This window comes from Pinus tabuliformis, chromosome 2_2, assembly GCF_031772625.1.
Source record: "Pinus tabuliformis cultivar Carrire ecotype Pingquan chromosome 2_2, CPIR1, whole genome shotgun sequence".
Classification (NCBI taxonomy): domain Eukaryota; kingdom Viridiplantae; phylum Streptophyta; class Pinopsida; order Pinales; family Pinaceae; genus Pinus; species Pinus tabuliformis.
In genome coordinates this window covers 216,743,479-216,887,657 of record NC_142300.1, presented here as the reverse complement: position 1 = coordinate 216,887,657, position 144,179 = coordinate 216,743,479, and the positions used below count along the sequence as shown (strand labels likewise).

Sequence of the window (144,179 nt, the reverse complement as noted above, 5' to 3'; positions counted from 1 at the left end):
TATTTCAACATACTGATTAGTATTGTTATTACTAACTATTAAGAGGTAGATTATTTCATATTTGATTTGCAATTTAAATATGAACAAACTCCTATTAATGCTCATAATTCTATAATTATACTATCATATAATCACCATTTTTTAAAGAAAATTTGAGTTAATATTTGATTATAAAGATATATTTCAAAATTCACAAATACATAACTTGAGAAAGATTAATTAATTTGCATCATGAATAATCATCAATTCTTTACTTAAATACCAATATTTATAGACTCCTTCAATATTCAATTATAAATATAATAAATCACTAACATACCTCCGAGGTGGGGGAATGGAACACAAAACACAATGTAGAGTTAATATGTTGCAATTTTTTTTTTCTAATTTATTATTTTTAAGTACATGATCCAAAGCACATGGAATGACCCTTTTACAAAAACAACAATTTCTTTGGGAGGAAAACATGTCTTTCATGGATTTTGAACATTGGTGGCGAATAACAACACACCCACTTTACCAACTCAATAAGCCTCCATTAACATCAAAACACAATGTCTACAAAATTTGCACAAATTTAATGAATATTTCAAATATTCAAATAGGGAATTTTTGTGGGATGTAGTCATTGGCAATCATTAATAGGAATTATTTTACACCAATAGATCATATAACATCAATGTTATCATTTGAACATTTTGATGTATAAATAGTTGTATGGCAATAACCTATTAAGTGGTAAGGATGCTCACACAACTCATAAGAGGAACAAATAGTAAATGACGTAGCACTTTGACTAACATCATATGTTGTTAGTCTTATACAAGGGCAGGTCTTTAATCAATGTTGATTTCTCTCAAGTATGACTAAGAACTATATTTTATTCTTTTTTCTAAACTTTGGAGAATTTCCATTACAAATTTAATATATGAAACATTTTTAAGGGGCTTGGGAATTAAACCTAGTCTTTTGAAAACAAAGAAAATAAATGTTAATCATTGCTGTACTAGTTGCATTTTTAAAAATGTGAATGTCATAATATCCCCTTTTATTTTGATCATATATTTTTGTGGCAAATAGGATGTCATCATGGTGAGACTTCTCATGGTTTGATCTACTATGTCTTGTACCATGTGCCTTTAAAATTTTATTTGATTCTTTCTTCTAGCACCTTATCTAAATTGTATGTCTTTAATGCTTGTCTTTCATTGTTTTTTAGACCTTTTAGGATATCTTATACATTTCAATATGTGATTTTTAACCCTCTAGTATTCCACCCTCACCTTAATCAATACTTCATATAATTTTATATCCCCTTTTATTTTGATCATAGATTTTCTTAGAAAATAGGATGTCATCATGGTGAGACTTCTCATTGTTTTATAAACTATGTCTTGTCCCAAATGCCTTTAAAATTTGATTTGATTCTTTCTTCTACCACCTTATCTAAGTTTTGTCTTTAATTCTTTCCTTTCATTGTTTTTAGGGCCTTTTAGGTTATCTTATATGTTTCAGTAATAGACTTTTAATCCTCTAGTATTCCACCCTTACCTTAATTGATATTGCATACAATTTTCAATGGGAGTAGTGTTCTATGCACTCTAGATTGACACCTTAATCATCTATTAACATTAAAATTATCTTACCTTATCATGATAAAGCTACACTTCACATGGTCAAATGCTTTCATCCTTCATTGACATTTCTCACATTCTTTCAATTGAACTTCAAATCCAATAACTTTCTACTAATGTAACTAGACCATTCTCAGTACACCATTTCCTTAATATTGAGAGCTTTCAAATTTTTAAAAAATGTATTATTTTAAGTAGATTTCACACTCGAATGGAACTCTCTAATCCAATTTATCCTTCGACAGCCAACATATTATGTTATTTTTCCTGCCAATATAACTAATTTACTTTCAATTGAACCAGATATCATATACTTTTCCCCTTTGTTCAGTTTTTTTACAAATTATGTGATCCATCTTTCACACATACAAATATTTCACTAAAAAACATTCTCCTATATTTTTTATGTCTCTTAATCCTTGAAATTGCATTTATCTTCTTTGACAACCTTAGCATAGATGCATGAAAAATTCCACCTCCAAATAAAGTCCACTCATGCAATTTATTACTCATCAAATATGCTTTGCAACCTTGTGTTTCAAAACAAACCATAAATCATGAAAATATTTGCCATGGAAAGAGAAAAACAATTGTCTTATGTTGCTTGGAGACATGGATTAGAAATTTTACTTATTGTGTATTTCCCCTTAGTGGAAACTAATTCCAAGACACCTCTATTTTTCTTGAAATATGTGATTCAACCACACTTTTTAAGAGTAATCATCAAAATTATTTGCAAAACTCAGAAAATTGTCAACAAATGTTAAATTGGCAACTAGGGCCAAACTCCATATAGGTCAGCTTATTTATGGCAGATGATATTTTTATTGGATCCTTCTCATCGAGAGGTGTAGGATTGATCCAAAGATCATCCGATTCCGATAATTATTTATGGAGATATGAATTTATTTTGGTTATGGATTTATCATCTAACCGACTAGCTACTTGAGTAGGCTCAAAAGCCCAAAAGACATGCCTATTCATCACCTATGTTTTAGTATAAATTAAAGAGGACTTGAAGTCATTTGGCATATACATTCTTCATGTGCTCTCCTCTCCACGTCTTGGGTTTTTGGAGAAGGAGAGACACTAATGAAGGATGCTCTAAATTACAGCTAGTATGATGAATCTCTATACGCTGTTCCGGAAGTGAAACCCTAAGACGTTCATGGAAACACTTCATACCATATGCATAGCATCATGCTGGCCATACAATATACACATAGATGGAAATATGCACGTACAATACTCAAGGAATATATATGTCGTCACGCAGGGCATAAGATTATTAACACGCAGAGACACATACGTTGGATCATGAATTCACAAGCACTAGATATGCTGGTCACGGATGATGCTGTACATACACGCTAACATGGTGTATATATATATATATTATATATATATATATATATATATATATATATATATATACACGTTGGGCAACTCAGACCTACCGCAGGACATAATGAAGAATCAGTCATGCTGGGCATATCCATTATTATATTATTGACGCAGATATATATATATATATATATATATATACGCTTCATGCTAGACTGTCATATATATGGAACGACAGACAGTTAGGACACAGAGATATTATATGGAACACAGATAAATATATATAACACGCAGTGATGACAATATATAACACGCACATCAATGCCCTACTCTACACGTAGTCATGACAATATAATATACCACGCAGGGTAGCCGCAGTAACGTTAAGGGTATATGATGTGTATGGAAGTCAAGGCAGCAAATAAGTATTGAACACAGTCAAGGCAGCAAGGTAAGGAACACATTGGAACACAGTCATATACTTCATGATGGAATGCAGTCATATATATATGTTGTGTATGGAATACAGGACAGTCATATCCCTAATTCACACAGTTACGGAAAACAACGAGATTGTGTGGAGTATTGTGTGGAACTATAACCTAGCTGCTTTGCTAGGCTGCAAGCCATAGCAAGCAGCTAAGGCTGATATGTATATGACCTCCATTATGAAGCAACAAAAGGGTATTATGAGCAGCACGATGAGCTACATAATGGGTAGTAGTATGAGCAGCATGATGCATGAGCAAGCAGCTAAGGATGATATCAACAAAGGAAAATTGTTGCAACATGATGAACCAATGAGAAGGCAGAGGCAACAACATGGTGAGCAGCACTATGAGATCATGTGCAAGGGTACATTAGCAGGGGCAGCGGCATGATGATGATGCTCATTAGTTTGAGCAGCATTATGATGGATAAGATCATGGACATGGATAGCAACATGGTGCAATATGCAGTGGTGAAACTAGAGGACCAGATGCAGCACAATGATAGGTATCAGTTGAAGCAGAATGTCTTCAACTGATCTCATCGTTATAGGAGATGATATATTCTCAGATCTAGACAAGTCAAAGTGTTCACTTCTGTTGTAAATGTGCTATCTCTCTCTCTCTCTCTCTCTCTCTCTCTCTCTCTCTCTCTTTCTCTGCTGAACTTTGAAGATAAAAGAAGATTTGATCAAAGGGTTTCCCCACACATTGTGGGGTTTGTCCCTGGCTTGCGCCACATCTTGTGTCCTCTTGTCTTGGCTTGTCTTCTGCGATTTATATTTATGTTCTATTTGCAGTTTACTTTATGCTGATGTGATTGCTAATATGGAAAAGAAATTAAATAAATTGCTCTAGCATAGAACATACCTAAAATTAACATGGGATCAAAGTTGAGGTGAAGAAAATTCCCAAGAAAGAGTGAAATAACAATCACTGAAGACAGTTGGGACAAGACAGAAGGATCAATGGGTTCCTCATAATTCACCTAGAGTGAAGTTGAAGTAGAGAATGTTATCAGAATGACGTAGCGGAAGTTTTTGATGGCATACCTTAAGACCACTTCATTGGGAATTTCAGATCTAAGGGTGGATGGAAAGGTAGATGTCTTGGTTATGAGTTCGACCCTTATGCGAAGGAGTGTTCGAATGATAGAGATTCAGGTCATCAAAGACACGACCGACTCTTCAAGGAAGCAAGGAACCCAACGCTTCAAGGCACTTAATCGGATAGAAGGGTGCACTCTCTAATTTGGTAGAGAGGGAAACAATCGTGGGATTACACTTGGAGCCAATGCCACCTATCCTGAAAAGGGAATGGAAGTCAAAGGTTTTATGGTGGCATTCGTCAATGAAAAGGTACGTGTTTGAAAATTGAATTTTCGAAGATGTTCTTAAGTTCAGGGTTGTATCAAGTTGCAGGAAGTCCACTGGGGACCATGTCCATTGACACAACACCGGAGGTTTATGAGTCAGATGGTGACAGAGATGCCTGAATTCAAAAAGAGCATGAAGGTACATGTCTGAGATGTATCGAAGGAAAATCTTACAAGGGGACCATTTCCCTCATGTAGCAAGTCCACAGGTGTGGAAAAACCCGTGGAGTTTGAGATTGATGATCAGGAATCTCAGGTATGTTGGTGGAAGAAAGTCCTTTATGGCTTGAAGCAAGACACCCCGAGCATAGTATGAGAGGATCAACAGCTGTCTGATGAAGCTAAGATTCACTAGGAGTGAAATCTATCCAAACAATCTAAAGGTTGTGGATGACAGACCTCTCATACCGGCACCTATGTTTGATAGGTGCAAACCCTCTCAGTTGTAGAAGACAGAGGGAGTTGGATTCCGGACGTGGAATGATAAACTGCAATCTTATGACTACCTCGAGGATCGTAAGTTATATGGTAGTGATGCCGGACCAAATTTGGGAATGCCTATGGGTTTCATAAACTCATTCGCATTGATGTTCTTGGTGAACCTCCGTCCGGACATATGTTTTGCAGTTAGCATGGTGAGCTCATATCTTGTTGAGCCTCACTAGATTGGTGCCAAGAATCTTTTGAGATATCTTCAGGGCACAATCTCTCATGGATTACGAAAATATGAAATTGCATTATTATTCGAATGTTGAATGGGCAGGCAGCGTGAAGGATCACTAGAGCACTTTTCAGTGCTGGTTCTCTTTGGATTTTGTTTCGATGCAGGAAGCAGAAGTCGACCGCTATAAGCACCGCCAAGACCAAATACATGGCTATGAGTATGATCTCATATGAAGCTGCATGGTTGCAGAAGCTCTTAAGTGAGATGTTTTTCTCTGTGACAACCAGAGGTGGGATTCAATTATTAAGGAATCCCGTATTCAACAATTGCTCCAGCAGACAGACATCAGATACTGCCTTATCTGGGATTTGGAAGTCAATGAGCAAGGAGGCTCCATTGCACTGAGATGATGTACAGGTCGCTAAAGCCCCGGGGGAAAGGTCAAATTTATGGTTTTCCTGAATGACTTGGAATCATCAAGAAACCTTTGTAAAAGGGTCCTGCATGTTGCATACATTGAGCTTTGGGATCTCTGGGGGGCTTGCAGTTCTTACTGGAGCAACATACGACCATAGGGTGACTCACCCTCCCCTGGTGGTGCGCACTAGAACAAGATGATTTGCTCTCTTGTGGGACAAGATGATTCTCTCTCTTGTGGAACACGATGATTCGCTCTCCTGTGTAGCAGGATTGATGTGTTCTCCTGTGAGGCCTGGATTGATGTGTTCTCCATGGAAATTGTAGCAAGATTGATATGTTCTCCTGTCAGGCCTGGATTGATGTGTTCTCCATGGCAACTTGGATTGATGTGTTCTCCTGTGAGGACAGGATTGATTAGGTTCTCCTATCGAGGCATCCTACCCATGCAATCTGGGACTCATGGGAAGTACCTCTCATTTGATCAATGAGCAGGAAATGAAGTTAGGGACCATAGTAGTACCGATGGACGCATCATTGTATCTACTGTACTCCCTACGCTAGGATGTCCTCCATTGATCTGGGATTAATGATACTGGTCTGGGACTAGTGGTAGGAGTTGTGTCATACTATGAAACTGACTTCGGGTCGGATGAGACTAGTCTAGGACCAGTGGTACATACTCTGAGATTGACTTTGTGTCAGTGCAGGGCTGGTCTGGGACTAGTGAGAGTGGTACATACTATGACGCTAACTTTGGATCGGTTGAGACTGGTCTGGGACTAGTGGTACATACTCTGAGACTGACTTCGTGTTAGTGCAGGACTGGCTGGGACCAGTGAGAGTGGTACATACTATGATGCTGACTTCGGGTCGATTGAGACAGGTCTGGGACCAGTGTTACCCTCTCTAAGCCTACGATATTTGTCTGGGACCAGTGGTAGGAGTTGTACCATACTATGATGCTGACTTCAGGTCGGTTAAGACTAGTCTGGGACTAGTGGTACATACTCTAAGACTGACTTTGTGTCAGTGCAGTACTGGTCTAGGACCAGTACTATGATGCTGACTTTGGGTAGGATGAGACTGGTTTGGGACCAGTGGTACACTCTCTGAGACTGCGATACTGGTCTAGGACTAGTGGTAGGAGTGGTACCCACAATGACGTTGACTTTGGGTCGGTTGAGACTGGTCTGGGACCAATGGTATGCACTTTGAGATTGACTTCGGGTCAGTGGAGAATGTTATGAGACATTCTCAATCAATTCTTCTTCTTCATGGTTCAGCAGAGCTGAGCTGAGCAGAGCTAGCAAAGCCAGCAGAGATGAGGTGAGTAGAGCTAGCAAAGCCAGCAAAGCTCTGGATTTATCATCTAGCCGACCAGCTACTTGAGTAGGCTCAAAAGCCCAAAAGACATGCCTATTCATCACCTATGTTTTAGTATAAATTAAAGAGGACTTGAAGTCATTTGGCATATACGTTCTTCATGTGCTCTCCTCTCCATGTCTTGGGTTTTTGGAGAAGGAGAGACACTAATGAAGGATGCCCTAAGATGATGCCCTAAATTATAGCTAGTATGATGAATCTCTATACGATGTTCCGAAAGTGAAACCCTAAGACGTTCATGGAAACACTTCATACCATACGCATAGCATCACGCTGGCCATATAATATACGCATAGATGGAAATATGCACGTACAACACTCAAGGAATATATATGTCATCACGCAGGGCATAAGATTATTAACACGCAGAGACACATACGTTGGATCATGAATTCGTAGGCACTAGATACGCTGGTCACTAATGATGCTGTACATACATGCTAACATGGTGTGTGTGTGTATATATATATATATATATATATATATATCTATATATATATATATATATATATATATATATATATATATATATATATATATATATATATATATATCATTATATATGCTGGGCAACTCAGACCTAGCCGTAGGACATAATGAAGAATCAGTCACGCTGGGCATATCCATTATTATATTATGGACACATATGCATATATATATATATATATATATACGCTTCACGCTAGGCTATCATATATACGGCACGACAGACAGTCAGGATGCAGTCATATTATGGGATGCAGAGATATTATATGGAACGCAAATAAACATATATAACATGCAGTGATGACAATATATAACACGCACAACAATGCCCTACTCTACACACAGTCATGACAATATAATACACCACGCAGGGTAGCCGCAGTAACGTTTAGGGTATACGTTGTGTATGGAATTCAAGGCAGCAAATAAGTATTGAACGCAGTCAAGGCAACAAGGTAAGGAACACATTGGAACGCAATCATATACTTCATGATGGAACACAGTCATATATATATGTTGTGTATGGAATACAGGACAATCATATCCCTAATTCACACAACTAATACGAAAAACAACAAGACTGTGTGGAACTATAGCCTAGCTGCTTTGCTAGGATGCAAGCCATAGCAAGCAGCTAAGGCTGATATGTAGTGACCTCCATTATGAAGCAACATAAGGGTATTATGAGAAGCATGATGAGTTGCATAATGGGCAGTAGTATGAGTAGCATGATGCATGAGCAAGCAGCTAAGGCTCATATCAACAAAGGCAGCAACATGGTGAGTAGCACTATGAGATCATGTGCAAGGGTACACATTAGTAGGGGCAGTAGCATGATGATGATGCTCATTAGTTTGAGCAGCATTATGATGGATAAGATCATGGACATGGACAACAGCATGGTGCAGTATGCAGTGGTGCAACTAGAGGACCAGATGCAGCATGATGATAGGTATCAGTTGAAGCAGAATGTTTTCAACTGATCTCATCGTTATAGGAGATGATCTATGCTCAGATCTAGACAAGTCAAAGTGTTGACTTCTGTTGTAAATGTACTATCTCTCTCTCTCTCTTTCTCTGCTGAACTTTGAAGATAAAAGAAGATTTGACCAAAGGGATTCCCCACACATTGTGGGGTTTGTCCCTGGCTTGCGCTACATCTTTTGTCCTGTTGTCTTGGCTTGTCTTCTGCGATTTATATTTATGTTCTATTTTCAGTTTACTTTATGCTGATGTGATTGCTAATATGGAAAAGAAATTAAATAAATTGCTCTACCATAGAACATACCTAAAATTAACAACAAATACCCAAATAAATTAAAAACTAATTACCATGTAAGAAAATAGAAAAAACCAAGTAGTACATCTTTGAATCTCTATCCCCATAAACAATTCACTATATATACATTATATAGTGAAAGACTCAAAGAGGATTTCTACATTGAGATATGAATTCATAAGGGACACTCACACCTATCGGGGTCCAAATAGAAACCTATCCAAAATAGTAAAATCGTACGTAAAAAAATATTCATTAGGATGATACTAATTGATAAGATAATAAGCACAACATGCAATCAATTTGGCAATTGATCTATATGAAAATAAACATCAGTGAATGAAAGGAACATTAAGAATGGAGCATTCACCAAGATTCAAACAACTTACTAGTAGATATTATATTGATAACATCAATTATTTTTTCCCAATGTGCCGAAAATTTGTGAGATTTTAGGTAGCCAAAAAATTGGCTTGAATTTTTTTTTATTTCTTTCTAAAACACCGTGATGTTTCCCAAAATTTTGTGCCATGACCCAAGGAATTTCCAGGTCAAGGAACCCATGGGAGTTTTACTAGTTTTGATTTTCTGTTTGCTCATTTGTGTTTCTTGGTTGTTGGAGAAGGAGGGATTGTAGTCATCCTTAGTGATTGTGGATATATTTAAATAGCCATCATCATCACCATCAAGGAGTTTTTAGTGGAGCAAGGGTTCAATTTTAGTTGCCAACAGGTGTTGAATCCTCCATTCACAGGTTAGAGGAGGAACAATGGGAGGAAAAGGAGTGAGAGGAGGATATGATAGCATCAACACCACCTTATAAATAGATCAATGAGCATAGTTTTACACCCATCATTCATGGTTAGACATTTGGTTCATGGTCAGGGTCTTCTGCTGTTAGGGCACAAGCCTAGCAAACATCCCATGAAAGTGAGAGAGAGCATTGATATTATATAGATATCTTTTTTTCTTTTTTCATTGTACTTCTACCTCATGATGATGAGATATAATTATATATATGATGCCATTTTGTATTGGTTCTACACTTTTGAGTCCTTGGTTGGACAGTGGTCAACGTTCAGGATTCAATATCAACTTTGATGTATCATTTTCTATTTGGCATCCACATCATGTATATAAGTCATTTATCCATATTTATATGTTAATGAGTTTATATAATGTTTTTGTTGCTTTATATGTTTAAAATTTTGAAAAAAGAAGAATATATTTTGTAATTTTTAATGTTTTCCATAGTTTGTTGATTTTTGCTGATTTTTTTGCCAATGTTTTTTAGGAGATGCTCTTTGGACCCTTGCTGATTTTTTCGATGCCAATGTTATTAAAATTGGTAAATAATCATCCTCAAGGTCCTGTAATGGGAGTTGAAATTTCTAACTAGGTTTGGTCTTCATAATGACATATGTAATCATGATTTGATGTATTTGATGTAATGAGAAAAATAAATTTATTATTTTTATTCTTGAGTCATGGGTTTCATGCTCAAGGGAAATTTATTTTTAGGTCAAACACCCATTCGGTGCTTCTAGGAAATGTCATTGAGTCTACAAGTCAACTGAGTCATTTTCATGTAGGAAATACCCTTTTGGGAATGTTACATATCGTAAAGAAAAATTATTTGAGTCAAAATAGAGACAAAGACCCTCCAATTCATTGTCAAACAAGTAACAAAAAGTCGACCTAAAGATAACAATTCATGCCCCTCAAAAGCCTATATATAAGAAGGAACTCGGCCTCATTTGGAAACACACTCAAGCAAGTTCGATTTCATCAAGATAGAAGTTGGAAAAGGACAAAAAATAAGAAGAAGAGCAATATTAAAGTTTTTGGGCCTCTCCCTCTCTTGTGTTATGGTTTCTATAGTTGTTGGGAAATTCAAAGTGTTGGATGATTGTTGGGGTTGAAATTGCAGAAGAAACTACTGGGTCAAAGTTTCAGAAGAAACTGTTGGGTCAAAATTGCAGAAGAATCTATTGGTTCGAATTTCCAGAAGAAACTATTGGATCGAAATTGCAAAAGATTATGTTGGGTTGAAGTCCTAGAAGAAATCGTTGGGGTCGAAGTTGCTGAAGAAGTTACTGAGGTCGAAGTTGTTGGAAGGAACACTCATTAAAGAGGAAAGGTTTGACTTTGTCTTGTAGGGGTCTTGGTCAAGGGTCATAGGTCTTGGAATTCGTTAATTGAAGTTCTATAAGAAGAGAATAATTCTTGTGGGTTTTCCTCTTAGTTGGAGAGGTTTTGGAACTAGTTGATCGCCTATACCTTGTGTCCTCTTGTCTTATTGTTCTTTATGGTTTCGTAGTTATTTGAAGAAAAGAACATTAAACATAATCAAGAAAAAGAAGAAGTGAATTAAGTTAAGTAAAAATACATCACAAGCAGATATCAAAGTAAGAGAAATCACCTAACTTACTGCCCCTAGATTTCTCAACATGGTATCAAAGCTAAGGTGACCACATCCAGGAAAGGAAGCTTAAAGAAAGATACTCAAGGGTCGAAGCACAAGAAGACCATCTAGGAAACATCAAGAGCATCAAACATCAAGAAGGACTACCCCTCTCATCATCCCGAATAAAGTAATTAAGAGCATCAAAGAAGAGCTCAAAACCTTAGCTCATTAAAATAAGGGTTGTTCAATTGAAGCATTCTTGGAAAGTTTACAATCTTCATCATAAAGGAAAGAAGACCTCAAGGACCCAACATCCAAAGAAAGACCCTACATTTGAAGTACCTTGGGAAGGCCATCACATTTTACACTATCATCTGAAGAAGCAAGAAGAGGCGTTATCATTATCATCAAGGAATCAAGGTGATCTCCCTCTCTTTGAGCCAACGATCACTTTTTAAGGAAGACATATTCAATAAGAATACATCTTCTATTATCAACATCATCATCAAAATCAAGAAGGCATCAATTTGAAGATATTGTCATCAAGGAGTATCTTCACAAGTAAGTATCTTTATATATATGTCTGAATCTATTAAAATGACTTCATTTTGCAAGGAGAGCAAAAAATTGGTTGGGTCATCAAACTTACTTGCATGGAAGAAGAGGACATACTTGATCCTCATATAAAATGAATTCGTTGGACATGTTAAGGGTTCAATCATTAAACCTCCAAAGGAATGAGCTCAAGCTTTAGCCAAGTATATGAAAGGGGCGATAAGGGCTCAAAGGATCCTTATAGAATCCATAAAGGATCCCCTCATACCTTATGTCAAAAAGTTGGAGACATCAAAATAAATCTACAAGAAGTTAGTAGAATTTTTCTTCATAAGCATCACTACCGAAGTCATATATTTAAGAACTAAGCTATACGAGATGAAGATATCAAAGGAAGAGGGAATAACCTCATACTTTATGAGGCTGCCAAAAATACGAGATCAACTACAAGAATTTGGGGAAATAATGTCTAATAAAGAGATGACCACAATTGTGCTCAATGCACTACCTAATGAATGAGAAAAGTTTGTATCAAGCATCTGGAAAGAAGGAAGAAACCCAATTCAGTGAACTTTGTTCATTATGTAAGATTGAAGAAATCGGGTTAAAAGAAAAGAGTGATGTGGGACTAGATGAACAAGTTCAAGAATTTGCTGCCATGGCTAAGAGAAAAGGAAAGTTTGGGAAATATGGTTCTTAGAAAAAGAAGGATATGTCAAAGATCCAATGTTATGGCTGTCAGGAATATGGACATTACAAGAGAGATTGTTTGAAATTCAAGAAGGACAATGAGAGGAAAGAAATAAATGAAGCTCATATCATTGAAGAAGTGGAAGAACTTGATGAGAAGAAGTCCAAAGGGATAGATCTTCACTATTAGGGTTTCTCTAGTGCATAGCAAGGAAAGGTAGGAGGTGAAGAGACCTCCACCATGGAAGTCAAAATGAGAAGTATTATGACTAGATGCATCTTAGTAAAATATGACATCATATTAGAATCATGTCACTGAAGCGAGAGCTCATGACATCTTTAGAGAAGCTTGAACGAATGGTTGAAGAAGAAGCCTACATGGATGTAGCAGTCATCATTAAAATAAAGTAGCTCTTGGTAACCTGATTGAAATAATATATAGTGCATATGGTTGAAAGAAATTCATCTAGCATGATAGAAGGAATTCATCATACATCATCATCATGAGAAAGGAGCTTCTGTCGAATGAGGATAATCTAGATCCTCCATTGGAATATTCATTAGAAGGTTCACCTCTACTTGGAAGAAGCAAGTGTCTCGTTGATCATTCCACCTTGTGTGGGATACATTGTTTAGAAGGATGATGGTATGGTGGCAAGCAAGTGCAGCAGGTCAAGATAATTGAAGTACTTTCAATCAAGGAAAGGTAGTTTTTGAAGAAATTCTAGATGACCAAAAGAAGAAAAGAGGTATGTATGCATGTATTTGATAGATTAAGTCATGTCATCATATAGTTGCAGAAAGCATGATTGAATATGAGCATGATGGAAAAAGAAGAATCTCTTCTTGATACATAAAGGTATACACCTTGAACTAGTTCACATATTGATAACATGAATAATATGTCCTCATATGGAATATGAGGTGCTTGACAAGATGAAAGAACTATGTTCCTGGGGTACAATATGTGAGGAAAAGAAGAAGGGTTCTTGGAAAATTTACAACTATGGTCACATAAGATAAGGAATCAACATTTGATGACTAGAAGAATTTGGTATGGCATCTCCATGAGGAAGGTATGAAGACCTTGATAAATTCTGAAAAGGAAGAAGACCCTTGACATTGGAAATATTGGAGATATGTTTATGAAAGTGCAGGATGTTGATGTTGCACGAAGCAGATGTCATGATGAAAGGGCATCATAAAAGGTAACTTTGATTTGACGTTAATTTTTATTTATTTATTTTTGAACAACATCTGGATGGGTTGATACAGGGCTACCGAAAGAGAATTGTAAATGTCACCTGTTAGGGTCCTATAATTTATAGGATCTCAAGGTATTTGAATATTGTGTCTTAGGAATCTTATATTGTAAATACTTGTCAATCTGCCAATGATTTCCAAATAAAAGAGAAATAGAATTAAAAATGAAAAGAGGGTATAAATAAAAAAGAGGAAAAACAAAATATTGAAAAAGAATGAAAAATAGAACCCGGTCAAAATAAAAACAAAAAGAATAATATTGGAAGTGTTGCAAGTATAAATGCCACTACTGATAGATAATTTTCTTTATCATTGTTAAATAAAGTTTGTGTGCAACTTGTTCAAAATGCCACAATCACTGGCTATTTGATTAATCATACAATGTAATCATGGTTAAATAGGTTTAAATTTCTATAAATTAGGTTAGAGAATAAAGATTTGCCAAATAGCTTAATCTTGGTAAATCAGTGGTTAGGTAAAAAACGCCATTGATTCAACTGTTTAATCTGAATCAATAGGAGAAATAAGGGATAGGATTTAGATAGTTTTTCATTATGTATAAAATAAAATAATGTGGGTTTGCTAGTCTAAGTGCACCCTTTAGGAAAAAATAAAATGTTAGTTTAGTTAAGGGTAGGTAAAATAGTTGGTTTTATAAGTATATACCTATGCCATTTATATCATAAGTTTTAATGATATTGAAAAAAGGCAAAGGAGTGATGGGATAAAATGATTTTTCATCTTTTTATTCCTAAACCTTTATCCTAAGTCAAAAAGGAAAAACATAAAGGCGCATATGGACAAATATTTTTGTCATATTTGGTTAAAGGACATCACATTAGAAACATCGGGATCCTCTCCCCCACACGATCCATGACCCATGTCGTTCTTCGGCCCCCCCTCTCCATCCTGCTTTTACTGCCGAGGGGGGTTCCGAAAAGGCTTTTTCCCCACCAGGCTCCATCCCCTACGTGGCACCCTCTCTGCATTTAGCACCCCCTTGGCCGAAACTACTTACCACCTGCTACCCCTCCGAAACCGCCTTCCCTTCGCTCGCTTTACCGCGTCCACACCACGACACCTCCGCCATTCACCTCTTGCCACATCGCCTAGTCGTTAACTACTTAAATGTACTCCTGGAAAAACAATTGTTTGGCATTAAATTCATAATTCCCGGGTAACCGTTCAAACTTAACTGTCCTGCGCCACCTCTAACAGATTTCACCATGCTCCGCCTTTTAAAATCTATCAGGAACTATTGCTTTCCTCCTTTACTTCTCATCCTCTCACTTTCCTCATTTTTACTGGCTTATTCTCTATAATTGACAGCCTTTTCACATCGACTATTCTTAGAGTATTCCCTCGACCAGAATCAGATTGATCCTTCTCCTAACAATTCATTACCCCAATTGTTTCCTAGTAAGGTCTTCTGTTATATCTCTTATCTTTCATTAATACAGTCATGCCTCCCAAGAGAAAAACCCAGGAGAAGGTTGTTAATCCCTTCATCCCTCCCTTCGTAGATTTAGATCACATCCCTTTGGCTGATAGGGATTATCGAATTAATGAAACCCACTGTGACTGTGATTTTTTAGAGTTATATTGTTGGTTGAAAGACAAACATGCAGATAAAACTGATGAAATTGGGCTCTTGGAATCTAATCTTCCCCATTATATTTTCCCCCTCACCTTCCAAGCCCCTAAATTTACCAGAAAATGTCTGGCCTATTATGTACCTGCCCAAAGAGCTATCATGGCCCCATCTGGTGACATTCTCTTTACCATTACTACCCAATCCATAGATCAAATAATGCTAGCTCCCTTTGTGGAAAATAATACTCCTTTCTCCTTAGAATCCCTCACCTAGTGTTATTAGAAGTTGGATTTCGCTACCAGAGCCAAAATTTTCAAGATCTTCTTACCTGAGAATGCCCAAATACATAAAAAGAATCCTCCATATCTTTCCTCCATCTTCCCTGATCAAGCCAAACAAATCATATACATAATTTCCTATATTTTGGGTTATTATTCTAATTAGTGGGTATATGAGCCCATTTTAGGTTTCCTCTCCATATTTTTCCCAGACAGTAAGCCATCCATTGTATTAAATTTCAGTCAATTCTTGGCTAACGGCATCCATGAATAATTTCAAAAATTTCCCATAGTTTAGTTGTTTAATTACACCTCTATTTTAATCTACATGTTCCTTTATTATCAAGCAAATAAGTTCAATTTTGCAACGCAGAAGCTTGATGATGTAGGAAACCAGCAACCAGTGATTTTTTGGACATCATTGGTCATGAAAGAGCAGTGAGAGTTCTCTTATAATAAGTTTATTGAAGAATTTGTTCACCCAGCAATGAACATCCTTAACAGTTCCATACAACCCAAAATTAGTGAAGATATTAAGAGAATTTTGCATCTAACAGGTTAAGCTAAAACTGGAGATTGGTATTTATAGCAAAATTACACAGAAATCATAGTTTATGGTTGTGAATTAGCACCATACAAATTCCCTAAATACCTCCCCATGAGGATTTTTTCCCTTGAGTATATTAGACAGATGTTAAATTCTGATGACATTCACTTTGTAGTGGCTAAGAAGAAATCACAGTTTCAATTAAAGACACAGGTGGGCCCATTTGTATGTAATACCAGGATAGCAGGTGAAGAAGCAGACAAGATGCTTAAAAAAATGAAATTCAACTTGAGTTTTACATAGTCTTATGACCCTTGTGGCATTATTTCAAAGCTCAGAGTAGAAAATAAAAGTACTCCCTACATCCATACTTCAAGGCCTGAAATAGAAAAATATGCAAATCAATTGGAATGGACAGAAAACACCTTGTAGGAAGCTGAAGAACAACTTTTTTTTACTTCGAGTTTGCATACTCCCACTCCTCAGGAGAAATCAAGAAAAAGACAAAGGGAGGAGGGATCATCATCAACCACTGGAAGTGAAGCCAAAGAGTTTGGGATCAGTTACAGGAAGAGGACAAAATTGACTCCTAGGACATATTTGGACAAAGAGATAGAAGAGCAGGTTTACATCATAATTACAGACTCACCACTTGCAAGCAACAAATTTGTAACATCTCCTATTATACCTTCATCATCACAAGGTCACAAGGAATCAAAGCTAGAATCCTAGAATGTCCAAGAAGAGAAGGAAAAGACAATTTTTTGATAGGTATAGAGAGATTAAGATTAAGAATGAGATTCTTAAAAACAATACCTATAATCAGTTTTGGAAGCAAACCTCCACCTCACAGAGAATATTGTTATCAGTTTTTGACATAGAGCATGGGAAGATGCAAATGGATTTTCTTAAGGCCCAGAGTCCACATCCAAAAACATCAACAGACTACAAGAGCACCACATTTGATTTTAGCACCAAAGGCATACATCCCATTGATCAAATGGAGATGCATAAGCAGACTAGTGAGATGATATCTTCCACATTAACTAACATTGCTATGTCATTGTCCAAATTGCAGGTTTCATTTGCCAATGTTAAATTTCAGTTGAAAATGGAGAAGATATCCTCCTTAACCAAAGATAATAGGATTAAGTATTTGGAGGACTTGGTGGTAAAGATAGGATATGATCCCAAAGATGTCAATGTTGCAGAAGAGATCATCAAGAAGAAGAATTTGGACATTATAGCCTTGAGAAAGTAGCTTAAGATTCCAGCCACATAGGATCCGTTAACTAAGGAAATTGAAGAAAATGAGGCACAAAAGGTTGACATGATGAAGTTGATTATAGAGAAGAAAATACAGATTAGATAGATGGAGGTAGAAATGGAGAAGATGATAAAGGAGAAAGAACAAAGTTAGAATATGGCCATTGTCCCCCTGGATGACATACCCATTTCTCAGCTTTGAGCAACATGAAAAACCACTGCAAATACTTCTTCCACTCATACTGCAAGTGCTGAACAGGTGACCAAGACACCGAAGAACATGTCAATCCAGTCAAAAGAGATCAAGGCTTTTCAGGATCAACTCAAATCTTTAGAAGTACAAAAAGCCAAAGATGAAGCTTCTCATATTATTGAAATCCAGAAATCACAGAGATTGTTGGAGAAGTTAAGAAGGTATAAAGGGATACCTCAATTGGTCAAACCTTGGCCCAGGCCAAGGAAACTATTTGGATGAGTATTATAGACTCTATGAATAAGATTTGGCCATCTATCCAAATCATCTTTGAGCATAATGAATTGATAGAAAAAGCTACAGAAACCATTGTTCAGGGAAGGGAGAAGCTTGGAGAAATGCCCACAGAAGCCTCCAACATTATCAAATTCTTGAATTCTAAGTCAAAATATGAACTTAAAGAATTAGGAACCAGTGATAGAACTACCACTATTTTGGAAGTCAAGAAAGTCTTAACTAAGAGGAACCTTATTGATCAGTTGGAATAAAGATGTGAAACATTGGAGTTGGGAGTAAACAAGTTCTGCAACAGAATTGAAGCATTGATCCAGAAAGGGTTTCCCAACATTTATGTAATAAATGATAAATTGATCACTCATGAAGACTATGTCCTGAAGATGAAGGAAATGGCCAAGAGTAGTATCAAGTTCAAAGGGATAAAGGGTAGTATGATAGCAAAGCCATTTTTAGAAACCATGTCAAATGACTTCTATATACAAAATGAGGTAAAACACGTTTTTACGGTGAAGCCAACTTTTGCCAAATACACAGAGGTCGATGAAATTTACTGGAGGATGATTAAATTGACCATACCAGATGAAAAGAGATGGGAAGAATTTTGCGATTTACTATATTAAAAAGGTAATTCGGTTGCAGTAAGAGAATGGCCAGCACATCAGGCAACACAACAGTCAGCACATCAATGCAACACAATTTCAGGTTGACTCAGCAACTGAATCCACCAAAACAGATCCACCTTTCCTTCCAGCTGTCTACATGGCATATTTTTCTGCTATAGATAAATCTTATTGTTTGTAATTAGGCTAATAATACATTATCTGCTGAGACATCGTTTTTGTAATTCTTTTGTATAAATACTTCACTGTTTGAAGTATTAAGGGTTGATTTTTGAATATAATTTCCTCTACAAATTGTAATTTCTTGAAGTTGTTGGAATCATCAATAATACAGGGACATTTTCACAGGATTCATGTGGTGTGCAAAATGGTGATGTGTTTCTTCAGGTTATATGTTTAAACATTATTTTCCTTCCTTTTTTATTCTGAAATCTCAATTACTTAATAGAAACTATGATGAATAAGACATTTTACATAGAGCACCCTATTCTGGCTGTTATTAATTTTCATGTTTTCTGCTGAAGTCAAATTAAGGAATTCTTAATTACTCCTTGATTTCTATTAAATCTTGCATTTCTGCTATTTCATAATCCATCTAAATTTATGAAAAGATCCAATTAGTGCAACCTAACTTTCCCTGTGAAACTCCTCTAAAATTTGATGCCAAATCTAGTTAAACCTTTAGACTCCATAGCTCAGTGGAATTATAGAAATTAAATCAACCAAACCATTCAATAAAAACAATCATTATAGTTATAACTAGCCTAAAATTTACATAAAACATAGCTAAATTTTACAGAGAGATCCCTCTTTGAAGCTGGCAGGGCTAGATCCCAACTTCTAAAGTGGTTTTGATGATGTCCTATGTGTTTACTCCCTCAACCTAAAAAAAACAGAACAAAAACATCACCTACAACTAGCACTCATGTGGTCGGATGGAATATTCCAAAGGAAACATGACTTGGAAGAGGTAGTTATATGAAGAAAAGTTGGATGTGAATTAGAATATCACTTTCTAATGAAGAGAAGGATGACATGACTTATATGGTTCGTAAAGGAAAGTGATGGATGGTCGATGCACTACGAAAGATGAAGGCTCCATAATGAAAAAGATGAAATTCATGACATCGAAAGGAGCCCCACAAGCAGCTGATAGTACCATGATCTCCACCAAAGAGAAGAAAGTTGTTGGAAGCAAGTCCCTAAGTTAAGAGGGAGCTTGGACAAGTCCCTGGATAAGAGGGAGCTTGGGAACATTCCTTTTATAGGAATGGGTACATTCCTTCTATAGGAATGGGTATATCTTCCCTAGTTGAGAGGGAGAGATAGACACATCATTATTTTCTTCACTTCGTGAAGAAATAATAGAGGATTGGGTAAGCATTTGGCATCTGATACTCTTTGAGGATGTGGGAGGGAATTCAATATACAAGTAGTTGAAGAGGGTCAATATTCTTTGAGGACTAAGAATCCAAGATAAGAATAGTCTTGGAAGAACATACCCTGTAAATGTTGTAAATAATACTAAGAGGGGGGGTGAATCAGTATTTGCAAATCAATAACTTTTTCATTTCCATAATCAGATTTATATACGCTACATCAGAGAAGGGAACTCGCGTGTGCACACAACTGTTCTTAAGGCAACCAGCATATATCCAGTGAATTTATGATTCAACTAATTCATCATATGTTGATCTTTAATAAGTGCATTAGTAATTTATTAAACATTAAACAGTAACCATGTGCAATAATAACATAATAAACAATCACACATAAGAAACACACATGAACACCAATATTTAAGTTGGAAACCCAATGTGGGTGAAAACCACCTGCTGCTGTCGTCTCTCTCTTCTTTTAATAATAAGAAAATATGTTTACAATCTTGTATTGGTGCAGACTCATACCAGTACGCAGGAACCCACCTACAAAAGGCTACAACCTTCTCTCGTTCTCTAACATCTTCTGGAAGGGAACTACAACCCCCTAGTTCTTGTACTAGCTAATATATTTCCTAGTACGTAGGCTCCGACCTACAGAAGGCTACAACCTTCACTCATTCTCCTATTTCTATTAGAAGGGAGCTCCAACCCCCTGATCAAATCACCAGCCACTACTGGCAGGAAGCTTTGACTTCCTCACTAAAGGCTCCAACCCTCAGTATCCTTCAGGGACCATGTTTCATAAATTTTCAGACTAGATGCTCCTGGTACACAACAATACACATGAAGGCCTCGTTTCATCAAATTTTCATACTAGACCCATTAGTAACATTGAAGCTCAAAATCAATCACCACTGCAATACAACCATCAAATACATCTGCATCAACCAATCACTAAAACCCAATCAATCTCTGATATAACTAAAACCCAATCATCAATATTTGATATAACTGAAACCCAATCATCAATATCTGATATAACTGAAACAATCAATCATGGAAACCTCTGAACCTATGACACAACTAAATCAAACAATCACTGAACCTCTGACACAACTAAATCAACCATTCATTCAAACTTAATCAAATTCAACCAATCAACTGGAACAGACAAATCACTGTAACCAATACATAGATCTGAACCCAGAACATTGCATCAACAACCAGAACTAACTATAACCTCAAAAGACGTGTCAAAATGTATACGCTCCTTTAATGAAGCAAACCTACGTGTATACACTACTTCCTTTTGCCCAACCTATGTATACCTCTAAAGATATTGAATCATAAAACCTCTGAACGACAAACTGTACCAATCAGTGACATTCTGAAGATCTATTGTCATATTACAGAGTTCTAAACAAATAGTAACAAGGATCACCCTTCTTTCTCAATCAATTAATCAATGAGACACAAACTCTTTATGCATTCAATTTTACTTTTAGATCTAAGAAGACTTCATTGACACATAACAGTAAAACAACAGCACTAATCTGATAGATCAGTCATCTGTAGTGTAGCTTCCGGATACATCGCATTCAATTTGTTTATAGTCGACGTTTCGAACCAGCAACGATGTTTCATCATCAGGATTTGAAAAATTGAGATCAGTCATCATTGAACATTAAGATTTTCTTTTGGATACGCTACTTGGAAGAGTCGAACCAGCGTGTATATGCACCTTCACCAAAGTGAACCAGCATATATATCTGTAAGTACTTACTTATAACTTCGCTGCGATTCCCGATTTTAGACATACCCAGATCATTACATATAAAGGATAAATCATGTGTTAGCAATCAGATCTAACCCATCCATTATTAGATCACATAATGATAAGTCATTATGATCTTGATCCATCATGAGATCTCATCCATCATCAAACGCTCAAGTGCATATTTAGTCTAGATCAAGCATAGCATCAAAAACCCATTACATGAATATTTGTTTTGATCTAATGCTTCATAAGATATTCATTACTTGTGCACTTATCCCTTTGATCTTCTCCTCCTTATATAGTTTTATGCCTTTCTCAATACCTTGGACCAAAACCACTTAGGACCAAATAACTTGGACCAAAACCTTGGTTTTCCAACATTTATACTCTTTTCCTTCTGTGGGAATGCGTGTATATGTATATGCTCTTTTTGTTCTGTGGACCAGCGTGTATACGTTGTTTTTACTAAGTGGACCTACGTATAATTCTTAAACTGCTTTACATCAACCTTTTCCTTTATTTTCTTTATTATGATAAGTAGACCTAAGTTCCATCTTCATGTTCTTCTATACCAATGTCCTGTTACCTCTAAATAGACTTGTTACACTGTAATTTGCCATATTACTTCTGAAATGATTCCTTTGAACTGCCATGCATTCTGTCACATCTGATATCTCTCATGTAGATTCATCTAGTTACCATATACAAGTGAGTTGTTCTGCTACAAGTGGGTTGCTATCAAGTACATCTCATGTATCATAATGCCAACAATAAACACTTGGGTGGGGTATGTTCCTTGAGAGACAATGATGAGGGTGTCTATTAGTCATTGGTCTTGCCAGCATTGTGTTATGATCTTGTAGAGAGAGATTTGTTAGTCATGGCCTTTCTATGTGACAATGTTGGTTGGAATGATGCAAAGAGATAACTTACCAATCTGACTCTTCTTATGAGAATTCTTCAGATTGAGAATGTGCAAGTACCTTGTATGGATTATGAATACCTCCCTAGTTAAGAGGAAGTGTTGAAAGATGTAACTAGGGTCAATCTTCATAATGACATATGTAATCATGATTTTATGTATTTGATGTAATGAGATTTTTTTTTTTATTATTTTTATTCTTGAGGCACGGGTTTCATTCTCAAGGGAAAAAAAATAGGTCAAGCACCCATTGAATGCTTCTAGGCCTTGTCATTGAGTTTACAAGTCAATTGAGTCATTGTTATGTATGAAAGACCCTTTTGGGCATGTTACATATCGTAAAGAAAATTTATTTGAGTTAAAAATAGAGTCAAAGACCCTCCAAGACATTGGTAAACAAGTAGCAACAAGTCGGCCTTAAGATAACGACTCATACCCCTCAAAAACCTATATATAAGAAGGAAATCGACCTCATTTGGACACACGCTCAAGCAAGTTTTATTTCCTTAAGATAAAAGCTGGAAAAGGATGAAAAAGAAGAAGAAGAGAAAGATCAAAGTTTTTGGGCCTCTCTCTCTCTCTTGTGTTACAGTTTCTACAGTTGTTGGGAAAGTCAAAGTGTTGGATTCTTGTTGGGGTCAAAATTGTAGAATAGATTGTTAGGTTGAAGTTCTAGAAGAAACTGTTGGGTCGAAATTGCAAAAGAATCTACTAGGTCGAAGTTCCATAAGAAACTATTGGGTTGAAATTGTAGAATAATCTGTTGGGTTGAAGTTCCAGAAGAAATTGTTGGGGTCGAAGTTCCTGAAGAAGTTATTAGGGTCGAAGTTGGGAGGAACACTCATAAAAGAAGAAAGGTTTGACTTGGTATTGGAAGGGTCTTGGTCAAGGATCATAGGTCTTGGAATTCCTCAATTGAAATTCTATAAGAAGAGAATAATTCTTATGGTTTTCCTCTTAGTTGGAGAGGTTTTGGCCCTGGTTGATCTCCCATATCTTGTGTCTTTTTGTCCTATTGTTCTTTATGTTTGTGTACTTATTTGATGAAAATAACAGTAAACATAATCAAGAAAAAGAAGAAGTGAATTAAGTTAAATAAAAATACATCACAAGCAGTTATCAAAGTAAGAGAAATCACCTAAGTTGTTGCCCCTATATTTCTCAACACCCACTTTATAGTCACGAGATAGGATGAAAATACAACTGACCAACATATCCAAAAAACCAAAAAAACAATCATTTAAAAATAAACCTTCTCTATTCCCATAGAAATTTATGGTTGAACTTTGAAGTGGTGATAAACAAGATGTGATGAACCTTGTATTTGAATATCTACTTATTTCTAAAAAGCACAACTTGCACTTTTAAAAGATGCACTGTAAATTTCAATCACAGAAGATGATTTGAAATCCATGAACTTTAATTTAAATTTAATTTTTAGATATTAATGTCCACTTCTGGCCAAAATGGCCAATGGGACTCACATAAATACATGAATCCAAGTTAACAAGAGAAGAGTATAAGCTTGTGGAAGCATACTAAATCACATTAAAATAAATTAAAATTTAAAAATAGGAAAATCTACTCTTAAACCAACTTTCGAATAGTAGCAACAATAAGATTTAAACAAAAATGATCACAACAATGACACATCTTCCTGTTAATATCTTCATCTTAAAGAAGGAAAATAGTGATTCATGCCACATTGAATAAATCTCCTTTTCTTCCAATAGCAAAGTTACAAGGATGCATTTCCAACTACTTTGATGGGAAGACATTTGAAAAGTATGGCAGCTGCAACAAGATATTTTTTATTAGTCCTTGTCATGTTTTCTTCTGGGAATGAAAGAATAATAGACTATATTCCAATAGAAAATAGGACAAAGTAATAAATTTACATTTTGTTGAAAGGCCTTAGATTTCTATGGCCCCAACATGGGGGATAACAACCCAGTTAGGATCTTAAAACAACTCCTTTTCCATTTAAAGTGGTGGCTCCAACTAGGAATAATGGGACCAGTTTCCCAGTGTGGGTTTTAAGATGAGAGTGGGTGGTTCATGAGTGTTTGCAATAGAATAATGATAATCTAAATGACCTATTCTATCATGCAAATATTCTAACTAACTTATTCTAATATAAACCTGGGTATTTCTGTGTGATATGTGATCTACAATAGGTATCTGCTTAACATGTGATAATAAAGATTAATCACGCATAAAAAGAGATGATAATGTATAAGATAATTTCTTTAAATAAATAGTTAGTCAAAGAAATTTATAAAATATATCGCATATATGATGAATTTTTTATATGAAAATTAACAATTTCAGCTAGGCATCATACAATAGTGCATTTAACGCTTAACAGAAAGAATAAATCTCACATACAATTCATGAAAGTAAAGTGTTGTCATTGACTAAAAGAAAACCGAATCAATCATACAAGATGATAGTACCATATGTGTGAAGTTCTGCTCATTTAACTAATGACATGGATCAACTCCTTTCTTCAAATCAAGTTGTCTCCCAAGTACACAATATTGCATCAACAAAGGAAAGTAGTGTGATATCTAAAAGAAATGATCATGTTCCATAATTTCACTAAAGAATTCACAAACTTACAAAAGTGCATTCTTTGCAAATGTTTTTGATAAAATTATAGACCCTTCTCTAAATGCATGAAAAGGGTATAAATACTATTCTAACTAATGTGCAAAAATAGATTATACAAAAATTTGAGGAGGTTTCAAACAACCTTCCTCCTAACTAGTTAACTAAATCTAAAAATAAACAGTGGCTAGATGAGAAGAACTAAGATGATGATTTGTTGTATGCCATCTTGTCCTTTAAATCTCATATATCGGTCATTAGTTTGAGTTGAGGAGGTGCCCCAAAATGTGTCTTGAGTTGTCCTGCGAAAATTGCATCGGTGAGAGGTGGCAGCATCCGCTGAGTCGAATGAAGTGAGTAGTTAAGGGTCATGATCTGGCTGTGCGGCTTTACAAGGTATTGCCAATATGACTCCCAGTTGGTCTTGGTCAATTTTGCGATTGCCTCCCTTTGAGTCTCTGCCTTTTCCTGCCAGCTTTTATGAAAAGCACCTAAATCGGGCATTTCGTTTAGACTGCCTTCCTTTAGCAGGTTGGTGACAAACAGACTGTGGTTCACCGCCTTGATTATATTCTTCGATACCTCAGCTACCCTTGCCACTGCTAGCTCAGCTTGCTTGATTCTCGCGTGCCAATCTATGAAAAGAATGTCTTTGTGTGCCTCCTCGATTTCAAGTAGATTGGCCTTCCTTTTGTCCTCTGTTTCTTGCCATTCGATGAACTCTGAGATTCTGGTGTTGAGATCAGTAAATTTGGTTCTCAGGTTGATCGCCTTATCTGTTAGCTGGTCGTTAGTGATCAGATAAGGAGTAATGTGTGACATCTTTTGGAAAAAATGCTCATGTTGTTTCATTAGGAGGGGATTTAGTTCCAGGGCCTCTTTAACGAACTCCTCGGTAGTAGGAACATCCTTACATCTTTCCATGGCTTGTTGCAATTCTTGGAGTTACATGTTTTTAGATGATATATCAGCTTTGTGGCTTATTTTCAGGACCTCCATGCTATGTTGCAACTGGGAAAGTTGCACAACTGCTTGCTTGTTCACACTTTCTTTCTCTATTTTGAGCTGTTGCTCGAGCTGTGCAATCCTCTCCTCCTTTTCTCTCAACAAAGTAGAGACTTCAGTGGCTTTTTCCATGGTGGTCGTTGCATATGCTCCCATGAACTGTGACAATCTAGTCAAGTTCTCAACTGGGTTGAAAGGAATATCCCTCCAAATTATGTCCATTGGCTCGTTTCCAAGTGGGAGCTCGGGTGTTTCTACCCTTTTTATTTTTCTCAGTCTTCTTACTATTGCCTTGTGGAGTGGGTTGTAGAACACATCAAGTGGAGGGATTTTGGTTACTTTCAAGATGATATCTGATGTGGGTAGAGCAGGGATAATCTCAGTCTGTTGGGATGTTGTCCCCTGCTCATCCATAGGCTTGGACTGCTCATCCATGGGTTTGGATTGCTCGTCCATAGACTTGGACTTTGTATTCTCCTGAATATGTGGAGGAGTTTGACACTCCATTGTCTCTTGGCTATCTTTCATTTTGGGAGTGTCTTGCAGTTTCTGATTAAACTGATCCCAATCCTGCTCTAAACTGCTGCCGTTGACCTATGAACTAATTTCTTTAGGTGGGGTGCTCAGAACCTATTTCTCAACTGACTTCCTGCTGGAATCTACTGTATTATCTGTCTCTTGGGCCTTCCTCGTATTTGGTCTTTTCTCATTATTCACCTGAGATATTGTGTGAGAACTAGGTCCTTCACTGTTAACAGTCACACTTGGTGTAGGCTTATCCTCGATCTTCAACAAGTGCATTGGGATTACTTCGAGCCTTTCATTTATGAATTCCGGAAATCTTTCAAAATTTTCAGGACTCAGGTTCACTTTAGCCCATTCGAACACTTGTTCGAAGGACTTGACCGACTATAATAGGTCTTCAAAATCATTATCCTCATGGTTGTATGGCTTGAAATTTACCACAATAGTGATGTTATGTGTTACCTTGTCTAGATCAAATTGTCTTTTTGGCAATGTATGAAGCGTGAGGGCTTCCATGTTTACTAACTCCTAATGGCATGATTAAAATTTGCTAAAGAAAAAGAACCACACTTGACAGGAAAAGAGGGCCATAATAACTTCTTGTTTTCTTTGAGGACTTTATTTATACCTTTTCCCATGGTCTGGTGGGTGATTTCCCTTGCTAACAATTTATCAGAAACATACAATGGAAGGACATGTGGGTTGGTTTTGCTACAAAAAACCCTAATGTAGGTGAACCATTCTTCAATAAAATATTTGTCAATAGCTAGAAGGTCTGTTGTGGCTTCTTAGGAAAACTTGGGGGCTTTTTAATTGTAAATTATTTGATGTAGGGGCAAAATAACAGAATGACGTATCTTATAGAAATGAGGTATATAATGGGATTCCCATATTTGCTTATGGCTGAGGTGGATAGGGTAGGGGTCTTGTAAGGTCCATTTCCAACCCATGGTCAGAAATGCAGTGCAGAAACAAATGACGTCCATAATGTAGGAACTAAAATGGAAGGGGGAAGGTTCTTTGGAGAGGAGGCTCTCTTTTGTCAATACTCAATAATGATGGTGGGTAGGTTATCAAATAGGATGGTGGCCCAATTCATGATGTGGGAATTAATGCAGGCATCAATTAGAGGAATCCATTCTATGGAAAACTTAGAATTATTGGGCAACCCATATATTCTACATAACATAACAGCTACATAGTTATAGGGGTTTTCCAAAGAGGCTATAGCATACATATCCGATTTGTCAAATTTGAATTTGTTGTCCAATACTCTCCAGCCCTGAATCAACTTGAAGGGGTTTGGGTTCCTCTTTGCGAAGTTGGCCATGTATATCTTATCATATATATCTCGAGGATCAGGTATATGATATATTTTCTTCATGTCCTCTACTCTGAATGATCCCATGAGTTCGTTTCTTGAATTCCTGAATTGCCTATCTTCAATGGTGAGTTTTTCGACCACCCACCTGATCATATCCGTGTATGGGAGGATTTTAGCCCTCACTCCTATCCTATGCAGGAAAAAACAAGTAACATCCTTGAATTGAAGCCCCGAAGGTCTTGTTGAGTCAGTTGTTGCTCTTGTAGCAGTAATCTTGGGATTCTTGTCCTCAAGCCTATTGTAAATGACCTCGTAAGCTATGGATCCTCCATCAGAGCTTCAGACTGTATCGGAGAATATGGGAGTCATCTCTGTAAACTCGGATTCAACAATGCTCTACTTTTTCTGTTTCTGCATCACCTTCCTCAATGACATGTCTTTTGTAGCTTGCCTGAAATGGACAAGATATATCAATGCAGACAATATCGGGCAATTAAGATTGAAAGCATTTCTGAAATGACCTTGGATTGTGAGAAAGGTTTAATGAGATACTCAACGTTAACTACCCATAACTTGGAAAATGATTAGCTCTCCTCGGGCCACTAAATATTTATTAACCTGTCAATTTGTTCATTTTTGTATTTAAAACGCAATTATTTCACATGCTTATCACTCTTATTCACACATCACAATCTTCAAATGGATACAATATAGCATTGTGATTTCTATAAGGTTAATGCGATTGTGATTGTCGCAATATTGCATTTTTTCAAATCGTTAATAGGCATTGTAGTGGCATAGCTTAATTACTTGCAAAGTTTGCGAAGTGTGATTTGCGAAATGACAAGGTGCTTATAATCGAGATATCGTAGTGGGAGGTTTGATCGTGCATCTCAAATTTTTAAAGGTGTTTTATGATAGTCACATGGAAAAGTGTGATTTGCGATTTGCGAAAAGGATCTCATCCTTGGGTTTTTTTGCAAGATTTTCCAAGGCAATTTCTTAGAGTTAGGTTTTATTATCCTAAGACTAAAAATTAAAAAAGGGTCCCCATTTATATCTCTAACCTAGCTATTGTTATTCATAAATGGGGGGGGGGGGTTGTTACATGGTACAACAATTGGTGATTCACTTGGGAGAACCAACTATCTCTGAGTAGTTTTATAAATTTTCTAAAACTTTCAATGTCATTAGAGTTATAGGAATAATAACAACATGAGTTATAAAGTAAACAACATTTCTCTAGAATCATCATCACTTACACAATCTATTTATTCAACTACCTTACTCTTGTAATGATGTAAATACAAATGTTTGCATCAGTCAATAATAAGAGTTAAAGTGATATAGCAGGTGTTCTCTACAGATTAGTTTTTGATGTTTACTCATTTATCACAGATAGAGCCTCTGTTGCTAGCAGGCGTTCATAGCCTCGACATGGTTATCTTTTATCCAACAATGATTCATTATCCCATTTGAAGCAATTTTCAAATTTTGAAATGATATTCACTTTCTTTGAATCTCACTTGGATCTTGTCCCTTTTCCCTTTTTAATATAATATTTTCTTTTAGGTTTCTTAAAAGACATCGTCTAGGCTTGGTAACCTAATAATGACAATGCCATTCACTAGTTGTAACTAAATTGAACAAGTTGGCTCTTGATGAGACCCCTTGTCTTCTGATCAATGAGATCATGGGCTATTACTCTGTTTTTATATGCAGTACTAGTAATATCAATTTAATTATTTTCCTATGACCATGGTAAACAAGCTTGTAATGAGACTTTTTATCTTCTAAGTTTTGTATATTTTAGAATTACACTATGAAAAAGATAAATTTTATCAGATGGGGTGAATCATTGGCTCTTTTGAGAGTTTTGGATGATAATGATAGAGTTTTGAGATACTGATCTGCAGAAAGTCCTTACTACGTTAAAGATTCTTTCCTTGACTAATAACAAAACATTCATACTCTAAAAATATTAGAGTTTGTTCATAGAATAAATGTCTTTTAGCAAGATCAAGTTTTTCAAAGAAATGAGGTTTGCTTTGGTACTCAAATATTCTAATTATTTCTTTTAACTTTTACTTACTTATAGAAGTAAAAAATCAGAAATATTATCAAAGATTTTATTTGGAAAAGCTAAAAGTAAATACTACTTAAACTTTATTTTCCTAAGAATTTTAAAGGCGATATGATACAAAATTGGAAGAGGTTGTCTTCTACGAAAAGTGTTTTTTCAAGTTTTTCCCATTAATGGGCAAATAATTCTTCTTACCTGATAAGTCTTGTAAAAGAAACGTTGATTGTCTAATTTTCTCAATAATTTGAAAAGGGCCAAGCCATAGTCTTTGAAATTTGGTGTGTTTACCTTTTTCCTCGCGTGATTTATCCCATTTCAAAACCAAATCCCCTACTCCAAAATTTTTTTAACTGACAGAGGTTGTATCAAAAGAGGCTTTGACTAATTGTTGATGATGGAAGTGGGTTGCTTTGGCCTTTTCTCGTTCTTCTTCAAACTTAAGAATCTGAAACTATCTAGCTTGGAGAGAAGAAGAAGGGTTTTCATCGATGAATTTCACTAGGGAAAGAGATGGGATTGCTATATTTGTGGGAAGAACAAATTATTTTCCATAAACCAAAGTAAAAGGGAAAGAATCAATAGATGCCTTCTCTGTAATTTTGTCTGCCCATAGAGAAAATGTCAATGCATTGTGCCAATTCCTAGATTGTGGTTAATAAGCTTTTTGATAATTATAATGAGGTTTTTTTTTGTTGACTCTGCTAATACATTACCTTGTGGATAATAGTTGGCTGAATATTTTAGCTTAAAACCTCTCTTTAGAGCAAATTCTACCATCTCATTTCCAAAAAAGTAAGATGCATTGTCAAACATTAAAGCTAAGGGTAAGCCAAACCTGGTAATTATGTATTGATCAATGAAGTCCATAATGCTTTCTGTATTGGCTATCCTTAAGGGGATAGATTCTACCCATTTTGTAAAATAATCAGTAGCTGTAAGGATGAATCTATGCAGTTTGGAAGAGTTAGGAACAATCTCACCAATTATGTCTAATCCCCATTGTTCAAGTGGTTGTTGGATGTTTACTAGTTGCAAAGGGAATGCTGAATTCCTTTCTCTTCCGGCTGTAGTTTGACAAGTTTTACACTTTCTTGCATATTCATGTGCATCCTTAAATATCATTGGCCAATAATATCCTACATGCAGGATCTTATGAGTTGTGGTATTTCCTCCGAAATGTCCTCCAACTGGTCCATCATGTAATTCTTGTATGACCTTTTCAGCTTCAGGTTTCTCTAAGCATCTTAGTAATATCGAATCATAATTTTTTCTAAACAATACATCATTGACTAATTCATGCTAATTTGATTTCAACCTTAAAGCATGCTTTGTTTTATAACTAAGGTGCATAGGAGCATATTCGTTCTTTAAATAAAATTTCAAATCAACATATTGTGATTGTGTATAATTGAGGATTACCTCTGATATTTGTACTTCATTACCTTGATCTTCTTCTGGTGATAACTGGGAAGCTTCTGTTAACATCTTACAAAAACCTTGACCCCTAACAATTTTAGCTGGCCAGATTTCTACATCATATTCTTGAAGTGTAGTAACCCAATTGGTTCTTTTCTCCCCTACTCCCCTTTGGATTAATAATTTTCTTACTGCGGGGTAGGGTACTATTGTCTTTATATGGGCTTTAAGAAGAAAAGGTCTGAAATGTTTCAAGGTTTTAAAAATAGCAAATGTTTGTTTCTCGATAGCTGAATAATTTAACTCGGCACCTTGCAAGTTAGAACTAAAAAAGGAGATGGGTGCCTCGATATTTTCATCATTTAGCTGTGTTAGAACTGCTGCATATGATGTATCGAATGAAAAAGTATATAATACAAAAGGTTTGAGAAAGTCAGGAGTTTTCAGCGAAGGAGCATTAATAATGGATTTTTTAATCAACTCAAATGACTCCCTTTCATGTTTGCCCCATTTGAAAACTACATTTTTTCGTATCATTGTTTGAAGGGGTAGGACAATCTATGAAAAGTCTGGAACAATTCTTTTTACAAAATTAATTTGGCCTAGGAATGATTGCATGGTCTTTTTGTTATGTGGGAGAGGAATATTTTCGATCTCTTGGACTCTATCGGGATCAATGTAAATCCCTTTCTTGGATACTATAAACCCATGGAGTTTTCCTTCCAGTAAAACAAAATACGATTTTTTTGGATTTAAGGAAATGCCATATTTCCTGCATCTTTCAAAAATATGCTTCAGGTCACTTAAATGATTGTTCCTATCCTTAGAAAAGACTGTGATGTCATCTAAGTAAATAACAACTGATTTATTAATCAGACCTTTAAAAGCAATATCCATAACACGTTGAAATGTAGCATCTATGTTAATGAGTCCAAAAGGCATCTTCTGATAGGTGTATATTCCCCACTTGGTCCTGAATGTCGTCTTTACTCTGTCATCTAGATGCACAAGAATTTGATTATATCCTGAGAATCCATCTAGAAAAGACATTAATTCGGAACCTACAACTAATTTCAATATCTATTCCATGGTAGGCAAAGGAAAGTTATCTTTTTGACAAGCTTTATTCAGATTCCTAAAATCAATACAAATCCTAATATCAATGTTCTTTTTCCTTACAGGAACCATTTTGATACCCACTTAGAGTGTCTAACAGGGAAGATTATTTTGGCTTTCAGAAGCTTGTCTAATTCGGATTTGATTTGACTTTCAAGGTGTGAGTGAATTTTGTGAAGCTTCTGTTGAACCGGCTTTTCGTTCGAAGTCATAGGTATGGTATGTTGAATCACAGAGGTATCATAGGTTTTGAGATCTGTGTAATCACTGGCAAAGACACCTTTGTATGTTTTCAACAACCTAATGAATGATATTCTTTCTTCTAATGATAGGCCAAGACCTAGGTTGACATTTTGAGGTTTTTCAGTTGACCCTAAGTTTACTACTTCAAATCTCAAAGTAGAACTTTGAGTTTTGGAGTTTGTAACTTTCTTAATCTATCCTTTAGATCATAGAGATCTTCCATCTTAACTACAGACTTTGCGATTGGGTTTTGATTTTGATCATTTTTAATTTGGAGATCATGCTCTTGTTCATCTATGATTTGTTCCTCATAGGGCCCTTCTGATGTAAGGAAATTAACTATGTCCGCATCATTATTGAATACTCTCCAATTTGTTACATTATCAGGAATAGATGGCCTAAAGATTAAGTCTATTGAAAATCTGTCTGGATTGAACTCTCCTGTGGGTATAAGCTTGGATGCCACGTTAGAAAGTAAGTCAGCACTTGCGTTTTGTAGTATAGGAACTGAAGAAATGTTAAAAGAGGAGAAGTGAGAAGTCATATTCTGAGCTAATGATTGATAATGTTTAAGGTGCCCAGAGACACAATGAATTGTATTTCTTACCTGCTCCACAATTATTTCAGAATCACCATAGAATTGCAAATATTTGACATTAAGGCCAATGGCTTTGTACATTCCTTGGATCAATGCTTCATATTCAGCAACATTATTGGTGCACTGAAATTCAATTCTATAGGCTAACATGGTTTTCTCTCCTTGCGGATTGATCAAAATGCATCATGTGCTTGCACCATCTTCAGATTTGGAACCATCAAAATAAAGAGTCCAGAACAAAGAAGTATTTGAAATTTTAGCTACTAAATTTACACACTTGGAAGCATTTGTTTATGAAAAAAATTCTATTTGAGACACTATGACATTATCTGGGAAGGAAGACCTATACACATTAAAGGATCCCAAAAATGACTCATTCGAGTAATTTCCAATAATGTAATTGGTGAAGGAAACAGGTTCATTTCTTCCAGGTCAGTGACTATATATTTCATGAATTTTTCTCAGTCTACCCTGATTTGGTTTGGTTTACCATTATGTGGCAACCAAATGTGAGACCAATCAGTTGTGAAGTAACCATGCAACTTTTCAGACCAATCCCTACTTAGGATTAAACCATAAAATTTAGGGATATCAACCACTAAAATATCAATTATTTGCGAAACGTTTGGATTAGAGGAAAGCCTAATTGAAACTAATGTTATTTCTCTGAGTACCTCTACTTTTGCCTTATCTGTTAGAAAATTATATATTACGAAGCAATGGAACGCATAAAATATTGTAGAGATATAAACATAGAAAATGCATAAAACAAGAGAGACACAGATATACGTGGTTCACCTAGTTTGGGTTACGTCCACCCCGAACAGACAATCCTTCCTTTCTATTATCCAACAAAATGAAGAGACACAACCAACAGTAGATCCGCTGTAATATCCTCTGTTTTCTCTGACAGTCTCACACCACTGCTTCTCGATCAGAGAATACACATATATTACACAGACTCAATACAATGCCCTCATACAAAGAGAGGGGTTGCTTTCTAGGGCAAAATAGCCTAAACTAAACATAAGTTCTATCGTGAGATCATCTCCTAATGAACGGCCCAGATTGACTAGAAATTACTATACTTTTACAAGGTAATTTTACATATGTTTTTAGCTTCGGGGGTACTGCCCCCGAAACCCCCTGCCACGGGGGGCTCCCCAAAGGTCACAGCCGCCCCCCCTGGACCCACCCTGTAGTGAATATTTTACGGGCGGCGTTGCAGCCCCATTTCGAACTGGGGTCCAATGTGGCGATACCTTTGAATACAGAAGATAATCAGGCTCCACACCCAACAATCTCCCACTTGGAGACTGATTATAGTAACTCCACCACTGCTTCATTTGTTGGACAATGACTCCTCTTTGGACCTGGTTGTTTCTCATATTCATCATCATCCTTGAAGACCAATTGAAACTGAGCATATTCTCAGTTTCTCCCTGGTTACAACTTTTGTTAGCATATCTGCAGGATTATGGCTAGTGTGTATCTTTTCCAGCTTCAACTCTCCATCTTCCAACACTGATCGTATGAAATGGTACTTGAGCTGTATGTGTTTAGTCTTGGAAAGGAATGTTGAATTCTTTGCAAGATGAATGTCACTTTGGCTATCACTGTATAACGTGCCCATATCACGCTTCTTACCCAATTCACCCATAAACCTTTGTAACCAAATCATTTCTTTACTAGCCTCTGTAGCAGCAACATACTCTGCTTATGTTGTTGAAAGTGCAACAACATTTTGGATTTTTGAAACCCAACTAACAGTTGTTCCACCAAAAGTAAATACATATCCTGTAGTGCTCTTCCTATTATCTCTGTCACCTGCCACATCTGCATCAACATATCCCTGTAGAGAAATGTTTGAACCACCAAAGCATAATGCTTGATTTGTGGTACCTTTCAAATATCTGAGAATCCATTTCACTGCCATCCAATGTTCCTTTCCTGGATTGTTCATGTACCTGCTTACAACTCCCACTGCATGTGCAATATCAGGCCTTGTGCAGACCATTGCATACATTAAGCTTCCAATTGCTGATGCATATGGAACTTTAGACATATAATCCATGTCTTCTTGGGTCTTTGGGCACATTTCCTTACTAAGTTTGAAATGGCTAGAAAAAGGTGTACTAACTGGTTTTGCATTGTGCATAGTAAATCTTTTCAACACCTTTTGTATGTACTCATTCTGAAACAATGTTAATTTACGATTTTTCCTGTCTCTAGTTATTCTCATACCAAAGATTTGTTTTGCAGCTCCCAAATCCTTCATTGCAAATGAATTTGCCAATTTTATTTTGAGCACATTTATTTCCTGCATGTTATACCCTGCAACAAGCATGTCATCTAGATAAAATATCAATATAATATAGCTGCCATCATTTTTCTTTTTTCAAATAAACACAATGATCAGAGTGACATCTAGTATAACCTTGTTCAAACATAAACTTGTCAAATTTTAGATAGCACTGCCTTGGAGCCTGTTTTAAGCCATACAAGTTCTTCTTCAACTTGCACACTAGTTTCTCCTTTCCTTTCACTTCATATCCTTGTGGCTGCTGCATATATATCTCTTCCTCCAAATCCCCATGGAGAAAGGTTGTCTTTACATCTAACTACTCAAGATGAAAATCTTCAACTGCTACTAGACTTAAAATAGTTCTGATTGAAGTCATTTTAACAACAGGAGAAAATATTTCATCAAAATCAATACCTTTCTTCTGTGCAAACCCCTTCACCACAAGTCTAGCTTTGTACCTCTGTTTTCCTCCATCTTCTTCCTTCATCTTGTAAACCCATTTATTATTCAATGTAGTTTTTCCTGCAGGAAACCTGACTAAGTCCCAAGTCTGGTTATGCATTAAGGAGTCCATCTCTTCTTCCATGGCTACCTCCCACTTCTTCCCGCTTTCAACCTGCATTGCTTCTTCATAACATTCGGGTTCACCAGAATCAGTCAACAATAAATAATATAATGAAGGAGAGTATCGTTCAGGAGGTCTACTTATCTTGGTAGATTTTCTAACACCACTTTCAGGTGTTTGGGGTGCTTGTTGCTGTTGTGGTGGTTGCTATTGTTGTGGTTGTTGATTATTATTATTTTCAGGAACCTTTATTTTTTTCAGTGATTTCATCAAGAACTGCGTATTCCTTGTTTTATTTTTCCTATTTCTTTTCTTGCAACTGATTCTTATACAAGACCTTTTCATTGAATATTACATCTCTGCTCCTAATTATTTTGTGATTTTCGTAATCATATAAGAGATAACCAAAATCATTAACACCATATCCAATAAAGGTACATTTCTTTGACTTTGCCTCAAGCTTTGTTCTATTTTCTTTATCAATATGGACAAAGGCCTCACAACCAAAAGGCATTAAAAGAGTAGTTTACCTTTTTACCTGTCCATGCTTCCTTTGGAACACCACCATCCAAGGAACTTGAAGACCCTTTGTTTATTAGATAAACAACAGTATCTACAACATCTGCCCAAAATTGTAAAGGCAATCCTGCATGCAATCTCATGCACCTTGCACGCTTCATGATTGTTCTGTTCATCCTTTCTGATACACCATTTTCTTGTGGTGTTCTTGGAAGTGTGTTCTCTCTGCAAATTCCATGCTCTGAACAGTACCTATCAAACCCTTTGTTGCAATATTCACCTCCATTGTCTGATCTGAGACACTTTAATTTCTTTCCTGTCTCAATCCTAACCAAAGCTTTCCATTTCTTGAAAGTATCAAATACATCAGATTTATTCTTAATACAATAAATCCAAGTTTTTCTAGTTGCATCATCAATAAAAGTAACATAATAACGAGAGCCATCAAGAGATGATCCCTGAGCAGGTCCCCATACATCAGTATGCACAAGCTCTAATTTTTCGCTCTTCTTTTCTTTCCCAACTCTAAGAAATCTAACTTTCTTTTGTTTTACATAAATGCAATTCTCACAGAAGTCCAAATCAACATTCTTCAAACCCGCCCACGGGGCTTTGGATTGACGGTGAATGGGTGCGCTGTTAAGGCACTCCTTGCGATAGGTCACTGGTTCAATTCCCCGTGGGTACTTAGTTTAGTCTTAACCTAGAAAAAAAAAAAAACATTCTTCAAACCCGGAAAAAAATTCCTTGGGTGAAGAATCTTCATCCCCTTTTCACTCATGTGTCCGAGCCTATGATGCCATAATGCTGCATCTGCTCCTTTGGAAGTTAAAGCATTAATAGAGTTAGAAATACCATTGCATAAATACAATGTACCAACCTTTTCGCCTTTTGCTATTACCAGGGCTCCTTTGGTAACCTTCCAAGCTTTATCTATGAAAGTTGTCACACAACCTTCACCACCTAACTGCCCTGTTGAAATCAGATTTTTCTTTAGATCTGAAACATGTCTTACCTCCTTTAGTAGCCATTGGTTTCCATTCTACTGTTTTACAAGAACGTTACCCATTCCAACAATTTTACAAGGTTTATCGTCACCCAAACGAACTTGTCCAAAATCTCCTTGAACATAGTCATGAAAGTATTTCTTATCAGGTGTGGCATGAAATGAGGCTCTTGAATCTACCACCCAGGAATCAGTGATATTTTCGAAAGAAAGAATCAAAGCATCTTGTAACACCTCACCTGTCACATTTGCTTCATGATTGTTTTCTTGCTGTGCATCTCCTTCTTTTCCCTTCCGAGATCTAAAATCTCTCTTTAAGTGTCATTTCTTTCCGCATTTCCAGCACATTATCCCCGATCTAGACTTGGATCTGCCTTTCCTTGATTTATTGCGATATCCTGAGTTCTTTCCTCTTTCCATTTTTCTTCCCCTAAACTTTTCACTCAAATCATTACCCGATGTCTCACCGGAGATTTTCCGTCGCATTTCCTCACTAAGGATAGCACTGAGAACATCATCAAACTTTAAAGTACTAGATCCAGAAACAGAGTTACTAATGGCCATTACTAAACCATTCCAACTTTCTGGTAATGAGCACAAGAATAAAAAAGTCCTAACTTCATCATCAAAGTTTACCCCTACAGAACATAACTAACTTGTAATAATATTAAAATAATTTAAATGGTTTGCAACAGATCCACCTTCCGACATCTTCATATTAAATAACTGTTTCATAAGAAATACCTTGTTTGAGGCCGAGGGTTTTTCATATAGTTTCTCCAATGCCTTAATCAAACCCTCTATCATTGTTTCCTTCGAAATGTTGAAGGTGACCGATTCTACGAGGCACAACCGTATTGTTCCGAGTGCCTTTCTATCGAGAAAGTTCCATTCTTCATTTGTCATTCCTGTTGGCATCTTTGCTTTTCGGCCCAATGGTAGGTACATATCTTTCTGATATAGATAATATTCCATCTGCATCTTCCACAACTAGAAGTTTTAGCCGTTAAATTTCTCGACCCTAAACTTACCATCTTCCGCCATTGCTCCCACTCGAACGAGGAACCCTTCTTTCCTACGAGTTTATCAGCCAAATAGACCTTCGGCTCTAATACCGGTTGTTAGAAAATTATATATTACGGAGCAATGGAACACATAAAATATTGCAGAGATATAAACACAGAAAATGCACAAAACAAGAGAGACACAAATATACGTGGTTCACCCAATTTGGGCTACGTCCACCCCGAACAGCCAGTCCTTCCTTTCTATTATCCAACAAAATGAAGAGACACGACCTACAGCAGATCCGCTGTAATATCCTCTGTTTTCTCTCACAGTCTCACACCACTGCTTCTTGCTTGGAGAATACACATATATTACACAAACTCAATACAATGCCCTTATACAAAGAAAGGGGTTTCCTTCTAGGGCAAAAACCCCTAAACTAAACATAAGTTCTATCGTCAGATCATCTACCTAATGAACGGCCCAGATTGACTAGAAATTACTATACTTTTACAAGGCAATTTTACATTTGTTTTTAGCTTCGGGGGCGCTGCCCCCGAAACCCTCATCAGGGGGGGGGGGGCTCCCCAAAGGTCATAGCCACCCCCCAGACCCCCCCTGCAGCGAATATTTTACGGGCGGCATTGCAACCCCATTTCGAACTGGGGTCCAATGTGGCGATACCTTTGAATACAAAAGACAATTAGGCTCCAGACCCAACACTGTTTAATTGAACTGTGTACCGCAGATTTTTGAGGCGTAATATTCAATTTGGTGCACACAGCTCTTGGCATAATATTTAAAGAGGCTCCTGAATCAACAAGACAGTTATGAACATTCATGTTGAAAATTTCATAAGTGAGCAGAAATGGAGGAATATGAGAAATAGATCTATTACCGATGGTAGAGGGGATATAGGAACTTCTTTTAATTCTCTTAACACAATTTTCTGTTGTTGCTTGAGTTTAGTGAGTTCATGCAATGAAATGTTTTCTCTAGTCTTTTTCATATATTTGACTATGTTGTATTCCACTGTATCTGAGATTACCAATGTTTTGGAAGCATTTGGAGAATTTAGTGGAATAGAGTTTGTCTTACTAGTCTTAGACTTTTTTGTTATTATTTTCTCCTTAACAGGAGTAGCAGTTTTTTGTTTCTGATTTGTGATAGACATGTCAAGAGAGTTTTTGCTTCTCGTAGTCACTAGCATAGCTTGTGCCTCTTCTTCATTTGGGAGGATGAAATCCCATATTCCATTTAATTCAACTTCTTCTTCCGTTTCGGCTTCCTCTTTGGCTAGTGAGTCTTGTTTTGTTTCTTGATCAGACTCAACATTTGAAATGGTGTTCAAGGTTTTGACACAGAAGAAGGATTCCTTTTAAACGAGCAAAAAGGTTTCTTGGGAGAAGAGGATTCTGCGACCTGCTTCTTGATTTCAACCATTTCATTAGACATTGTCTTTAATACTTTCTGTATGCCTTCAAGATCAAAAGGGTCCTTTGAAGCTTTCTTTTTAGAATCATCATTAAATGTTACTTTCTTTGACTTCCTCTCATCTGCTTGTGATCTCTTTTCTAAAGCTATAATCCTTGTTTCTACAGATAGGGCTTCTTTCATGTTTTCTACAAGGGTGGCCTTATTGGCTCTATCTACGAAAATTGCAATATTAGAGGGAAGAGACGATATGTACCATTCTATTTGTACATCTACAACAGGTATTGACGCAGCTGGGTTTTTATTTAGTAACCTGTTAAATTTGGAGTTGAAGTCTTTGATCCTTTCATCTGAATTAGATTTCAAATTAGAAAGATCATTGATCAAGGATGATATGGTCCTATCATCACCAAATTTTGCAAGAAATACTTCTTGAAAAGTATGCTAGTTCTTAATTGAACCTGCTGGAAGGGAAAAATACCAAGATCCAGCAGATCCTTGGAAGGTATAAGGGAACAATCTGATTACAACATCTTCATATGCAACTCCATTAAGATTCATGGCCAACATAAATTTATTTAGATGTTCTTCGACTAGAAGACCATCATCGGGATTGTACTTGGATAGCCATTTTTCTGGGTTTGTTAGGAGTGCATTTGGATTTGCAACCAGGACATCACCAGGGTTTGTCCAAGGTTGAGCGGTTTGATTGGCCATAACTTGAGTTGGACACTGAGAAGATGGGAAGGTCGGTCCAGAAGTAGGTATAGATGGCGAAAAACTTACTATTGGGTTAGTACTACTAGTGGCAGTACTAATTGAAGAAATGGATAGTTGAGAAGTTGTGGATTGAGTAGAAGTGAGTGGGAAGTGAATGGATGGAAAGGTGATGTGATCTCGATGGTATCTGTTTCAGATCTTGGTGAGGTAACTTTCCTATGTCGTGGAGGAATGGGGAACTCAAAAGGGGTTACTCCAAGCCTTTCACTTTGCAATCTAGTTAATACACCAGTTTGTTGTAATAAGGAAGTAACACTTTCATCAGAAACTTCGGGCCTCTGTGGCTTCTCAGTAGAAATGGATATCTGTTCCAATTTCTGTATCAAAGAATGAACTTCGGGAGACTCAAGAGTGTAATCTGGGGAATATGGTTGTCTTACTACTTCAGGAGACGAGGGAGATGTTTCTATAACTTCAGATTTCTGATCAGGAGATTCTGAACGAGATCTAGAAGGTGTAGAAGTTGTGGAGGGGTTTTGACTCTTATGAATGTTTTTCAATTGGTCTTTAGGTTTATATTCCATTCATAGTCGGATAGCACTCCTTCTAGCGCCAAAATGTTGAAAAGCCTCAGATTTTTGTGGCCCGAACATGGGGGACAAACACCTAATCTGGACCTTAAGACAACTCCCTTTCCGTTTAAAGTGGTGGCTCCGACTAGGGATAATGGGACTAGTTTCCCAGTGTGGGTTTTAAGATGAGATTGGGTGCTTCATAAGAATTTACAATAGAATAATGATAATCTAAATGACCTATTCTATCATATAAATCTTATAACTAACTTATTCTAATATAAACCTCGGTATTTCTGTGTGATATGCGATCTACAATAGGTATCTTCTTCACATGTGATAATAAAGATTAATCACGCATAAACAGAGATGATAACATATAAGATAATTTCTTTGACTAAATAGTTAGTCAAAGAAATTTTTAAAATATATCGCATATATGATGAATTATATATATGAAAATTAACAATTTTAGCTAGGGTCATACAATAGTGCAATTAACGCTTAACAGAAAGAATACATCTCACATACAATTCATGAAAGTAAAGTGTTGTCACTTATTAAAAGAAAACTGAATTTCTCATACAAGATAATAGTACCATATGTGCGAAATTCTGCTCATTTAACTAATGACATGGATGAGCTCCTTTCTTCAAATCAAATTATCTCCCAAGAAAACAATATTGCATCAACAAAGGAAAGTAGTGTGATATTTAAAAGAAATGATCATATTCCATAATTTCACCAAAGCATTCACAAACTTACAAAAGTGCATTCTTTGCAAATGTTTTTGATAAAATTCTGGACCCTTCTCTAAATGCATGAGAAAGGTATAAATACTATTCTAACTAATGTGAAAAAATAGATTATACAAAAATTTGAGGAGGTTTCAAACAACCTTCCTCCTAATTGGTTAACTAACTCTAAAAATAAATAGTGGCTTGATGAGAAGAACTAAGATGATTATTTTAGGTTTGCCAGCTTTTCCTTCAAATTGCATATATCGGTCATTGGTTTGAGTTGAGGAGGTGCCCCAAAATGTGTCCTGATCTGTCCTGCAAAAATCGCATCGGTGAGAGGTGGTAGCACCTGCTGAGTCGAATGAAGTGAGCAGTTAAGGGTCATGATCTAGTTATACAAATTTACGATGTATTTACAATACGACTCCCAGTCGGTCTTGGTCAATTTTGCGATTGCCTCCCTTTGAGTCCCTGCCTTTTCCTGCCAGCATTTATGCAAAGCACCTAAATCGGGCATTTATTTTAGACTGCCTTCCTTTAGCAGGTTGGTGACAAACCAAGTGTGGTTCACCACCTTAATTATATTCTTTGATACCCCAGCTTCCCTTGCCACTGCTAGCTTAGCTTGCTTGATTATCGCGTCCTAATCTATGAAAAGAATGTCTTTGTGTGTCTCCCCAATTTTAGGTAGATTGACCTTCCTTCTGTCTTCTGATTCTTTTCATTTGATGAACTCTGAGATTTTGGTGTTGAGATTAGTAAACTTGGTTCTCTCGTCGATCACATTATCTATTAGTTGGTCGTTAGTGATCAAATAAGGAGTAATGTGTGACATCTTTTAGCAGAAATGCTCCAGCTGTTTCATTAAGAGGGAATTTAGTTCCAGGGCTTCTTTAAAGAACTCCTCGGTAGTGGGAACATCCTTATATCTTTCCATGGCTTGCTACAATTCTTGGAGTTGCATGTTTTTAGCCAATAAATCAGCTTGGTGGCTTATTTTCAAGACCTCCATGCTCTGTTGCAATTGGGCAAGCTGCTCAGTTGCTTACTTGTTCGCACTTTCTTTATTTGTTTCGAGTTTTTTCTCGCGCTGTGCAATCCTCTCCTCCTTTTCTCTAAAAAAAGTAGAGACTTCAGTGGCTTTGTCCATGGTGGTCGCTGCATATGCCTCCATGAACTGTGACAATCTAGTCAAGTTCTCAGCTGGGTTGGAAGGAATGTCCCTAAAAAATATGTCCATTAGCTCATTTCCAAGTGGGAGCTCGGGTGTTTCTACCCTTTTTATTTTTCTCTATCTTCTTACTACTGCCTTGTGGAGCAGGCTGTAGAACACATCAAGTGGAGGGATTTCGGTTACTTTCAAGACGATCTTTGATGTGGGTAGAGCAGGGATAATCTCGGTTTGTAGAAATTTTGAATAATATGACACTTATTCAACAGAGATTATCCCGATTATACACTATTGCGGAAACATGCATAATACATAACCTCCTCTACTTTGATCATCAATTTACAGAAGCATAAACAATAACATGTGCACATAGAAGCATCAATCACACATATCAACACAGTATTTTCCCGGGGAAAGCATCTCGCTAAAAACCCCAACTATCTGTATATTATATTGATTGAGAACATGTAACAATACATAGTACAATACTCCTCACAAGTATCCAGCACTATCTCCACTTGTTACACACAATACAGCTTAGATCTGATCTCCAAATCTCCTCCGCTGCTTGCCTGCCTCCACTGCACAATACTTGCTGAGAATGAATGAGAATGGCCGATCCAAACTCCTATTTACCTTGTGAAAATCACCCACACTGTAAATCACATGAGCACAAGCTATATTTCACTTGGTATTGGCCCACACTATGCAGAGATCATTGGCATAACTCAATCCCATGCATGTGCACAATCTCATGCACAACTGATAGCAATCTCAACCTCTAACACCTGTCTCCACTAACTGTACATGCACTGAGTTAATTGATGTATTCTTCAGTTTCATTATGAGTTAATAATTAGTGAATTAATTAATAACTAATTCACACAACTCATCACTTAGTCTATTGCTCAGTTAGACTAAATACAACTAGTTCAACTAAGTCAAACTGAACACAACTCCATTAACTTCTCATCCAACTCCACAGAACTCAACCACATGAGTTCTAACTGATGTCCTACATGCAATAGCTCAACTAACACATAAGAAAATGTATTTCCTTCTGACAGCTGCATGTGCCACATCTGTAGCTCAAACTAAAGTGCTCCAAGAGAATAAGATAAAGTTTATAGTCTAAATATTATTATGAGACAATAATATTTGAATTTTCTATTTTTGACTAGTAGCCTAAAAATAGACTCTAATGACTCTTGCTGTGATCACTCCTATTGTGATCACTCCTGCTGTGATCGCTCCTGCTGTGATCGCTCCTACTGTGGTCGCTCCTGCTGTGATCACTCCTGCTATGATCACTCCTGTTGTGATCCAAAAATAGACTTTGCGCCATAATTTTCCTGTGGGCCCATTTAGTGAAGGTGACTCCTTTCCACTAAGCTCCATCATCTTGTTGCATTCTCAACAAGCATTTCTTGTTGCACACTTTTCAACACGATCTGCTGGGATGTTTTCGCCTGCACATCCATAGGATTGGACTACTCATCCATGGGTTTAGACTGCTCGTCCATAGACTTGGTCTCTGTATTCCCCTGAATACGTAGAGGAGTTTGACACTTCATTGTCTCTTGGGTATCTGTCATTTTGGAAGTGTCTTGCAGTTTCTGATTAAACTGATCCCACTTCTGCTCCAAATTGTTGCCTTTGACCCTTGAACTAATTTCTTTAGGTGGGGTGCTCAGAACTTGTTTCTCAGGTGACTTTCTGCTGGACTTTCCTGTATTATCTGTCTCTTGGGCCTTCCCCGTATATGGTTTTTTCTCAGTATTCACCTGAGACACTGTGCGAGAACTAGGTCCTTCACTGTTAACAATCACACTTGGTGTAGGCTTATCCCCGATCTTCAACAAGTGCATTGGGATTACTTTGAGCCTTTCATTTTGAATTCCTGAAATCTTTAAAAAAAATTAGGACTTAGGTTCGCTTTAGCCCATTCGAATGCTTGTTCGAAGGACTTGGCCAACTATAATAGGTCTCCAAAATAATTATCCTCATGGTTGTATGGCTTTAGTTTTACCGCAGTAGTGATGTTATGTTCTACCTTGTCTGGATCAAAATTCCTTTTCGGCAATGTATGAAGCCTAAGGGCTTCCATGTTTACTGACTCCTTAATGGCATGATTAAAATTTTCTAAAGCAAAAGAACCGCACTTTACAGGAAAAGAGGGCCATCATAACTTCTTGTTTTATTTGAGGACTTTAGTTAGGCCTTTTCCCACGGTCTAGTGAGTGATTTCCCTTGCTAACAATTTATCAGAAACATACAAAGGAAGGACATGTGGGTTGGTTTTACTACCAAAAACCCTAATGTAGGTGAACCATTCTTTAATAAAATATTTGCCAACAGCTAGAAGGTCTGTTTCAGCTTCTTGGGAAAACCTGGGGACTTTTCTATTGAAAATGATTTAATGCAGGGGAAAAATAACATAATGACATATCTTATAGAAATGAGGTATATGATTCCCATATTTGCTTATGACTGAGGTGGATAGGGTAGGGGTCCTATAAGGTTCATTTCCAACCCATGGTCGGAAATGCAGCGCAGAAACAAATGGCATCCATAATGTAGGAACTAAAATAGAAGGGGGGAAGGTTCTTTGGAGAGGAGGCTCTCTTTTTTTGATACTCGGTAATGATGGTGGCTAGGTTATCAGATAGGATAGTGGCCCAATTCATGATGTGGGAATTAACACAGGCATCAAATAGAGGAATCCATTCTATGGAAAACTTAGAATTATTGGGCAACCCATATAGGCTACATATGTTGGGTCCCTATAATACTAGTGATTACCCCATTACTATTGTAGTTATACCCATTATTTATATTGTGGTGCCCCTATTACCCCCATATTGTTATTTCTGTGCCCCATAGAATCCCTCTATTGTTATTTCTGTGGCTTTATATTATTATTGTTAGGTCGGCTGGATTATATTGTGACTCCCTAGACTCCTATATATAGAAAGGAGGTTTTGTCATTTGTATCATCAAAGAATTGTTCATTTATGTAATGTAAAGGAAGTTTCCCCCTCGAAGAGGCTGAATTCTAAGGCGTGGATCTCTCTTTTCTATCTTTTTGTGAGCTGGTTTCATAACATTTGGTATCAGAGCTTTGGATTCTAGGGTTTCACTGCTCCAAACAGGTCATCGTGGCATTTTCGCTATAACTTTTTTTCTGTGACGTTTCAAAAGTCACAAAAAAAAACCCATTTGAGAAGAAATCACGCTGAACCTTGGGTCCGAATTTCAGAGCTTTTAGCGCGATATTTGCGGAGATATGATCTGAGGAAGTTGGTCTTTTTGCAGACTCCTGAATTACATTCAAAACAGGTGACCTGGGGAAAATCGTCATAACTTTCTCTCTGGGGATCAGATTGAAATTTCGTAAGAAGGTACAGAAAGAGGACGGACTGTAGTTTCTTGTGTGTGTGTTTCAGATTCAAAGGTTGAAACAATCACTCGTGGCACGTCGTACAAGTTCGCTCTACTGAACCAGTCTAAAAACAAGTCACTGTGGGAGATTTCACATAACGCTTCCTTGGAGAATCCAATTTGGCTCAGACTTGTGGCATTGGAAAGAGGACGCAGAAGGCTACTACGGGTAGCAATTTCAGAATTGGATGATCCGAAATTACAGAGATACATCAGATTCAATATCAGGCTTCTATAAAGTAAAAAAAGGTGTGTAGTTTTTTTTTAATTTTTGTGTAAGCTTGGTTTAACGGAATTTAAAGGGCATAGTAAAGCATTATTATCGGTAACTGATGCCCCGAGGAAAGAAAATGAAAACACCTAGTAAGGAACCTGAAAGCTCTAGCATGACCCATGAAGAAGAGGAAGAAATGCTACATGATATATCAAAATTACAAGAACAAGTGCAACAAATGTCACGCTCACAAAAGCTAACAGAAGCTAAGATAAGTGGCGTGGAATCTAAGATAAATGGCATGGAATCTAAGATAAAGGGCATGGAAGCTAAGATGGATGATTCGAAGACAGATTTGAAGAGAGACATGGCAGATTTGAAGACAGATATGAAGACAAACATGGAAGAATTGAAGAAGTTGCTACAAGAAAGGGTCACTAATGGTGAAAAGGTAGTAAAGGAAACTCATGATGAGAACAAAAGAAATGTTAATCATGATTCCATAGACGCTAATGTTGGATCGAAGAATCACCATATTCCAAAAATCGATATGAGGAAGTTTGATGGCAAGGATCCCGCCACATGGATATTACAGATGGAGCAATTCTTCGATCTCAATAATGTGCAAAATGCACAAAAGGTACGTATGGCAACTGTATATTTGGAACCAAATCAGTTTGTATGGCATCAATGGCTTTGCTCTCGTAAACAATTTATCACTTGGGCAATTTTTACGGAAGAATTGATAGCACATTATGAAGATACAAAAAGCAACACTTTTTTTAGCCAATTGATAAGTCTCAAACAAAAGAGTTCAGTAATGGAGCACATTGAGGAGTTCCAAAAATTGAACATAAGGGTAAAAGATATTCCAGAGGAGCATAGGATTGATGTGTTCATAGGGTCTTTAAAGGATAATATCCAACATGATGTTCGCCTTTGGGAACCTGATTCATTAGAGAAGGCATTCAGGTTAGCAAGAAAAATGGAAAGCAAAATTATGGCAACCAGGAAGCATACCACTCACAACTATAAAGACGGAAGTGTTGTTGCCCCTAGTCTTCCACAACCTATAAGGTTGACACCACAACAATTGGAAGAAAAAAGAGCAAAAGGGCTTTGTTACAGTTGTGATAGCAAATACATTAAAGGTCATAAGTGTGCTGAGAAGAAATTATTCTACATAGATTGTGAAGAGGAAGAAGAAAAGGAGCAAGAAAGGTCAAAAGAAGAAGATATACTTCAGGAACAAAGCCTAGATGAAGAACAAATAAATCCGACCATATCTTGTAATGCATTGGCGGGAATTACCACTCCTCAAACCATCAAGATAGAAGGACAAATCAAGAAGAAAAAGGTAATAGTGTTGATTGATTCAAGAAGCACCCACAATTTTATTCATTGTAGGGTAGAAAAAGAATTGAATTGCTTCCTATATCCAGCACCAGAGTGTCAAGTGATGATTGCAAATGGAGGAACAATAAATTGCTCTGGAAAGTGCCATAATATCAAGCTATCCATGGGAGAATATGTATTGACTAGCCCAATTCTTTCCATTCCAATGGGAGGTGCGGATGTTGTACTATGAATCCAATGGCTACAATCCTTGGGTACAATAGCTTTTAATTTTCAAGAACTTTTCATCAAATTTTCTACAGAAGGAAAGGAAGTTGAATTAAGGGGTATTGAAGGGAAACCAGGAAAGATAATCAGCTCTCATGGTATGACAAAGCTTCTAAAAAAGGAGCAAAGAGGTGTAATTGCACAATTATGCTCGCTAGATGTTTCCACATTGGAATCATCTATTTCTCCAGATCTCCAAAAAGTCCTCGACAATCATTCCAAGGTATTTGAGACTCCCAAGGGTCTCCCACCTATGCGTGATCATGATCATGCTATTCATCTGATTCCAGGAAGTGTTCCTCCAAACATCAGGCCGTACAGATATCCCTATGTCCAAAAAAGTGAAATTGAACGTATGGTTGCAGAAATGCTAGAGGCTGGTATAATTCAACCGAGTCAAAGTTCTTTCTCAGCTCCAGTAGTATTGGTGCACAAGAAGGATGGATCATGGCGCATGTGTCCAGATTATAGGGAGCTCAACAAGCTCACTATTAAAGATAAGTTCCCCATTCCTGTTATTGATGAATTACTGGATGAATTGCATGGATCAATTTACTTCACCAAGTTGGATCTTCGTTCAGGATATCATCAAATCAGAATGAAGGTTGAAGACATTCCGAAAACGACATTTAGAACTCATGAGGGTCATTATGAATTTTTGGTCATGCCTTTTGGCCTTACCAATGCACCTTCAACATTTCAAGGTTTGATGAATTCAATTTTCAAACCATTCCTTAGAAAATTTGTGTTAGTATTTTTTGATGATATACTAATCTACAACAAGTCTTGGAAGGATCATGTTGAACATGTTGACAGGGTGCTACAACTATTGGAGGAGAAACAATTATATGCAAAAAGATCCAAATGTTTCTTTGGAGTCCAGGAGGTGGAATATTTGGGTCATATTGTATCTCATGAAGGAGTTAAGGTAGACCCTAGCAAAATTAAAGCCATTAAGGAATGGAAAATCCCCACATCCATAAAGCATCTGCGAGGATTTCTTGGGTTGACAGGGTATTATCGCAAGTTTGTTAAGAATTATGGGAGAATAACAGCACCCAACATTATTGAAGAAAGATTCATTTTCATGGACTCCGGAAGCAACAAAGGCCTTTGAACATCTTAAAGAGGCAATGTGCCAAGCACCGGTCTTAGCTACACTGAACTTCACAAAAACCTTTATTATGGAATGTGATGCTTCAGGAAATGGAATTGGTGCTGTTCTAATGCAAGATGAAAGACCCATTGCTTTTGAAAGTCGTCCAATCAAGGGAAAGTTTTTAAGCAAAGCTATTTATGAGAAGGAAATGTTGGCAATACTCCATGCACTTAAGAAATGGCGACCCTACCTAATGGAAAGACACTTCAAGGTAAAAACGGATCATGATAGCCTTAAATACTTTTTAGAACAAATATTATCCTCTGAAGAGCAACAAAAGTGGGTCACAAAGATGTTGGGTTATGACTTTGAAATCATCTACAAAAAAGGGAAGCAAAATGTGGTGGCAGATGCACTCTCAAGAAAGGATGAGGATGTGGAAGCATTGTTGTGTGCCATTTCTATTATCCAACCAGATTGGATAAACAAAGCAAGGGAGGAATGGAAGAATGACGAAGAAGTGTGGGCACTTATTCGAAAGCTACAACAAGATTCCAGTACTTCTGATACATTTAGCTGGAAAAATGATTCGTTATGGTACAAAGATCGCTTATACCTCTGTAAGAATTCCCAGCTAAAACAAAAGATTCTTATGGAATTGCACACTTCTCCCTTAGGAGGGCACTCAGGATTTTTAAAAACTTACCACAGGGTTAAGAAGGAATTTTTTTGGGATGGCCTTAAATCAGATATTCAAAAGTTTGTGGCGGAATGTTTGGTTTGCCAACAAAATAAAGTTGAAACAATTAAGACACCGGGTCTATTACAACCTTTATCCATTCCAAGCCAACGTTGGGAGGAGGTTTCAATGGATTTTATCACAGGTTTACCCAAGTCTGAGGGAAAGAGTGTCATCATGGTGGTAGTTGACAGACTTACCAAGTATGCACACTTTTGTGCATTATCACATCCACTTAAAGCCAGTACAGTTTCTACTGCATTTATGGAAACAGTTCAAAAGCTACATGGAAACCCAAAGATTATTGTAAGTGACAGAGATCCCATTTTCACTGGAAATTTTTGGACAGAATTATTTTCTTGTCTTGGTACTCAGTTAGCTCATAGCTCATCTTATCATCCTCAATCTGATGGGTAAACTGAGATAGTAAACAAATGTTTGGAAGGATATCTTCGTTGCTTTGTATCTGATAAACAGACACAATGGGTCAAATGGTTGCCTCTGGCTGAATGGTGGTATAACACTTCCTTCCATACAGCAACAAAAATGACCCCATTTATGGCACTTTATGGGTCTCAACCACCATCCATCACATCATATTTAAGAGAAAATTCTAAGGTTCAGGCAGTGGAACATCACATCGAACATCAACAACAAGTCCTCCAACTCTTAAAGGATAACCTCATGTTGGCACAAAATAGAATGAAACAACAGGTAGATCAACATCGCAGTGAAAGAAGTTTTGATGTAGGTGATTGGGTATTCCTACGGCTGCAACCATATAAGAAAATGTACCTAAAGCAAGCTAAAAAGGATAATAAATTATCACCAAAGTATTATGGTCCGTACAAGGTGTTGCAAAAGATTGGTACTATGGCATACAAATTGGAGCTTCCTGAAGCTTCTCGATTGCACCCAGTTTTCCATGTTTCATGTTTAAAGAAGGTTATAGGTGACAAGCTCCCAATTCAAACAATATTGCCAGACTTGACGAGGAAGGAAAAATTATATTGGAACCGGAAGCAGTCACAGAAACAAGAACTCGACAGCTACGAAATCGATCAATTTCAGAGTATCTTATCAAGTGGAAGAACTTATCCACTGAAGATTCCACATGGGAGGATGAGAATTTTATGCAAAAGTATCCAGAACTACTCAAGCGTTGAGGACAACACTTTTTTGAAGGAGAGGGGCATGTTGGGTCCCTATAATACTAGTGATTACCCCATTACTATTGTAGTTATACCCCTTATTTATATTGTGGTGCCCCTATTACCCCCATATTGTTATTTCTGTGCCGCATAGAATCCCTCTATTGTTATTTCTGTGGCTTTATATTATTATTGTTAGTTCGGCTGGATTATATTGTGACTCCCTAGACTCCTATATATAGAAAGGAGGTTTTGTCATTTGTATCATCAAAGAATTGTTCATTTATGTAATGTAAAGGAGGTTGCCCCCTCGAAGAGGCTGAATTCTAAGGCATGGATCTCTCTTTTCTATCTTTTTGTGAGCTAGTTTCATAACAACATAACATAGCAGCTGCATAGTTATAGCGTTTTTCCAAAGAAGCTATAACATACATTTAATCGATTTTTAAAATTTGCATTTGTTGTCCAATACTCTCTAGCCCTGAATCAACTGGAAGGGGTCTGGGTTCTTCTTTGCGAAGCTGTCCATGTATGTATTATCATATATATCCTGAGGATCAGGTATATGATACATTTTCCTCTTGTCCTCTGCTCTGAATGATCCCATGAGTTCGTTTCTTGAATTCTTGAATTGCCTGTCTTCAATGGTGAGGTTTTCGACCACCCACTTGATCATATATGTGTATGGGAGGATTTTATCCCTCGCTTCTATCCTATGCAGGAAAGAACATGCAACATCCTTGAATTGAAGCCCCGAAGGTCTTGTTGAGTCAGTTGTTTCTCTTGTAATAGTAATCATGGGACGCTCGTCCTCAAGTCTATTGTAAATGACCACCCAAGCTGTTACTCCTCCATCAGAGCTGCAGACTGTATCAAAGAATATGGGATCCATCTCTGTAAACTCGGATTCAGCAATGCTCTGCTTTTTCTGTTTCTGCATCACCTTCCTCAATGACATGTCTTTTGTAGCTTGCTTGAAATGGACAAGATATATCAACACAGACAATATTGGGCAATTAAGATTGAAAGCATTTCTGAAATGACCTTGGATCATGAGAAAGGGTTAATGAGATACTCAACGTTAACTACCCATAACTTGGAAAATGATTAGCTCTCCTCGGGCCACTAAATATTTATTAACCTGTCAATTTGTTTGTTTTTGTATTTAAAACGCAATTAGTTCACACGCTTACCGCTCTTATTCACACATCGCAATCTTCAAATGGATACAATATAGCGTTGTGATTTATATAAGGCGAAATGCGATTGCAATTGTTGCAATATCACATTTTTCAAAATCGTTAATAGGTGTTGTAGTGGTTTTATTAGCTTAATTACTTGCAAAGTTTGTGAAGTGCGATTTGCGAAATGATAAGGTGCTTATAATCGGGATATCGCAGTAGGAGGTTTGATCGTGCATCACAAATTTTTAAAGGTGTTCTATGATAGTCACATGGAAAAGTGTGATTTGCGATTTGCAAAAAGGATCTCATCCTTGGGTTGTTTTGCAATATTTTCCAAGGCAATTTCTTAGAGTTAGGTTTTATTATCCTAAGACTAAAAATTTAAAAACGGTCCCGATTTATATCTCTAACCTAGCTCCCCATTTCTAAAAGGCAAATCTGACCAGGTTCGGGACTTCCACATACCACCCGACCATAGATGTGGTTGAACCAAATCTCTCTTTCAGCCAGTCACCCACGTGCCATATTCCAAGCATGAATGTGGGATCTCATAGAACAACCAAGGGAATCCTGAGGTTAAACCACCTCCACCCTCATCAAAATTTGATCACAACAAAACTAGTGCTCCGATCACAACCAAACTGAACTTGGAATGACATCTGGAATCCATCACTATCTTTGAGGAATTTTTTGTCTCCTTGTCTCTTAGACTTTATCGCAATCCAATCCCAAATCACTAGGCCCTAAACTGATACCAGCCTCTCAAGATTTACTGCATCCAAACCCAGATCTCTAGGCCCTAAACTGAGACTTTTCCCTCGAGTTTTATCATGTATCCCACCAAAACCGGTCAAGGGATTCCTAGGCCTTTAGTAATGAAACTTGGGGCCACCTTCGCCCCAGACTCTGAAATCCATCCGTCAAACCAAAGCTCAAAAACTGAAATAAACATCCCAGCACCATGGCATCTAGAAAAAGGCAAGGCTAGGTTGGAAACCATTGTCATAACCCAGCAAAACCATGCCACTGACAACAAGAGAACCATACACTAACATGCAAAGCCATGCATGTCCAAACCAGCTAGGAAATCACACGTGCAAAATGTTCCCTGTAAGTATTCATGTTGAAGCTTCTTGATCCTAGTTTTCCTCCTTGATCCTTGCTTTCCTTCCTTTCCCTTTTCTTGCTTTTCCTTCCTTGATCCAAAACTAGAGTGATCCAAGAAAATTCTAAGTGACCAAGAGTGTGTGAGAGAGAGAGAGAGAGAATATTGAGAAAGCTCCAAACTTAAACTAGAAAAAGGTTACACTGCCTAAGAAGTTTGCCAACTAATCCTCAGAAGCCTTTTTATTAATGAGGCCTCTAATTTCTTCACTTTCCATTATTTTCCTTTGTTTTCCTCCTCACATGCAACTTGTGACCTTTCACCTTACTTTTCTCCTAATTTCCTTTATTTTCGTAAATAAATGTGCCAAATTTCCTTTTTGCCTTTTGATGCCTTTGCCAATTTTCCTTAGCCAAAACACACATCCAGTGATGCCCACTAGGATATCTTTGCCCAACATTCAGCTTGGAATACGTGTTCTTTACTTGTGGTCTTATTTTGCCTTTATTTACTTTTATTACATGGAATTTTCAGTGGGGTTGTTACAAACCATAAGAGGAATCTTGTGTAATGGCCAATAAAAAGTAAAATGACGTTGCAATATCATATTTGTGCTGCTAGGTTCTTTGGTTGTGGAAACAACAATTACGCAAAGAGGAGTTCATTCCATGTATCATGTAGTCCTAGAATTCAGTAATGCAAATAATTCTAAAAGTCACCTTTTCTATCTAAGTATGTATTTGGATATATGAGACTCATCCCTTAACTTTAAAATCTTGGTGATATATAAATATTCAATCTTTGTGCCCTGCATATCACTCTCAACAGTTGGATCATTAGCTCGATTATGAGAAGAATTTTGACTTTTAGACAATAGTTTGGCATTATCACAACGACCTCCTAAGTCCCAATCCCCATCAAATAAATATATATGAGGTAGGGTTCTCATGAAGACCCTAATTAAAAGAAATTTCAGCCTAAAAGTGGCCTCCAAAGAAAAAATAACAAAATAAGAGTTATGAATTTTGGAGGGAAATTTTTAATCATGTTTTTGGCTTATCTCCTTACAGGTTTACTCAAATTTCAAGTGTAGACACTCATTGGAGCGGAATTAAATTTCACATCCAATGAGTACCCATTATGCATACTTTTGAGAAGACCCACATTGATAAAAATTGAAGATACATTAAAAAAAATGTGTTTCAACAAGTTTTTTTTAATGTATCTTCAATTTTTATTGATGTGGGTCTTCTCAAAAGTATGCATAATGGGTACTCATTGGATGCAAAAGTTAATTCCACATCTAACTAGTGTTTACACTTGAAATTTGAATTAACGTATGTAATATTCCTAATTATCCATGGCTAATTGGAATATTCGATTTTCCTTAATTTTTTCCTTTTATAGTTATTTGTAAATAAAAAAGTGAGGAAGGGGGACATAACTCACTTTTAGAATAAAAAGTCGCTTCCTAGTAGCAAAACATTGTGACTTAAAGGGGAGACAAGGGGGCCAAAGGGGGATGTAGAAATGGAGCCCACACAGACACATGGAGGGACTGCGCAGAAGGAAAGAAACACGTGGCAAGATAGGAATTACGTAGGAGGAGGTGAGCCTTGGGATTGAGAGAGGCAAAGGCTATAAAAGAGAGAGGAGCCCCCTCATTTTGATCATTGAGTTATGAGCATTTGTGATAGTCACTTTGACTTAGAGCACGCTGGCTGTTTAGCTAGTCTGCAACATTATTTAGTGCATTGAGTGTCTCCGTTTGGAGATCTCACCCTTAGCCCCGGGGGACTTCGAGTGCCTGCTCGGGCAAGGTATTTCCATTGGCATTTCAGCATTAGTTTCATCAGCATTTCAGCAGCAGTTTCATCAGCGTTTTGGAGGACTACGTAGCACTGAGAGGGGTGACACAATTCTTTCTGGCAGGAGTTCTGGGTTGAGGGTTTGCATTAGGATTTGTGTTGAGAGATAGAGCAGGGGATCAACCCTTGCATATTGGAGAGCTTTGGTATAGGTTTCAGGCAAATTCCTGGAGGGTTTCATTCAGTGGCAGTGCAGAGCATTGAGGGATTGCGCAGAACCCCAAGGGGGTGATTTTCGGGGGTCGGCCATTTCAGAAAAACTTTTTGGGTTTTTCTGGGTTTCTTGAGCAGAGTCCGATTCCAGAGTTTTAGCATTCTCTAAGGAGGGGAGCAGCCCCAAATCCTCGTTTGATTTCTAGTAGCAGCAGCAGCACGACAATTCTCCAGTAGCTTGGATGCAGTTTAGAGAGGGGCCATTCCTTTTCTATTCTGAGTGTATTTCTTCACTTGCCTTGTGCAAGTCGAGGTGCCATCTACCTGATCACCTCCTATACTCATTCTATTACTCAGTATAATAAAATGGCTTAGCATTTCTCTCTGCATTTCTTGAGTATCTGCTTATGGTTATATTGTTATTTGTTGCACCATTGTTATTTTCATCTCTTTGAGCTTATTGGCTATTATACCACTTGTGCATTTTCTCCTATACTCTTAGACAGAGTCTGGAAAGGGCCAGGTAGCCTCCGGATCTCGTCCTCTTTTCAGAGGCGACATATCTGGTAAATACCCTCCCACTCTATCTCTAGTTGGAGTTTGCTTGTGTTTGAGGAATATTCTTGATAAGGGATATTACAGTGGTATCAGAGCATAGATCTAGATTAGCCTATGGAGCTAGCAAGTGGGGAAAACCCTACATCTGTTACAGAGGTCAGAGATACAGAGACATTTGGCGTAGGTTGGAGAACACTTACAGAGAGAGAGATTGTGTTGCTGTGGTGGATGTAGAACAGGGGGAGACTGTGGTGGACGCAGAACAGAAGGAGCCTGTGGTGGACACAGAGCAAGAGGCTCTGATGGCAGATGATGACGGGAAGAGATTTGCGGATATGCTCCTCAAATCAGTGCAGGATCTGTCGAGGCAAATTGAGGTGTTGGGGCAGAGATTCATGGCAATAGAGGCCAGACAACATGAGATCCCACAAGTTTTCTAGGTTGGTGAGGGATCGGGCGCATCCCACCATTTGCTAGAGCAGCGTGATACTACATAGCAAGTGGCTTCACATGCCCCTACATGCTCTACCATGCCCACTTTCTTAGGAGCAGCAGTTCTATGCCAAACTCTCCAAGTGTGAGTTTGGGTTGATGGAGATGTTGTTTTTGGGACACATCATAGGGGTGGATGGAGTGAGAGTCCACAAGGAGAAGATCAAGGCCATCAGAGAATGGCCGGAGCCGAGAAACGTGACGGAACTTCGAGGATTCATTGGCATTTGTACTTACTACCGGAAGTTTGTCAAGGGTTTCTTACAACTTTCTGCACCCCTGACAGATTTGATGTGGAAGGGGGCATTCAGTTGGTCAGATACAGCACAACGAGCCTTTGACAGGCTCACGGAGGTTATGAGTAGCTGCCCAGTGCTTGCGTTGCCAGATTTTAAGCAACCATTTGTTTTGGAGTGTGATGCGTCGGGAGAGGGGATCGACGCAGTGTTGATGCAAGGAGGTCACCCTATAGCCTTTGAGAGTCGAAAGCTCCTTCTGCACGAGAGGTTGTATTCTATCTACGACAAGGAGATGCTGGCCATCATGCATGCATTGGCTAAGTACCGACAGTATTTGGTGGGAAATAGGTTCACGGTGAGGACTGATCACAACAGCCTCAAGTTTTTTTTTGGAGCAGAAGCAACTACAGGAGAGGCAGCAAAAGTGGATCAGTAAGATCCAAACATATGACTTTGACATTGAGTATGTCATGGGTAAGAACAATGTGGTAGCAGATGCCCTTTCACGTAGACCAACCACGTTGTCTCTTATGAGCTTGGATAAATACTGGAGGGCTCGACTCTTAGTAGAGTACTCCAAGGGTGGGTTTGCATGTGAGGTTCTGCATAGGCAGGTGGCAGATGAAAGGTACATGGTGGTCGATGAGATCATCTATTATAGGGACCGGATCTTCTTGACTGAGGGGTCTCAACTCAAGAAGAAGATACTCCAGGCATCACATGATTCACCATTGGCAGGACATCAGGGGTTTACCAAAACCTACAAGGCCATTAGAGAGAGGTTCTCATGGAAGGGCCCCAAGGAGGACGTACTCTAGCACATCCGGGAGTGCGATGTTTGCCAGAGGAACAAGGGAGAGATGAGCCATCCCGTGGGTTTATTGCAGCCTCTTCCCATTCCGAAGGGGAAATGGGAGAGTATTTTAATGGAATTCATCACAGGGTTGCCCATGGTATAGGGCAATGATTTTATCTTTTTCGTCATTGATCGACTGACGAAGTATGCATATTTTTTTGCCATATCCGCACTCTATACAACAACACAGGTAGTCGAGCTGTTCTTCAGAGAGCTCTTCAGGCTACATGGTCTTCCTAAGACCATCGTCAGTGACAGGGACAGTCGTTTCATGGGCGGGTTTTGGCAGGAGCTTTTCCGGTTGGTGGGGACGGAGTTGACACCGAGTACCAGTTATCACCCACAGACGGATGGGCAGACAGAGATAGTTAACAAGTGGCTGGAGGGCTACTTGCGTAACTATGTTAGTGGGCAGCAGTGAGCATGGCTAAAGTGGTTGCATCTGGGGGAGTACTGCTACAATACTTCACATCACATGTCCATTGGTATGTCACCATTCTATGCCTTATATGGGTATCATCCTTTATCTTTTGCTAATGTGATGTTTGGTGATAGCAAGGCTCCTAGAGCCAAGATTTAGATCCAAGAGAGTCAGGATATTCTCCGAGCTCTCAAGGATAACATGGCTACAGCGCAGAACCAACAGAAGTTGTATGCCGACAGGGGTCAGGTGGAGAGACAGTTTGAGGTAGGGGACATGGTCTACCTACGATTACAGCCATACCGACAGTCGTCACTGAAGCAGAAGGGGGCTGAGAAGCTCAAGCCCCGCTTTTATGGGCCATATATGGTGATACGCATGATTGGATAGGTTGCATATGAGTTGGAGCTACCCCAAGGCAGAAATATTCATAACGTTTTTCATGTATCATGCCTAAAAAAGGCATTGGGGTAGCACGTGACAATGACAGATGAGCTACCACCCATGGATGATGAGGGGAATTTGGTATTGCAGCCGGAGGCTATCATTGATACCAGGGAGAGGCAGCTGCAGAGCAGGACAGTCCGAGAATTCTTTGTGAGGTGGAAGAATTTGCCGAATAAGGATGCCACTTGGGAAAGTGAGAAAATATTGTAGCATCCATCACTTCAGTTGCTTGAGGACAAGCCACATTTCGCCGGGGGAGACTATAATATTCCTAATTAGCCATGGCTAATTGGAATATTCGATTTTGCTCAATTTTTTCCTTCTATAGTTATTTGTAAATAAAAAAGTGAGGAAGGGGGACATAACTCACTTTTAGAATAAAAAGTCACTTCCTAGTAGCACAACGTTGTGACTTAAAGGGGAGCCAAGGGGGCCAAAGGGGGACGCAGACACATGGAGGGACTGCGCAGAAGGGAAGAAACACGTGGCAAGAGAGGAATTACGCAGGAGGAGGTGAGCCTTGGGATTGAGAGAGGCAAAGGCTATAAAGGAGAGAGGAGCCCCCTCATTTTGATCATTGAGACCCCTCATTTTGATCATTGAGATATGAGAATTTGTGATAGTCACTTCGACTTAGAGCACGCTGGCTGTTTAGCTAGTCTGCAACACTATTTAGTGCATTGAGTGTCTCCGTTTGGAGATCTCACCCTTAGCTCCGAGGGATTTCGAGTGCCTACTCAGGCAACGTATTTCCATTGGCATTTCAGTAGTAGTTTCATCGGCATTTCAGCAGCAGTTTCATCAGCATTTTGGAGGACTGCAGCACTGAGAGGGGTGACGCAGTTCTTTCTGGCAGTAGTTCTAGGTTGAGTGTTTGCAGTAGGATTTGTGTTGAGAGATAGTGCAGGGGATCATCCCTTGCATATTGGAGAGCTTTGGTAGAGGTTTCAGGTAGATTCTTGGAGGGTTTCATTCAGTGGTAGTGCAGAGCATTGAGGGACTATGTAGAAACCCAAGGGGGTGATTTTTAGGGGTTGGCCATTTCAGCAAAGCTTTCTGGGTTTTTATGGATTTCTTGAGTAGAGTCCGATTCTAGAGTTTCAGCATTTTATAAGGAGGGGAGCAACCCCAAATCCTTGTTTGATTTCTAGCAGCAGTAACAGTGCGACAGTTCTCCAGCAGCTTGGACGCAGTTCAAAGAGGGGCCATTCCTTTGCTATTCCGAATGTATTTCTTCGCTTTCCTTGTGCAAGTTGAGGTGCCATCTTCCTGATCACCTCTTGTACTCATTCTATTACTCAGTATAATAAAATGGCTTAGCATTTCTCTCTGCGTTTCTTGAGTATTTGCTTATGGTTATATTGTTATATGTTGCACCATAGTTATTTTCATCTCATTGAGCTTCTCGGCTATTATAACACTTATGCGTTTTCACCTATACTCTTAGACATAGTCTGGAAAGGGCCAGGTAGCCTCCAAATCTCGTCCTCTTTTCAGAGGCGACATATCTGGTAAATGCCCTCCCAGTCTATCTCTAGTTGGAGTTTGCTTGTGTTTGAGGAATATTCCTGAGAAGGGATATTACAATGTATAAGGAGATAAGCCAAAAATATGAATTTAAAAAGTAGTTTTTTTAATTTTCCCTCCAAAATATTTACATGTACCTCTTTTTTAATTTAAAGGATTTTTATTGGTATGCATATTATGTACATAAAAAATTCATGGGAACTTTTAAGCTGAAATTTCCTCTAATGCAACTTTGGATACTTAATAAATTGTTTATCAAGCCATTTCATAACACTATGCACTATGAACTTGCGACAAATTTGAGGTATCCCAACTTCCTGTTGTGATTTGGTTGTCCATTTACATACATGTGCCATCTAATTTCATTTAATTTTACATTTTTCCAATGGTGCCCTGTATTCAACACTACAACATAAAACCTATAAATATTATCTTGCAAGAACCCGTTGACACAGGAATTATACAACTAAGTCAACAAGGGAGGAATAGCTCGGTCCAAGGCTCTTTAATAGCCCAAGCCATTTGGTATGGCTACCCTCAATGGGTTTATAGGCTTCATTATCCTTGGATCATTTCTTCTTACGAAGGAGTGAATCTGGAGAAACTAATCCTGACCTAAACTAATACTAAACTAATGTTAATTCTACTAATACTAAACTAATCTATACCACTTGATCAAATATATATAACTAATCTATGCTATCTAATGGTTAAAATAAAATTATTAGTTACAATAATATGTCTAAATAATGTTTTTAAAAGATAAAAATACTATTTGTTCTATCACTCCCCGGATGCGGGTGACTGATGCGGCATTCAAAGTGAAAACACTGGGGTGGGGTGAGGCAGCTCGACACCTGCCCACCCAGTACGCAACGTTAAATACTTGTAAATGGGAGAGCGCTTGGCATGCACGCAAGGCAAGTCATAACAGCTCTCATTCAGGTGGCCCTGGTTAATTCTTCCTGTCCTCTGCAACAGCTCTTCCCTCCGCACGCTACAACCTGAAAGAGATGATGGCGATCATCAATGCAGCAGTTATAGAAGTGGTTTTTCGAGAAAGGTCTGGCAAGTTTAAGACAAGGCACTGCTCTGGGTTTGAGTTGAAGCCTTGCGAGCTGTCTCTTTGGGCTCATCCCCTCGCTTCTGCTCAAATTATGGTTCTTTCTGTAGTCTCTTGGCCCTTGCTGTGGAAAGCCTTTCTGAAGCTTAGCTCGGCCATCTAGGGGTAGCTCCTGTTGTTCCTCTCTCTCCTCTAGGGGATTTTGGGCTATAGTCTGGCGGCCTTCGTGTCGGCTTTTCATCACTTGGTCTCAGGTCTTGCCTTTGGCTTTGGCGGGTGGTTTTTGAGTAGTTCCTTCACAGCCTCTGTCCCCTCGTTCAAATGTTTGGTCTTAGGCCTGGTCTTTGATACTGGGGGGTGGGAGATTAGTCCTGTTAATTCAAAGGTCGCTCGTTTTCACTCTGGAAAATATTACTCTATGCTTAATTGGTTCTCGCCGACGAAAGGATTTCGTAGGTTCTCACCCGGGTCTCCGCGTCTTTGTTGCTCCATTCGCCTTATCATTGCCCAGCCTGTCCGCAACCTATCTAACACTCCCTCAAAGATGGCTCGACTTTGACAAAGAATGGGGTGCCATAGAGGCCAACCCCGGCGCGCTTTGACAAGCTCATCTTTGGATTCGCCTGCCCCCTCCAACAAATTGTTTACTGGTCGATACCCCGACACTCGAAGCGGGAGAGGGCGGCGTCGTGCCTCCAGTCACTAACGTGGGCCTCCCTCCTCGACCGGCTCTGCAATTTTCTCTTTTAACAGTTCCCTGCATCGGCCTCAGATAACGACCCACATAACAGTGGTTTTCCATGAGACTACACAGATGGAGGACTCAGACTCTCATCTGGGAGGCTCGGGGGCAGTCTCTGGTCCTTCTCCTTCGATTCAGCTTGGAATTGGTATGGCACCTCAACAAGTTCAAAATGCTCTTGGTTGCAGCACTCAGGATGCGGAGATGCTGCCTATCGATCCCGAACCCTCTAATCAAAACGGTGCTCCAGCTTTGGGTGAGCCAGAATTCGGATGGTGCTGAATTGTGGAAGAACCACAAGCTGACTAGCATGCTCTCTTTGGCGATGGTTTTTGGTTATGCTATGGCTATCACCGGGCAAGTTTACTATGTTAACTATGTGGTGGATTTCCTGTGTTTTTTTGTGGTTTTTGTTCACTATGAAGAACCAGAAGAGTATCATCCCAGTCCCCTGCATGGGTTCTGAACTTGGTCTTCTTACTTTTTTTTTCCTGGAAATTCTGCCTCTTATCAGAGCAGTGTACTGACTTCGGTCTCTATGTAAATATTTCTCCACCTTGTTAATAGAATTAGTCTTACTCAAAAAAAAAAAAAAAACTATTTGTTCTATCACTAATTAATTCTATTTTTTGTATGTTATTTATAAATTAGAATCTAGAGAAAAGTTAAAATTAAGTACAAAAATCTATTATTCAAAAGAAAAATATAAATAAAATACTATGATATAGGAAATATACACCATTATAATATAAAGGAAAAATGACTAGAATTAGTGTAACTAGTACCTAAAACATAAATGAATCCCGTTTAACAAAATTATATAATGACAAAATGCAATATGCTAACTAATATTTAACTTATAAATGCAATTATAAATTAAATAAAAATGATTCAATAATGTGATGTAAGTGAAAGACATAAAGTTACATCAAAGTAAATTATATCTCTTTCAAACTAATAGAGATCAAACTCCATTAATAGATGCACTCACATTAAAGATCATAAAAATATTTAAAAAAAAATCCTGAGTCGAGACAAAATATTAAAAGAGACAAGGTCATTTTATCATTCTCTATCTAACAGTATTCCAACAATTCACCAGTGAGTCAAATCAATTGATAAATAGTGAGAAAATAATAAGTAAATAAGAAATGGCACAAGAGTATGTTTAGTTTAACTCATAGGAAGATAGCATTCCTATGAATCTAACCTTCCAGAATCAAATCATAGAGGTCAAAATCAACATAATGTTATGATCTGTATTATCCTCAGGACACAAGTCACTAGAGGAGTTATACAATCTATTTAATGCACAAGAATTAAACTATCACAGTGGAAAATAATATGAAAAGATAGTTATCAGTCCACAATCCAAGTCAGTGTTCCTCAAGCATCATAACCTTTAATTTTTCAGAGATCAAACTACAAAAAGAATAAAGACAAGTGACAATATTCATATGACCATGGAGAAGAAATTCACATGAAGATATACCAATAGAATTAAACCATATCAATAAATGCAATAGAAAATGAACATTAAATCCATAGTCATGGATTTAACCACGTTTTCGGTGTTTCCCCCTCTCCCAATAGTACCATAGGTACCCCCCTTTTCATCATAAAATAGGAGGTTTTATATCCTTTGAGTAACTAACTATGTCCAAAATTATCTAAGAAATAAAATTGTCTTTTACAATATAACCATGATTTTCAGTTTTCAACCTGTTGGCTAGATTCATAAAATAAAAGAAAATCCACTAGGTAACTAACAAGATTTGATTTGATAATATCCACAATAACTGAGACAATCCACAGGTACCTGATCCATGAAAGATGAGAGCGATAACTCAACCAAGATAGATACTTGTGAGAAATTAAGAAAGGAAATCAATTTTCAATGAAAATAAGTGAAAAGAGTCGTTACAGAATTTGAGATTCTATAACACCCTTATATTAACTATAGCAATTAAAATCAAAATCTTAACATACCTTATCATTCCGAAAAGCTGTGAAATATCAACAAGAAAAACATTTATTTAGCATTATGTGGATCATCAAGATTCGAGGAAATTATAACTTTGACCTTCAAGGACTTGACTACAATGTGAATATCAGCAGCCTGTGACTTATTGACTTAATTAGTAGAATGTTTTTCTCTTTGTGTTACTTTAAGTCTATAGGCGACTACAAGTAACTTATTTTCCTGCATGAATTGTGCAATCTGATGATTCATTCGAAATAGTGAACAAAAATTGATGATGCCATGAAAGATCATATAGTTCTTCATAAAAAAAAATCTCATGAATACTTTTTGCTTTCGACATATCCTTTTTATTATCTGAAACACTACAATTTAATGAGAGTTCGAGCTTAGACTTCTTAGGCTCAGGCTCTGTATTTGTCTTTAGATCAACATGGATCTCTTCAACAGGGGAAGTCATTCAATTTATCCTTAATATGAGATCTAAAATCATGTTTCAATTGATTCTTTGTTTCTTTACATGTAGGTTCAGGAGATGAAGACTCAAACTAAAGGTTATTTGTGGAAGATTTCACCTTGCCCTTTTTCTTAATTTCTTGTTTTACCTTGCCTCTTCCAGTAGAATTTTTCTTGGCCATACTCTTCGTTATTCGAGCATTCACAGGTTCAGGTTTATTGATCCTATCATCCTCTGTGACACAAGGATACAACTCATGGCAGGATTCTCCAAAATCTGAATGCATCGAATCATGAGCGAGTGACTGGGAAGGGTCATGTAAAGGATAATTAGGCTCAGGAGGTGCAAGTGGTTCAGATTCTTTAGGAAGGAGAGGTTTATTGAATTTTTTTTTGTCTTAAGAAAACATCCCAATTATCTCCAAGTTTTGTCAATTGGTACTTAACCAAGATGAAAATAAGACAGTGGTAAAAGAGAGACTTATTAGCATTTTTATGTTGCAACTGGTAGGTGCAAGACATCTAAGCAAGACTCTTATACAAATAATAAGGAAAATTGAGCTTATGACCTAAAAACATCATCAATAGCCTTATGTGATAGATAAAGACCAAGTTGTAATGTCCCTCACAAGTGATATAACAACACAAGAACAAAACTAGGTTCTTCCATTTCGGTTTAAGATAGGTAATAGGCATACCTTTAACATCATAAACACAATCCTTTTTTGCGAGTAGCTTCTTTTAGGTGATGTCATGAACTCTACATTTTTTCGACCATTTTTCCCCTTCGATTGGGAGATTGGTAGCTTCAGTGATAAAATCCACATCCACATAGATTTCTTTGTTACCTACCTTGGCTTTATTACCATCGAATGAAGAAGCAAATTCTTCGACAACACCCTAACTGTAGGGCTTGGAAAATCTGGAGGAAATCCCACGAGTCAACATGGCGAAATAGTTAGACACAGTCATCACAAACCTTAACCATTTTGGTCCCAATTACTTCGGATCAAATAACATGTGTCATGGTTTGAATTAGGAGGGTTCACAGTCAAAGTAGAAAGAAAAACACAGAGACTAGTCATGCACCAGGAAAACAATCTTGTAACCCTAACCCATTTTTGGACCAAAAGACAAATGAGAGAAGAGAATGAGGGAACCAAGGGTCAGCTTGATTGAAACCCTAGAGGTTAATTTAGAACAATTAAGAACATAATACAGGAGCATGATTACCACAGGTATCGATGATGATGGATAGTGGATTAGTCATAGATGGAACAGATCGATATTCCCATCTTTAACATGCAAGACAAATCTCCCACAAATTGATAACATAAAACTCAAAACTCATAATCATAAATAGGAGAACATCATGCCTCATAATTACAAATCGAGAGACTTTGACTAATAAATCTCAAGTCACATGGAGCATAATCATAACCCTCAAATCATTCACTGGATCAAATAAATCAAACCTTGTTCCTTAACTAAGGTCAGAGCATAGCTATATATAAAGACCAATTGATATATAAACCAAGCATAGGTTTTTAAACATAAGGTTTTACATTCCATAGAATAGGTTATCACTATACTTGAATTAATATTAAATGTAGGTACCAAGCCCTGACATATATATATTATTCATTCAATACAAGACACAAAACATTAGAAAGACATATGTACAAATTAAATATGAAACAAGGCTGCTATAGAATGTCAATTCTATAGCAGACTTGTTCCTTCTAACATTCATTTGAAAATGCAAAATGGTAGGCCTCATAATTGTTTTTTTCATGAATATCCAATGAAATATGACATAAGGAGTGTCGAAACAAGCATAAAACATACACAACCATGCGAAAGCAATGAAGGTCGCATCACATAATCTCTAAACAACAAAAATATTGTACATTAGAAAGCATTATTATCAAACCTCATCAAATCAAAAATCAAATGGGAAGAACCTCAAAGACATGAATAATGAGGGGCCCATATCATTTTATCGAAATGAGAGGGGAGGTGGTTGGACTACCAACAAAACCCTGTCGATCGGCTAAGATGCATTGCAAATTTAGTTGATCAGTTTCTTGGGTTCAATGGTTCAATTTCACAAAGGTTTGTTGACCAATAATACAATACAATTGTGTTTGTCTCTAAGAATTTGTATTCCCAACCATCCGCCTTATTGCACTAGGAGCACATACTAAACCATATTCCTTGCCTACATCTTGAACATTTGGACTGTCATTTCCCTCTGTAATGAGGCACATCATAGACTGGAACGGTTACCTTCCCAATGAATCCCCAACAAATGAAAGTGTTTTGTTCTGCATTCTATAAAGAAAAAACAGAAAATAAATAGTCAGATTTAGGTATTGCAAATTAGTAGAACAAAATTTGAACAAGAGAAAGTGTGTGCTCTAGCAAATAATGCTTTACAAAACTGTCAAAAAGAAAATTTAACTGGTTTATGAGAAATATTTTCGGTGATAATCACATCAAAATTCATTTGTCGACGCATTTCGAACCAGCAAGTGTGGTTCATCTTCAGGACAAGATGAAGAACCAGATCATGGAAGCAAATTAAATAAAGAGACCCATCATTCAAACTATTAGGAAACGAGCTCACAAAAAGATAGAAAATATAGATCAACGACTTAGAATTCAGCCTCTTCAAGGGGGCAACCTCCTTTACATTACACAAATGAACAATTCTTCAATGATACAAATGACTAAACCTCCCTTCTATATATAAGAGTCTAAGGGGTCACAATATAATCAAGCCGACCTAACAGTGATAACATAAGGGCACAACAATAACAATAGTGGGTTTCTATGTGGCACACTAATAACAATATGGGGAATATAGGGGCACAATAATAACAATAAGGGATACAATGACAACAGTAATGGGGGAATCAAATCACTAGTATTATAGGGACCCAACATGCCCCTCTCCTTCTGAAAAGTGTTGTCCTCAATGCTTGAGTAGTTCTGGATGTTTTTGTATAAAATTCGCATCCTCCCATGTGGAATCTTCAGTGGATAAGTTCTTCCACTTGATGAGATACTCCAAAATTGATCAATTTTGTACTTGTCGAGTTCTTGTTTCTGTGACTACTTCTGGTTCCAATATGATTTTTCCCTCCTTGTCAAGTTCTGGCAATATTGTTTGAACTGGGAACTTGTCACCTATAACCTTCTTTAAACATGAAACATGGAAAACTAGGTGCACTCGAGAAATTGCAAGAAGCTCCAATTTGTATGCCATAGTACCAATCTTTTGTAACACCTTGTATGGACCATAATACTTTGGTGATAATTTATTATCCTTCCTAGCTTGCTTAAGGGACATTTGTTTATATGGTTGTAGCCATAGGAATACCCAGTCACCTACATCAAAACTTCTTTCACTGCGATGTTGATCTGCTTGTTGTTTCATTTTATTCTATGCCAATGTGAATTTATCCTATAAGAGTTGAGAACTTGTTGTTGATGCTCGATGTGATGTTCCACTGCTTGAACCTTAGAATTTTATCTTAAATATGATGTGATGGATGGTGGATGATATCCATAAAGTGCCATAAATGGGGTCATTTTTGCTACAGTATGGAAGGAAGTGTTATACCACCATTCAGCCAGAGGCAACCATTTGACCCATTGTGTCTATTTATCAGATACAAAGCAACGAAGATATCCTTCCAAACATTTATTTACTATCTTAGTTTGACCATCAAATTGAGGATGATAAGATGAGCTATAAGCTAACTGAGTACCGATACAAGAAAATAATCATGTCCAAAAATTTGTAATGAAAATGGGATCTCTGTCGCTTACAATAATCTTTGGGTTTCAATGTAGCTTTTGAATTGTTTCCATAAATGTAGTAGAAACTGTACTGGATTTGAATGGATGTGATATTGCACAAAAGTGTACATACTTGGTAAGTCTATCAACTACCACCATGATGACACTCTTTCCTTTGGAGTTGGGTAAACTTGTGATAAAATCCATTGAAACCTCCTCCCAAAGTTGGCTTGGAATGGATAAAGGTTGTAATAGACCTGGGGTCATAATTGTTCCAACTTTGTTTTGTTGGCAAACCAAACATTCCACCACAAACTTTTGAATATCCTATTTAAGGATATCTCAAAAAAAATCCTTCTTAACCCTTTGGTAAGTTTTTAAAAATTTTGAGTGCCCTCTTAAGGGAGAAGTGTGCAATTCCATAAGAATCTTTTGTTTGAGTTGGGAACTCTTACATAGGTATAAGCGATCTTTGTACCATAACGAATCATTTTTCTAGCTAAATGTATCAGATGTACTGGGATCTTGTTGTAACTTTTGAATGAGTGCCCAAAATTCTTCGTCATTCTTCCATTCATCCCTTGCTTTGTTTACCCAATCTGGTTGATTATAGAAATGGTGCAGAACAATGCTTCCACATCCTCATCCTTTCTTGAGAGTGCATCTACCACAACATTTTGCTTCCCTTTTTTGTAGATGATTTCAAAGTCATAACCCAACATCTTTGTGACCCATTTTTGTTCCTCTTCAAAGGATAATCTTTGTTTTAAGAAGTATTTATGACTATCATGATTCGTTTTTACCTTGAAGTGTATTCCCATTAGGTAGGGTCGCCATTTCTTAAGTGCATGTAGTGTTGCCAACATTTCCTTCTCAAAAATAGCTTTTTGTAAATCCTTTGATTGGACAACTTTCGAAAGCAATGATTCTTTCATCTTGCATTAAAGGGAAACCAATTCCATTTCCTAAAGCATCACATTCCACAATAAAGGTTTTTGTGAAGTCCGACGTAGCTAAGACCGGTGCTTGGCACATTGCCTCTTTAAGATGGCCGAAGGCCTTTGTTGCTTCTGGAGTCCATGAAAATACATAATGTTGTTATAGGTGCTGCTATTCTCCCATAATTCTTAACAAACTTGTGATAATACCCTATCAACCCAAGAAATCATCACAGATGCTTTATGGATGTGGGGATTTTCCATTCCTTAATGGATTTAATTTTTCTAGGATCTACCTTAACACCTTTATGAGATACAATATGACCCAGATATTCCACCTCTTGTACTCCAAAGAAAAATTTCGAGATTTTTGCATATAATTGTTTCTCCTTCAATAGTTTGAGCACCCTGTCAACATGTTCAACGTGATCTTTCCAAGTCTTGCTGTGGATTAGTATATCAACAAAAAATACTAACACAAATTTTCTAAGGGTTTGAAAATGTAATTCATCAAACCTTGAAATGTAGAAGGTGCATAGGTAAGGCCAAAAGGCATGACCAAAAATTCATAATAACCCTCATGAGTTCTAAATGCTATTTTCAGAATGCTTTTAGTCTTCATTCTGATTTGATGATATCCTGAACGAAGATCCCATTTGGTGAAGTAAATTGATCCATGCAATTCATCCAATAATTCATCAATGACAAGAATGGGAAATTTATCTTTAATAGTGAGCTTGTTGAGCTCCCTATAATCTGGACATTGTTGGAAATACTGGGGGGGTGAATCAATATTTCTTTTTCCGACTAGTGTTTATCCAGTTAAATCATTTATATTCAGAACACAAGATGTACAACAAGAATAAATGCTTTTATTAATATAAACTTTGTAGTAAAATAGATACAATATATATAGATGGTTGCAATCTGTTGCCAAGCACCAACTTGGACTTTGGTGAGGCTTCAACCTCCAGAGCTCCAACTCTATTTCGCCAAGATACCAATCTTGTACTTAGGAGCACCAACTCCCAAGGACTTCAATCCTTCCATTTCCTGAGACACCAGTCCCAAGGACACCTATCCTTCCTACTTCTGAGGCACCAATCCCAAAGGACTCCTATCCTTCTTACTTCTGAGGCATCAGCCCCAAGGACTCCAATCCTTCTCACTTCTGAGGCACCAACCCCAAGGGTTCCAAACTAATCTTGTCAAGGCATGCTTGATAGTAATGTTCTACTCTCAGAACTCTTCTCCGCTGATTTTTGTCTGTTTATAGCTTCACTATAGTCTCCATGCTACAGCACCAATGACACTCAGTATTCTTATGAAGGAGTCTTTACAACTCTTTATACTGCCCACACAGAGTGTCCAATAGCCTTCATGACCTCTGATAATGTCTTCACACAGCTTTAGTCAGTCTACTGTTAACTGCACTAAGCTCTGCATAAAGAACAACTTTCTGTTCAAGCGTCTATTCTAATGCCACAATGAATGCTTCAACATGACTGTTTCTCTGCTGGCTACTTCTCCCCTTTGACTGTCTATTGTCTTGTTGGTCCTTCGTCCCTCTTTATGGTTTTGCTGGACCCTCGTTCTGTTCTGCTGGACCCTCATTGTATCAATAGCGTTCAACTCACTCTGTTCCCCATTTTTCCTGATTTTATACATTCCTCATACCTCGGTTTATTAGTTTCCTCTCTTCGCTAGCCCGTAGGCTTTCTCCTCGGTTTTTGTGGTTTCTTCTGCCTCTCTTGATCCTTTGGCTTCCCTCCTCAGTCACTGTGGCTTCCTCTGCATTGTTCGAGTTCACTGATACTCTAGCGACACATAAATTCATAAGAGAGGTCCAAAAGAGAACACAGAGAAATCATGTTCCACGTTACACTGTAACAGTGTTCATTTTTCCAGTCATTATGGACATACACAGGGTTTTTCAGTTTAACAGATATGTTATGTCCCAATCGCAATCTCAATCAGCATGATTCACCCCATTGAACTAACGTTTAGCCTCCTGAACCATCAGAACAATTATCATAAGCCTTTTGGCCTAAAAACCCCGTGCAATCCAAATATTCAATTACACAGGAAATATGAGAAAAACAAGAAAAAAGACTAAACGGCGGACTTCAAAAGATATTACACCCACATCTATACTGTATTGGGTGCGCAGTGAAGTCGAAATCGGTGCTTGTAAGAGGACAGGGTTTTGTGTATCATTGCGATGGGCAGATGTGATACATTATTAGCCCATAGCTTAATGTTGCAGTAGGTCCGCATGTATGTATCGCAATCGAGGGTTGCCCTTGGCTGAGGGCTGATGCGATATCTCAAATCATTATCAGCGATTACAATGGGCCGCTTAACACGTTATAACTCCACTCCGAAGTACCAATGCGATGTATGACAACAATCGCAAATCGCAAGGTCCAGGTCTAAACCTTAACGCAGACCACTCACTTATAGCGATGTGATATTATGTGCTGGACCCGATACGACTCAACACTCCCATGTATAAAGTTTCAAGTCCGCTTTCCATCTCCGATAGTGTATTTGTAATACAGCCAAGTCTTCCGCCTCTGATAGTGTAAAGGCATACATAAGTGAGTTTTAGCCTCCGATAGTGTATTTGCATATATATTTGCGTACACATATATAAACTCTGCCTTTCCACTCCGATAGTGTATTTTCCGATGAGTTTGGGCCGATAGTGTTAATGCCTCCATTGCTCCTCCAATGGCTCCCGACAGCTGTTAAATGCATGCATATATATGTCTGTGCTCCGATATGCTCTCCGATGGCTCTGTTTCTGTCCTCTATTTGATCTGTTCTTCTTTGGCATATATATATGCTTTGTTCTCCTTGCTTTGTTTGCTCTTGTAGCTCTGATAACTCTGCTTTGGCATATATATATATATACATATCTATATATATATACATATATATATATACATAGCTATAGATATATATATATATATATATATATACATAGCTATATATATATATATATAGCTATATATATATATATAGCTATATATATATATATATATATATATATAGATATCTATATATATATAGATATCTATATATATATATATATATATATAGCTATATATATATATAGATATCCTATATATATAGATTCTATATATATATATAGATATGCAATATATATATATATATGGCTCCTCCTGCTCCAATGTGGCTCCTCTGGCTTGGAAGTGTCTTTCAAAGACCTCCTCTTATACCTTGATGCCTTGATGGCTTCTACCTTATCTGATATGCCTCTCTTGCTCTGATATCCTATAATATGCTTTGATATGCCTCCTCTAGTAACTCCTCTTGCTTATGGCTTGGCTATCCTGATGGCCTTGCTCCTATCTCTTCATGTATCTGCTCGGCTTCTCCTTAGCTTCATGTCATCCTCTAATATCTAGAATATTGCCATATTGACATCAATGAAAACCTAGGTCAACAATCTCCCCCTTTGTTATTGATGGCAATATTCTTCTTCTCTCCCCCTTTGACATCAATGGTAAAGGAGTGCTCTGGGACTCCCCCTATCAAACTGCTTCTATTCTTCATCAATGGTAGATCTTCATGGGTCTATGACTCCCACTGTCATAGTGCTTTTCTTCTTTTTACTCAAGATAGAAGGATTGATGCCTTCTCATCAATTAGCACATTATTCCCTCTTCATGTCTCAGAACTACCTTATCATGGCTTCTACAATACTTAAAGGTGCTCTACTTCAATGCTTACAATCAGATTTCAAATAGCTATACACCAAGTGTCCAAGTCCAGGTTTTTATGCTTCAATCCATATTGTTGTCTCCACAGGCAAAATTGAGAGACCTTCATAGTCTGAATCAAGAGAGACAGCCACTAAGATTTTCTTTCTTGCTGTCTTTCTTCAGATCTGAGTTCCTTTGTGTCACTATGCTTCTCCTTGAGTGACTGCCATGTAGTATTCAACTTCACTGCATTTTGATGAAAAGGGGTTGTGCCTTACTATTGCTATATTTTCTTAGTGTCCAGTCTTAACATAAGTTATATTTGACTGCACCACACTCTCCTTTCTATGAGCCATCTTGTCCTTGTGTTCTTGTACACATCTCTGCACATTATTTCCCTAGCAGATTCAGATATCCAGTCTATTACTGTCTTTTAAATACAATTGTTGATTTTCATCTTCATGCAATGCTTCAGTTTTGTTATATGCTGCCAGCTACTCTTATTTCAATACTCCATTCTAGATGTATCTGTTTGGTTGAATATTGCCTCCATTAGTGTCCAAAATTTAACCGTTCTCACATTGAATCCCTGAGTCAAGACATAAACTTCTGTGATAACAACACCATAGTTGTTTGCCCTATTTATTTAGTGTTAGATGACTTTCTCTGTTTCTCCAAGTACTACTTAGTGATTAAGTGGAAAGCATCTTTAACAACAGTCCAAAGAATGGTTACAGGATCATATTCTTCAATGGAGTACCCTTGAGCAATGATCTTTATCAAGGAATGATTGTTAATATAGCTCAACAAGGATTTCATAGGGACCCTTTCACTAATAGCTTCTGCAATAATGATAAAAAATCACAGGCTCCGCCTAACTGTATGCATCATCTTTTTGGCAGAGTCTTCCCATCAAAGGCTTAGATTGTCAAAATTTAGGCCAATGACATATGTTGTTGGCTGGAGAGTTTAAACGAATTTCGGATTGTATTTGCTTCCTTCTCCATACTTGTGTAATTTTCTCCTTTTGCATGGTTCTAGCTTGTGTAAGAGTCCAAGTTACGTTACAATCACGTGCCATATGACCAATGTTATGACACTTGAAGCATTCTACATTGTTCATGAATAAGAATTCATGATTTCTTCCTACAAAATTGTTTCTTGGAGATTGTTGGGGACTATAATATCTATCTCTATGGGATGGTTGGGGACCATAACATCTATCTTTATGATATTCTTTACAGTCTTTTTCCATGTGACCAAAGTTTGTACAAGAATAACAATAATAAAAAAATGAACTTTGGTACCTGGGAGATGGATATTTCCTTGATGTACTTCTAAAGCCTTTCTACCTTGAGATCCTTTGATGATAACCATTGCCTCTCGCATCTTTGACATCATCTAAATTTCTTCTTGGAGCATGATTTCTTCTATTATAGTCTTGATTTTTCTCCTTGCCTTTGCTGGAATGGGGAGCATCGCCATTTCTTTCTGGCTTCTTCACATCCCTTTTTTTTAAAGCATTTTCATTCTTGTTTGAGGATTCACCTGCATATCCGAGACCTGATTTATCAAATGGACATCTGTGATAGTTGAGCATGTCATCCAAGGCTTGAGAGCTCTTCAAGATTTTTTTCATCCCTTCAACCTTTGTTCTGAGGAAGACAATCTCTTCTTCTAATATTTCACACTCATTATTCTTTTTAGCAAGTTGTTTCTTAGTTTCTTCCTTGATATGAGTAGCTTCATTTGCTTCTATTTTAAGGGAAATGATATCTGACTTCATTTTGAAGATTTCTTCATTCTTTGCTTGACTGCTCTCCATTTCTTCCTTGATCATTGTAGCTTTACATGTTTTAGCCTTGAGAAGCTTGATGTTAGATTTTAATTTGAATATTTCTTCATCCTTTGCTTTCTATTGACAGATCATGGTGTTTCTTTCCTTTCCTGCTTCATCAACTTGTCCTTCTATGACTTCCAATACTTCCACGGTCTTTTCAGCTCCTTGTGCTTGTTTCCTTGCTTCTTGTAGTTGAGACTTGAGAGTGGAGACCTCTACCTTGTACTGACCAATCTCTTCTTCAAGTTTGTTCAAGCTCTTGTGCCTTTGTTCAAGTTGACTTGACAAGGTATCTTCCTAATTCTTTGCTTTATTCAATTGATTTGTCATGGATATGACTTCTTCATGATGCTTTCTTTTTCTTTGATGAAATTCCTTCTTAAGCTTGGCAAGCTCTTCATCCCTTTCTTGTACTTGAAGTTTGACAAGGTCAACTTTCTCTCTTGTTTGATCTTGGTCACTAACTAGTGCTATCTTCTTAAGTTCCTTATTTTCCTTTTTCAAATTGTTAATCTCTTCCATGGTAGCCATAAGTTGAGCGAGGAGATCTTTTACAAAATATTTTTCATTCTATTCATCTTCTAGGTTTGCTTCAGCCTTGATGTCATCATTCTCATTTTCAGCTTCTATGATGGATTCTGGATTTCCTTCTTGATTTCCATCATCTTCTTGACTGATGGTCATGGTCAATGCCCCTTTTGAGTGAAGGTCATGAAGTTTGTCCCATATAACCTTTGCTAATGAATATTTTCCTAGATTGTTCTTTACAGAATCAGGTAGTCCATTCAAGATTGCCTTCATTGCTTTTGCATTGTTCTCCTTGGATTCTCCATCCATCCTGCTATCACAAATCACTGATTTCCAGATTTCAATGCCTTGAGTCTGTAAGAAATTCCTCATTCTTGCTTCCTATATATTAAATTTCCCATTGAGCCTTGGAGCCTCCTCAAATTGATTGTCTTCTATTTTAGTAGTAGAGGGAGACACATCCTTAGGAAGATTGGAGACTTTCTTCCTTGACTTCGCCATTTGTGTTCTAAAGATCAATCTTAAAGCTGTTAGGCTTTGAGTGAAGTTACTGGCTCTGATACCAATTGTTGGAAATACTGAGAGGGGGGGTGAATCAATATTTCCTTTTCCGACTAGTGTTTATCCAGTTAAATCATTTATATTCAGAACACAAGATGTACAACAAGAATAAATGCTTTTATTAATATAAACTTTGTAGTAAAATAGATACAATATATATATAGATGGTTGCAATCTATTGCCAAGCACCAACTTGGACTTTCGTGAGGCTCCAACCTCCAGATCTCTAACTCTATTTCGCCAAGATACCAATCTTGGACTTAGGAGCACCAACTCCCAAGGACTTCAATCCTTCCATTTCCTGAGATACCAGTCCCAAGGACACCTATCCTTCCTACTTCTGAGGCACCAATCCAAAAGGACTCCTATCCTTCTTACTTCTGAGGCATCAGCCCCAAGGACTCCAATCCTTCTCACTTCTGAGGCACCAACCCCAAGGGTTCCAACCCAATCTTGTTAAGGCATGCTTGATAGTAATGTTCTGCTCTTAGAACTCTTCTCTGCTAAGTTTTGTTTGTTTATAGCTTCACTGTAGTATCCATGCTACAACATCAATGACACTTAGTCTTCTTATGAAGGAGTCTTTACAACTCTTCATACTACCCACACAGAGTGTCCAATAGCCTTCATGACCTCTGATAATGTCTTCACATAGCTTTATTCAGTCTATTGTTAGCTACACCAAGCTCTGCATAAAGAACAACTTTCTGTTCAAGCATCTATTCTAATGCCACAGTGAATGCTTCAGCATGGCTATTTCTCTACTGGCTACTTCTCCCCTTCGACTGTCTACTGTCCTATTGGTCCTTCATCCCTCTTTCTATTCTGCTGGACCTTCTTTCTATTTTGCTGGACCCTCACTGTATCAAGAACGTTCAACTCACTCTATTCTCTATTTTTCTTGATTTTCTACATTCCTCATACCTCTGTCTATCTGTTTCCTCTCTTTGCTAGCCATTGGGCTTCCTCCTTGGTCTCTGTGGTTTCTTCTGCCTCACTTGATCCTTCGGCTTCCCTCCTCGGTCATTGTGGCTTCCTCTGCGCTGTTCGAGTTCACTGATACTCTAGGGACACTTAAATTCATAAGAGATGTCCAAAAGAGAACATAGAGAAATCATGTTCCAAGTTACACTGTAATAGCATTCATTTTTCCAATCATTATGGACATACATAGGGTTTCTCAGTTTAACGGAGATGTTATGTCCCAATCGCAATCTCAAGCGCCATGATTCACCCCATTGAACTAACATTCAGCCTCCTGAACCATCAGAACAATTATCATAAGCCTTTTGGCCTAAAAACCCCACGCAAGCCAAATATTCAATTACACAGGAAATATGAGCAAAACAGGAAAAAATACTAAAGGGCAGACTTCAAAAGATATTACACTCGCATCTATATTGTATCAGGTCCATAGTGAAGTCGCAATTGGTGCTTGTAAGAGGACAGGGCTTTGTGTATCATTGCGATGTGTAGATGCGATACATTATTAACCCATAACACAATGTTGCAGCGGGTCCGCATGTATATGTATCGCAATTGGGGGTTTCCCTTGGCGGAGGGCCGATGCGATATCGCAAATTGCTATCGACGATTGCAATGGGCCGCTTAACACATTGTAACTCTGCTCCTGAAGTGCCAATGCGATATATGTCGGAAATCGCAAATCACAAGGTCCAGGTCTAGACCTTAACGCAAACCACTCACTTATAGCAATGTGATATTATGTGCCGGACCTGATACATCTCAACACTCCCATGTAAAGTTTCAAGTCTGCTTTCCGTCTCTGATAATGTATTTGTAGAACCAATTCTTCTGCCTCTGATAGTGTAAAGGCATATATACGTGAGTTTTGGCCTTCGATAGTGTATTTTCATATATATTTGTGTACACATATATAAACTCTGCCTTTCCATTCCGATAGTGTATTTGTTGATGAGTCCATGCCGGTAATGTATTTTCCATATAACTCAGTCTTTCTGCCTCGATAGTGTATTTGCCAGATATTCAGTTTTTGGCTGCCAATAGTGTTAATGCCTCCATTGCTCCTCTAATGGATCCTGATAGCTGTTAAATGCATGCATATATATGTTTGCACTTCGATATGCTCTCCGATGGCTCTATTTCTGTCCTCTATTTGCTATGTTCTTTTTTGGCATATATCTGGCATATATATATGCTCTGTTCTTCTTGCTCTATTTGCTCCTGTAGCTCCGATAACTCTGTTTTGGCATATATATATATATATATATATATATACATACAGATATATATATATATATATATATATATATATATATATATATATATATATATATATATGGCTACTCTTGCTCCAATGTGGCTCCTCTGGCTTGGCAGTGTCTTTCAAAGACCTCCTCTTATACCTTGATGCCTTGATGGCTTCTACCTTATCCGATATGCCTCTCTTGCTCTGATATCCTGTAATATGCTTTGATATGTCTCCTCTGGTAACTCCTCTTGCTTGTGGCTTAGCTATCCTGATGGCCTTGCTCCTATCTCTTCATGGATCTGCTCGACTTCCCCTTGGCTTCATGTCATCCTCTAGTATCTAGAATATTGCCATATTGACATCAATGACAACCTAGGTCAATAGACACATGCGCCATGATCCATCCTTCTTGTGCACCAATACCACTGGGGCAGAGAAAGAAATTTGAATAGTTTGAATTATACCAGCCTCTAGCATTTCTGTAACCATATGTTCAATTTCACTCTTTTGGACATAGGGATATCTGTACGTCTTGATGTTTGGAGGAACACTTCCTAGAATCAAATGAATAGCATGATCAGATCATGAATAGGTGGGAGGCCTTTGGGAGTCTCACATACCTTGGAATGATTTTCCAAGACTTTTTGGAGATCTGGAGAAATAGATGATTTCGATGTGGGAACCTCTAGCGAACATAATTGTGCAATTACGCCTCATTGTTCCTTCTTTAGAAGCTTTGTCATACCGTTCGAGATTATTATCTTTCCTGATTTCCTTGCAATACCCATTAATTCAACTTCCTTTCCTTTCGTACAAAATTTCATGAAAATTTCTTGAAAATTAAAATCTATTGTACCCGAGGATTGTAGCCATTGGACTCCTAGTACAACATCAGCACCACCCATTGGAATGGAAAGCATTGGGCTATTCAATACATATTCCCCCATGGATAGCTTGATATTATGGCACTTTCTAGAGCAATTTATGGTTCCTCCAATTGCAACCATCACTTGACACTCTAGTGCTAGATATAGGAAGCAATTCAATTTCGTGGCTATCTTACAATGAATAAAATTATGGATACTTCCCGAATCAATCAACACTATTACCTTTTTCTTCTTGATATGTCCTTCTATCTTGATAGTTTGAGGAGTGGTAATTCCAGCCAATGCATTACAAGCTATGGTTGGATTCATTTCTTCTTTATCTAGGGTTTGTTCCTGGAGTATATTCTCTTCTTTTGACATTTTTTGTTCCTAATTTTTCCTCCTCTACACAATCTATGTAGAATAATTTCTTCTCATCACACTTATGACCTTTAGTGTATTTGCTATCACAACTGTAACAAATCCCTTTTTCTATTTTTTCTTCCAATTGTTTTGGTGTCAACATTGTAGGTTGTTGAAGGCTAGGGGCAACAACACTTCCATATTTATAGTTATGAGTGGTAGGCTTCCTCGTTGCCATAGTTTTGCTTTCCATTTTTCTTGCTAACCTGAATGCCTTCTCCAATGAATCAAGTTCCCAAAGGTGAACCTCATGTTGGATATTATCCTTTAAAGTCCCTATGAACACATCAATCATATGCTTCTCTAGAATATCTTTTACCCTTATGTTCAATTTTTGGAAGTCCTCAATGTGCTCCATCATTGAACCCTTTTGTTTGAGATTTATCAATTGGCTAAAAAAGCTATTGCTTTTTGTATCCTGATAATGTGCTATCATTTATTCCATAAAAATTGCCCAAGTGATAATTTATTTACAAGAGAAAATCCATCGATACCATACAAACTGATTTGGTTCCAAATATAAAGTTGCAATACATACCTTTTGTGTGTTTTTCACACTATGGAGATCGAAAAATTACTCCATCTGTAGTATCCATGTTCCGGGATCCTTGCCATCAAGCTTCCTCATATCTATTTTTGGAACATGGTGGGTCTTCAATCCAACATTAGAGTCTATGAAATCATGATTAACATTTCTTTTGTTCTCATCATGAGTTTCCTTTACTACCCTTTCACCATTAGTAACCATTTCTTGTAGCAACTTATTCAAATTTATCTTCAATTCTTCCATCTTAGCATTCGTGCCATTCATCTTAGTGTCCATGCCATCCATCTTAACTTGCATGCCATTCATATTGGCTTCCACGCATTCATCTTGGCTTCAGTTACCTTTTGTGAGAGTGAAATTTGTTGTACTTGGTCTTGTAATTTTGATATATCATGTTGCATTTCTTCCTCTTCTTCACGAGTCATGCTAGAGATTTCAGGTTTCTTAATAGGTATTTCCATTTTCTTTCTTCGAGGCATCAATTAATGCTAATAATTCTTCACTATTCCCTTTGAATTCCTTCAAACTAATTTTTCAAACCAATCTTATGCAAAATTTCAAAAAACTACACACATTTTTTTCACTTTGTAAGAGCTCGCTATTGAATATGTTGTATCTCTGTAACTGCGGATTTCTAATATTTGAAATTGTGTCCTGGAGTAGCCCTTTGAGTCCTCATTCTAACCCTACAAGTCTGATCAAGATTGGATTCTCCAAGGAAGCGTTATGCCAAATCTCCCACGGTGACCTGATTATAGACTAGTTCGGTAGGGCGAACTTGTACAAAGTGCCATGTGTCACTGTTTTGACCTTAGTACCTAAAACTGATATATAGAAAACTATAGGCCGTCCTCTTTCTGATTGTTTTATTAAATTTAAATTTGATGCTTAGAACAAAAGTTATGATAATTTTCCCTAGGTCACTTGTTTGGAATGTAATTCGGGAGTCTGTGAAAACCCTAAATGCTTGAGATAATATCTCCGAAAATATAGTGAGACAAGCTCTAAAATTCAGATCCGAAGTTCAAAATGATTTTAGCTCACATGTGTTGTTTTTTTAGCATCTGAAACATCGCAGAAAAAAAGCTATAGCAAAAATTCCATGATGACTTGTTTGGAGTAGCGAAACCCTAGAATCCAAAGCTCTGATACCAAATGTTAGGAAACCAACTCACAAAACTATATAAAATATAGATCAACACCTTAGAATTCAGCCTATTTGAGGGGGTAACCTCCTTTACATTACACAAATGAACAATTCTTCGTTGATACAAATGACTAAACCTCCCTTCTATATATAGGAGTCTAAGGGGTCACAATATAATCAAGCCGACCTAACAGTACTAACATAAGGGAACAACAATAACAATAGTGGGCTTCTATGGGGCACACTAATAACAATATGGGGACAACAGGGACACAATAATAAAAATAAGGGATACAATGACAATAGTAATGGGGGAATCACTAATATTATAGGGACCTAACACAAACAGCTAGAAAGAAACAACTAATTTTGACCAAAGGAGAGAGCTAGAATTGACTAGAATACATATAAATTTGATTGGACTAATTAATTTGTCGACACATTCGAACCAGCAAGTGTGGTTCATCGTTAGGACAAGATGAAGAACCAAATCATGGCAGAAAATTAAATAGAGAGACCCATCATTCAAACGGCTAGAAAGAAACAACTAATTTTGACCAAAGGAAACAGCTAGAATTGACTGGACTACAACTAAATTTGACTAGACTAATTCATTTGTCGACGCATTTCAAAATAGCAAGTGTGGTTCATCGTCAATACAAGATGAAGAACCATATCATGGCAGAAAATTAATTAGAGAGACCCATCATTCAAACGGCTAGAAAGAAACAACTAATTTTGACCAAAGGAAACGGCTAAAATGTCTAGTCAAAGTTAGCTGTAGTCTAGTCAATTCTAGCTGTTTCCTTCGGTCAAAATTAGTTGTTTCTTTCTAGCTATTTGAATGATGGGTCTCTCTATTTAATTTGTTGCCATGATTTGGTTCTTCATCTTGTCCTGACAATGAACCACACTTGCTGGTTCGAAACACATCGATAAATGAATTGAACCAATGGGACAAACCTTCGTTAAATTATTAATATATGTAAGATTACATCAAATATCAATTTACTTGAATCCATAGTTACCAAGTTTGATCGTATTGACCTAAAAAAAATACGGGAAATTGTCGATTTGATTTGGTATGGTCAATAGTACAATCACCTCACCTCCTTGTCTAGAAAGATGAATTTAGGGAAAACACTTATTCAACTTGAATTTGACTTTTTTGGGAAAACTTATAGGAGTGATTTCAATATTTATTTATATCAACACATAGCCCTCAGCAAGTTGTCAACACTAACAATGATTTTTGTAAGAAATTTTATTTTCCCTCTTCCGCACTAAGTGGAGAGAGTGAATAATACATCTCCATAGTTTCACATACTTAGGCTTTTGAGGTTTTATTAAAGAAAATAATAAAAAGTAACTTTCAAATTGAAAAGAAGGTTATAAAATGGTAAAGGTAAGTTATCACTTGTGAATAGAATAGTATTAAAAACAGTGATTTATGTATTGAAAAAATTATAAAATGGTAAATAATAGTTGAAAAATGTAAAGATCAGTGGACACTTGTGAATAGAATAGTAAGTAAATTTACATATTACAAAATAGAAAAATGTAGTTGCACTTAAGAATAGAGTATTATTAAAATATTTTTCTATTGAACAGTGTGTCTAGATATCACATGAACATTGTACATATCTGGCTGTAGCTTCAAGCTTTGACTGCGGCTACAACGTTTCAAGATATCACATGAACAGTGTGTTAAATGTAACCATGACTGCATGTGCAATCAACTACCTTTTATGACTGCGTTATAGGTCTCCTATGACTGCGTGATAATGTCTCTGTCTTCATTTGCCTGCGGTTCTTTATGACCTGCGTATGTGTCTCCATTTCCAGCGGAGACTGCATTTATTCCTTCCCTTACTAAGGCTTGATGTCTTCATTACGACATATAAATTCTTACTGTGACTAGGCTTTACTACAATGTATAATCAAGGGCTGCATATAAGTGTCAACATGTACAACGTGAATATTGACTGCGGACAGCATGACCATTGACTGCGTGAATATCTCCTATGACTGCATGAAACCAACATATAACATCCACAACGTATCCACTATGAATAGCGTATATCATTCACTATGAGAAGCATATATCTTATAAGGTCTTCAAGGCTGGGTTGGATTAGGACATCATCAAACTAGGCCAGTGTATTATTTTTGTGACTTTCCTTCTCCAAAAACCCAAGACGTGGAGAGGAGATCACATCAAGAATGTATGTTCAAATGACTTCAAGTCCTTTCCAATCTATACTAAAATGTAGATGATGAATAAGCATGTCTATTGGGCTTTTGAGCCCACTCAAGTTGCTGGTCGGCTTGATAATAATTCCATAATCAAGATAAATTCATATCTCCATAAATACTTATCAGAATAGGATGATATTTAGATCAATCCTACACCTCTCGACGAGAGGGATCCAATAAAAATATCAGCTTCCATAAATAAGCTAACCCACATGGAGTTTGGCCCTAGTTGACGATTTTAACATAGTCCCAATAATGACCCTTAAGAGTCATGTGGTAGAACACCTGCATCATAATCCAACTTTGGTGAGAGAGCTGACTTACCAAAGGTAAGGATCACACACCCCGAGGCCTCCTCAACCCATTGGCCAGATGGAGAGGGACAATCCCAACAGGCACAACTCGTGGATATGATGCCAACAAGGTATACTCGCTAGACCAAGATAGGGGGAGATACCCGACTTGTCAAAATAGACAAGGATCACGCACACCCTATGGGTGAAAATAGGGGAGATACCTAACCTATTGCAAGAGTAGGGATCACACACACCTATTGTCTAGAGTTCCCTCAACCCCAGGAGCTCTTCATCTCAATTCCTCACCTTGGGATCTCAGACAGAGGGGAAGAGCTAGCTTAGTGTCATCGATAAGCCCATACCCTTACTTAGGGGGGTCACATCCATCAATCCATGTTTCTCTCTATAGATTGGAAACATATCAATGTGCTCATATATGGTACCTGATCAAATAATTAGAGAAGGGTTAAATTATACTACTTTATGGAGTTATTTCAAGTAGCAGTCCTATGTTTTCTTGTTCATACAAAACATCAAATCAAATATATGTTAGAGAAAATACATGTCATAAAATGATACCTTATTCATATTTCCTCCGATGGAGGCAGTAATCACAAGCTTAAGCTTGTATCATACAAAAACATTGTCTTAATCTATGAATATATCTCTATCTCAACTATATATACAAGATTCTTTGCCAATCAGATCCTAGTCTTATTGTCGCAATATATCACTATCATATCCAAAACCTACTCAAACAACTCTCAAAATAGATTCCTTAACAAAACTATCTCACAAATAACCATGCTAGAAACAATGTACTCAACCTTGAATGTGCTCAAAGCTACAAATTTCTATTTCCTGCTCATCCAAGATATCATGGCAGATCCCAAGTTAAAGCAACACCCAAATGTGCTCTTTTTATCAATAACATATCTAGCCCAGTCAAAATCAATGCATCCATGCAATCGTACATCTCTTGTAGTCTATCGTAGACCAATATTGATCCTCTCATGTAGATTGTTTCAAAATGTGCTCAACAAAAACCCAATTTGTATGAAGTGACTTAGACATGAATTGAATTAAGGTTTTCACTACAAAGCATACATCTAGATGAGTGTTCACAAGGAACATCAATGTCTTAATCAAATGTCGATATTGAAATCCAACAACATCTCAGCATAATTTATTGAAATTCAATTCCATAAAGGTGTTGAACTTATTTCTCTTCTTCTATTACATTTCATTTGAAACTAAGAGATCCAGTTAGGTTAGCTACCTTGCCCTGTGAAACTCCTTTGAAAATATGAGACAAATCCACGTTAATTTTATAGACTCCATAGCCCATTGTAAGTTTCACGCATTTAATCAACCAAACCAATTTTAAAATCAAACTTTGAACTCTCATAACTAGCCTAAAATCCCAAGTACAACAAAGTTAAATCTGACAAAGAGATCCCTCTCTAAAGCTGGCGGGGCTAGATCCCAACTTCCCAAGTGGTTTTATGGCTACCTCTGTGGTTTCTTTCACAACCTCGGAAATTACAAGGTTCTAACACAATGAATGGATGGCAGAAACGTATATGACTTGTCCTTGGTGTATACATTCACATTTAGTGGCAGAAATGCTTCATATTATGATCATGTTGATGACTTGATGAAATTTGGATTGATAAATGAAAGTTGTTCACATAACAATAGACACGATTGTAACCTGGTACTTGAGTGTGAACTCTACCTAAAAGTATTGTAAGCATTGAAGCAAGCTCCCCGAGCCTGGTATGTTTGCATTGATAGCTACTTCATGAAGCTTGGAAGTTGTGTCGATCTGAACCTCTACTTCAAAGTGTTCCAAGGTGTGCCTTTGATTTTGGTTTTATACATTGACAATATATTCTTGATAGGTAATGAGCCTTTTATTATCAAAGTAAGAGGGATTTGGCCTCCAAGTTCAAGATGAAGAATCTTGGCATGATGCACTACTTTCTAGGATTAGAATTTTGGAAAAATGAAATATGTCGTGAAGTTATCAGAGAGATTTGGGAAGTGGGAATGCAAATACTTGAACACCTTTATGGAATTGAATTTCAATAAATTATGCAGAGATGTTGTTGGATTTCAATATCGACATTTGATTAAGACATTGATGTTCCTTGTGAACACTCGTCTAGATGTATGCTTTGTAGTGAACACCATGAGTCAATTCATGTCTAAGTCACTTCATACAAATTGGGTTTTTGTCAAGCACATTTTGAAACAATCTACATGAGAGGATAAATATTGGTCAAATATATACTACAAGAGATGTACGATTGCATGGATGCACTGATGTTGACTGGGCTAGATATGTTATTGATAAAAAGAGCACATTTGGGTGTTACTTTAGCTTGGGATCTGCCATAATATCTTGGATGAGCAGGAAATAGAAATCTATAGCTTTGATCACGTTCAAGGTTGAGTACATTGTTTCTAGCATGGCTATTTGTTGGATAGTTTTGTTAAGGAATCCATTTGGAGAGTTGTTTGAGTAGGTTTTGGATATGACAGTGATATATTGCGACAACAAGACTAGGATCTGATTGGAAAAGAATCTTGTATATATAGTTGAAATAGAGATATATTCATAGATTGAGACGATGTTTTTGTATGATACAAGCTTAGGCTTGTGGTTATTGCCTGCATGGGAGGAAATATGAATAAGGTACCATTTTATGACATGTATTTTCTTTAACATATATTTGATTTGATGTTTTGTATGAGCAAGATAACATAGGATTGCTACTTGAAATAACTCCATAAAGTAGTATGATTTAACCCTTCTCTAATTATTTGATTAGGTACCAGATATTAGCAAATTGATATGTTTCCAATCTACAAAGAGAAACATGGATTGATGGATGTGACCCCCTAAGTAAGGGTATGGGCTTATCGAGTACATTGAGCTAGCTCTTCCCCTCTATTTGAGCTCCCAAGGTGAGGAACTGAGATGAAGAGCTCTCGGGGTTGAGGGAACTCTGGACAATAGGTGTGTGTGATCCCTACTCTTGCAGTAGGTCAAGTATCTCCCCTATTTTCACCCATAGGGTGTGCGTGATCCTTGTCTATTTTGACAAGTCGGGTATCTCCCCCTATCTTGGTCTAGCAGAGTATACCCTTGTTGGCATCATACCCATGAGTTGTGCTTGTTGGGATTATCCCTCTCCGTCTGGCCAATGGGTTGAGGAGGCTTCGAGGTGTGTGATCCTTACCTTTGGTAATTCAATCATCTCACTAAAGTTGGATTATGATGCAGGTGTTCTACCACATGAATCTTAAGGGTCATTACTGGGAATATGTTAAAATCATCAACTAGGGCCAAACTCCATGTGGGTCAGCTTATTTATGGAAACTGATATTTTTATTGGATCCCTCTCATCGAGAGGTGTAGGATTGATCTAAAGATCATCCAATTCCGATAAGTATTTATTGAGATATGAATTTTTATTGATTATGGAATTATTATCAAGCCGACCAACAACTTGAGTAGGCTCAGAAGCCCAATAGACATGCCTATTCATCATCTACATTTTAGTATAAATTGGCAAGGACTTGAAGTCATTTGAACATACATTCTTGATGTGATCTCCTCTCCACGTCTTAGGTTTTTGGAGAAGGAAAGTCACAAAAAGAATATGCTGGCCTAGTTTGATGATGCCCTAATCCAACGTAGTCTTGAAGACCTTATAAGATATACACTGCTCATAGTGAATGATATACGCTGTTCATAGTGGATACGCTGTGGATGTTATATGCTAGTTTCATGTAGTCATAGGAGATATTCAAGCAGTCAATGGTCACATTGTCCGCAGTCAATGTTCACGCTGTACATGTTGACACTTATATGCAGCCCTAGCTTATACGTTGTACTGGAGCCTAGTCACATTAAGAATTTATATGCCGTAATGAAGACATCAAGCCGCAGTAAGGGAAGGAATAAACACAGTCTCCACTGGAAATGGAGACACATACGTTGGTCATAAAGATCTGCAGGCAAATGAAGACAGAGACATCTTCACGCAGTCATAGGAGACCTATAACGCAGTCATAAAAGGTAGTTGATTGCACACACAGTCATGTTTACATTTAACACTTTGTTCATGTGATATCTTGACACGTTGTAGTTGCAGTCAAGAGCCCAATCAAAGCTTGAAGCTACAGCCAGATATGTACGATGTTCATGTGATATCTAGACACACTATTTCTATTGAACAGTTTTGAATATAATGATTTTTTATTTAATTTTTTAAAAATTAAAAAAATAAATTTGCTCAAGTATATGTAAAATGTATATTCTCAAATTTTTCTGTATTATATTTATAAAAATAAGATTTTTCTTATAAATCCAAATTCTGTAACTATGCTTGAATCTATTAATTTGTCAGCTCAGGGATAAAATCCCCTCCTTTGGACAATCTTCCTCATCAAGAAAGACTCCTCCTATCCCTTGGAAGAATTCAATTTGGTTAAGGAAAAATATATTTTTAATATGAAAACCCTCATGTGCATAAAAGGACAGGTCGGCCCTAAAAGGAAATTGGACACCCTTGGATGGATATAGATACAAGTCAAGTGACCCTCATTTGGAGATCATCATCAATTATTATCTTTTTTTCTCTTCTTTGGTTTGGCTCAAACAAGCCTGAAGTTGGTTTGCACAGATTAGTCTGTACAGGTCCAAGATTACAAGGTCTGAAGTTGGTTTGAAAATATTAGTCTGTACAAGTCCAAGATTACAAGGTCTGAAGTTGGTTCGCAAAGATTAGTCTATACAGGTCCAAGATTACAACGTCCGAAGCTCACACATGTGGGTTAGGATTTTGGTCTGCAACTGCATGGATGCTAAAAAGAAATTTCAGCTCCAGTCATTTGCACGCAATCCTGTACATGCGGTCGGGACACTTCAGCCACATGCATGATTGTTTGTTGTGTGTGTCTAGGGCTTAGGGTTTCAACTGACAGGAGACTGCAGATTCATCTGATAGCTAACCACAGTTAATTGCAGGCTGGGAAAGTTATCTATGATCAGTATTGTTGCTAGGTTCATATTTTGGATAATGTTTGGTTGGTTTTGCTGGATAGTTTTGTGATTGAAGAACTGGAATGTTGTACTCTCTCTTTGCTAAAATTTTTATGACAATCTAGTAAGAGGAATAATTTTAAAGGGTTTTCCCCCTTGTGGGGTTTTTCCCTAGTCTTCGGCCAATTCTAGAGTCTCTATGTGTGACTATTTTTGTTCTTATATTCCTTTATGTTTTGTTGCCTTGTTGATCATATTGTTCTTTCTATATAATTACTATGATGTAATGATGTTATAATGTTGTGGGGTGAATCCAATATGTAAATGATGAAATGCAATTATCTAAAGCAAAGAACAATATATCCCTATGAAAAATTAACATGGAATCATATTTGGGATGAAGAAAATTCATTGAGATCACCCTATGAAGACACCAATAATGGAAGCAAGAGAAGATGGAGGAGACCTAAAATAATTCTAGGGCTTGAACGAAACCCTGGGAAACCTGGTTATTAGGGTTTGATGGATATTATGAGGTTAGGGTCTAGAAGAAATCATGAAATATGACAAAGGTTTGAGATATGTAGTCTTGAAACCCTAGCATGATCGGTGAGAAGATATTCTAGCATTTGTGACAGGTTTAGTGTAACCCTAGATGAGATAGTCTCAATTAGGCCTAGCTGTGAATGAAGTCAGTTAGAAATATTGAAGGTGACATTGATATATGGTTAATGAACAACAATAAATCTTGAAGGTTGGCACAAGTGGGAGATGATCACTTATCCTTAAAGATAAGTACCTTTTAGTTTTATGGTATTTCTTTGTGGTACTAGACTTATTGTTTTGATTATTGCTTATATCTTTTGCATGAATACTTGAGTATATGAATACTTCTACCCTTCAAATGAGATGTAATAAGAAAATCCTTCTTGAGGATCATCTAATTTGTAGGAAAATATAGCTAGTGCAGGAAGTGAAGAGTTGGTGTTGGAAAAGGAAAGAAGTACTTGAGGAATTTTTTTGAAAAGTAGCATACAAAAATTGCAATATGAAAGTACTACAACTGTCAATGACAAATAAGTGTTATAAGTTGCAAATGTACATGAGTACTACAAGGTATGTGAAGTATATTGTTTAATGTTATGATTTAGCTGCAAGATTGGATGGCAAGTTAAGCCCTAATGTTTTTCAAGAAAATCACCTTCATAAATGTCTCATGCATGCATATGAAAGTAAGTTTGATTTTTGGTACATGTGATATATTGGTTCTCTTGAGATTTTGCGAGTATCTTACATTTTATTAGACATTGTGGATCTCTTGATCTTATAAAGTTGGCTAGAAACATTGATTTTCCTATATGGTAACTTGATACTATTGTTAATGCTTGTGATAAGCATGGTAACCCTGATAATAAAATTAATACTTTGGATCTTCTTGTTGATCTTGGTTAGGTTTTGATAAGCTTAGTAAATTTGAAAATGTGGCTAAAATGGATGCCCTAACTTGATGTTGTGATTATGATCCTTGAATTATGAAGAAGATACATTTATGTCACTCTAAAATTTGATGAAGATTTGATAACATGTTCATATGTGATGATGAAGTAGTTGATGATGTTTTTTTATGATCATGATGCATATATGTTTGAGAACTTGATATAGTTTGACTCCATGATCTGACAATTTTGTTGATATATGACAATATTATGATAAGACAGATTAATTTCTTGATTGAAGATGATTGAAGAGGCTTTTCGTTTAGAGGTAGAAACTCCATGAGACCCCAACACCTATTATTATTTGTAGTAAATGAATAGAAGACTCTTGATTGTTGAAGCAAGGTTTCTAGACATGAATAGATGATCATCTAATGTTGTTAGTTTTGAAAAGTTCTAGCCCCAACCACTGGGATAAAAGCTTAAGGGTGTGGCTATAAGCCTCCTAACCACACATAAGAGGAATTATGGGTGTGGATGATCCTACAGGATACAACAATCTAAAACCTTATGCATGAAACGAGGAGTGCATGATAGAAAGTTATATCGACAGAAAATGAACAATAAGATCTACATAATGTTGACTTGTTACAGGGATCACAATGAGGGTTGTTTGATAACACAACCTCTCTATAAAATGTGAAGTGACCTACCTTTTGGAATCTACTCTTACTTGTCTTGCAGGGTTCAAATCTAGAGAATCATCGCTAGTAGAATCTTTAGAGGAATTTCATAATTGACATGATTATTGTCTTACGCAGATATCTTTATGTTGTAGAGAATATGAACGTCTTAACTCATCTTGTGTTTGCAAGGGTCTATAGTATGCATATCAGTATGTTAATTGTCTTGATTTGATCATTGGAGCTAGTATGATAATAAAGTATTTCTCCTCAATCTACAGTAATTTCTATTCTGGTTATTACAGAAATTTCACAATGTGTTAGGGTCCTATAAATTTTATAGGATGAGTTATAGTTTTACCTGATTATTTGGGTTTGAGAGATGTAAATAATATTTCATCCTCCAAATTATTTCCAAGAACAAAATATAAAAATAAAAATAAAACCTTTGAAAAAATCATAAAGTATGCTTGCAAGTCAAAATGTAGCATTAAAGGTTAACTAAAGTATGCTTAGATTAATTAATCATATCATTTAATTGCAATTAACATAAGTTGTAATAAATTTATGGTTGGATGCAGAACTTTTGTTGTTTGTAAAAACTAGTGTGCAAGAAACAATGACCATGATTCAACCTGCCCAGATCAATGAAAAGTGATCAAATTCGGACCCCATAGCCCCTCCGACAGTTAACCACGGGGGGGTCCGAAAATTTGTTTTCCCTTTTCTCTCTTACGCAACGTGGATTCCCCTCATGTGTTTCGCACCCCCCCCCCTCACAAACCATTTATCACTTCGACCCCCCTCTGAAATCTACCAACCTTCTCCCCCTTTCCCGCTATCTCTTCTTGTGCGCTCCCTCCATTCGTATCCCGACACCTGACCATGTCTATTACGTAATTAACATTTGACCTTACTATCACTCCCGCACCACTCATTGCCTGCCACATGGACTGTTGTCCCCACTCACCTCCATGTAATTTCTCCACATCACCCTTGCGAACCCCACTTCCTTTTCACCAACCATGTGCCTTCACATCATCCCCCACCTCCTGCCTCCACATCATATGTTCGTTTCATGGTTAGTTAAAACTATGTTTTTTTTCCCTATACAACACAGTAATTTCAAACATGGTTTAAAAACACCTAAGAATGAAATTTCAAAAACAGAAAGAGGTTTTTCTGATAACATCCTCATGTAGAAAAATTCTCTCAGTTTTTTAATAGTTGTTATGGTTTGGGAGATTCGGATGAAGCTTTGCAGGCATATTTTCCCAAATTTTCCTGTTTTTAGTCAGTGTTTTCAAATGTGGTTTCCGAGCAGGTGGAAATGAATTGCCAAACCAGAAAGAGGCTTTTGTTGCTAACATAATCATTTACAAAATTCTTTCTCAGTTTTCTAACAATTATTATGGTTTTAGATAGACAAAGGGATCATGGGACCCTATTTTTCAGAATGTTGGGAGAAAAAAGCTCATGGACAGTTAGTGACTTGGATGCCACCTCACCAAATAAGAGTTGCAATCAAATTCGAATTTCTCTTCTTTATCACCAACAACCCTCAAGAATAGTTCCAGAACTCTTCAAATAGTTTTAGTTTCATTTATTTGTGTTCTATTTTTACAATTAGTTTTCAGATATTTGTAATGAATCTTGATATTTTCTATCAATATATTTTGTAATAATTTTTATAAATACTTCATCATTTGAAGTAATAGATGTTGGTTTTTGTACAGAAGAAAACTATTGTATATTTTTCAAGCCTAAGTGAACTTATCGGTAATAAAAAGGAAATTATTCATAGGACTCATGTGTTGGACTATTTGGTGAAGTGCTTCTCTCACTGTCCACGTGTTTATTTCTTTTGTTTCCATATTTATGTGTTCTTAAATCTGAATTATTTTACCAAAAGTTGATGAACAGAATTTGTTGAAAGATACACTTTGATTCTGGCTGTGGATAATTTAAATTTTTTCTCCAGCTATTGAGTTAAATAATTATTAACTTCTCTTTTGCTTAATTGAAACTATTTATTTTCTTCTATTACATTTCATTTAAATCTAAAGGATCCATTTAGTTCAACTACCTTTCCCTGTGAAACTCCTTTGAAAATCTGAGACAGATCCCTATTAATTTTGCAGACTCTATTGCCCAATGGTTCTTCCCTTGCTATTACAACTAAACCAATTCATAAACCAAACTCTGAACTTTCATAACTAGCCTAACATCTCAATATAAACAAATCTAAATCTAAAAGAGAGATCCCTCTCTGAAGCTGGCAGGGCTAGATCCCAGCTTCCAAAGTGGTTGTGCGGTTACCTCTGTAATTATTTCTCAGCCTTATTAAATTATAGAGTGCTAACATAGTGGCAACCATACTGGGGAAGAACGATTAATCTTCCTCAAAAAAGTGTATCAAGTTCCAAATCTGATTACTGATGGTGGACAGTGATCAGACACAAGAAGATTGAATAATTCACCAGGCGACTCCATGTTTCAAGTATCCAGAGCTTCAAAGTTTTCAGGTTGAATCCACTATTAAAGATTCCAGATTTGCAGAAAATTCATGGTGACTCCACTACATATTGATCAGATATATTTATAAGAAACATGATAGGGTATGTGGTAAACCCTATATATGGTGAAGTTTTGAAAGAATTCATGGATACATTAGTAGATTTTCAAATTAATGAATCTTTTTCAATGGTTGTGTTTCATTTTTTGAAAACGAGAAAAAATTCTCCTAAAGTTAAAATTTGTTTTCTTGAATTAATTGCTTAAAGATTTAAGAAGGGTATTGAACTTTTGGATTTTCAGATTCAGTTATATAGTTTCCAAGATCCTAAATAGTTCTCAGAAAATCTTCCTTCTCCAAAACAAGAGGAGATTGTATTTCCTTTTGATTTGCAGATTGATGAGTCTTTTTCTTTAGTACAAGATTGAAACTACTGAGTTGGAATTAGGGTTTAACCTTAAGGATATAACTGGAAAAATAATCCATGCTTAACTGGTCATTGAAGGCCTGAAAGGTAAACTAATTAATCATGCCTTTATTGATCCTGTGACAAATTACATGGAGGTTATTTTTAGCTTAAGTGTTCAACCATTTTTTCACTATAAGGACCAGATCCATCAGCAGTACAACTTTGATTTTGTGGACCAATAGTCAAGCCGCCCTTTTGATTTTGCTAACAAACAGTCAAGAAGTCCACTTATTTCAACAGCTACTTGACTGGATTCATTGGCATTTTTGTATTATTTGATTCAACACGATTTTCAACAGTGTAGGATAGGTAGCTGTGTGAAAATAAGCTCAGTACCCTAAGCATATTTTTCAAGTAGTATTTTCAGTTTCAGTTTCAGATAGCAGTACAACTTTCAGTTTAGTGTATATTTTAGATTTCAGTTTGCAAAATGGTTTTGATTTCAGTTTAAGATTTTTTCAGTAGCAGATATTTTCATGGAAAAACAGGTTGCAGATTTGGGATCAGCACAATGGATTGGGCTACTAGTCTATGGTTTTCTTGGCACCTCATAGGGAGGATGTCATCCCCATTCGAGCCACTATTAGGGTCCTATAAATTTTATAGGATGAGTTATTGTTTTACTTGATTATTTGGGTTTGAGAGATGTAAATAATATTTCATCCTGCAAATTATTTCCAAGAAAAAAAAAATCTTTGAAAAAATCATAAAGTATGTTTGCAAGTCAAAATGCAACATTAAAGGTTAATTAAAGTATTCTTAGATTAATTAATCACATTTTTAATTGTGATTAACATAAGTTGTAATAAATTTATGGTTGTATGCGACACTTTTATCGTTTGTAATAACTAGTGTGAAAGAAGCAACTACCATGACTCAACTTGCCTGGAGAAATGACAAGTGATAAAATTCAGACCCCCCAGCCCCTCCAACAGTTAACCATAGGGGGGTGTGAAAAGTTGTTTCCCCTTTTCCCTCTTATGCAATGTGGTCACCCCTCAAGTGTTTCGCACCCTCCCGCCTCACAAACCACTTACCACTTCGACCGCCCTCCATAATCCACCAACCTTCTCCCGCTTTCCCACTATCTCTTCCCGCATGCTCCCCTACACTCCTATCCAGACACCTGGCCATGTCCGTTATGTAATTAACATTTGACTTCACTGTCACTCCCGCACCACTCACTGCCTACCACTTGGATAGTTGTCCCCACTCACATCCATGTCATTTATCCACATCACCCTTGTGAACCCCAATTCCTTTCCACCAACCATGTGCCTCAACATCATCCCCCACCTCCATGTCACCTCCTGCCTCCACGTCATATGTTCATTTCATGGTCAATTAAAACTATGTTTTTTTCCAAATATAACACAATAATTTCAAAAATGGTTTACAAATAGTGAAGAATGAATTTTCGAAAATGGAAATTGTTTTTTTCTTATAACATCCTCATGTATAAAAGCCTCTCTCAATTTTCTAACAACTGCTATGATTTGGGAGATTTGGATGAAGCTTTGCAGGGATATTTTCCAGAATTTTCCTAGTTTTAGTCAATGCTTTCAAATGCGGTTTCCAATCAGTTTGAAATTTATTTTCAAAAAAAAAAGAGTTTTTTGTTTCTAACATCACAACCTCTCTGATTTTTCTAACACTTATTATCGTTTGGGATATAGAAAGAGATCACTGGACCCTTATTTTTCAGAATTTCAGGAGGAAAAAGCTCATGGACAGTTAGTGACTTGGATGCCACCTCACCAAATAAGAGTTGCAATCAAATTTGAATTTCTCTTCTTTATCACCAGAAACCCTCAAGGATAGTGCCAAAACTCTTCAAATAGTTTTAGTTTCCTTTATTTTTGTTCTATTTTTACAATCAGTTTAGGATATTTTGAAATGAATCTTGATATTTTAAATCAAGATATTATGTAATAATTTTTTATAAATACTCCGTTAATTGAAGTAATAGATGTTTATTTTTGTATTCCATAAGCTATTGTATTTTTTCATTTGACAGGTTAATCAGTAATAAAAAGGACATTCTTCACAGGATTCATGTCGGGACTATTTGGTGAAGTGCTTCTCTCACTGTCTATGTGTTTATTTATTTGTTTCCATACTTATGTGTTCTTAAATCTAAATTATCTTACAGAAAGTTGATGAACAAAATTTATTAAAAGATATACTTTGTTTTTGGATGTGAATAATTTAAATGTTTTCCTCTGATATTAAATTAAAGAATTCTTGAAGGCTCTGTTGCTTAATTGAACTTATTTCTCTTCTTCTATTACATTTCATTTGAAACTAAGAGATCCAGTTAGTTCAGCTACCTTGCCCTATGAAACTACTTTGAAAATATGAGACAAATCCACGATAATATTATAGAATCCATAGCCCAATGTATGTTTCAGGCATTCAGTCAACCAAACCAATTTTAAAATCAAACTTTGAACTCTCATAACTAGCCTAAAATCCCAAGTACAACAAAGTTAAATTTGACAGAGAGATCCCTCTCTAAAGCTGGTGGGGCTAGATCCCAACTTCCCAAGTGGTTTTGTGGCTACCTCTGTGGTTTCTTTCACAACCTCAGAAATTACAAAGTTCTAACAAAATGAATGGATGGCAGAAACTTATATGACTTGTCCTTGGTGTATACATTCACATTTAGTGGTAGAAATGCTTCATATTATGATCATGTTGGTGACTTGATGAAATGATAAATGAAAGTTGTTGACATAACAATAGACAAGGTTGTAACCTGGTACTTGAGTGTGAACTCTACCTAAAAGTATTGTATGCGTTGAAGGAAGCTCCCCGAGCCTGGTATGTTTGCATTGATAGCTACTTCGTGAAGCTTGGAAGTTGTGTTGATCTGAACCTCTACTTCAAAGTTGTCCAAGGTGTGCCTTTGATTTTGGTTTTATACGTTGACAATATATTCTTAATAGCTAATGAGCCTTTTATTATCAAAGTAAAAGGGATTTTGCCTTCAAGTTCAAGATGAAGGATCTTGGCATGATGCACTACTTTCTAGGATTAGAATTTTGGAAAAATAAAATATGTCGTGAAGTTATCAGAGAGATTTGGAAAGTGGGAATGCAAATCCTTGAACACCTTTATGGAATTTAATTTCAATAAATTATGCAGAGATGTTGTTGGATTTCAATATCGACATTTGATTAAGACATTGATGTTCCTTGTGAACACTCGTCTAGATGTATGCTTTGTAGTGAACACCATGAGTCAATTCATGTCTAAGTCACTTCATACAAATTGGGTTTTTGTCAAGCGCATTTTGAAACAATCTACATGAGAGGATCAATATTGGTCTATAATATGCTACAAGAGATGTACGATTGCATGGATGCACTGATGTTGACTAGGCTAGATATGTTATTGATAAAAAGAGCACATTTGGGTGTTGCTTTAGCTTGGGATCTGCCATGATATCTTGGATGAGCAGGAAATAGAAATCTGTAGCTTTGAGCACATTCAAGGTTGAGTACATTGTTTCTAGCATGGCTATTTGCGAGATAGTTTTGTTAAGGAATCTATTTGGAGAGTTGTTTGAGTAGGTTTTGGATATGACAGTGATATATTGCGACATAAGATTAGGATCTAATTGGCAAAGAATCTTGTATATATAGTCAAGATAAAGATATATTCATAGATTGAGACAATGTTTTTGTATGATACAAGCTTAGGCTTGTGGTTACTACCTCCATGGGAGGAAATATGAATAAGGTATCATTTTATGACATGTATTTTCTCTAACATATATTTGATTTGATGTTTTGTATGAACAAGAAAACATAGGACTGCTACTTGAAATAACTCCATAAAGTAGTATGATTTAACCCTTCTCTAATTATTTGATCAGGTAACAGATATGAGCACGTTGATATGTTTCCAATCTACAAAGAGAAACATGGATTGATGGATGTGACCCCCCTAAGTAAGGGTATGGGATTATCGAGGACACTGAGCTAGCTCTTCCCCTCTGTCTGAGCTCCCAAGGTGAGGAATTGAGATGAAGAGCTCCTGGGGTTGAGGGAATTCTAGACAATAGGTGTGTGTGAAACCTACTCTTGCATTAGGTAGGGTATCTCCCCTATTTTCACCCATAGGGTGTGTGTGATAGTTTTCTATTTTGACAAGTCAGGTATCTCCCCCTATCTTGGTCTAGCAGAGTATACCCTTATTGGCATCATACCCAAAAGTCATGCTTGTTGGGATTGTCCCTCTTCGTCTGGCCAACGGGTTGAGGAGGCTTCGGGGTATGTGATCCTTACCTTTGGTAAGTCAGCTATCTCACCAAAGTTTGATTATGATGCAGGTGTTCTACCATATGACTCTTAAGGGTCATTACTGGGAAAACGTTAAAATCATAAACTATGTCCAAACTCCATGTGGGTCAACTTATTTATGGTAGCTGATATTTTTATTGGATCCCTCTCGTTGAGAGGTGTAGGATTGATCTAAATATCATCTGATTCCGTTAAGTATTTATGGAGATATGAATTTATATTGATTATGGAATTATTGTCAAGCCGACCAGCAACTTGAGTAGGCTCAGAAGCCCAATAGACATGCCTAGTCATCATCTACATTTTAGTATAAATTAGCAAGGACTTGAAGTCATTTGAACATACATTCTTGATGTGATCTCCTCTCCACGTCTTGAGTTTTTGGAGAAGGAAATTCACAAAAAGAATACCCTGGCCTAGTTTGATGATGCCCTAATCCAACGCAGTCTTGAAGACCTTATAAGATATACGCTACTCATAGTGAATGATATACACTATTCATAGTGGATATGCTATGGATGTTATACGCTGGTTTCATGCAGTCATAGGAGATATTCACGCAGTCAATGGTCACGCTGTCTGCAGTCAATGTTCATGCTATACATGTTGACACTTATATGCAGCCCTAGCTTATACATTGTAGTGGAGCTTAGTCACAGTAAGAATTTATATGCCATAATGAAGACATCAAGCCATAGTAAGGGAAGGAATAAACGCAGTCTCCGCTGGAAATGGAGACACATACGTAGGTCATAAAGATCCATAGGCAAACAAAGACAGAGACATCTTCGCGCAGTCATAGGAGACTTATAACGCAGTCATAAAAGGTAGTTGATTGCACACGCAGTCATGGTGACATTTAATACACTGTTCATGTGATATCTTGACACACTATAGCCGCAATCAAAGCTTGAAGCTACAGCCAGATATGTACGTTGTTCATGTGATATCTAGACACGTTGTTCATATTTCTTGATTGAAGATGATTGAAGAGGATTTTCATTTAGATGTAGAAACTCCATGAGACCCCAACAACTATTATTATTTGTAGTAAATGAATAGAAGACTCTTGATTGTTGAAGCAAGGTTTCTGGACATGAATAGATGATCATCTAATGTTGTTAGTTTTGAAAAGTTCTAGCCCCAACCACTAGGATAAAAGCTTAAGGGTGTGGCTATAAGCCTCCTAACCGCACATAAGAGGGACTATGGGTGTGGATGATCCTACAGGATACAATAATCTAAAACCTTATGCATGAAATGAGGAGTGCATGATAGAAAGTTATATCGACAGAAAATGAATAATAACATTTACATTATGTTTGACTTGTTATAGGGATCACAATGAGGGTTGTTTGATAACACAACCTCTCTATAAAATGTGAAGTGACCTACCTTTTGGATTCTACTCTTACTTGTCTTGCAGGGTTCAAATCTAGAGAATCATCGCTAGTAGAATCTTTAGAGGAATTTCATAATTGACATGATTACTGCCTTATGCGAATATCTTTATGTTGTAGAGAATGTGAATGTCTTAACTCATCTTGTGTTTGCAAGGGTCTATAGTATGCATATTAGTATGTTAATTGTCTTGATTTGATCATTGGAGCTAGTATGATAATAAAGTATTGCTCCTCAATCTACAGTAGTTTCTATTCTGGTTGTTACAAAAATTTCACAATGTGTTGGGGTCCTATAAATTTATAGGATGAGTTACTGTTTTACTTGATTATTTGGGTTTGAGAGATGTAAATAATATTTCATCCTGCAAATTATTTCCAAGAACAAAATAGAAAAATAAAAGTAAAACCTTTGAAAAAATCATAAAGTATGCTTGCAAGTCAAAATGCAGCATTAAAGGTTAACTAAAGTATGCTTAGATTAATTAATCGCATCATTTAATTGCGATTAGCATAAGTTGTAATAAATTTATGGTTGGATGCAGAATTTTTATCGTTTGTAATAATTGGTGTGCAAGAAACAACGAAAATGATTCAAACTACCCAAATCAATGAAAAGTGATCAAATTTTGACCCCCTAGCCCCTCCAACAGTAAACCACAGGGGGGGTCCAAAAAGTTGTTTTCCCTTTTCTCTCTTACACGACGTGGCTGCCCCTCATGTGTTTCGTACTCCCCTCCTCTCACAAACCACTTACCACTTTGACCCCCCTCTGAAATCTGCCAACCTTCTCCCCCTTTCCCGATATCTCTTCCCACGCACTCCCTCCACTCTTATCCCGACACCTGGCCATGTCTATTATGTAATTAACATTTGACCTCACTATCACTCCCGCGCCACTCATTACCTGCCACTTGGACTGTTGTCCCCACTCACCTCCATGTAATTTCTCCACATCACCCTTGCGAACCCCACTTCCTTTCCACCAACCATGTGCCTCCACATCATCCCCCACCTCCCGCCTCGACGTCATATGTTCGTTTCATGGTCAGTTAAAGTTATGCTTTTTTTCCCTATACAACACAGTAATTTTAGACATGGTTTACAAACACCTGAAAATGAAATTTCAAAAATGGAAAGAGGTTTTTTTTCATAACATCCTCATGTAGAAATCTCTCTCAGTTTTCTAACAGCTATTATGGTTTGGGATATTCGAATGAAGCTTTGCAGGCATATTTTCCCAAATTTTCCTGTTTTTAGTCAGTTTTTTCAAATGTGGTTTCCGAGCAGGTGGAAATGAATTGTCAAAATCAGAAAGAGGTTTTTGTTGCTAACATCATCATTTACAAAATCCTCTCTCAGTTTTCTAACAACTATTATGGTTTTGGATATACAAAGGGATCACCAGACCTTATTTTTCAGAATGTTGGGAGAAAAAAGCTCATGGACAGTTAGTGACTTGGATGCCACCTCACCAAATAAGAGTTGCAATCAAATTAAAATTTATCTTCTTTATCACCAGCAACCCTCAAGGATAGTTCCAGAACTCTTCAAATAGTCTTAGTTTCATTTATTTGTGTTCTATTTTTACAATTAGTTTTCAGATATTTATAATGAATCTTGATATTTTCTATAAAGATATTTTGTAATAATTTTTATAAATACTTCATCATTTGAAGTAGTAGATGTTGGTTTTTGTACAAAAGAAAGCTATTGTATATTTTTCAAGCCCAAGTGGACTTATCAGTAATAAAAAAGAAATTATTCATAGGACTCATGTGTTGGACTATTTGGTGAAGTGCTTCTCTTGTTGTCTATGTGTTTATTTCTTTTTCTTCCATACTTATGTGTTCTTAAATATGAATTATTTTACCAAAAGTTGATGAAGAGAATTTGTTGAAAGATACACTATGATTCTGGCTGTGGATAATTTAAATGTTTTCTCCTGATATTGAGTTAAAGAATTCTTAACTTCTCTTTTGCTTATTTGAAACTATTTATTTTCTTCTATTACATTTCATTTAAATCTAAAGGATCCATTTAGTTCAACTACCTTTACCTGTGAAACTCCTTTGAAAATCTGAGACAAATCCCTATTAATTTTGCAGACTCCATTGCCTAATGGTTCTTCCCTTGCTATTCCAACCAAACCAATTCATAAACAAAACTCTGAACTTTCATAACTAGCCTAACATCTCAATATAAACAAATCTAAATCTAAAAGAGAGATCCCTCTCTGAAGCTAGCAGGGCTAGATCCTAGCTTCCAAAGTGGTTGTGTGGTTACCTCTGTAGTTATTTCTTAGCCTTATTAAATTACAGAGTGCTAACATAGTGGCAACCATACAGGGGAAGAACGATTTAATCTTCCTCAAAAAAGTGTATCAAGTTCTGAATCTGATCACTGATGGTGGACAGTGATTAGACACAAGAAGGTTGAATAATTCACCTGGCGAATCCATGTTTCAAGTATCCAGAGCTTCAAAGTTTATAGGTTGACTCCACTGCTAAAGAATCTAGATTTGCAGAAAACTCATGGTGACTCCACTACATATTGATGAAATTTATTGCTAAGCAACATGATAGGGTATGTGGTAAACCCTATATATGGTGAAGTTTTAAAAGAATTCAGGGATATGTTAGTAGATTTTCAAATTAATGAAACTTTTTAAATGGTCATGTTTCATTGTTTAAAAACGAGAAAAATTTCTCCTGAAGGTAAAATTTGTTTTCTTGAATTAATTGCTAAAAGATTTAAGAAGGGTATTGAACTTTTGGATTTTTAGATTCAGTTATATAGTTTCCAAGATCCTAAATAGTTCTCAGAAAATCTTCCTTCTCCAAAACAAGAGGAGATTGTATTTCCTTTTGATTTGCAGATTGATGAGTCTTTTTTTTTAGTACAAGACTGAAATTACTGAGTTGGAATCAAGGTTTAACCTTAAGGATATAACTGGAAAAATAATCCATGCTTAACTGGTCATTGAAGGCCTGAAAGGTAAAGTAATTAATGATGCCTTTATTGATCCCGTGACAAATTACATGGAGGTTATTTTAGCTTATGTGTTCAACAATTTTTTCACTATAAGGACTAGATCCATCAGCAGTACAACTTTGATTTTGTGGACCAATAGTCAATCTACCCTTTTGATTTTTCTAACAAACAGTCAAGAAGTCCACTTATTTCAACAACTACTTGACTAGCTTCATTGGCATTTTTGTATTATTTGATTCAACACGATTTTCAACAGTGTAGGATAGGTAGCTGTGTCAAAATAAGCTCAGTACTCTAAGAATCTTTTTCAAGTAGTATTTTTAGTTTTAGTTTCAGATAGCCATAAATCTTTCAGTTCATTGTATATTTCAGATTTCAGTTTGCAAAATGATTTTGATTTCAGTTTGAGATTTTTCAGTAGCAGATATTTTTATGGAAAAACAGGTTGCATATTTGGGATCAGCCCAATGGATTGGGCTATTAGTCTATGGTGTTGTTGGCACCTCATAGGGAGGATGTCATCCCCATTCGAGCCACTGTTGGGGTCCTATAAATTTTATAGAATGAGCTATTGTTTTACCTGATTATTTGGGTTTGAGAGATGTAAATAATATTTCATCCTGCAAATTATTTCCAAGAACAAAATATAAAAAAGAACAAAACAATCTTTGAAAAAATCATAAAGTATGTTTGCAAGTCAAAATGCAACATTAAAGGTTAATTAAAGTATTCTTAGATTAATTAATCGCATCATTTAATTGTGATTAGCATAAGTTGTAATAAATTTATGGTTGGATGCGACACTTTTATCATTTGTAATAACTAGTGTGCAAGAAGAAACTACCATGATTCAACCTGCCTAGAGAAATGACAAGTGATCAAATTCTGACCCCCTAGCCCCTCCAACAGTTAACCACAGGGGGGTCCGAAACGTTGTTTCCCCTTTTCCATCTTATGCGACGTGGTCACCCCTCATGTGTTTCACACCCTCCCCCCTCACAAACCACTTACCACTTCGACCACCCTCCATAATCTGCCAACCTTCTCCCCCTTTCCCACTATCTCTTCTTGCATGCTCCCCTCCACTCCTATCCCGACACCTGGCCATGTCCGTTACGTAATTAACATTTGACCTCACTATCACTCCTGCACCACTCACTACCTACCACTTGGACAGTTGTCCCCACTCACATCCACATCTTTTATCCACATCACCCTTGTGAACCCCAATTCATTTCCACCAACCATGTGCCTCCACATCATCCCCCACCTCCATGTCACCTCCTACCTCCACATCATATGTTCGTTTCATGGTCAATTAAAACTATGTTTTTTTCCCAATACAACATAGTAATTCCAAACATGGTTTACAAATAGTGAAGAATGAATTTTCAAAAATGGAAAGTGTTTTTTTCTTATAACCTCCTCATGTATAAAAACCTCTCTCAATTTTCTAACAACTGCTATGATTTGGGAGATTTGGATGAAGCTTTGCAGAGATATTTTCCAGAATTTTCCTGGTCTTAGTCAATGTTTTCAAATGTAGTTTATGATCAGTTTGAAATTTATTTTCAAAAACAAAAAGAGTTTTTTGTTTCTAACATCATCATTTACAAAAACATCTCTCATTTTTCTAACACCTATTATGGTTTGGGATATAAAAAGGGATCACAAGACCCTATTTTTTGGAATTTTGGGAGGAAAAATCTCATGGAAAGTTAGTGACTTGGATGCCACCTCACCAAATAAGAGTTGCAATCAAATTTGAATTTCTCTTCTTTATCACTAGAAACCCTCAAGGATAGTGCTAGAACCCTTCAAATAGTTTTAGTTTCCTTTATTTGTGTTCTATTTTTACAATCAGTTTAGGATATTTTGAAATGAATCTTGATATTTTAAATCAAGATATTTTGTAATAATTTTTTATAAATACTCCATCAATTGAAGTAATAGATGTTGATTTTTGCATTCCAGAAGCTATTGTATTTTTTCATTTGATGGGCTGATCAGTAATAAAAAGGACATTCTTCACAGGATTCATGTGTTGGACTTTTTGGTGAATTGCTTCTCTCACTGTCTATGTGTTTATTTATTTGCTTCCATACTTATGTGTTCTTCAATCTGAATTATTTTACAGAAAGTTGATGAACAAAATTTATTAAAAGATACACTCTGATTCTGGACATGGATAATTTAAATGTTTTCCTTTGATATTAAGTTAAAGAATTCTTAACTGCTCTTTTGCTTAATTGAACTTATTTCTCTTCTTCTATTGCATTTCATTTGAAACTAAGAGATCCAGTTAGTTCAACTACCTTGCCCTATGAAACTCCTTTGAAAATATGAGACAAATCCACGTTAATTTTATAGACTCCATAGCCAAATGTAAGTTTCAGGCATTTAATCAACCAAACCAATTTTAAAATCAAACTTTGAACTCTCATAACTAGCCTAAAATCCCAAGTGCAACAAAGTTAAATTTGACAGAGAGATCCCTCTCTAAAGCTGGTGAGGCTATATCCCAACTTCCCAAGTGGTTTTGTGGCTAACTCTATGGTTTCCTTCACAACCTCAGAAATTACAAAGTTCTAACAAAATGAATGGATGGCAGAAACTTATATGACTTGCCCTTGGTGTATACATTCACATTTAGTGGTAGAAATTATTCATATTATGATCATGTTGATGACTTGATGAAATTTGGCTTGATAAATGAAAGTTATTGACATAACAATAGACAAGGTTGTAACCTGGTACTTGAGTGTGAAATCTACTTGAAAGTATTGTATGCGTTGAAGCAAGCTCCCCGAGCCTGGTATATTTGCATTGATAGCTACTTCGTGAAGCTTGGAATTTGTGTCGATCCGAACCTCTACTTCAAAGTGGTCCAAGGTGTGCCTTTCATTTTGGTTTTATACGTTGACAATATATTCTTGATAGGTAATGAGCCTTTTATTATCAAAGTAAGAGGGATTTGGCCTCCAAGTTCAAGATGAAGGATCTTGGCATGATGCACTACTTTCTAGGATTAGAATTTTGGAAAAATAAAATATGTCGTGAAGTTATCAGAGAGATTTGGGAGTGGGAATGCAAATCCTTGAACACCTTTATGGAATTGAATTTCAATAAATTATGCAGAGATGTTGTTGGATTTCAATATCTACATTTGATTAAGACATTGATGTTCCTTATGAACACTCATCTAGATGTATGCTTTGTAGTGAACACCTTGAGTCAATTCATGTCTAAGTCACTTCATACAAATTGGGATTTTGTCGAGAACATTTTGAAACAATCTACATGAGAGGATCAATATTGGTCTATAATATACTACAAGAGATGTACGATTTCATGGATGCACTGATGTTGACTGGGCTAGATATGTTATTGATAAAAAGAGCACATTTGGGTGTTGCTTTAGCTTGGGATCTGCCATGATATCTTGGATGAGCAGGAAATAGAAATATGTAGCTTTGAGCACATTCAAGGTTGAGTACATGGTTTCTAGCATGGCTATTTGCGAGATAGGTTTGTTAAGGAATCTATTTGGAGAGTTGTTTGAGTAGATTTTGGATATGACAGTGATATATTGCGACAACAAGACTATGATCTGATTGGCAAAGAATCTTGTATATATAGTCGAGATAGAGATATATTCATAGATTGAGACAATGTTTTTGTATGATACAAGCTTAGTCTTGTTGTTACTGCCTCCATGGGAGGAAATATGAATAAGATATCATTTTGTGACATGTATTTTCTTTAACATATATTTGATTTGATGTTTTGTATGAACAAGAAAACATAGGACTGCTACTTGAAATAACTCCATAAAGTAGTATGATTTAACCCTTCTCTAATTATTTGATTAGGTACCAGATATGAGCACATTGATATGCTTCCAATCTACAGAGAGAAACATGGATTGATGGATGTGACCCCCCTAAGTAAGGGTATGGGCTTATCGAGGACACTGAGCTAGCTCTTCCTGTCTGTCTAAGCTCCCAAGGTGAGGAACTGAGATGAAGAGCTCTCGGGGTTGAGGGAACTTTGGACAATAGGTGTGTGTGATCCCTACTCTTGCAGTAGGTCGAGTATCTCCCCTATTTTCACCCATAGGGTGTGCGTGATCCTTGTCTATTTTGACAAGTGGGGTATCTCCCCCTATCTTGGTCTAGCAGAGTATACCCTTGTTGGCATCATACCCATGAGTTGTGCTTGTTGGGATTATCCCTCTCCGTCTTGCCAATGGGTTGAGGAGGCTTCGAGGTGTGTGATCCTTACCTTTGGTAATTCAGCCATCTCACCAAAGTTGGATTATGATGCAGGTGTTCTACCACATGAATCTTAAGGGTCATTACTGGGAATATGTTAAAATCATCAACTAGGGCCAAACTCCATGTGGGTCAGCTTATTTATGGAAACTGATATTTTTATTGGATCCCTCTCGTCGAGAGGTGTAGGATTGATCTAAAGATCATCCAATTCCGATAAGTATTTATGGAGATATGAATTTTTCTTGATTATGGAATTATTATCAAGCCGACCAACAACTTGAGTAGGCTCAGAAGCCCAATAGACATGCCTATTCATCATCTACATTTTAGTATAAATTGGCAAGGACTTGAAGTCATTTGAACATACATTCTTGATGTGATCTCCTCTCCACATCTTGGGTTTTTGGAGAAGGAAAGTCACAAAAAGAATACGCTGGCCTAGTTTGATGATGCCCTAATCCAACGCAGTCTTGAAGACCTTATAAGATATACGCTGCTCATAGTGAATGATATACGTTGTTCATAGTGGATATGTTGTGGATTTTATACGCTAGTTTCATGCAGTCATAGGAGATATTCACGCAGTCAATGGTCAAGATGTCCGCAGTCAATGTTCACGTTGTACATGTTGACACTTATACGCAAGCCTAGCTTATATGCTGTAGTGGAGCCTAGTCACAGCAAGAATTTATATGCCATAATGAAGACATCAAGCTGTAGTGTGGTGTCGGCCAGATAAATCGTTCTTGCGGACAAGACCGATCTCCCTAGTATCTATGGATATCTAGCAACAAGCAAACCAAAGAAATTCTATATTTCTCTAAATATTGCAATTTATAAATAAAGGCCAATATATGTTTTAGACCCTACCTCAAGTCTAGTGCTAGTTTGTGGAAGCCACGCTCCGTTTGTCCAAATGAGCTCCATTTTAAAGAATCTTCAAACACAAACAGGCACACATCAAATAACACCTGCATAGCCAATATAATAAACCATATTTATTATGATGATCAAGGAATTCATGAAATAAACCATAGAAGACAATTTATTGAGAAAAATGAATCTGATTGTATTAACTTTAATCAAAGAAGAACTTTACAACCTTGGTGCCTTGATGTTGTACAAGCTCCTCCCAGGGTCCAACAAGAACCTCCTCTACTTTGACAAGTTTCACTCTCTTCCCAATGAAGCCAAAAGGTATGTAATCTCTCCTCTCAAGCTCAATTAGGAAGTCTAAATTCCAACAGCATTTACCCTCAAAAATATTCAGCTTTCAACCTCCTTAGCAACCAGCCCAAAGCCTCATTTTATAGTGCAGAGAAAGGAAGTTACCAAGTCCACCTTCAAAGGGATAGAGTCCTCCTTCAAAGGGATAAGCTCCTCTCGTTAAGGGGTTAGCTCCTTTAGTTATGGGATGCGTGAACCACCTAGGAGCGAACTTGCCACCTCAAAATTCCTTCTAGAAGCATCCAGAATTAATCCAAAGTGAGTTTTTAATAATAAACTTGCACCTTTTTGACTTTTACAGGGGTCCGCACCCTTGCCTTTAGAGACAGAGCGGGCAGGTCCGCAAGGGACATGACCAAGGGGTGCGGGACCGCAGGTAATGCTAAGAGAAAGTGTGGAACTAGGGTTTTAGAGATTTTCAAGGGCTTTCTCTCATTTTTAAGGCTTGACATGAAGAGCTGAGGTTTAAGACTTGCATAGGAGGATAGTATGAGTGGTGATAGACTCATACTGATTATAGAAAGTCATGGTGACAATATTTTGTGTAAAAGATTGCCCCCTAAAGTGAGAAGTTTGTAATAGATAGTATTTGTCATCTAAGAAGAGTGAGGTAATTTATCATTTCGAGGATCATCTTGTGGAGACCCTGGTTGAACCTGTAAAAACATTCAATACAAAATATATATATGAGATCATATCATCGCTGAGGTACATTCCCATACTCAGATCAAAACTGACTAGAAAACTAACTAAACTACTCTGATATAGGAATGATCTTGTAATACATCACAAGTATAGACATATGTAAACACAGTATGGGTGCAACCATCTATTTATAATAGTCCACTGTATAATGAATAACAAAATTCCTTGTAGCCTGGATGGTGGAAACTAGATCTAGGGTCTTGATTTTTACTTCCCGAAATAGTACGATTCTATCCATGTGAATGAATGTGTTGAAATCGAACATTGTAGAAACCACTTGATTACCAATCAATGATGTAAACTATTAACAAGCGTGAGAGAAACCACCAGTAATGTCAATGGCTCTCAAAGTACTCAGTACACTCCATGAAAGGTGAATAGATGAGTTGATGTCGAACATGTCACAGAATCCTTTGATCGAAGGTCAATGATGCAACCTGTCGTCGAAGGCGAGAAACCTGCCATTGAGGCATGCAGATTCCAAGGTAATGACGATTTCTAGATCATCTTTCTAGATAATGAGCTGAAGTTGATAGAAAGCGATCCGTCATAGGCAAGCCCACAACACGAAATCATAGATCAAGTTTGAAGAAATATGTTTGCAAGGACTGACTCAGGGATGGTCAATATGGATGAAAGATATTTTGCAGATGAATGGTTTATTTGCACTGACCTCTTGAACACATAACGACACTACAGATGGTTTGTTGACAATTGACCCAAAGCTAATACCCAGAAACCAGCTGAAGACTTTCAATATGGTTTGATTAACTGTTACGCAAAGGATTTCCCAACCCAGATGAACAAAAAGTGTCATGCTCAAGAGTGGTTGAATGCTTTTCTGAGACACAAAGTATAACAAACAGGTTCATTTTTCTCTCTTTTCCCCCACCATTTCTGGCAAGTACCTCTTTATTTTTGACAAGCTTGAGGAGGATAACATTTGCTTGATTATAAGCTCATCCTTCAGATGAGTCCAACTTAGTTTAAATTCGAACCCTAAGAAGGAGTGGTCCGTTCTTGTTTGTAATTGAACAGGTCCTTTACTGTTAAATTTTAACGAGTACGGTATAGGAGAAACTCAGCATTTTTCAATTTTAGGGAGTCAGAAGAAAAACTTAAGAAAACTCCATGGTTGTCCTTTTTCGTAAATTTGTGTCTCCCAAGCCCGAAAAAGTATAAAATAATACCTGAGAGAACCGCTTGACTATTACGATCAAGGAGTACTTTTCATAATTAGTGTCTCTGATCCAAAAAAGTAAAAAAGTGATCAATGACACGTCGTTTTATAACCAATATCGAATTTGAAACGAAAAAATCCGGCAATCTTTTCATGTTTATACGGTCAGAAAAGAGCTGTAAGTGGACCGTCCTTTTAATTCCGTTTTAAAGAGTTTAAAAAGGAAAAACTCAGCAATCTTTTCATATTTCACGAGTCAGAAAAGAGCTTAAAGAGGACTCGTCCTAAAGGAACAAGTGGTATAAAGGGTAGCAACTGGTTCCGGCAATGGAGGAACTACTCAAAACATGTAATGGTTAAGAGGTTGGCTAACAAAACCACTCATAACTGCGGTCCTCAGGAAGGGTAAACAACCAAGTGAAAGCATATGATCAACCAAAGAGATGGGGGTGATGGAATGAAAACAACCAAGGCTCATATAACAGAATTTAGCGGATAAAAATGGCAATCACGAGATGTAAAACGGGTATGAGTTCATTTTTACACAAGCTTGAACCATAGAGAACTTTGCTTGGATTCAGTTTCATGTTTACACAAGCTTGAAACGAAAAACTATGCTTGTTATAAGTTCGCATGCCCCCAGCATAATGACGCAAAATGAGGTACATGGCCCCAAGCTTCATTGCATTCAACCAGGTGGATGAAATGAAGGTTTACTTTCAAGATCTTGGAAAAACTCGAGGGAGTTGTTTCATTTTTAGTGAGGATGACACAGGAAAAGAAGTATCCTCAAAACTCTTGTTTCATTTTTAAACGAGCTTGACACAAGATAAGGAACTATGCTCATGACTCCTTGTTTCATTTTTTAACGAGCTTGACACAAGACAAAAAACTATGCTCATAAAATCCTTGATTCATTTTTTAATGAGCTTGACACAAGATAAGGAACTATGCTCAAGTCTACTCTCTACAATCTACCTAACAAGGAACTATGTTCTAAAATCCTTGATTCATTTTTTAACGAGCTTGACACAAGACAAGGAACTATGCTCTAAATCCTTGATTCATTTTTTAACGAGTGTTAGGCCCCTATACTACTAGTGTAACCCCTTATTGTTATTAGTACAACCCACTTATTATATTGATGTACCCATGTAGTGCCCATATTGTTACGATTGTGCCCCATAGAAGCCCATTATTGTTATTATTGTGCCCTTACATTATTATTGTTATGTCGGCTATGATTATGTTATGACCCCTTAGACTCCTATGTATAGAAAGGAGGTCTTTTCATGTGTATCATCCAGGAATTGTTCATTTATGTAATGTAAAGGAGGTTTCCCCCTCGAAGAGGCTGAATTCTAAGGCGTTGATCTATCTTTTCTATCTTTTCTTGAGTTGGTTTCATAACATTTGGTATCAGAGCTTTGGATTCTAGGGTTTCGCTGCTCCAAACAGGTCATCGTGGCATTTTCGCTATAGATTTTTTTCTGTGATGTTTCAGAAGTCGCAAAAAAAACCCATTTGAGAAGAAATCACGCTGAACCTTAGCTCCGAATTTCAGAGCTCTTTGCGCAATATTTGCGGAGATATGATCTGAGGAAGTTGGTCTTTTTGCAGACTCCTGAATTACATTCAAAACATGTGACCTGGGGAAAATCGTCATAACTTTCTCTCTAGGGATCGGATTGAGATTTCGTAAGAAGGTACAGAAAGAGGACAGACTGTAGTTTCTTGTATGAATGTTTCAGATCCAAAGGTTGAAACAGTGACTCGTGGTACGTCGTACAAGTTCGCTCTACTGAACTAGTGTATAATCAAGTCACTGTGGGAGATTTCACATAATCTTCCTTGGAGAAGCCAATTTGGGTCAGACTTGTGGCATTGGAAAGAGGAAACAGAGGGCTACTACAGGTATCAATTTCAGAACTTAAATATCTGAAAGTACAAAGTTGTATTTGTTTCAAGATCGAGGTCTTAAAATCAAGAAAAAGCAAGATGAGGAAGTTTGATGGCAAGGATCCGGTAAATTGGATACTTCAGATGGAGCAATATTTTGATCTACATGGTGTACCACTATTACAAAAGGTATGTATTGCATCTTCATATTTAGAACCTGATCAATTTTTATGGTATAAAGGGCTTTGTTCTCGTAAACAACTTGTTACGTGGTCAATTCTCACGGAGGAAATGATAGCACATTATGAGGATACAAAGAGCAACACCTTCTTTAGAGCAACACCACAACAATTGGAAAGAGTAAAAGGGCTTTGTGACATATTGGAAAGTAAAATTATGGCAACAAGGAAGTCTACCCCTCACAACTATAAAGATGGAAGTGTTGTTTCTCCTAGCCTTCCACAACCTACAAGGGTTACACCACAACAATTGGAAGAAAAAAGAGAAAAAGGGCTTTGTTACAATTGTGATAGTAAATGCACTAAAGGTCATAAGTGTGCTGAGAAGAAATTATTTTACATAGAATATGAAGAGGAGGAAGAAAAGGATCAAGAAACATCAAAAGAAGAAGATATATGCCAGGACCCCACCCCAGAGAAAGAAGAAATGAATTAGACCATATCTTGTAAAACATTGGCAAGAATTACCACTCCTCAAACTCTCAAAATAGAAGGAAATATCAAGAAGAAAAAGGTGCAAGAAGTGAAAGATCACATCGAGAAAGAAGAAATGAATCCAACCATATCTTGTAATTCATTGGTCAAAATTACCACTCCTCAAACTATCAAAATAGAAGGACATATCCAGAAGAAAAATGTTCAAGAAGTGAAAGATCACATTGAGCATCAAGAAATGAATCCGACCATATTTTGTAAAGGATTGGAAGAAATTACCACTCAAACTCTAGAGATAGAAGGAAATATCAAGAAGAAAAAGGTTCAAGCAGTGAAAGATCACATCAAGCATCAACAACAAGTTCTCCAACTTTTAAAGGATAACGCCGCTTCAGTGCAAAATCAAATGAAACAACATGTAGATCAACATCGTAGTGAAAAATGTTTTGATGTAGGTGATTGGGTATTTTTACTCCTACATCTCAAGCAAGCTATTTATGAGAAGGAAATGTTGGCAATACTACATGCAATTAAAAAATGGCGACCTTACCGAATGGGAAGACTCTTCAAGGATGATGATGTGAAAGCATTGTTTTGTGCTATTTCTATTATCCAACCAAATTGGATAAACAAAGCAAGGGATGAATGGAAGAAGGACGAAGAAGTATGGCCACTTATTCAAAAGTTGCAAAAGATCCCAATTCAAACAATATTGCCAGAAATTGAAGAGGAAGGAAAAATCATATTGGAACCTGGAGCATTCATAGAAACGAGAACCCGAAAGCTACGAAATCGATCAATTTCAGAGTATCTCACCAAGTGGAAGAACTTACTCGCTGAAGATTCCACATGGGAGGACAAGAATTTTATACAGAAGCATCAAGAACTACTCAAGCGTTGAGGACAACGCTTTTTGAAGGAGAGTTGCATGTTAGACCCATATACTACTAGTGTAACCCCTTATTGTTATTAGTACAACCCACTTATTATATTGATGTACCCATGTAGTGCCCATATTGTTACTATTGTGCCCCATAGAAGCCCACTATTGTTGTTATTGTGCCCTTACATTATTATTGTTATGTCGGCTATGATTATGTTATGACCCCTTAGACTCCTATATATAGAAAGGAGGTCTTTTCATGTGTATCATCCAGGAACTGTTCATTTATGTAATGTAAAGGAGGTTGCCCCCTCGAAGAGGCTGAATTCTAAGGTGTTGATCTATCTTTTCTCTCTTTTCTTGAGTTGGTTTCATAACAACGAGCTTGACACAAGACAAGGAACTATGCTCAAGTCTACTCTCTACAATCTACCTATATAACCTACTGATTCATTTTTTTTTAATGAGGTTGACACAAGAAAAGAACTGTCCTCATACCTAATTCATTTTTTAACGAGGTTGACTCAGTAACAGGAACTATCCTCTGACCAACTGATTCATTTTTTAACGAGGTTGATAAAGGAAAAGAATTGTCCTCATACCTGATTCATTTTTTAGCGAGGTTGAATCAGTAACACGAACTATCCTCTGACCAACTGATTCATTTTTTAACGAGGTTGACATAGGAAAAAAACTGTCCTCATACTCACTGATTCATTTTTTAACGAGGTCGACACAGTAAAAGGAACTTTCCTCAAACTCACTGATTCATTTTTTAACGAGGTCGACATAGTAAAAGGAACTTTCCTCAAACTCACTGTGTTAGAGTCGGTCTAGTAGCCCTCCATCAGCGATCAAAGCTCTTTGCATTTGCATAAGTAGGTGTCTCATCAGTGTCATCTTATTGCATTCCATTAGGCATGCCATAACCCTGATGGAGGAGCTGGTGTCTTTATTCCCCTCTTGGCACTGCTGGATCAAGTTGTTTCAGTCATTAAACTTTTTCAAGGTTACTTGTCTTGTCTTGAGGTCAAAATTTCTAGGTCTAGGGTTTAGGTCAAATTTGTCTTCAAGGTCATGTCTCTGAAGGTCAATAAGTTCCCAACAAGCCAGAGGGATGATTTTCAAAGTGTTTCTTCGAAAGATTCTATCTTGTGCAGCTAATTTTCACCTTGGATTTAAAAACCCTGTTTTTAAAGCCAAGGTCATTTCTCAAAATTTTGTAAAAATTGTAAAAATTCAAAATGATTCAAAGGACAGCATACAACCCTGGCTCCCTTGCCAGGACCCCTCAGAAGCTATCCCTGCAAAAAAATTATCAAGGAAAACATCAATTCAACCAATTTCAGGATAAAAGGAAACCAAAAAGTCAGCAACATTCAAAGTTTAAAAAGTGTCATGAAAAACATTAGAATGTGGGTTGTGACATGAAATTTATTCAAAGCAAGGCTATAAAGGCTCTATTTCCCTCCATCAAGCTTCATTGTGCATCCAAGTGATAGAGAAATCAATTGCAAGAGCGTTTGAGTGAATTCGGTGAGTTTGGGAGACGCGTGACCCGTCGAGACTGGCGCGCGACCCATCAGATGAGTGCGACCCGTCAGGGCACCTCCGCCAGTGCAAATTTTATACGGGCACGACCCGTCAGGCGCACGCGACCTGTTGGGTGAGGCGCGCGACCCATCAGCGTTCCCTCTACACAAAACCGCCAGCAAGCTGTCAAGGAACCACAAGTTGCTAAATTTTGCAAGGTAGACCCTCAAATCATGAAAAATTATTGCTTGCTATAGTTCAAGAAGATCATGATTGTATTTTTAAAGGTCTTCATTTTGCAAGTAAAAGTCTCCATTGTGCTTTTGGGCTTGAAATTGTCAAAATTGCTAGGGTTTATTATGCTGTTTTGAGGTATCCCTTTTCTTTCCTATTGTCCACCTCCCATTACATATTCCTTATCATTTTATTTAAATTTCCCTTCCAAATTTGCTAAGAGCCTTAAACCCTACCCCTCTCCCTAAGAAATCAAAAAATTAAAACCCTAACCCTACCTCCCATAACATCCTTGTAAGTAAAAGTGTATAATGAGTATATGCAATGATTTTTCCCCTAAACTCCCTGTTTCATTATTATTCCCGATTTCCCTTTAAAGTATCCCTTCCCTAACGTTTCCCTTGTGCTACTTGTCCCCTTAAAACAACATTTTAATCAGCAGTTTTCAAAGCAGAAACAACAGTACATTTCAGCCACTTTGCTCCTAAAACAATGTCAGAAACCGAAACCAATTATGAGCAAAGTGTAACCATGAGTCAGCTTCAGAGTTTGAGGTACAGAGGAGACCTCACAAGGGTGGAAAGAGCGGTCATCATAGGAGAGAGGAGCCCACCTCTTTGACCGATTTGCAGGCTTGTCCAATTGCAGTCTCATGTTTCCGTTATATGTCTTGTTATGAGTTTTGCGAGAGGATCTCTCAGATTCAGCATCACAGGGAGTTGGCTCGCTTGTTTGTTTTGCATTTGCATGATGGGCATGTGAACCTTGTAGGGGTGGATTTTACATTGACACCTGAGATGATTGCTCAAGCAACAGGGATACCAAATGTAGGAGAAGTGTGGAACAAGCGCAAAATATTGGACTGTGTTCAGTTTGAGCCTTACATCAAACCTACATTTATGAGACAAGTGACGGGTGTATTTCCTTTCAGATTTTTGAGGAATGAGTATGCTCCTTTGATGAGGCTTATCATGCGCTATTTCACCTGTGAGGGCAGATTTTCACTTGTGTATTCATACCATATTCGCTTATTGATGCATTTCACACGGGTACGGATGATGAACATCCCGGTTTTCTTGTGCCAGAATATTGAGAGGATGGTGCCTTTGATGCAGAGGAAGAGCCCAGCACAACAATATAGGAGCCTCTATCATTATGGTTTGATTCAGCTTGTGGTCATACATCAGTTGGCTCAGCATGGCATCCCATGGGAGGAGTTTATCTCTCGTGAGTTCTTCACAACACCACCACCACATCCTGAGATTGTTCATGAGGAGGGAGGACCATCACAGCAACATGATATCCCTGAGGCTAGACATGTCAGTTCTCCTCCATTGGTCACTTATCAGAGAGGCCACAGGGCCCTATTTGCAGCAGCTAGGCGAGTATTTTCTCCACACCAGGTGGAAGGGGTCTCGTCTTCTTCATCAGCACCACGAGTGTTATCTCCACACCAGGTGGAAGGGGCCTCGTCTCCGACAGCAGCATAGGTATCAGAGAGGGGCAAACAACCCAGGATTGATGAGGGGCCATCAGGTGTTCCAGATATAGAGCTTGTTGATCTTGATATCAGTTCTCCTAGCCTAGAGTCAAAGGAGATCATTCAGCACCTTAGAGCTGAAAATGATGCATTGCAGAAGAGATTAGAAGGGGCACAATGGACCATCACCTACTTGGAGCAGCGCAACAAGTAGCTTGAGGAGGAGCACACTCTAGATGAGTTGCGGAGGATCCATGAGGACCGCAACTTGGCTCGAAAGAGACCCGACGATTTGGTACCCGTTGAGCGAGAGGCTATGCTTCTTCAGGTCAATGCTCATTTGGAGAGGTTACTGGCCAAGGCCAACCAGGATAAGGACTTGCTTAGGAACATGAAAAATCATTATTGGGCGCGGATGCATGTATGCAAGGCGAAAATGAAAGTGCTCCAAAGGAAGTTGGCCAAAGCACAAAAACGAAGGAAAAGGCCCGACCCCCTCCACATCTTGGCTGAGGCTTCTTTGAAGGAGAATGATACTAGATAACTCAAACTCCAGCACAAATTCCAAAAAATTTTGAGTATTTTGGGTCATTTTTTATTTTTCTGGCAAAAAACAGGTTTTCCTCCCTGACGGGTCGCGCGCCGCGCGCGACCCTTTCGTTTGGCAACTCCATTTTGGAAAAACTCAGCATTTCTGGATTTTTCATGGAAAGTTACACTTTCTCAGCCATTACTAGGAAATTTCACCAAGTTTTGGGTCTCCAGAAAGTCAAAAAACAAGCAAAAAATGACTTTCTGCCACATTTTTGACACACAGAAAGCAGTCTTGGGAGATTGCAATTTTGGAGGGGCAAATGACAACCAAATTCAGAAATTCCACTTGGGTTGGAAAGTAGACATCCAGACCTTTCCAACAAGCCCACTCTTGCCTCATTTGGACACCTGGAAGTGCCTCAACAGTGCCTCCAAAGGCGCGTGACCCGTCCCGGAATTGCGCGCGACCCATCAGGCAGTTTGTACAGGAAATCAACCTACAGCTCAGCAAAGCGCAGTTTGAATGGATTTGACTTTTTGGGAGTTGATTTTCATCCTTCTTGCTGTAAATGATGTAATTTTATGATGTTTAGGCACTTATTTATCTCTTCTAGAAGATTCATTCATCAGATAGGTAAAATGTAATGAATGAATTGGTTTCCTAGCTTATAGAGGCAAGTTGTTTTGATTGCCTAGTTTTCAGTGCTTAGTTTAGAATTGGTTGAAACAGATCCTAGGATAGTGAGCTCGACCCCTAGAGGCAGGGAAAGATGTTAGATGGCCTATATTATGTACTTTCTTGCTCATTTTCATGGTTGGACTCTTGAGGGAGAAGCTCTTATTGTATTACTCACTGTATCTCTGCAATTTTGGCAAAGGAAGACCAGGGTTTTGCAGTCCTTTTTGGGATTCTTGTGGTCACATGTATTGATGGTGTGTTTCTCTTTGTACTTGTAAGTGTGTTATGTGAATCATTTCCTTACTTTTCCTTCTGCAAATTAGGCAAATGAAGTGTTAAAGTAGAATTCATGACTGTCATGCTCTGCTTTTAAGTTTGCTTAATATCAATGTTTTCAACTGTTTAAGGGGAATTCAAGGTTATTGCTTGCTCTCCTTAACTCCTCACCGGTCATTCTCATCCATCCATCTCTATCAAAGGCATCAATACTGTTTCCTACCTTGCCCCAAAGAACCCCCTGCGAAAACTGTGTCCAATCCCCGCACCCGAAATTGCCTTTCCCCGATTTTCCACCAAAAACCTAAAAATCCCAAATCAAACCTCTTGATCAGTTTACTAGCCTAAAATCAGTGTTTCCCTATTGGTTATCTCGCCCATTGAATATCTTTACCGAGATAAACCGGAGAGAGCCCTCTCCTGCCCCGTAGGGCTAGCTACGAGGCTAAGTGGTTTGATGTTGCCTTGGAGTTTACCTTTTTCAGCCTGAGGTGAAATTCCAAGCGCTAACACACTGATTCATTTTTTAACGAGGTCGACACAGTAAAAGGAGCTTTCCTCGAACTCATTGATTCATTTTTTAACAAGGTTGACACAGTAAAAGGAACTTTCCTCGAACTCACTCTGTTTCATTTTTTAACGAGGTTGACACAGTAAAAGGAACTTTCCTCAAATTCACCGATTCATTTTTTAACGAGGTCGACACAGTAAAAGGGACTTTCCTCGAACTCACTGATTCATTTTTTAACGAGGTTGACACAGGAAAAGAACTGTCCTCATGGACACCTGTTTCATTTTTTAACGAGGTTGGCACAGGAAAAGGAACTATCCTCTCAACATCCTGTTTTATTTTTTAGCGAGGTTGACACAGGGACAAAACTATCCTTGCGATAGCCTGTTTCATTTTTTAATGAGGTTGATACAGGAAAAAACTATCCTCGCACTCAGTGATCATGGCTTACAACTGGAAGAAAGACATGTCAATGGACACACTTTGATCATGGCTTCCAAGAGGTCTTCATCAGAAGGAAGAATAGTTCTCTGGAAGGAACACATATCAAGGGACTCAAAAGGGATAAGAACATCGTGTTCAAGTAATCCCATAGAGTTTTCCATGTCAATTACCAGATCTAAATCAAAGGAAGATGAGCAAACAGTGAGAAGCTCATGTACATCGGTAACTGAAAACATGGGACCAGTTGCCACATAATTAACCCGTGGCGGGGTAGATACCACTTTGGAATCAGGAACATTTAGGGGTGTCATATTATTGGTAGTTGAAACAAGACTAGGGAATGAAATCTGGTCTACAGTCACAATATTTCCATTATGAGGGAAAGATATCACGTGAAAGAGTGTCGATACGACATCTTTCATTGCATAAACAAAGTCTCGCCCAAGGAGTAAATTGAAATCCAAGGGACCTCGAACTACCATAAGATCAATACAGACAGTTTTACCTTCCAAGGTAATAGAAAACTTAGGAAGGATCCCTAAAGGTTCACTAATGGTTCTGTTAAAAGCTTTCAGATTTTGCGTAATAGACACAAGTTGAGGGGAACCCAAAGCTTTCCAAGCAGTTGAGGATAAAATACTAATAGAAGCACCTTCATCTACCTGTGTGCGGTGTATGTCCCTACCACCAACCTTGACAACGATTTGGAAAGGTATGGAGGAAGGAAGACGAGGTTCTGTCAGTCTATTCCAATCAAAGGAAAAGACCTTAGTACTTGGAGGGGGTTCTGTAGAAACAGGTAAAATTCCCCCCGACGTAGAAGAATCTGATGTAACAAGAAGAACCTGTGCGGTATGAAGTTCACTCTCTAAAGGGAGAGTGGGATCGACTGAATGTGAAATTGAATCGACCACTTGATCAACTAATGGATCATCAACCTGAGTGATATGAGTTTCACTCTCCAATGGAAGAGTGGGATCGACTGCACTTGAAATTAGATCAATCACTCCGTCAGTTGATGGTAGGTTGGGAGAAAGTTTACGGTAACCAGTTGGAAATTCTTGTTGTGGAATAGTAAGGTTTTCCAACAATTTTGAGGCTTCATCCATGTGAGGGAAAATGTGAGTTTGATGACTCCCTTTGCATAACTTACAAGGAAACCTAACTTTACCCCTTTTCCCAGGAACCTGACTATCATTGGTTGATGGATCAATGGAAAGTTGATGAGATTTTTCTGACCATACTTCCAAGACCTCTGGAATACCAGGACAATTGATAAGGAAGTGGTCACCCTTACAAAGCCTACAAGGGTATTTGGGTTTACGATGTATGTTGGAGGTTTCCTCAACACAACTAACACTTACAGGCATGGTTGGTTGGTTGACTTCTTTCTTATCTCGCTTCTTCTTCTTCCCTTTCTTCTTCTTCTTAGCCACTTGGTTACTAGCATCAAGGCTTTTACCAAGCGAAGAGGAAGAAATATTAGGCGATGAAGGTAAAGGGTCAACAAAAGGTTGGTGGTGTTGAGATGGTGAACTCTGTTGAGGTGAAGCATTCGGTTGAGGTGGAACAATTGGAGTATTTGGGGCCAACGAAGTTGAAAATAACCATATCGGTAAACCTATCATAAATCTAGGTAATGACAAAGTAGCCATATAAGGAGGACCAACATTTCCAAAGTAAGGAAAAGTACTAGGATTCTCAGTAAGAGGGGTTCCTTGGTTGGTAAATTCCAGAACAGTTGCCATTATATTCAACTTCAGTGAATTTTATTAACAATTTAAAACTAAAATTAACAATTCACAATTCACACCTAACAATTAAAATTCACAATTCACACCTATGGTCTCTAAAAGTAAAAACAAACAAATTAACATGCGCTATCAAATCTAGGAGTCAAACCACACACAAACAATAACTTTCCATACCGAAAACACTAGTTGGTGATGAAATCTAACGTCGCAGAATTCAGTACAGAAAGGGCGGTTGGAACAGTTACCCCGACAACCTGCTTAATGAAACAGACTAGCACAAGTTTCTTCACAAAACCGTCTCGAGTGAAGAGAACCCCCCAGAGAGTCCAAGTGAGTTTAGTCGACGTCTGCTCCAGGTACAACGGGATCTTCCCTCCACCATCACCTTAGGAAAGAATCCTATAGATTATGGCCACTAAGGTTACCAATAGAAACAAATATACCTGGGGGAACAGTCTACAATCCGATACACACGCAAGGGCAGAGTAACAAAGCTTAATCCCCTTGAAGGCTCCTTGACATAATCCAAGGTTTACCAACAAGTGACCCCAGGCTCCTCGACAATGGTCAATTCGAGGTTTACCTTTTTTAATACGTGTATATCTGCTATCGTTCCCAATGAGGAAGGATTGATTACCTCACTGGTTCAGATATGATCTCGTGCTTGACTCCTTTAGGAGGAGCTTCCCAAAGCATACATGTAACAATTGGACTTTATTTACTACCGCAAGATATAGCTACTTGTTTGTTTTACTGTCTTGGAGAGTTAACTAAAACCTATTCCAAGACACTAGCCTAAGCTAGATTGGTGGAAAGCGCCCTAAAAATGTAAAAATTACTAGATGAATTTTAATTAAGCGCTGTGTTATTTAGGCTGTTATTACTCAAAAGGGTAAATGGATATGAAACCAATGGTGTTATGACCCAACCCAAACAGAATAAAATCGAATATGATAATGTAATCTTTTCAATTCGATGAATCCTAACTAAAGTAAGGAGAGAGTTTCCATTCACTTCCAACAATGCAAAAAAAAAATTGATCACTAAGAGAAAATATAAAAAATTCTCTAATGCACTAATTTCATCAAGAAAAATTAATGAAAATCAATTCCAAAACAATTTTTTTTTTGTGTGTGTTAAAAACAAGCATAAAAATATGTAAATTCAAATCAAAGAAAACTGATCTAAATCTACGACTGATTTTTCAGAATGTAAACTATGCAATTGTAATCTATGCACAATTCATTTGAAAAGTATGCAAATGTAATCTATGCACATTTTTCATTCATATTCTGAAAATGAGAATTCTAATTATGCAAATGTGATCTATGCAAGAGAATTCTCAAACACAAGATGATTCTAATGTAATCTAAGAACCAATCAAGTGCAAATCAAGAAAATTGGATGAGAGTTCCAAAGATAAAAAAAAATAAAAACACTTAAAGGTGATTAACACTCATACACAATTTGCAAAAACAAAAGAAAAAAGATGAAAAATTGTGAAAACACTGAGACAAACCTCCAAGTAATGACCAAAGGAAATCAAATTAAGAATTTCTCAAAAAAGAGACTCAAAACACCCAATTAACTTAATGGAGATTGATGAGATGAAGAATTTGCTGAAAGTAACTCATAAACAAGGCTTTTTGACAGAACACATGCAGATATGGGTAGACACTAAAAGCCAAAAATAAAAACTAAACTTAACTAGTTGAAAAGATTTTAAGTTTTTCAAAAATTTGATAGGGTCCGCAGGCTCCCGGTATAACCAGGTGCGATACTGCTCTGTGTAGTAAAGAAACAGTGCGGGTATGTCTGCACTGTGTTAGAAACAGAACGTGCGGTCCTCTTTCAAAAGCGTGAAAAAACAAAAAACAATTCAGGATCTAAAAACTACCCAATCCCACACACATCAAGAAAAAACCAGAAACAGAGAAAAAGTTTCTCAAGTCAAAGTAAAAGTAAAAGCAAAAACCAAAATTCAAGTCCCCAGTATGGTCGCCAATTTGTCGGCTGGATAAATCGTTCTTGCGGACAAGACCGATCTCCCTAGTATCTATGGATATCTAGTGACAAACAAACCAAACAAATTCTATCTTTCTCTAAATATTGTGATTTATAAATAAAGGCCAATAGATGTTTTAGACCCTACCTCAAGTCCAATGCTAGTTTGTGGAAGCCACGCTCCGTTTGTCAAAATGAGCTCCCTTTTAAAGAATCTGCAAACACAAACAGGCACACATCAAATAACACCTGCATAGCCAATATAATAAACCATATTTATCATGATGATCAAGGAATTCATGAAATAAACCATAGAAGACAATTTATTGAGAAAAATGAATCTGATTGTATTAATTTCAATCAAAGAAGAACTTTACAACCTTGGTGCCTTGATGTTGTACAAGCTCCTCCCAGGGTCCAACAAGAATCTCCTCTACTTTGACAAGTTTCACTCTCTTCCCAATGAAGCCAAGGTATGTAATCTCTCCTCTCAAGCTCAATTAGGAAGTCTAAATTCCAACAGCATTTACCCTCAAAAATATTCAGCTTTCAACCTCCCTAGCAACCAGCCCAAAGCCTCATTTTATAGTGCAGAGGAAGGAAGTTACCAGGTCCACCTTCAAAGGGATAGAGTCCTCCTTCAAAGGGATAAGCTCCTCTCATCGAGGGGTTAGCTCCTTTAGTTATGGGATGCATGAAACACCTAGGAGCGAACTTGCCACCTCAAGATTCCTTCTAGAAGCATCCAGAATTAATCCAAAGTGAGTTTTTAATAATAAACTTGCACCTTTTTGACTTTTACATGGGTCCGCACCCTTGCCTTTAGAGACAGAGCGGGTAGGTCTGCAGGGGACATGACCAAGGGGTGTGGGACCACAGGTAATGATAAGAGGAAGTGTGGAACCAGAGTTTTAGAGATTTTCAAGGACTTTCTCTCATTTTTAAGGCTTGACATGAAGAGCTCAGGTTTAAGACTTGCATAGGAGGACAGTATGAGTGGTGATAGACTCATACTGATTACAGAAAGTCATGGTGACAATATTTTTTGTAACATGTGGGAAGGAATAAATGCAGTCTCCGCTGGAAATGGAGACACATACGCAGGTCATAAAGATCCGCAGGCAAATGAAGATAGAGACATCTTCATGCAGTCATAGGAGACCTATAACGTAGTCATAAAAGGTAGTTGATTGCACACGCAGTCATGGTTACATTTAACACGTTGTTCATGTGATATCTTGACACGCTGTAGTCACAGTCAAAGCTTGAAGCTACATCCAGATGTGTACGCTGTTCATGTGATATCTAGACACGATGTTCAAATGATTGTACACAGTCATAAATCTACAACCAGAAATGAGGGTATCTGAAATGAAGTATTAGGTGCATTCACACTCAGATAAATGAAGCGTATAGCTAATCTCGACATTCCAGTATTGGGTTAATCTCACATGAATGAGAGCAGTCTTTCGTATGGAGATAGAACAGTAAGACAATGATACCACAAAAATGATCTCGATATTACAACAAAGAATATTCGAACCTATTATTTAATAGTCTCGGGATATGTGTCTCGATGCTATACACTCAATGGAAGCATAATATATGGTCCTAATTTCATGTTAGATAATCTCAACACAATGAGACTACATGCTGATGGATAAAAAAACATGATGTATGGGCAACATGATGTAGATCATGGGTAGTATGATGATGAATGAGATCATGAGCTTCGGTAGCTTGATGATGAATCAGACCATGGAAGATACAACATGATGAGAAGCATGAAGCTAAGAGCAGCTCAGTCATCAAGGTTCAACACATGTGACAGTACAACAAGGTGTCACACGGTAATGTGCAGGCAGCACTACGATAGGTGAAGCTATCACCTTGGAGAATCAGTTGAAGCAGAATGTCTTCAATTGATCTCATCATTATACGAAATGATCTATGCTAGATCTAGATAAGTCAAAGTGTTGAATTTTGTTGTAAATGTATTATCTCTCTTTCTCTCTTTCTCTACTGAACTTTGAAGAACATAAAAGAAGAATTGATTAAGGGTTTCTACACATTGTGGGGTTTGTCCCTGGCTAGCACCACATCTTGTGTCCTCTTGTCTTGGCTTGTTTTCTGCAATTTATGTTTATGTTCTATCTGCAGTTTACTTTAATGCTGATGTGATTGCTAATCTGGAAAAGATATTGAGCTAAATGTGAAAATTGAAATAAATTGCTCTCTGCATAGAACATACCTAATCTTAACATGGTATTAGAGCTGAGGTGAAGACAATGCCCAAGCAAGAGTGAAAGAGCAATCACCGAAGACAGTTGGGATAGGACAAAAGGATCAATAAGGGTGAAGTCGAAGTAGAGAATATTATCATAATAGCGCAATGGAATTTTTGATGGCCTACCTAGAGATCACTTCATTGGGAAGTTTGGATCTAAGGGTGGAAGGAAAGGCAGATGCCTTAGTTACAATAAGTTCGGCCCTTATGCATAGGAGTGTCCAAATGGCAGAGATGCGGGTCATTAAGGACACGGTCGACTCTTCAGATAAAGCAAGGAACCCCAGGTATGAAGAATCAAATGTTGTTTCTGATAAGATAAAGAAGCATTATCTTATATTGGCCCTCTCCTTCAGATTCTTTAGGAATCTGGTTGATTGATTGTAGTGCTTCAAGGCACTTCATCGGATAGATGGGTACACTCTCTAATTTGGTAGAGATGGATACAATCATGGGATTATACTTGGAGCCGATGCCATCTATCCTGGAAAGGATGTTGGGAATGTTATCCCTCAATTGAATGGGGGTAACTCAAGTCATTTGCAGAATCTCTTTTATGTACCTGATCACAAGAAGAACCTTGTGTCCATTTCAGCAATGGAATTCAAAGGTTACAAGGTGGTACTCATCAATGGAAAGGTACGTGTTTGAAAATAGATTTTTAAAAGATTTTTTTGAGTTCAGGGTTGTATCAAGTTACAGGAAGTCCACTGGGGACCATGTCCATTGACACAACACCGGAGGTGTGTGAGTCAAATGTTGACAGGGATGCCTGAATTCAAAAAGAGAATGAAGGTACATGTCTGAGATGTACCGAAGGAAAATCTTATAAGGGGACCATTCCGCTCATGCCATAGGTCCACAGGTTTGGAACAACCTGAGGAGTTTGAGATTCATGATCAAGAATATCACGTATGCAGGTGGTAGAAAGCCCTCTATGGCTTGAAGAAAAACACCCCGGTCATAGTATGAGAGGATCAACAGCTGTCTGATGCAGCTGAGATTCACTAGGAGTGAAATCAATTCAAACCATCTGAAGGTTGTGGATGACAGACCTCTCTTACCGGCACCTATGTTTGACAAGTGCAGACCCTCTCATTTGTAGAAGACAGAGGGAGTTGGATTCTGAATGTGGAAAGATAAACTGCAAGCCTGTGACTACCTCGAGGATCTTAACTTTCAGAAGTTATATGGTAGTGATGTCATACTAGATTTGGGAAGTGCCTCTGAGTTTCATAAACTCATTCGCGTTGATGTTCTTGGTGAACCTCCATCCGGACATATGTTTTCTAGTTAGCATGGTGAGCTCATATTTAGTTGAGCTTCACTGGATTGGTGCCTAGAATCTTTTGAGATATCTTCAGGGCACAATCTCTCATGGATTGAGATACACTGCCTGGAATATTTCGAATGCTGAGTGGGCAGGCAGTGTGGAGGATCACTAGAGCAATTCTCAGTGTTGGTTCTCCTTGGGATTTGCTTCAATATACTGGATAAGCAGGAAGTAGAAGTCAGTGGCTTTGAGCACCACTGAGGCAGATTATATTGTTGCTAGCATGGCTACCTGAGAGGCAGTCTGGTTACGAAAGCTCTTCTATGAGCTGTTTGGATACCACTATGTAGTAGGATGATTAGTTCTCCTGTGAGGTTTGGATGATGTGTTCTCCATGACGATTATGTAGCAGGATGATTAGTTCTCTTGTGAGGTCTGGATGATGTATTCTCCATGATGAGTATGTAGGAGGATGATTAGTTCTCCTGTGAGGTCTGGATGATGTGTTCTCCATGACGATTATGTAGAAGGATGATTAGTTCTCCTGTGAGGTCAAGATGATGTGTTCTCCATGACGATTATGTAGTAGGATGATTAGCTCTCCTATGAGTTTTGGATGTTGTGTTCTCCATGATGATTATGTAGTAGGATGATTAGCTCTCCTGTGAGGACAAGATTGATTAATTTCTCCTGTCGAGGCATCCTACCCATGCAGTCTACGACTCATGGGAAGTACCTCTCATCTGATCAATGAGCAGGGAAATGAGGATAGGGACCATAGTAGTATCGATGGACGCATCGATGTATCAACCGTACTCCCTATGCTAGGATGACCTTCATTGATCTGGGATCAATGATACTGGTCTAGGATCTGTTGTAGGAGTTGTACCTATTATGACGCTGACTTCGGGTCAGTTGAGACTGGTCTGGGACCAGTGGTACATACTCTGAGACTGACTTCGGGTTAGTGTAGGACTGGTCTGGGACCAGTGAGAGTGGTACATACTATGACACTAACTTCGGGTCAGTTGAGACTTGTTTGGGACTAGTGGTACACACTCTGAGACTGATGATATTGGTCTGGGACTAGTGGTAGGAGTGGTACCCCCTATGAGGCTGACTTTGGGTCAGTTGAGACTGGTCTAGTACCAGTGGTACACATTCTGAGACTGACTTCGAGTTAGTGGAGAATGGTATGAGACATTATCGATCAATTCTTCTTCTTCATGGTTCAACAGAGCTAAGTAGAGCAGAGCAAAGCAAGCAGAGCCAACAGAGTTGAGCAGAGCAGAGCAGAGCTAGAAGAGCTGAGCAAAGTAGAGAAAAGCCAACAGAGCTGAGCAGAAGAGAGTACAGCCAGCAAAGCTGAGCAAAGCTAACAGAGCTGAGCAGAAGAGAGTAGAGCTAGAAAAGCTGAGCAAAGCTAACAGAGATGAGCAGAACTAGTAGAGTTGAACAGAGCAGTGCATGGCACTAATGGCAGAGATAGTACAGTCGGACATATGGATCAGTGGACGGAGTTCTCCCTAGTTGAGAGGGAGTGTAAAAATTGGCAACAAGGGACAAACTCCATGTGGGTTAGCTTATTTATGGCAGTTGATATTTTTATTGGATCCCTCTCATCGAGAGGTGTAGCTGATAAGTATTTATAGAGATATGAATTTATCTTGATTATGGAATTATTATCAAGCCGGCTAGTAACTTGAGTAGGCTCAGAAGCCCAATAGATATGCCTATTCATCATCCTACGTTTTAGTATAAATTGGCAAGGACTTGAAGTCATTTGAACATACATTCTTGATGTGATATCCTCTCCACGTCTTGGGTTTTTGGAGAAGGAAAGTCACAAAAAGAATATGTTGGCCTAGTTTGATGATGCCCTAATCCAACGCAGTCTTGAAGACCTTATAAGATATACGTTGTGGATGTTATATGCTTGTTTCATGTAGTCATAGGAGATATTCACGCAGTCAATGGTCACGTTGTCTGCAGTCATTGTTCATGCTGTACATGTTGACACTTATACGCAGCCCTAGCTTATATGTTGTAGTGGAGCCTAGTCACAGTAAGAATTTATATGCCGTAATGAAGACATCAAGCTACAATAAGGGAAGGAATAAACACAGTCTCTACTGGAAATAGAGACACATATGTAGGTCATAAAGATCTGCAGGCAAATTAAGACAGAGACATCTTCACGCAGTCATAGGAGACCTATAACGTAGTCATGAAAGGTAGTTGATTGCACACACAGTGATGGTTACATTTAACACGCTATTCATGTGATATCTTGACACACTGTAGCCACAGTCAGAGCTTGAAGCTACAGCCAGATATGTATCTTGTTCATGTGATATCTAGACACGTTGTTCATATGATTATACACAGTCATAAAGCTACAACCAGAAATGAGGGTATCCAGAATGAAGTATTAGGTGCAGTCACACTCAGATAACTGAAGCGTATAGATAATCTCGACATTCCAGTATTGGGTTAATCTCACATGAGTAAGAGCAGTCTTTCGGTTGGAGATAGAACAGTAAGATAGTCATGCCACAAAAATGATCTTGGTATTACAACGAAGAATATTCGGACCTATTATTTAATAGTCTTGGGATATGTGTCTCGATGTTATACACTCAATGGAAGCATAATATATGGTCTTAATTTCATGTTAGATAATCTCAGCACAATGAGACTACATGTTGATGGATAAAATCACATGATGTATGGACAACATGATGTAGATCATGGGCAGCATGATGATGAATGAGATCATGAGCTTTGGTAGCTTGATGATGAATGAGACCATGGAAGATGCAGCAAGGTTCAACACATGAGACAGTAGAACAAGGTGTCACACATTAATGTGCAGGAAACACTACGATAGATGAAGTCGTCACCTTGGAGGATCAGTTGAAGCAGAATGTCTTCAACTGATCTCATCATTATACAAAATGATCTATGCTAGATCTAGATAAGTCAAAGCGTTGACTTCTGTTGTAAATGTACTATCTCTCTCTCTCTCTTTCTTTGGTGAACTTTGAAGAACATAAAAGAAGAATTGATCAAGGGTTTCTCCACATTGTGGGGTTTGTCCCTGGCTAGCGCCACATCTTGTGTCCTCTTGTCTTGGCTTGTCTTCTGCGATTTATGTTTATGTTCTATCTGCAGTTTACGTTAATGCTGATGTGATTGCTAATCTGGAAAAGTTATTGAGCTAAATGTGAAAATTGAAATAAATTTCTCTAGGCATAGAACATACCTAATCTTAACAGAATATTAGCAGGAAATAGGATGGTTGTGATGCTTTCCTCGTATATCAAGTGGTATATCACCCGTTGATAACACAGTGTGATGGTTGTAATCCTTGCTTGGTAAGTGTTATCTCGCTTATTTCTCGATATGGGGTAGTAGACGAATGCTCCACTATATGAGATGAGTTGGGGTGAGAGTGTCTCATTGGACCTTCCCCATTATTGCAGAAATTAGGTGAGAGTGTCCCATAGGACCTTCCTCATTGTCATTGGTTTCTGGGTCGTAGAAATGTCTCCCTACTAGATAGAGGGTGGTATCTTGGTCTCCCCTCCAATGTGAAATTCTTTTTCTTTTAGATTCGAGATTTTTCAGCATATGAGTAAAGATGAGCATAGATAAGCAAAGATAAGTAGTCATGAGTAGATATGAGTAGAGATGAACATATATGAGTGAAGACAACATTTTTTGTCGATATATTTGTTATGGGACATACTTTGCAATCGATAGTTTTTCCCTAGCTGAGAGGGAGTGTTAATTTGGAAAATTAGGGACAATTTCCCTCCTTTGGATAGTCTTCCCCATCAAGAAATACCCCTCCTATCCCTTGGAAGAATTTAATTTGGTTAAGGAAAAATATATTTTTAATATGGAAACCCTCATATGCATAAAAGGATAGGTCAGACCTAAAAATAAATTGGACACCCTTGGATGGCTATAAATACAACTCAAGTGATCCTCATTTAGAGATCATAATCAAGCATTCTCTTCTTCTCTCTTCTTTGGTTTGGCTCGCACAGGTATAAAGTTGATTTTTGTGGATTGTTTTATACATGTTTGATATTGCAGGGTCTAAAGCTCGCATGTGCAAATTAGTGTTTTGGTTTGCAACCACATGGATGTTATAGTGAAATTTCGGTTGCAACAGCTCACATGCAAGCCTTTGCATGCGATCGGGATGCTTCAGCCGCATGCATGATTGTTTGTTGCATACGGCTAGGACTTAGGGTTTCATCTGACAAGTGACTGTAGATTCAGGTGACAATTGACCGTAGTTGACCATAGATGAGCATAGGATAGGAAAGTTATCTTTGATTAGTATTGCTGCTAGTTTCATATTTTGGATTGTGTTTGGTTGGTTTTGTTGGATAGTTTGTGATTGAAAAACTAGAATATTGTACTCTCTCATTGTTTAACATTTTATGACAATCTAATAAGAAGAATAATTTGAAAGGGTTTTCCCCCTTGTGGGTTTTTTCCCTGGTCTCTGACCAATCCTAGTGTCTCTATGTGTGAATGATTTTATTCTATTGATCCTTTATGTTTCGCTGCATTGTTGATGATATTGTTCTTTCTACACAATTGCATATGATGTAATGATGTTACAATGTTGTGGGGTGAATTCAATATGTAAATGATTAAATACAATTATCTTAAGCAAAGAACAATATATCCCTAAGAAAAATTAATAGAACCATGGCAATACAGTTCTTTGAATTGAAAAAGGTTATGGCATCTCATTATAGAGGTAAGAATTAACTCTTATTAGTTAGACACAATTTTATTTCTTGTTAAAAGAATAAGTTGGCACTAGAAGTTTGATTGACACTTACAAATGAATTAGACTATAAGTATTTCACCTTAACAAGGTCAATGAGAACATAAATTGTTAAAGAATAGGTGTAAGTTTGGGTTACTCATTGTGATATTTAATATGATTTGTCAACAACGATTCCCAGCTAATAAGGCCGTGTTTTGTAATATCGTTCATCCATTAGTTCAAATAAATGTTCATATACTGTCAATCCAATTCATTTTCTTTTTATTCTTTTACTTTCATTTTTATAACTCTTACTAACTTCGATTTTTTATTTCTTTTCATAGATCATTTACTTATGATCCATAATTTGTTCAGTTTGCAAGATACTCAAGAAAGAAGTCTTTGAACACTAAAGGATAAAAGAATATTAACAATATGAACAATTCATTAGCTATGTAAATAGAAATTGTGCACATATTGTGACTCTCTAAAGGAAATAATTGACAAACCCGTGCACCCAATTCAAATTTTGCATCTCTAGGATGAAATATGTTTTTTGAACTCCAATGAGAGCCTAGCTGAGTGATATCTTATTTTGTTTGAAAAATAAGTTGATAAGCTAAATAGATAACCATGTATAGAGCCAATGATAGTTATTAAAATATTACATAACCTAGGACATGTATTCCATAACAATGGTGGAAAATTATCCAAAATAAATTAGCCCTTATAGTGTGTTATTCGATAAAAAAAACTAACATAATCGAAACATATTGATGAATTATGTAGGAACAGAAGACTTCCACCATTAATCAATTTACATACTAAAACATGGCAATGGTTTTATGCTAAAATCTTAGAGGGTGAAATTTTAGAAATTAATTATTATTTCAGTCAAGTGGACTCGTTTTGATAATTCACGATGACTAATTAATTTCCTTAGACAAAATTTCACCCTTCTGCCAATTAACACCTATCATTTATTATCAGGCATAAGGTATGCAATTTAATCCATATGTAATCCGTAGAATCATTTCATGACTATATAACATTTAAGTGTTAGTTAGCTAGAGACTAAACAAGAGTTAATGGAGTTTAGTGGAGTGTAGAGCATTGCGGTGCAAAACATTTAAGGACAAGATAATGATTCTTGAACCACACTTGCTGGTTCAAAATGCGTCGATAAATGAATTGAACCAATGGGACAAAACTTCATTAAATTATTAATATATGTAAGATTACATCAATTATCAATTTACTTGAATCCATAGTTACCAAGTTTGGTCGTATTGACCTAAAACAAATACGGGAAATTGTCGATTCGATTTGGTATGGTCAATAGAACAATCACCTCACCTCCTTGTCTAGAAAGATGAATTTATGGAAAACACTTATTCAACCTGAATTTGATCTTTTTGGGAAAACTTATAGGAGTGATTTCAATATTTATTTATATCAACACATAGCCCTCAGCAAGTTGTCAACACTAACAATGCTTTTTGTAAGAAATTTTATTTTCCCTCTTTCGCACTAAGTGCAGAGAGTGAATAATACATCTCCTTAGTTTCACATACTTAGGCTTTTGAGGTTGTATTAAAGAAAATAATAAAAAGAAACTTTCGAATTGAAAAAAAAGGTTATAAAATGATAAAGGTAAGTTATCACTTGTGAATAGAATAGTATTAAAAACAGTGATTTATGTATTGAAAAAAAATTATAAAATGGTAAATAATAGTTGAAAAACGTAAAGATAAGTTGGCACTTGTGAATAGAGTAGTAAGTAAATTTACATCTTACAAAATAGAAAAATGTAGTTGCACTTATGAATAGAGTAGTGTTAAAATATTTTTCTCTTGAAAAGAAAGTTATAAATGACATCTTATTAATGTCATCTATAGCATCTTAAGCAAGAGAGATTAATGTTGATAAGTAAATAGAAATATCTTTGTGAGATAAATATTTAATGAATTTTCTTTGAAGTTTTGAATATAATGATTTTTTATTTAATTTTTTAAAAATTAAAAAAATAAATTTGCTTAAGAATTTGTAAAATGTATATTCTCAAATTTTTCTGTATTGTATTTATGAAAATAAGTTTTTTCTTATAAATCCAAATTCGGTAACTATGCTTGAATCTGTTAATCTGGCAGCTCAGGGACAGAATCCCCTCCTTTGGACAATCTTCCTCATCAAGAAAGACACCTCCTATCCCTTGGAAGAATTCAATTTGGTTAAGGAAAAATATATTTTTAATATGAAAACCTTCATGTTCATAAAAGGATAGGTCGGCCCTAAAAGGAAATTGGACACCCTTGGATGAATATAGATACAAGTCAAGTGACCCTCATTTGGAGATCATCATCAATTATTCTCTTTTTCTCTCTTCTTTGGTTTGGCTCAAATAAGTCTGAAGTTGGTTCACAGAGATTAGTCTGTACAGGTCCAAGATTACAAGGTTTGAAGTTGGTTCGCAGAGAGAGTCTGTACAGGTCCAAAATTACAAGGTCCGAAGTTGGTTTGAAAAGATTAGTCTGTACAGGTCCAAGATTACAAAATCTGAAGCTCACACATGTGGGTTAGGTTTTTGGTCTGCAACTGCAGGGATGCTAAAAAGAAATTTCAGCTGCAGTCATTTGCACGCAATCCTATACATGTGGTCGGGACACTTTAGCCACATGCATGATTGTTTGTTGTGTGTGTCTAGGGCTTAGGGTTTCATCTGACAGGAGACCACAGATTCAGCTGATAGCTAACCACAATTAACTGCAGACTGGAAAAGTTATCTATGATCAGTATTGTTGCTAGGCTCATATTTTGGATAATGTTTGGTTGGTTTTGCTGGATAGTTTTGTGATTGAAGAACTAGAATGTTGTACTCTCACTTTGCTGAACATTTTATGACAATATAGTAAGAGGAATAATTTTAAAGGGTTTTCCCCCTTGTGGGGTTTTTCGCTAGTCTTTGGCCAATTCTAGTGTCTCTATGTTGGGTCCCTATAATACTAGTGATTACCCCATTACTATTATAGTTATACCCCTTATTAATATTGTTGTGCCCCTATTGCCCCCATATTGTTATTACTGTGCCCCATAGAATCCCTCTATTGTTATTTTTGTGGCTTTATATTATTATTGTTAGGTCGGCTGGATTATATTGTGACTCCTTAGACTCCTATATATAGAAAGGAGGTTTTGTCATTTGAATCACCCAAGAATTGTTCATTTATGTAATGTAAAGGAGGTTTCCCCCTCGAAGAGGCTGCATTCTAAGGCGTTGATCTATCTTTTCTATCTTTTCTTGAGTTGGTTCCATAACATTTGGTATCAGAGCTTTGGATTCTAGGGTTTCGCAGCTCCAAACAGGTCATCGTGGCATTTTCGCTATAACGTTTTTCTACGCCGTTTCAGAAGTTTCCAAAAAAACCCATTTGAGAAGAAATATCACTGAACCTCGGGTCCGAATTTCAGAGCTTTTATTGCTATATTTTCGGAGATATGATCTGAGGAAGTTGGTCTTTTTGCAGACTCCGAATTACATTCCAAATAGGTGACCTGGGGAAAATCGTCATAACTTTCTTTCTGACCATCAGATTGAAATTTCGTAAGAAGGTACAGAAAGAGGACGGACTTTAGTTTTCTTGTATATATTTTTGATAGTCAAAGGTCGAAACAATGACATGTGGCACTTCATACAAGTTTGCTCTACTGAACTAGTCTATAATCAGGTCACTGCGGGAGATTGTGCATAACTCTTTCTTGGAGAATCCAATTTGGATCTGACTAGTGGCATTGGAAAGAGGACACAGAAGGCTACTACTGGTCATAATTTCAAAACTGGATGATTTGAAATTATAGAGATACATCAGATTCAATATCAGGCTTCTACAAAGTGAAAAAAGGTCTGTAGTTTTTTTTTTAATTTTTGCGTAAGCTTGGTTTGAAGGAATTCAAAGGGCATAGTAAAGCATTATTATCGGTAATTGATGCCCCGAGGAAAGAAAATGAAAACACCTAGTAAGCAACCTGAAAGCTCTAGCATGACTTATGAAGAAGAGGAAGAAATGCAACATGATATAGCAAAATTACGAGACCAAGTGCAACAAGTGTCACTTGCACAAAAAGGAACAGAATCTAAGATGGATGGTTTAAAGAAAGGCATAGAAGCTAAGATGGATTTTTTAAAGAAAGGCGTAGAAGCTAAGATGGACGATTTGAAGATAGATTTGAAGACAGACATGGAAGAATTGAAGAAGTTGCTACAAGAAAGGGTCACTAATGGTGAAAGGGTAGTAAAGGAAACTCATGATGAGAACAAAAGAAATGTTAATCATGATTCCATAGAATCTAATGTTGGATTGAAGACCCACCATATTCCAAAAATCGATATGAGGAAGTTTGATGGCAAGGATCCTGCAACATGGATATTACAGATGGAGCAATTCTTCGATCTCAATACTGTGCAAAACACCCAAAAGGTACGTATGGCAACTTTATATTTGGAACCAAATCAGTTTGTATGGTATCAATGGCTTTGCTCTCATAAACAATTTATCACTTGGGCAATTTTTACAGAAGAATTGATAGCACATTATTAGGATACAAAAAGCAACACTTTTTTTAGCCAATTGATAAGTCTCAAACAAAAGGGTTCAATAATGGAGCACATTGAGGAGTTCCAAAAATTGAACATAAGGGTAAAATATATTCCAGAGGAGCATATGATTGATGTGTTCATAGGGTCTTTAAAGGATAATATCCAACATGATGTTCGCCTTTGGGAACCTGATTCATTAGAGAAGGCATTCAGGTTAGCAAGAAAAATGGAAAGCAAAATTATGGCAACCAGGAAGCATACCACTCACAACTATAAAGACGGAAGTGTTGTTGCCCCTAGTCTTCCACAACCTATAAGGTTGACACCACAACAATTGGAAGAAAAAAGAGCAAAAGGGCTTTGTTACAGTTGTGATAGAAAATACACTAAAGGTCATAAGTGTGCTGAGAAGAAATTATTCTACATAGATTGTGAAGAGGAAGAAGAAAAGGAGAAAGAAAGGTCAAAAGAAGAGGATATACTCTAGGAACAAAGCCTAGATGAAGAACAAATAAATCCGACCATATCTTGTAATGCATTGGCGGGAATTACCACTCCTCAAACCATCAAGATAGAAGGACAAATCAAGAAGTAAAAGGTAATAGTGTTGATTGATTCAGGAAGCACCCACAATTTTATTCATTGTAAGGTAGCAAAAGAATTGAATTGCTTCCTATATCCAGCACCAGAGTGTCAAGTGATGATTTCAAATGGAGGAACAATAAATTGCTCTGGAAAGTGCCATAATATCAAGCTATCCATGGGAGAATATGTATTGACTAGCCCAATGCTTTCCATACCAATGGGAGGTGCTGATGTTGTACTAGGAGTCCAATGGCTACAATCCTTGGGTACAATAGATTTTAATTTTCAAGAACGTTTCATCAAATTTTCTATGGAAGGAAAGGAAGTTGAATTAAGGGGTATTGTAGGGAAACCAGGAAAGATAATCAGCTCTAATGGTATGACAAAGCTTCTAAAAAAGGGGCAAAGAGGTGTAATTGCACAATTATGTTCGCTAGATGTTTCCACATTGGAATCATCTGTTTCTCCAGATCTCCAAAAAGTCCTAGACAATCATTCCAAGGTATTTGAGACTCCCAAGGGTCTCCCACCTATGCGTGATCATGATCATGCTATTCATCTGATTCCAGGAAGTCTTCCTCCAAACATCAGGCCGTACAGATATCCCTATGTCCAAAAGAGTGAAATTGAACGTATGGTTGCAGAAATGCTAGAGGCTGGTATAATTCAACCGAGTCAAAGTTCTTTCTCTGCTCTAGTAGTATTGGTGCACAAGAAGGATGGATCATGGCGCATGTTTCCGGATTATAGGGAGATCAACAAGCTCACTATTAAAGATAAGTTCCCCATTCCTGTCATTGATGAATTACTGGATGAATTGCATGGATCAATTTACTTCACCAAGTTGGATCTTCGTTCAGGATATCATCAAATCAGAATGAAGACTGAAGACATTCCGAAAATAACATTTAGAACTCATGAGGGTCATTATGAATTTTTGGTCATGCCTTTTGGCCTTACCAATGCACCTTCAACATTTCAAGGTTTGATGAATTCAATTTTCAAACCATTCCTTAGAAAATTTGTGTTAGTATTTTTTGATGATATACTAATCTACAGCAAGTCTTGGAAGGATCATGTTGAACATGTTGACAGGGTGCTACAACTATTGGAGGAGAAACAATTATATGCAAAAATATCCAAATGTTTCTTTGGAGTCCAGGAGGTGGAATATCTGGGTCATATTGTATCTCATGAAGGAGTTAAGGTAGACCCTAGAAAAATTAAAGCCATTAAGGAATGGAAAATCCCCACATCCATAAAGCATCTGCGAGGATTTCTCGGGTTGACAGGGTATTATCGCAAGTTTGTTAAGAATTATGGGAGAATAGCAGCACCTCTAACAACATTATTGAAGAAAGATGCATTTTCATGGACTCCGGAAGCAACAAAGGCCTTTGAACATCTTAAAGAGGCAATGTGCCAAGCACCGGTCTTAGCTACACCGGACTTCACAAAAAACTTTATTGTGGAATGTGATGCTTCAGGAAATGGAATTGGTGCTGTTCTAATGCAAGATGAAAGACCCATTGCTTTTGAAAGTCGTCCAATCAAGGGAAATTTTTTAAGCAAAGCTTTTTATGAGAAGGAAATGTTGGCAATACTCCATGCACTTAAGAAATGGCGACCCCACCTAATGGGAAGACACTTCAAGGTAAAAACGGATCATGATAGCCTTAAATACTTTTTAGAACAAAGATTATCCTCTGAAGAGCAACAAAAGTGGGTCACAAAGATGTTGGGTTATGACTTTGAAATCATCTACAAAAAAGGGAAGCAAAATGTGGTGGTAGATGCACTCTCAAGAAAGGATGAGGATGTGGAAGCATTGTTGTGCGCCATTTCTATTATCCAACCAGATTGGATAAATGAAGCAAGGGAGGAATGGAAGAATGACGAAGAAGTGTGGGCACTTATTCAAATGTTACAACAAGATTCCAGTACGTCTAATACATTTAGCTGGAAAAATGATTCGTTATGGTACAAAGATCGCTTATACCTCTGTAAGAATTCCCAGCTAAAACAAAAGATTCTTATGGAAATGCACACTTCTCCCTTAGGAGGGCACTCAGGATTTCTAAAAACTTACCACAAGGTTAAGAAGGAATTTTTTTGGGATGGCCTTAAATAAGATATTCAAAATTTTGTGGCAGAATGTTTGGTTTGCCAACAAAATAAAGTTGAAACAATTAAGACATCGGGTCTATTACAACCTTTATCCATTCCAAGCCAACGTTGGGAGGAGGTTTCAATGGATTTTATCACAGGTTTACCCAAGTCTGAGGGAAATAGTGTCATCATGGTGGTAGTTGACAGACTTACCAAGTATGCACACTTTTGTGCATTATCACATCCATTTAAAGCCAGTACAGTTTCTACTGCATTTATGGAAACAATTCAAAGGCTACATGGAAACCCAAAGATTATTGTAAGTGACAGAGATCCCATTTTCACTGGAAATTTTTGGACAGAATTATTTTCTTGTCTTGGTACTCAGTTAGCTCATAGCTTATATTATCATCCTCAATCTGATGGGCAAACTGAGATAGTAAACAAATGTTTGGAAGGATATCTTCGTTGCTTTGTATCTGATAAACAGACACAATGGGTCAAATGGTTGCCTCTGGCTGAATGGTGGTATAACACTTCCTTCCATACAGCAACAAAAATGACCCCATTTATGGCACTTTATGGGTATCAACCACCATCCATCACATCATATTTAAGAGAAAATTCTAAGGTTCAGGCAATGGAACATCACATTGAACATCAACAACAAGTCCTCCAACTCTTAAAGGATAACCTCGTGTTGGCACAGAATAGAATGAAACAACAGGCAGATCAACATCGCAGTGAAAGAAGTTTTGATGTAGGTGATTGGGTATTCCTACAGCTACAACCCTATAAGCAAATATCTCTCAAGCAAGCTAAGAAGGATAATAAATTATCACCAAAGTATTATGGTCTGTACAAGGTGTTGCAAAAGATTGGTACTATGGCATACAAATTGGAGCTTCCTGCAACTTCTCGATTGCACCCAGTTTTCCATGTTTCATGTTTAAAGAAGGTTATAGGCGACAAGCTCCCAGTTCAAACAATATTGCAAGAACTTGATGAGGAAGGAAAAATTATATTGGAACCGAAAGCAGTCACAGAAACAAGAACTCGACAGCTATGAAATCAATCAATTTCAGAGTATCTTATCAAGTGGAAGAACTTATCCGCTGAAGATTCCACATGGGAGGATGAAAATTTTATGCAGAAGTATCCAGAACTACTCAAGCGTTGAGGACAACAATTTTTTGAAGGAGAGGGGCATGTTGGGTCCCTATAATACTAGTGATTACCCCACTACAATTGTAGTTATACCCCTTATTAATATTGTTGTGCCCCTATTGCCCCCATATTGTTATTACTGTGCCCCATAGAATCCCTCTATTGTTATTTTTGTGGCTTTATATTATTATTGCTAGGTCGGATGGATTATATTGTGACTCCTTAGACTCCTATATATAGAAAGTAGGTTTTGTCATTTGAATCATCCAAGAATTGTTCATTTATGTAATGTAAAGGAGGTTGCCCCCTCGAAGAGGTTGAATTCTAAGGCGTTGATCTATCTTTTCTATCTTTTCTTGAGCTGGTTCCATAACACTCTATGTGTGAATGTTTTTGTTCTTATATTCCTTTATGTTTTGTTGCCTTGTTGATCATATTGTTCTTTCTATATAATTACTATGATGTAATGATGTTATAATGTTGTGGGGTGAATTCAATATGTAAATGATGAAATGCAATTATCTAAAGCAAAGAACAATATATCCCTAAGAAAAATTAACATGGAATCAGATTTGGGATGAAGAAAATTCATTGAGATCACCCTTTGAAGACACCAATAACGGAAGCAAGAGAAGATGGAGGAGACCTAAAATAATTCTAGGGTTTGAACGAAACCCTGGGAAATATGGTTATTAAGGTTTGATGGATATTATGAGGTTAGGGTCTAGAATAAATCATGAAATATGACAAAGGTTTGAGATATGTAGTTTTGAAACCCTAGCATGATCAATGAGATAATATTCTAGCATTTGTGATAGGTTTAGTGTAACCCTAGATGAGATAGTCTCAATTAGGCCTAGTTGTGAATGAAGTTAGTCAGAAATATTGAAGGCGACATTGATATATGGTTAATGAACAACAATAAATCTTGAAGGTTGGCACAAGTGGGAGATGATCACTTATCGTTAAAGATAAGTACCTTTTAAATTTATGGTATTTCTTTGTGGTACTAGACTTATTGTTTTGATTATTGCTTATATCTTTTGCATGAATACTTGAGTATATGAATACTTCTACCCTTCAAATGAGATGTAATAAGAAAATCCTTCTTGAGGATCATCTAATTTGTAGGAAAATATAGCTAGTGCAGGAAGTGAAGAGTTGGTGTTGGAAAAGGAAAGAAGTACTTGAGGAATTTTTTTGAAAAGTAGCATACAAAAATTTCAATATGCAAGTACTAAAACTGTCAATGAAAAATAAGTGTTATAAGTTGCAAATGTACATGAGTACTACAAGGTATGTGAAGTATATTGTTTTAATGTTATGATTTAGCTGCAAGATCGGATGGCAAGTTAAGCCCAAATGTTTTTCGAGAAAATCACCTTCGTAAATGTCTCATGCATGGATATGAAAGTAAGTTTGATTTTTGGTACATGTCATATATTGGTTCTCTTGATATTTGGTGAGTATTAGACATTGTGGATCTCTTGATCTTATAAAGCTGGCTAGAAACATGGATTTTCCTATATGGTAACTTGATACTATTGTTAATGCTTGTGATAAGCATGGTAACCTTGATAATAAAATTAATACTTTGGATCTTCTTGTTGATCTTGGTTAGGTTTTGATAAGCTCTTTAAATTTGAAAATGTGGCTAAAATGGATGCCCTAACATGATGTGATTATGATCCTTGAAGCTTGAAGAAGATACATTTATGGGACTCTAAACTTTGGTGAAGATTTGACAACATGTTCATATGTGATGATGAAGTAGTTGATGATGTTTTTTTATGATCATGATGCATATATGTTTGAGAACCTGATATAGTTTGACTCCATGATCTGACAATTTTGTTGATATATGACAATATTATGATAAGACAGGTTAATTTCTTGATTGAAGAAGATTGAAGAGGATTTTCATTTAGAGGTAGAAACTCCATGAGATCCCAATACCTTTTATTATTTGTAGTAAATGAATAGAAGACTCTTGATGGTTGAAGCAAGGTTTCTGGACATGAATAGATGCTCATGTAATGTTGTTAGTTTTGAAAAGTTCTAGCCCCACCTACTGGGATAAAAGCTTAACGGTGTGGCTATAAGCCTCCTAACCGCACAGAAGAGGGACTATGGGTGCAGATGATCCTACAGGATACAATAATCTAAAACCTTGTGCATGAAATGAGGAGTGCATGATAGAAAGTTATATTGACAGAAAATGAACAATAATATCTACATAATGTTTGACTTGTTACAGGGATCACAATGAGGGTTGTTTGATAACACAACCTCTCTATAAAATGTGAAGTGACCTACCTTTTGTAATCTACTCTTACCTGTCTTGCAAGGTTCAAATCTAGAGAATCATTGCTAGCAGAATCTTTAGAGGAATTTCATAATTGACATGATTATTGTCTTATGCAAATATCTTTATGTTGTAGAGAATGTGAATGTCTTAACTCATATTGTGTTTGCAAGGGTATATAGTATGCATATCAGTGTGTTAATTGTCTTGATTTGATCATTGGAGCTAGTATGATAATAAAGTATTACTCCTCAATCTACAGTAATTTCTATTCTGGTTATTATAGAAATTTCACAATGTGTTAAGGTCTTATAAATTTTATAGGATGAGTCATTGTTTTACCTGATTATTTGGGTTTGAGAGATGTAAATAATATTTCATCTTGCAAATTATTTCTAATAACAAAATAGAAAAATAAAAATAAAACCTTTGAAAAAATCATAAAGTATGCTTGCAAGTCAAAATGCAACATTAAAGGTTAACTAAAGTATGCTTAGATTAATTAATCGCATCATTTAATTGCAATTAGCATAAGTTGTAATAAATTTATGGTTGGATGCAGAATTTTTGTTGTTGGTAATAACTAGTGTGCAAGAAACAACAACCATGATTCAACCTGCCCAGATCAATGACAAGTGATCAAATTCAAACCCCCTAGCCCCTCTGACAGTTAACCATAGGGGGGGTTTGAAAAGTTGTTTTCCCTTTTCTCTCTTATGCGACATGGCTACCACTCATGTGTTTCGTACCCCCCCTCTCACAAACCACTTACCACTTCGACCCCCCTCTAAAATCTGCCAACCTTCTCCCCCTTTCCCACTATCTCTTCCCATGCGATCCCTCCACTCCTAGCCCGACACCTGGCCATTTCTATTACGTAATTAACATTTGACCTCACTATCACTCCCGCACCACTCATTGCCTGCCACTTGGGTTGTTGTCCCCACTCACCTCCATGTCATTTCTCCACATCACCCTTCCAAACCCCACTTCCTTTCTACCAACCATGTGCCTCCACATCATCCCCCACCTCCCGCCTCCACATCATATGTTCATTTCATGGTCAGTTAAAACTATGCTTTTTTTCCCTACGCAACACAGTAATTTCAAACATGGTTTACAAAAACCTGAGAATGAAATTTCAAAAACGGAAAGAAGTTTTTTCTGATAACATCCTCATGTAGAAAAATATATCTCAGTTTTCTAACAGCTGTTATGGTTTGGGAGATTCAGATGAAGCTTTGCAGGCATATTTTCCCAAAATTTCCTATTTTTAGTCAGTGTTTTCAAATGTGGTTTCCTAGCAGGTGGAAATGAATTGTCAAAACTGGAAAGAGCTTTTTGTTGGTAACATCATCATTTACAAAATCCTCTCTCATTTTTCTAATAGCTATTATGGTTTTGGATATACAAAAGGATCACAGGACCTTATTTTTCAGAATCTTGGGAGAAAAAAGCTCATGGACAGTTAGTGACTTGGATGCCACCTCACCAAATAAGAGTTGCAATCAAATTCAAATTTCCCTTCTTTATCACCAGCAACCCTCAAGGATA

General features: G+C 37.2%; 1 pseudogene; it reads right to left on the bottom strand.

Moving 5' to 3' along the window:
* Positions 1–54,983: 54,983 nt before the first annotated feature.
* Positions 54,984–101,255, bottom strand: LOC149192091 (protein trichome birefringence-like 14; annotated as a pseudogene).
* Between the last annotated feature and the right edge of the window lie 42,924 nt (positions 101,256–144,179).